At 41.2% G+C, this 144,179-nt stretch overlaps 1 protein-coding gene across 1 annotated transcript; it reads left to right on the top strand.

The window, feature by feature from the left end:
• The first annotated feature begins 72,908 nt into the window (after window positions 1-72,908).
• Window positions 72,909-125,161, top strand: LOC130680905 (relaxin receptor 2). Its single transcript, XM_057492697.1, has 18 exons — window positions 72,909-73,012; window positions 89,300-89,446; window positions 90,971-91,048; window positions 93,616-93,721; window positions 94,502-94,573; window positions 101,176-101,247; window positions 101,876-101,947; window positions 103,463-103,534; window positions 104,550-104,621; window positions 106,875-106,946; window positions 108,389-108,460; window positions 111,532-111,603; window positions 111,704-111,775; window positions 113,931-114,002; window positions 116,469-116,698; window positions 117,293-117,703; window positions 120,625-120,843; window positions 124,899-125,161. Exons 1-18 carry the CDS (start codon window positions 72,970-72,972, stop codon window positions 125,159-125,161), a joined length of 2,217 nt encoding a protein of 738 aa, XP_057348680.1. The 5' UTR covers window positions 72,909-72,969.
• Window positions 125,162-144,179: the final 19,018 nt, after the last annotated feature.

Here is a 144,179-nt window from a genome sequence, read left to right as displayed (position 1 = left end):
CCTCCTATTTTACTGGCCAACCCATCTCACTCTCCTTTGGTGTATCCTCCACTTTCTTGCCATCTAAATATTACCCAGAAAGAAAAGCTCTGTTTGCAGAAAGCTGTAAAATAAACTCAGCAAATGAATTTTTTTTCAATAAACTCAGTAAGATTTTTTTCAAATGACCTAGAAATAGTTTCACTGGCAAAAAGGGCGGTATTTCAGCTTCAAAAAAAACTGTCAACATAAGTTTGATTATTTTATAATTTTTCCATTAATATTGATTTGGCAATATCCCTTATGAACACAGATGCAAAAATTCTAAACAAAATGTTGGCAAACCAAATTCAACATATTTAAAGAATAACACATAACCAAGCAATGTTTATCCTAGGAATATAGGGTTGTATTTGAGGATAACAACTTCTTGAGAGAAATGATGAAGATTTAGGTCAGCCACGGAGGAGCATAAGATAGAGAGATAACTGATGCAGTAAAATGAGGGGTGGGCAGAATCAAGGGCCTGCGTGACCTGGGAACCCAGGTATGGTCGTGGCACTGATCTCCATGGCGTTGTGATAACCTCCAGAATGCTGGGCTGTTCATAACGTGGCAGGGTGAACGGCAGATTTTAAAGCCAGGCCTAGATCTTGTCCAGTGAATGCAGGAAAGGATGGTGGTGTAGAACCTGAAGAATCAAAAGTTAGCATAAGCACAGCCATCTTAAAGGCTCAAACACTATTTTCTAACTTAGAAGGAGAAAAATTACTAGAACTTTGAAAAACAAGTTAGTCAGCCAGTGTTAATTGTAGTGACTTTTAGTTAGCGAACTTCAATCAGTTAAGCTTATCTTGCTAGAACCACTTTAAACATTCCGAAAGTGCTTTTATCTAACCAGACCCCCAGGATGAGGTGTCAGCTGAAAATTTATGTGTCTATAAAAAAAACCAAAAAACAAAAAAACACTGTATTGTGACTGTAGAAAATACTGCTCCTTTGAAAATGCTATAAAAACTTCTGGCTTTGTGAGTTCGGGGTCCTCGTTGAGACCCGCTGCGTCGGGATAACGCATGGACCCCACCTAGCTGGCCTCTGAATAAATTCCTCTTGCTTGTTGCATCAAGAGACGCCTTCCGTGAGTGATTTGGGGCGGCGTCCTCCTCTGGGAGAATCCAACATTTGGGGGCTCGTCCGGGATCGTGCGCTCACCCCGATTCACTCCCGAAGCCGTTCTGGGAGGAAGAGGTAAGATTAGTAGCGCCTTGAGTTGTCTGTGTTCTGTGTTCTGCTTTTCAGTGAGACCGGTCGGAGTTCTGAAAAGGGTACCCTCTGTCTGGCAGCCGTCCCGGTCCCATAAGGGGTCGCGACTGCGGTCGGTAGAGCACCGCAGGCTGCAACCCTGGGGGACGCCCCGGGGAGTTTGGAGGGCCAGGGCCAGGGACGCCTGGTGGCCTCCCACCTGTTTTTCCGCAAAAGTGAACCGGATGAGATAGGGTTGGTTTTTGAGCGCCGAGAGTATCAGCCCACTGATTCCTTCCGGTTCTTGGTCAGAAATCTGAGGAAGACAAAAAGCGGCCGCTGTGTGTTTAATCTCTGTGTGTCTCTGTTTTATGTGTCTTTTACGTGTCTAATAATTGTTATACTGGCAATGGGACAGACCGTGACGACCCCCCTTAGCCTGACGTTAGGTCATTGGACAGAAGTGAGAGCAAGGGCGCATGACTTGTCGGTAGAAGTTAAAAAAGGGCTGTGGCAGACTTTCTGTACCTCCGAGTGGCCCACTTTTAACGTTGGATGGCCCCCGGAGGGGACTTTTGACCTCTCCACTCTGCTTGCAGTAAAAGCTGTTGTTTTCCAGAATTCAACTCGGGGACATCCGGATCAGCAGCCCTACATTGTGGTCTGGCAAGAATTAGTGGAAAATCCACCGCCCTGGGTAAAGCCCTGGGTGCGAAAGAAAGCGAACTCTCAAGTCTTATTGGCTCAGGCTCAACCTCGGGGAAAAGGGAAAGAGACCACCAAAATACACCCTGACACTCAAGACTTGCTCATGGTTGATGATCCCCCTCCTTACCCTCCTGCCTCTGCCCCGGCGCCCGAGGCCCCAGTGCCTCTGGCCCCGGCACCTCCGATGCCTCTAGCCTCTGGTACCGAGGCATCGGGGCCAGCTCCGGGACCGGCCCAGGGAACTCGGCGGCGCCGAGGGGCCGCATTGGACCCATCAGGTATTTTTCCCCTCAGGTCTTATGGGGCCCCCATTCTCGGGGAGGAAGGAGACCCGCCTTTCCAACCTCTGCAATACTGGCCATTCTCCTCTGCCGATTTATATAATTGGAAAGCTAACCACCCTCCTTTTTCAGAGGAACCGCAGAGACTAATGGGACTGATAGAGTCCCTGATGTTCTCTCACCAGCCCACTTGGGATGATTGTCAGCAGCTCTTACAGGTACTCTTCACCACGGAAGAAAGAGAAAGGATCCTCCTGGAAGCGTGAAAGAACGTGCCTGGAGCTGACGGACGACCGTCGCAACTCCCTCATGATATAGAAAGGGGGTTCCCACTGACCAGACCCAACTGAGACTTTAATTCTCCAGAAGGTAGGGAGCGACTAACCATCTATCGCCAGGCTCTGGTGGCAGGTCTCCGCGGGGCTGCAAGGCGCCCCACCAATTTGGCCAAGGTAAGAGAGGTTAGTCAGGGAGCCGCTGAGGCACCCGCAGTGTTCTTAGAACGCCTGATGGAAGCCTTCAGGCGGTATACTCCTTTTGACCCCACTTCTGAGGAACACAGTGCTTCAGTGGCTCTTGCCTTTATTGGGCAATCAGCGCCTGATATTAGAAAGAAGCTTCAGAGACTAGAAAGCTTACAGGATTTGTCGTTGAGAGACTTGGTGAAAGAAGCTGAGAAAGTTTATCATAAGAGAGAGACTGAGGAAGAGAAGGAATTAAGGAAGGAAAAGGAAAAAGAAAGTAAAGAGGAAAAGAGGGATAGGAAGCATGAGAGAAATTTAACAAAAATCTTGGCCGCAGTAGTAGAAGGTAAGGGACGCCCGCCCTCTAGTGGTAGAACTAGTAAGGCAGGGCACCTGGGCAACCGGCCTCCTTTGGATAAAGATCAATGTGCATACTGCAAAGAGAAAGGACATTGGGTGAAAGAATGCCCTAAAAAGCCACTGCAGAAGCCTCCAGAAAAGGTGTTGTCTCTGCTGGTAGACGAAGATTAGAGAGCACGGGGCTCGGAACCCCTCCCCAAGCCCAGGGTAACTCTGAAAGTGGAAGGGCAACCCGTTGAGTTCCTAGTAGACACCGGTGCTCAACATTCTGTATTAACTAAAGACAAGGGCCCTCTCTCTGGCAAAAAGTCTTGAGTGATTAGAGCTACAGGCCAGAAACAATATGCATGGACCACCCGAAGAGCAGTAGACTTAGGAGTAGGACGAGTAAGTCACTCGTTCCTCATTATACCGGAATGCCCTACGCCCCTGTTAGGAAGGGACATCTTGACCAAAGTAGGAGCCCAAATATCTTTTCAAGCTGAGAAACCTCTGGTGACTAATCAGGAAAATAAGCCTTTGAACTTGAGTATTCTGACCATAAGATTGGAAGACGAATACTGTCTTTTTATGGAACCAGAGCCCTCCTGAATTAGTCAGGAGTGGCTCGACCGATTCCCAGGAGCCTGGGCGGAGACGGCGGGCATGGGGCTCGCCAAGAACCAGCCCCCTGTAATCATAGAACTAAAAGCTTCAGCCTTGCCAGTGACTGTGAGGCAATATCCAATAAGTAAAGAAGCCAGGGATGGAATTAGGCCACATATCCAGAAGCTTATAGAACAGGGAATATTAGTAAAATGTCAATCCCCATAGAACACCCCCTTGCTGCCTGTAAAAAAGGCAGGAACGGGAGATTACCGACCAGTACAAGATTTAAGAGAAGTTAACAAAAGGACACAGGACATTCACCCCACCGTGCCAAATCCCTATAACCTACTAAGCTCCCTGGCCCCAAAAAACATCTGGTATTCAGTTTTAGATCTAAAGGATGCTTTCTTTTGTCTGCGCTTGCACCAGAACAGCCAACCACTGTTTGCCGTTGAGTGGAAAGATCCCACCACAGGAACTACTGGGCAATTGACCTGGACTCGTTTGCCACAAAGATTCAAGAACTCGCCCACCCTCTTCGATGAGGCTTTACATCAGGACTTGGCTTTCTACAGAGCTTCAAACCCACAGGTAACTTTGCTGCAATATGTTGATGACTTATTGATAGCCGCTCCCACCCGGGAGACCTGCCAAGAGGCCACTGAAGCCCTTTTGACTGAACTTGCCAAATTAGGGTATAGAGCATCTGCTAAGAAGGCACAGATCTGCCAACAACAAGTGATTTATTTGGGATATTCCCTGAGAAAAGGGAAAAGGTGGCTTACTGAAGCCCGGAAGCAGACTGTGACGCAGATTCTGGTCCCCACTATAGCACGCCAGGTTCGCGAGTTTCTGGGGACAGCGGGGTTTTGTAGATTGTGGATACCCGGATATGCTTCCTTGGCCGCCCCTCTGTACCCCCTTACCAAGGGGACAGCCCCGTTTGTTTGGGGATCTGAGCAACAACAGGCCTTTGATGATATCAAGAAAGCCCTCCTTTCAGCACCCGCTCTAGCATTGCCAGATGTAACTAAGCCATTTGTCCTTTTCGTGGACGAACGGAGCGGAGTAGCTCGAGGAGTGTTGACCCAACAATGGGGACCTTGGAAGAGACCTGTCGCCTATCTGTCAAAAAAATTAGACCCTGTGAGTAGTGGGTGGCCTGCCTGCCTGAGAGTAGTAGCAGCTGTGGCCGTCCTAGTTAAAGATTCTGACAAACTAACACTGGGACAAAAACTCACTGTGGTTGCTTCACATGCGTTAAAGAGCATAATCCGGCAACCACCCGAAAGATGGATGTCAAATGCTAGAATGACTCACTACCAGACCTTACTCCTGAATCGTGATCGTGTGGAATTTGCCCCACCCCCCATCCTAAACCCAGCTACTCTGCTCCCCGATTTAGAAAAAGAAGTACTTCATACCTGCCAGGAAATCCTGGCTGAAGAGGTGGGGACCCGCCAGGACTTACAAAATCAGCCTTTAGAAGGACCAGGACTCCTGACTTGGTATACAGACGGGAGCAGTTACATTATGGATGGTAAGAGAATGGCGGGAGCTGCAGTAGTAGATGATAACTGAATCGTGTGGGCCAGTGGACTTCCAACGGGCACTTCTGCACAGCGAGCAGAGCTCGTCGCTCTGACTCAGGCTCTAAAGATGGCAGAGGGTAAGAGACTTAACGTCTATACCGACAGCCGATACGCTTTTGCCACCGCTCACATACACGGGGCTATTTATAGACAGAGAGGGTTATTGACTTCTGCCGGGAGAGATGTTAAAAACAAACAAGAAATTTTAAATTTGTTAGAAGCCATCCATAGACCTAGAGAAGTGGCAATAATACATTGCCCTGGGCATCAAAAAAGTGACTCTCTAATAGCTCAAGGAAACAGAAGGGCGGACCAAGCTGCAAAACAAGCAGCCCAGGGAATGAATATCTTACCCCTCCAAGTGTACCCGGAGGCCACTTGTATTAAGAGCTTCCAGTATACACCCGAAGACCTCGCTTGTATAAACAAATTAGAGTTTAAAAATTCCTCACCCCACGAGATATACAAGTCTGAAAAAGGGAGAGTTGTCCTGCCTAAGAGAGAGGCAGAAGAATACTTAAAGCAATTGCATCAATTGACACATTTGGGAGCAAAAAACCTAAAGACCTTGGTTCAAGACTCCCCTTATCATGTTATTAGATTAGGAAAACTGGCTGACAAGGTTGTAAGAAATTGTGTTCCCTGCCAATTAGTAAATGTGAGTAAAAATCCAGTAACATCCGGGAAAAGACTTCGAGGAGATCGCCCAGGAGCTTACTGGGAAGTTGACTTCACTGAGATCAAGCCTGTTAAGTATAGATATAAGTACCTTCTAGTTTTCCTAGACACATTTTCAGGATAGACAGAGGCATTCCCCACCAAAACTGAGACAGCTCAGACAGTGTCTAAAAAGATCCTTGAAGAAATATTTCCCAGGTTTGGAATCCCAAAGGTAATCGGCTCCGACAACGGCCCTGCCTTTGTTGCCCAGGTAAGTCAGGAATTGGCCAAGATTTTGGGGACGGATTGGAAATTGCATTGTGCATACAGGCCCCAGAGCTCAGGACAGGTAGAAAGGATGAATAGGACTCTAAAAGAGACCCTGACTAAATTATCCATAGAGACTGGTTTATATGATTGGTTAGTCCTCCTTCCCTTTGCCTTATTCCGAGTTAGAAACACCCCCAGCCGTTTTAGACTAACACCCTTTGAAATAATGTTTGGAGCCCCGGCTCCACTAAATGCAGCTCACCTCCACGTATCCCCTGAATCTGTGACTAATAAGTTTCTGCTTGAAAGGTTACGGGCTCTGGAAGTTGTGCAGAAAGAAGTGTGGGCCTCTATCCGAGAAGCCTATTGGCCAGAGGACATTTCAGTACCTCACCCGTTCCAAGTGGGAGACTGTCTACGTAAGGCGACATCGAACGGACAATCTTGAGCCTCGGTGGAAAGGACCCTTCGTCGTCCTTTTGACCACACCTACAGCTGTGAAAGTAGATGGCATCTCTTCCTGGATACATGCTTCACACCTGAAGAAAGCGCCTCAACCAGACCCGGACTGGCGAGTAATTCGAACTGATAACCCTCTTAAATTTCGCTTGTGTAAAAATGATTGTGTCACTAACAATTCTAATTCTAATGACCCAGTTACTTCCCACCTTCCAGAACCCCAACCCCCATGAACCCAGGTTACTCACATGGCAAATCATTACCCCGGCTTCCCAACAAGTAGTAGTCCAGTTAACAGGACAACACCCTAGGGGAACTTGGTGGCCTACCCTCACTGTAGATTTGTGCACTCTCTTCAAACAAGACCCATGGTATGAAGATAAAGTTGAGGTACCCGGATGTAGTACTCAAGATTATACAGTGCATTGGGGCTCTGGGACCATGAAAGAGCTCCAGAATACCTGCTTCTATGTATGCCCAGCCCCCTCAGCCGATAGTGTCAAGGCCTCACAGTGTGGTGGGAAGACATATTTTTTCTGCAAAAATTGGAGTTGTGAACAAACAGGGACATGCCATTGGCTGACAGGAAGCGCAGGGAGATCTCCTCTAGGCCTCATAAAAATCCAGTGGAATACCGCTCGTGCCCAATACACGACTAATCCCACCTGCAACCCTATTGACATCTCTTTCACAGATGCAGGAAAAAGGGCAACAAACTGGGAAAAAGGGCTTATGTGGGGACTAAGACTCTACCAGAGTGGCAATGATAATAGAGTCTTGTTTATGCTCAGGCTTAAGGTAGAGACTCTTCCGGCTGTCCCAGTAGGACCCAACGCTGTCTTGCGGGATCAACCGCGTCTCCCAGCCCCAGCCCCAAAACAGGCCCTAACCCCACCTATGGACTCTGCCACCACTCCCTCCGCCTCCACTCTTGGCCGAGTCACCTCCTTTCCTGGCACCGGACAACGCCTTCTCAACCTCCTTGAAGGGGCTTTTCAGGTCTTAAATACCACCAACCCTAACACTACTGAATCCTGTTGGTTGTGTTTCTCTTCTGGGCCGCCTTATTATGAAGAATTGAGATTGTTAGGCAGTTTTAACAGGACAACCCGTCACGAGATCTGTAGCTGGGGAAGCCACAAGAAGCTAACTCTGACTGAAGTAACTAGAAGAAGAAAATGTTTAGGTTCAGTCCCCCCCGCCCATAAAGCTTTGTGTAATGAAACCATAGCCGTGACCTCCTCAGGTGAAAATGAGTATCTAGTCCCTCCTCCCGAAGGGTGGTGGGCTTGTAACACTGGAGTGACCCCATGTGTCTCTACTTCTGCCTTCAACTCCTCCCGCGATTTCTGTATCATAGTTCAGCTGGTGCCCAGGTTGATGTATCATGATGACCTCTCATTCGTAGCTGAATTTGAACCTAGGCATAGATATAGGAGGGAGCCGGTCTCGCTGACCTTAGCTGTGTTGTTAGAGATAAGAGTCGCAGCCGGAGTAGGAACAGGGACAGCTGCTATTATCCAAGGGAACCAACATTATGAGGGACTAAGGACAGCTATTAATGAAGACCTAAAAACCATAGAGCAATCCATTACTAAACTTGAAGAATCTCTGACTTCCCTCTCTGAAGTAGTCTTGCAGAACAGACGAGGGCTGGATCTGCTGTTTCTAAAAGAAGGAGGATTGTGTGCAGCTTTAAAAGAAGAATGCTGCTTTTATGCAGACCATTCCGGAATAGTAAGAGATTCAATGTCAAAGCTTAGGGAGAGGCTAGACCAGAGAAAGAGAGAACGAGAAGCCGGCCAAGAGCTATTTGAATCTTGGTTCACTAAGTCCCCGTGGTTTACGACCTTAATATCCACTCTGGCTGGGCCCTTACTCATCCTTGTGTTGCTCCTCACTTTAAGACCCTGCATATTGAATCGGCTGATAACTTTTGTTAGAGAAAGAGTGAGTGCCGTTCATGTACTAATGTTGAAGCAACAATATTATTCACTCACCCAACAAGAAGATACAAACATTCCATGATTGGAATGCCCTTAAAGAGAAGTGGGGAAATGTAGAACCTGAAGAATCAAAAGTTAGCATAAGCACAGCCATCTTAAAGGCTCAAACACCATTTTCTAACCTAGAAGGAGAAAAATTACTAGAACTTTGAAAAACAAGTTAGTCAGCCAGTGTTAATTGTAGTGACCTTTAGTTAGCCAACCTCAATCAGTTAAGCTTATCTTGCTAGAACCACCCTAAACATTCCGAAAGTGATTTTATCTAACCAGACCCCCAGGATGAGGCGTCAGCTGAAAATTTATGTGTCTATAAAAAACAAAAAAACAAAAAAAACACTGTATTGAGACTGTAGAAAATACTGCTCCTTTGAAAATGCTATAAAAACTTCTGGCTTTGTGAGTTCGGGGTCCTCGTTGAGACCCGCTGCGTCGGGATAACGCATGGACCCCACCTAGCTGGCCTCTGAATAAATTCCTCTTGCTTGTTGCATCAAGAGACGCCTTCCTTGAGTGATTTAGGGCGGCATCCTCCTCTGAGAGAATCCAACAGTGGCAAAGGGAACCGAGGACACTCATGAGAAAGTAAATAGGACAAATGATATACCTGAGAAAGAACCCTAGCTGATAAGAGAAAGGAGACATGGTGACTGTCGGCTGGAGGAAAAGGAGGGGAATCAAGGAATTGTCACCACTGTGAAAGAGCAAGAATGGTGGCAAAGAGAGAAATACAAGAGATGGAAAAGGGAGGCTGTGCTCATGTGGCAGAAATTCCCTTGCCTGATAACATCCATGTCCTCTTCAGTGAGGACCCCATTTTTTAGCCTGACATATCATTAGTCACATAAAGTCTACATTTCCCAAACTCCAACTTTGGCCAGGTTCTGGCCAGTGAGGTAAAAGCAGAAGGGTTGTGTGGAACTTCTGGAAAGTCTCCTGGATGAGGATGAAGTGATCCCTTCCCCTCTTCCACTGTTTACGTCCTTCCTTCCACATGCAGTGCAGACATCGTGGCCACATCACAAGAGGCCATCTTGGATCATGAGATAGCTTGATACACATGGATGAACAAGAAGACAGAAGGCCCTACATTGTCTCCTGCTTCTGGAATTTTTAAATTTTAATTTGGTTTCTTCATTGCAGAGATATAAAGCCCTATGTGGTTTAAGTTACTGTTACTTTGGGATTTCTTATTACTCTCAGTTTAAACCTAATGCATACATACAATAGGGTTCCAAGTTTCAATATTTCTGAAATGAATCATTGTCAAGATGTTCAGGCTGTAGCTGTAAAAATTTCAGCAAGTGTTCAGTCTAAGTTTGACTATTGAAATGCTTTTTAAATTACATTAAAATCTATGCCCCTGAAGCTTTCATCAATTGTCTTAATCCTTCCCTAATAGAGCATGCCAAATAAAATTGGTTTAACTGTTTTCCCTCATGACATCTGAAGGCAGCAGTGTGGCTCCAAGTCATCTTCTCTATAGGCTGCACATCCCCTGGGTCATCAAACTGTGCAACAAAGCTTTGCATTTCTGAACCGTCGTGGACACTTTCCTCTGAACATGATCCAATACTTCCATTTCTTTAAGTATGAGGTCTGGACCGGAACATGCGGCACAGCTTTGGGTCAGAGCAGGTTATCTCCTTCACTCCAGACATGCTTCTATTACTATGCTACCTTTTTCAGAGACATCACATTTTCCATTCATGTCAAACTGCTTTGATTAGAATGTGCTTTTCCACTCCAGTTGCTGTTAAAGCCACGTCTTCCCCAATCTCTACTTGTGTACTCTTGTTATTTTTCACTTGTAGGTATACAGCCTTACATAGCTAGCACTATTAAATTTCACCTTGTTAATGCGTGACTCACTGCTTCAGCCCATGGAGACTTCTGGGAATCTAATTCTGGCCCCCACTGAATTCCCCCTTTAAGCCTTGCATTATTTACAGTTTGGTAAGCCTGCTCTCTGGTTCTTCATCTAAATCTCTGATCAAGAGGCTGAATGAGGTATCTTGTTCTAGGACAAGGGCATCCCCCAAGCTGCCACTCATCCATCTATTCATCAGGATTGGAGAGTGTAATGTGCAGTAAATAATTGTTCTCATGATTGTATTCAGGATTTCTTAGCCCAAGAAAAGGAAAGCTTGAAAAATATTCCTTAACTAAACATAATTTGGCCACTCGAGTCTATTTGGAGTTGGTAGATATTATAAAATAAATGCTTGAGTATCCCCAAAATTAGGGTTGAAGTCCTCACCCCCAATGTGATGATACGAGGAGGCAGGGCCTTCAGAAAGCATTCAGGTTTTGATGAGATCATGAGGGTCAACCCTCCATGATGGCATTTAGTGCCTGTAATTACAGAAGAGAAGTGACATCAGAGCTTCCTCTCTTCACCTTGTGAGAATATAGCAAGAAGGCAGCTGTCTGCAAGCCAGGAAGAGAGTCCTCACCAAGAATCAAATCTCCTGGCACCTTGATCTTGGATTTCCCAGCCTCCAGAACTGTGACAAATACATGTGTTATTTAAGCCATCCAGTCCCTGGTATTTTTTACAGCAGCCTGTGCTAACACTGGATTTCCAGCCAGAGTCCTTCTCAAGGTGATACAGTTCATTACTGTCAAAGCTATGATGTGTGAAGCTCAAGATGGGTCACTTTTCCCTATGGCAACGATGTGTATGTTAAATCAGGATACTGAATCACAAGGCTGAATGCTGACGGAAGTCACTGGAACATGCGCCTGTGTGGAGGAGGTAGTCACAAATGCCTACCCTATTTTAAGGCCTTACTTGGGAACTATGCTGGTGATCACATGAACGTGCCTGAAATTCTTGCCTCTTCATTTATGAGCCACATGGATTTGGATTCTTATTTCTACTTTGTGTTGCTGCCAAGCCAGAGAATCCAACTTAGCCATGTTTTGAAGGGTGTGGAGTTTCAGTTTCATTAAGCTCTGTGAGGAACATGTTTGACATTTACACAGATCACCATAAGCTTTCAGAAGACTTTTCCCTCTTTCTGGTTGGAGAGAGCAGATGTCCATTTGTTCCCCAACTGACATCTCCTTAAAGAAAAACAGTTGCCTTTTCAAAGGCAATTATTCTACCCAAGTCTTGTCTTTTAACATGCTAAGAAGACAGACTTACTTATTTCCCACATTGGTACAGCAGGGAAAAAATTTACTTTCCTACACTGAGGGCTTGAACCCAAGTACATTCCAAGTCGGCATATGTGATACTGACGGCAGGGTCATGACCTGACCCTCTTCACTGCTCTTTCCAGCATTCAGGCAGAAGGATGAATGGACTGAAACCTACAAGTCTGATAAGAACACATATTGGTTCTGTGCCCTCAAGTGGTTGAGGTCCTCAGGCAGCCAGAAACCCATCCTCTGGCTGTATCCCTATCCTGAGGCCCTTAGGACAGGTGGAAAAGTGGCTCAGGGAGAGAAAAGGTGGGTGGGAAATTCTCCATTATGGGACTTCCTATGGAAAGCCAATCTGGTACCAACTATGATCTATGCCCAAAGCTATGCCGAGAGACTGAACTATTAGTTTAGGGCTTTCCTTCATGTAACTCTCATGTAATCATACCCAGATCTCTACTCATGTGCATCCTATGGCCTCCCAATGAAGACAGGGTATGGCTGTGCTTCACACCATGCTTCCCAAATCAGTCACAGACACGTTTACGGTTGTTGTTTTTTTTGGTATCATTAATCTACAATTACATGAGCAACATTATGGTTACTAGACTCCCCCATCACCAAGTCCCCCCCCATATACCCCTTTACAGTCACTGTCCATTAGCGTAGTAAGATGCTGTAGAATCACTGTCTTCTCTGTGTTGTACAGCCCACCCCGTGCTCCCCCCACATTAATGTTTCCATTTTTAATTCTTGGTAAACTGTTAATTTATGTGTCAGGCACACCCATTTACAAATACAATCACATTTAACAAAAGTCCTCTGAGGTACCTATGATAGATGCTTCAGAGACAGGATGTGAAGGGAAGATTTATTAACCAATTAAGCATTTATTTTTCATTGTTAAAATCCATTTTAAATACCAACCAAAGTAACTGTGGATTCTCACACAACTGGCAGCAGATGAGCCAGGATCTGGACCCAGGCTGCCTGACCCCAAATCCTAGCTTATCTCACTGCCTAGGCCGCTTCCACTTGCTCTGAGCAGCAGGATCCTTCCATTTCGATTTTGCTCATGGAACCTGAGGGGTCAGAGCAACCTTGAGAAAGAGACAGGCAGCCTAGAGTATCTGTCTGGTCCTGCCTAGCACTTCTCTCTGACTCATGTATGCTTGATTCTGAATCTGCTCACAGAATTCAACTACTTCAAGGTCTGTAATTTCTAAGCTCTGTCCCCAACCTGATCTAGGGACTGAGCCTGCTAATGTGGAGACCACGTGCTCCATCTCAAGGGAAATACTATCAAATTATTTCTGGTTTGTATGCCATTTGTAATGTGTGGCCACTGACTTGATCACCAACGTGCTGGCCACAGGTAAGTGGCCCTACTCCCTTAAAGAATGCCAAAATCAAGGAAATTGGGATCGGTGTACAACATGGGTTGAATGTCCAAATAAAGGCATTGTACTAATACACATATTTTTTATGGTGTATTTGTATCTTGTTCTGAAGAACAAGGAGTTCTTTGTAACAGAACTACACAGACAGGCTTTAATTACTGCAATTGGTCTCCAGGAATAAAAACAGCAAAACCAAATGTCAAAAAAGTAGTAGTTTCGAGGACTCAGCTGAGCCCAAGGGTTCTACCCACCACGGCGACACATTCCCATCCAGTCTAAAAGAAGTCGTCCTGCTTTTCAGTGATTTTGCTGTTCCTGTCAAATTTCCTTTGGCCTAGAATTGCATTTATTTTCCATTGTTAAAATCCATTTTAAATACCAACCAAAGTAACTGTGGATTCTCAAAAACCTCCCTAGTAGATGAATACCAGAAGTTTCATGGAAAGAAATGTTGTTATTGGTTATATTCAAGTGGTTTCAAAATACTAAGTGGGGAACGTGAACAAAAAATTAAGATGAATTTGAATTAGAATCCTACAAAGCAGATCTTGCATAATAAATCAGATATTACAAGATAATTAGCCCATCTTTTCCATGTATTTATTCAAAATATGAATAAAACCAAATTTAAGAGCTTTATCAGTTGGCTAGAGCTGCCAAAGTACCACAAACTTAGTGACTTAAACAACAGAACTTTGTCTCACAAGTCTGGAGGCTGAAGTCTGAATGAAGGCGTGGGCAGTCTGGTTCCTGCACATGGCTGTGAGGGAGGGGTCTGCTTCAAGCCTTTCTCCGTGGCTTGTGGACGCCCCACTTCTCCCTAATCCTTGATACTGTCATTTCTCTTTGCATATCTTTGTATCCAAATTTCCCCTTTTTTAAGGACACTTGTCATACTGAATTCGAGCCCATCCTATTGACTTCACTTATTTAATATTATTTAGTATTTAAATAATTATTCATTAATGTTTACAGTAAATTATTTAAAATACTTAAATTTTTATTTAACATTATTTCTGTCTCATCTAACATTAGAGACATAATTCCTTTGTGCTTTTAACTTGCTTTACTTCCCTTTTCCATGAGATTTATAAGAAATACATATTTTTTCTAAAAATTCTTAATCAATTCTTCTGTTTTTAAGATTATTTGTACATTCATCTTATTATCAATTTCTATATTTATTTTATTATTGATTTCTTCATGATTTTATTAACTTTTACTACTTAAATAATAAAAACTTTCAAAACTATTCTATAAAATTGCAGTATTTCCAGAATCTCTCACTTGGCCTTAGTAATCTCCTGATCAATAGGTTTTTCCAAGGGGTGGAGAGAAGTAGCCCATCTCCACGTCAATAGGTAATGACAAGGGCAAGCGAGGGCATGCCTGGACTGGAGAGGCTGTGAGAGACACAGGTGAGCAGAAGTGGACAACTGCTTGTAGGTAATAAACAAGTCTCCCCACTTTTTCTCCCTTTGACTGATTTTGGTTTCAAAGGTATTTTGTCCTGGGCTGGGAAAATATCTCCCCCCCCCCGAGTTACAACTATGAATTTACTTCTGAGTATAATTTAAGCTGTAAGTACAGGATTGAAACATGAGCTCAGGAATCAGCCTACCTGGATTCAAATTTTAACTCTGCCACTAATCTCATAGGGCTATTGTTAAAATTAGATAAGATATCTGAGCAGTTTCTGGCTCATGATCAATATTAAGTAATTAGTTTCCTGGGTGTAGGAGGAGTGACAGTGATAGTAGTACTAGCTATATAACCTGAGGCATATTATTTAGCCTTCCTAAAGGCTAAGTTTTCATAAGTAAAAGTTTTCTCATATGTAAAATCTAGGTAGTAACAGTACTTCATCTTAGAGAGTGTTTGTGAAGATGAAGTGAAATAACTCACATTGATTCATCCCACACGTATTTACCAAGTACCTACTATATGTCAAGCACTATTCTATGTTCTTGGGATACATTAAGAAAATAGGCAAAGACTGCTTCTCGTATCAGGCTTACATTCTAGCAAGAAAAGACAGAAATGAACAATAAAGATGATGGATGAAGAAATCGTACGGCATGTTAAAAAGTGATGTAGTCTATGTAAAAAAAAATAGAGTAGGATAAGTGGCATCAGCAGTGATGGGTGGGAAGAGGGGGTGGTGGTGTTAAACAGGGCGGGCATAGAAGGCCTCATGGAAGAGACGATGAAAGAACAACGCTGGCAGGGCTCAGGGGCTGAAGGTGTAAGTAGTGTGCAGGACAAAATGTTCTGTCGACAACCCTCCTCCACCCTTTTTTGTTCTTGACAACTTCACACCTCCTTGGCAGCTTTAAGAAACATGCAGAACGATCTGGTTAAACCGCAGAGATTGGCAACCTACAGCATGCAAGCCCGTGCCTGCTTCTGCATGGCCCACGTGCTGAGCATGGTTTTCACAGATAAACATTTCCAATCAGTTTAATGATGGGGAGCACTAACTTTGTGTCCTAAGTTAAACAATATTCCAAAAAGAATAATTTTATTCCCCTTAGTATCTTGTATTACACTTGAATTTCATCAATAAAAATTTTTGTGGAAATGTGTTTTCTTCTTGTTTTTGGAGTATCTATGTGATATTTTTTATTTTGCCTCTTGCCTTACAAAGCCTAAAATATTTATGATGTGGTCTTTTACAGAAAAAATTGTTTGACCCCTCAGTTAAAGCAGTCGGCTGCCCCAACTGCTATAACCATAGTGCAATTCATAGCACTCCTTATCACTGCAAGAACAATCCCGTGCAGGGACAGGACCAAGAGATGACGTGTAAGGAACGTGCCAGCACTGACTGATTCACGCTCGGCAGCAAACAGGCCTCTGGGAAGAACAAGCAGCAGCACTGCCCCGGCCGCTCCCCGCAGCGGACTTAACATGCATCCTGACACTTAGATCCTTGCTTTGACTCCCCCTGCGATCTTGCACTCACCGCCTTCTGGGCGGTCCCTCAGCGGTCCGCTCAGCAGGGTGGTTTACTTCCAGGCCCTCAGAAGGTTTGCTTGGGCCCCTACTTGCATGACCATACGTGTAATACAGTTACTCTGGCAGCTGGGCAGTCAGTCTTTCCTTGACAGGACTAATACTAGTAAGTTTACATTGATGTCTGCAAGTCAGATTAATTTGCTAAGACCCAAATTATATAAAAAGCCACATTACTGAGCTTCCTTGACATCTTACATATCAATTAGCATTAAAATGACCTCATAATTTTCACTGTCCTAGTTTTCTGAGATACTAATATACCTCTAGTTAATTTCCTCCTCAGTGATATGCTCCAACACATCTATGCTCATCATGGCACCTTGCATTGACGTCCACATAAAAAGAATTTTAATAGCTGAAGACTAGAGGAATAAAACTATTTCATGCAGACAGCGTCACATGCACAAATGAACAGAACTATGAGACCACGTGCCATGTGCCTGGAGTACAAGTCTATCATTTTCGATTTGTGACTGAAGCATCAGCTATGAACTGGACAATGGCCTGTAAGATGAGGCTGAAGATAATGAAGCTTCAGTATTATCCTAAGGAGTTTGGGTTTTCTTGTGATTGCTAGGGGAAAACACTGAAAGATTTAATTGGGTTTATCTTTAAAAAATCACTTGACAACTGAATGAAAAATTGACTGCACAAGGGAACAGAGGTTAGAGCAGAGGCAAAGACACCAGTTAAAGTCCACAGTGTATTGAAGTGGTCCTGACTAGAAATAGAAATGGTGTAACCTATAGCTGCAGTAGGGAAGGAGATGGATTAAAGACAAAACTCTGTGTAACAAATAACATTAGTAAGAAAGTAAAAAGGCAACCTACAGAAAGAAACAAAGTATTTGCAAATTTTACATCCGACAAAGTTAGAATATCCAGAATATATAAGGAACTCCTACAACTCAACCACAAAAAGATAAACAACCCAATTAAAAAATGGACAAATCTAAGTAGACATTTCTCCAAAGAAAATGTACAAATGGCAAACAAGCACATGAAAAGATGCTCAGTATCATTAATCACTAGGGAAATGCAAATCAAAACCACAATGTGACACCACTGCACATGTACCAAAATGTCTGTAATCCTTTTTTAAAAAATCAGAAAACAACAAATGTCGGTGAGGATATGGAGAAATCAGAACCCTTATACATTGCTGGTGGGAATGTAAAATGGTGCAGCCACTATAGAAAATGTAGAGTTTCCTCAAGAAATTAAAAATAGGATTACCATATAACCCAGCATCTCAACTTCTACGTATATACCCCAAAGAAATGAAAACAGGGACTTAAAATGATACCTGTGCACCAGTGTTATTGCAGCACTATTTGTTCAACCTCACGTAGAAACATCAGCATTGGGTGACTGAAATTTTTTCTCACTCCGAACATGTCCACTTATGAGCACAAAGAGCCACAGGTATCGGTTTGGGGGTTATTACAAAAAGTTTTAACAAGTAAGCAAATTCACAAACACAGAATCTATGAATAACAAGGATCAACTGTACATACAATGGAGTATCATCCAGCCACGAAAAGGAATAAACTTCTGATACATGCTACAATGAAGATGACGCTTGGAAATATGATACAAAGTAAAATAACCAGATACAAAAGGACACATACTGAATGATTTCATTTATCTGGAATTTCTGTAATGGGCAAATTTATAAATAAGGAAAGCAGAATATAAGTTACTAGGATGTGGGTTGTGGGGAGATGGAGAATTATTGTTTAATAGGTACAGAGTGTCTATTTGGGCTGATGAAAAAGTTTTAGAAATAGTGGTTACACATTTTAAACCTAATGCCGCTGAATTGTATGCTTAAAAATAGTTAAAATGGCAAATTTGGAGTATATACATATTACCAACAAAACTTTAAAAGATACATCAAGGAAGACACAGTAATCAGTTACATGGGGGTAGGGGCAGGTCAAAGAGGGGAGGGAATGCAAACATATCTTTAGCTCTCAGTGGAAGTAAGTAACGATATTCAAATGGTACTCTTTTAGTACCAACATTATAATTGTTATTCTCTTATCTGACTTCAGAGCTCATTACTCTAAGACTATGACGCTACAAAAAATAGGCCCTCCTGAATATCATCGTGAGAGGCCCTAACCATGTCTGAATCATGGAAAAGATGCAACAGTTGACAGTGAATGCTTTACACAAGGGAAGAGGGACGTAGTTTAAGGTGGAAAATCTGAGGTATTTTATGGCCTGCCTAGTGAATTGTTAATAAAGCTGAGTAAGCAACTCACCTCTATTAACTAGTCCTGTGAGCTCCTGCTTTTCTGCACGATTCCCTCCATAAAATTCTCCTTTTATATTGATTCAGTCCCCTGCATGGTTTCTAACTCATTTCTGTTATTTTCACAAGAGGAGAAAGAAAATCAATACAGAGTGGCTGGAAGACATCCAACTTTATTTAAAATTTATCGATGGCAATAAATTTCATCTTTGTTATTCTCCTTGTTCCAAGAGACTGAGTTTCCAAAACCTTTGCAGAAAAGAAACAGATGGCGAAGAGAAACATAAAGTAACAGTTCCCTCAGGGGGAGAAGCTCTAGAGCTTTGTGGACCATTCAAGGGCATGCTTAGAATGCAACCAGGTCAAATAATCTCTGTGCAAGTAAGGATAAAGATTAACAAATAAGCAGAGGCAAGTAGACTTTTGACTATTGTTCATGTAACATGCATGTTTAAAAACAGACTCAGGCAGGAGTCTTCAAAGAAAACAATCGTGTTTGCTAACTGAATGGCCTGCTAACAGCCTTGTGATCTCAGATGGGTGTGCTGATTATTAATTTTACATTCCCAAAGGTAGACAGCGGATATCCTGGGGGAGAAGATCAGAAACATGATGTGTTTTGCATCTCATTGTTTTTCCTTCTTTCATATATGCCAGGAAATAAATACTTTGCCATTAGCTGATGAACCCTTTTAATACTATATCATATGATGGAAAAAGTGATTATATTTAGGTATTGAAATAGAAATCCTTACTTTTCAACCCAAAGGGTAAAAAAAAAAAAAACAATCTAAGGAAAGTTAAATTGAGGATTCCTCATTAGATACCAGGTGTCAACTCCCATAGACGAGTCTCTCATGACACGCCTTCTCTCACAGGCAGGTTCTAACGGTGCACTGAATATTAGCCTAACTCAGTGGCTAGAGGTGAGATGGGTAACTCGTGCCAGGTTTCAGACCTCCCAGGTTCTCCCAGAGGAATCTCCTGGTGTGATCTTGTGATCTCCAAATCCATTTCAGCTCTAGAATCATTGAAATGAAGCTCAGTATGTACAATGGATGAAGGCGCAGAGTTCTGGTTGAGGTGGACTTCCACCCAGTGGCCCCCTTTCCCCTACCAGCCCCCTTCTTCGTCCTGCACCACTGCAGCAGCATTCCACAGGAGCTTCAGAGAAGCCAGCTTGAAACCACCATTCTCAAGCTTTCTTAAGATGCAGGTCAGGTCGCCACGACTGCTCTTCCGGTCCACGGCAGTGACCACTGGAGCTGAGGTGGGCATGCAGCGCAGAGCAGGTAGTCTGAGGCTTCTCCTAACCAACTTGTATAAAATTGTTCCACCCATCCCCGTCCTTGCCTCATTCTGTTTTCTCAACCCACCTCTCTCTCCAGCCATTACTGTGGCCATTAGCTTCATGCAAATGTAACTCCCCAACTCTGCTGCACAGCTCTTGCTGTCCATCTCTGGTCTTCTCTCCTGTTCTTACCTATAAGAGCTCACTCAGTCATCCTGGCATATGTCCAAACCTGGAACCAAGTGGCAGAACCCTTGACCTATGCAGAATAGGAGCTATGAATAAATACTGCCGTCTGTGATCTGGTGGATAATTCTAAGGCACATTCAGTAACGTTCCTCAGAGATCCCCATAGGGATTGGGTTCCGATGCCTGCAGGAGTAACAAACCTTAAGAAGGGATTTTCCTCCTTTATTGTTTCATTCTTCCCTGTTGCCTCAATCTTGTACCTTGGGATCTACCCAAGATAAACTACCTACATTTAAGCCCTTGTTTCAGGATTCAACCAGGTTAAGATGCCTCCTTAGATGCTTTTTCTTCTTAGCATTTATCATCCCCGATGTATTTTACATTTATTTCTTTGTGTCCCTCATCTAAAACATGAACTGGACAAGAATTGGGACTTTATTTTAATAGTGAATTACCAATACTTTTAATAATCTTTGGTACAAAGTAGGCACTAGTAAATGTTTTTAAAGTTAATCTGTTAAGTCTTCAGCTGTATTTCTGATTCCCTGGTTCCCTGGATGCCTGTGTTCATCATTAGACACACAGACCTTGGCAGGGACGAGAGTTCAGTGTGGAACCAAAACAAGGATGGATGGGCTCCCACTTTGTCACCAGGATACATGGTCTTGTGTGGACCAAGAGGCTTTCCTGACAGGAGGCAGCAGCATACAAAGTAACCTTCCACACCTGAGTTCAGACAACCGCCCTACCTCACATTATGCCCATTCAGCTGGTATCAAAAGAGACTGGATACCTGGGGTCAGCTGCACTGAAGCAAACAAGACCCAGCGGAAGGGATCCCTTATAGCAGTAAGAGGCATGGCAGGGGCCAAGTTGGGCCTCCAGCCTCTTGTTGAAAGAGGAGCAGAGCAGGGCTCACTGTGCACGGCCATAATGGAGTTGGCTTCCACAGGCATGCGGTGGAAAAAGGGATTTATCTCCCAACATTGGGTTATTTTAGAATAATTGAGATGTTAGATCTGACTGCCTAGAAGAAATAGGAACAAGCACCAAATCAGGAAGTCCAAAGAGATAAGAACTAAAAGAAGGAAACCAAGTGAAAACACATCAGAATCAAAGGGGTGCTGGTAGAGATGGTGCATCTAAGCATTTGCGCTAAATGCTGGCTAATGTTGAGTCTTTGTCTTTATCTACATCAAAAGGGTAAAGTAAGTAGGGTAGCCTCCAAGGACAGGTGTGGATCAACTACTATCAGACTGCTTAAATACACAGTGAAGAAAATGATCAGGCTCATGGCCTTAGAAGTAAAGCAGATTTGGGGATAAACAGGGCAAACTATTTTTAACTAGAGAATGTGTAGTTACTATAATTGCATTAGGTCACTCTTCGTAAAAATGCTTTGAAGGCGTATTTCTGCTAATTGCATCTTAAATCCTCTATTTAGAGAGACTGCCCACTCTAATCACAATGCTGACTCTTCATGATTAGGGACCTTCTCACTTAAAGGGGTGTGTCTCAAAATCACCTGGAAAACTTACTTAGAAATGCAAACCCCAGGACCTTATCCAATGAACTTCAGAATGACTAGGGACTCTGATACAGGCCAATTAAGAGAACACTGACTTAATACTAGGATTTTCTGGTACCTGAGCTTTTGAAATTATTTGGCATTTATGAAGGCATACACTGGTAAATAACTCTATATTCCCATATCCCCCAACTCAACCATCTTTATCATGCAGCTAGAGTAGCATGGTTTTATATTATACTATCTTCTTGTTGAAAAATCTTACTTTTATTGTGGAACACATCATAGAAGAGGGACTTAATTTCATATCCAGTTTTATCAACTGAGAATGAAATACATTGACACTCCAGCTGCCTCAAATATCTCAAGAAAAGATATGGAAAATATACACACACATAAACACACCCACACATAAGTTAAAAATACATTAAAAGATCTTTCTAGGTTTTTATACTTTTAACCCAAGAAATTCCAAAAAGACAAGGATTATTTCTGAGTCAAATTCATTCAACACGGTAAACTAGATGCAAAGATGTCAGCAGGGAATGCAAAATTAAGGAACTCTTTGCAGAAACCTGTCCTTGGGTGTGAAAGGAAAAGGAGCTGGAGCTGAAAGGAGAAGAGAGGGCTACATCACCGTTACACTGAGCAAGACCTGAGGCTCTTGTGCCACTTACAGTTAGCATTTCAAGATGAGGAACACAGGCTGGTTGCTTGGCAACTGCATGTTCTTCCTTCTATACACCCCTCAAGTGGCACATGTTCTTTTGTGAGCTCCTTCCCTATCTTTTCTCTGTCTACCAGACCAACCATGTGGAAGTTGGTACTCTGCAACAATCCTAATTATAGTAGAGTAAGCAAAAATAACTTCTATAGTGATCCTTTAGTCCAGCAGAATAAAAGTCTTTGTTCACATTGTGTGAGGACATCTATAATAGAATCCATTCTGTAAATGAATACTGTGTTCAGTTCTTGTCACAATAGTTTTAGAGGAATAGTGGCAAACTGAAAGAGGAAGGTTAGAAGTGCTTAAAAATATTTTAAATATGAGATATGTCTAAGAAAGCAAAGTGTATATATATATATGTATACACATATTTAATTTTTTAAAATTTTGAAACACAGTAATTCAAGAATTCTAAAATGTGTATATTTCTGTATTTTAATATCTGAGATCAAAACTGAACATAATTCAGATTAATTCAGAAGCCTCATTTCTGGGGTTTCATATTAAATCTTGATTATGATGGGGCAAAGTTCCCCCAATTTATTATTTGAGAGAGCCTTGCCTATTTTTGGACTTTGCTTTTTCATATATTTTAGCGTCAACTTATACAAATCATCAAAGAAATTTCAGTGGAATTTTCATTTGAACTGTTTTGAATCTGTAGATGTATTTGAATGAAAACTGTCTTATGTATTGAATCCTCAACATGAACATAGTATTTTTCTTAATTTAGATTTTTGCGCTCTCTCAAAAAAGTTCTCTGAATATCTGCACAATGGTCCTGCACACCTTCCATGGTATTTATTTTAGATGAATATTTTTGGCTGGATTAAATTATATCTTTTTAAGAATGGTATTTTTGTTTCTGCCATATAGAAATAATTTTTTGCATATGATATACCTAAAAACTTTGCTAAAATCTCTTCTTAAATCTATTATTTGAAACTTATTATGGATTTTCTTTGTAGACAATCATAACTTCTACAAATAATGAGATTTTTCTTTCTTTCTCTTCAATCCTGATAACCTTATTTCTTTTTTCATATTAATGCACTGGTTGGGACTATAAATTCAAAAGCTAAAAGAAAGCAATGACCATGTTTGACTTGTTCCTAATTATAAATGAAAAGGTTTTAAAAATCTCAGCACTAACAATCATGTTATGAAGTATGTTGAATTATACTCAATGTTTTTATGCCTTACTGAGATGACTATATGATTTTAATATGCTGAATTACAAGGGAAGACTTTCTACTTACAAGTCAACACTGAAATTCCTGAGATGAACCTGAAATGATGTGCTATTTTACATATGTAGCTAAATTGAATTTGATTTACCAATTCATTTAAGATATGATTGTTTTTTATTTTAATCACTATTTGTGAGTGAGATTTATCTCCTATTTTCCTCATGTGGAATTTATAAAAACTTTTTAGATTCATAAAATATATCATGAGGAAGGACTGGTGCAATTGGGAGGCTTTATTCCTTGAATGTATGATGTAACTTCACTGTAAAGCCATGTGACTTTGTGACAGACCCTGTATTCTGTGCTTTAGTGACCACTCTTTTGATCCTCACAACATGAGGAAACAGAGAACCAAAGAGTTAATAAGCAACTAACTGGCCCAAGATCCCTCAGCTATGAAGGGAAATGTGGCCTTAGACCATCTGACCCCTAAAGACAATGCCCCTAACCATTAAATACAGAAGCATTTAAAAATAACCACAGTGGTGGCAATGTACACAGCTATTAAGAGGTGACACAAACTGACTACTGATTGGAAGGCTCCCATGTTGAGTGACTCACACATAATACAGAATGAGAAACAGACTTTTTATTAGTTAAACCTGGACCCTGGTTACTGAACTAAAACCTGTCAAATGAAATTTGGCTTGCATCAACATACCTTCTGATTTATATTAACATCTGTAGAGCACGGCTTTAGATGTCATAGCCAACAGCTGCAAGCATCTTCAAAGGCATGGTAGGCAGGGCTGTGTGAGCCTAAGAGGCATGTTTCATGCTGCATAGGCTTCCAAGACATGGGACCTCCCTTAAAAAAAAAATTCCCCTTTGGGTTAGATTTCAAAGTGCAGCTGAAGTGGTTTCATTGAAGATTCCCTTCAATATGAATAGCAAACGTAGCTTCTCAGACTTCTTGGAATAGTTCAGCTATGACTGCTGTTGTTTTGACTAGGCATATAAATATTCCACTAATGGGAAACCAAACTAAAACATGCATCAGTCACTTAAGAGACTACAACAGACAGAGTTGTGTTTCTAGTCAAGGTAAGGAAAGATCCATCCAGACCACAATCAGTTAGTATGGCCAAAGTTGCTCACATGGGGTCTTAGAGGTTGGGGGTTTAGATTATCTATGTAGTTCAGGCCCTTGCACTGCTTCTGGAGCAGTATTAAAGAGCACAACACATTAGGAGTGAAGGACTTTAGGATCATCTTTCTATTCTCCTCTTACAGATGTGCAAAAGCAAAGGGCAAGGAGTAAAGTCATTTCCATTGTTATGTATTCTCTTTTTGCCCTTTTATATATATATTACATCTCTGGCTCAAATGCTGCATAAGTTTATACAAACTAGGCAGAAATCTATGATGAAAACTAAAGTATCCACTGACAAACAACACAGCAATGACAATTATTTTTAATCCATCTGAACTGGCCACCATCTCTCATCATTGCTAAAAGATAATAAAACCTTCTCACCCAGACACTTGAATACATACGATAAAAAACAGTGAAGGCAAAAACAACTCTTACTCCACCTATTCTTAGAGATACAGCAGTAACAAGTTCAATGCTCATGATCTAGCTTGGGAGATTAGCTGAAAACATGTTCTATTAAGGACATTATGTGAGAAAAATAGAGCAAATTGAATGGGAACTATGCATTTAAATGTATCTGGGAATTGTTCTGGAAGATCAAATTACATGCACTTTCCTTTTTTCACTAAACATTTAACATTTGGCAAAGTTCCTTTACACACTTTCCTACTTAGCTAGAATTCACCAAATACAGATCCTTTATTTAACTCTGGTTCATGTATCTGTGTCATCATATTGCTAGTAAAGGGCACCCTACTGTTATGGCACTTTGCATACAGTATTTGTGTTTATCCAAACTGACTGACTGATTAAAGTGGGGTTAGGATCATTTGCTAAGGGTCTCAGTGATGCTGAGTTGCATCAGTGGAACCTGAAAAATCTTAGGTATTGATTCAGTTTTAAAAGCTAAAATAACTCAGAGATATATAGTTAAAATAAACATAGAGGGAGAGACATCTAGGATGGACATGGCAGGTTAAGTCAGCATCTTTTCTCTTCTCCTTCTGGAAGTCCCATGAAGGCCAACCAGGGGAAAGGGGGAAAAACAGTTTTTCAGTAAAACTAGAATACAGTTATTACCCATATACTTCAAAATATGTGTGAGGATGTCAAAAGGAGCTCAGTCTGGATAAAATAAAGTAGAAGTTCAGAGAAAGCCATAAAAATGGGTAGATATCTCAGAGCCAAGTAAAATATACTTGGAAGATAACAGGCCTCATTCTGATGTACAAACCAATACAGATCATCTTTATTAACGGGAATAGGAACTGGGGTTAGCAGGAATGCTTGAAGAAGTCTCTCTGAACAGAGTTTGACTAAGAAAAGCAAATGATAATAGACCACACAAAAAGTAACATGGAAGAAACATTTTAGCATAAAGGGAGAAAATATTTTAGAATGTGAAGCCTGGAAGGCTACACTACCCTTAAACACACACAGACACACACCGACACACACACACACACACACACACACACGTGTGTGCCAATCTTCAGCAAAGTCTAGACAAACAAAAATACATATGGATGAGTTATAACAAAAAAATCATGGGCAAAGAACTGAATCAGAATATAAAATAAAAATAATGGGGAAAAACAGAACGTAGGATAAAGAATACTCTAAAAAATATTGGCATGGGGCCAATAAAAATCATGACCAAATATTTCACTATGAATTTAAAAGAACTAATAAAATAGTAACTTCAGTGAAGACATACAGGAATTTAAAGAAGAAAGAAGATAACAGTGAACAGTGTAAAAATGGAAATAAAGAGATAAGATTATACATATACAATGACAGCTAAAGATGACAGACACAGGTGATCCAAATCATACATAATTAGCATCCCTAAGAAAGAACTAAACCAGTAACTACAGGTATATATCAAGAAAAATTCTTGAAATAAAAGGAAACTAGAAAAATATATAAAGAGTCTATGTATCGGAAAAATCGCCTTTCAACATTCAACACTGAGACACAAAAGAAAAAAAACAGACCATACAGAACAAAAGGCTCTTAAAATAAACTAAAAAATACAATACACTGACAGAACTAATACAAAATAAAACTCTAATAGCAATAAATGACAGAGTTTAAATATACACAAGATATGGCTCTGAAAGGTGGAAAATAAAAGGGATATAGGGAATAAAGGAAAACTGGCAAATGCAAACATAACTTAAAAGCAGGGATTAAAATCTGAAAAGCAAATAAAGTGGAGTTCAAGTTTTAAAAAAGAATTAAGGCAAAGGAAAGAACTCTATAATGTTAATGGAGACATAAAATTATGACTATCCAAGTATCAAATAACAAAAGGGAAATAAAGGCCAGAGCAGAAATAAATTAGAGAATAAGAAAATAGAAAAACTTCAGTGAAACCAAGAGCTGATTCTTCGAGAATATAAACATAACAGACAAACCCTTAGCCGGACTTATCAAGAAAATAATAAATGACACAAATAAACAAAAACAGAAGCGAAAAAGGAGTCATTACAACTGATGCCTCAGAAATTCAAAAAATTATAAGAGAATTCTATGAAAAATTATATGCCAGTAAATTGGACAACCTAGAAGAAATGAACAAATTCGTAGAAATGTACAATCTTCCAAGACTAACCCAGCAAGAAACAGAAAATCTGAACAGAACAATTACCAGGAACAAAACTGAACTGGTAATAAAAAAACTCCCAGCAAACAAAAGTCCAAGGACAAGATGATTTCACAGCTGAATTCTACCATGCATTTAAAGAAGAGTTAATACACCCATACTTCTTAAAGTATTCCAAAAAGCAGGAGTGGAGGGAATACTTCCAAACTCATTCTATGAGGCCAGCATCACTCTAATACCAAAACCAAAGACAATACAAAAAAAGAAAACTACAGACCGATATCCCTGAAGAACACAGATGCAAAAATCCTCAACAAAATACTGCAAACCCAATTCAAAAACATATCAAAAGGATCATCCATCATGACCAAGTGGAATTGATTTCAAGGATGCAAGGATGGTACAGTATTCATAAATAAATAAATATGACATACCACATAAACAAAAGGAAGGATAAAAACCATATGATCATCTCAATAGATGCTAAAAAGGCATCTGACAAAATTCAACATCGATTCATGATAAAAACTCTCAACAAAATGGGTATAGAGGGAACATACTTCCACATAAACACAGGCCATGTACTACAAGCCCACAGGTACCATCATACTCAACAGCAAAAAGCTGAAAGCTTTTCCTCTAAGATGAAGAACAAGGATACCCAATCTCTCTAGTTTTATTTAACATTGTACTGGAAGTCCTAGCCATAGCAGTCAAACAAGAAAAAGAGATAAAAGCTATCCAAATTGGTAAGGAAGAAGTAAAACTATCACTATTTATAGATGAAATAATACTATATATAGAAAACCCAAAGACTACCAAAATACTATTAGAATAACGAGATTCAGCAAAGTCACAGGATAGAAAATCAACATACAGAAATCGAATTCATTCCTATGTACTAACAATGAATTAGCAGACAGATAAATCAAGAAAATAATTCTATTTACAACTGCATCAAAAAGAATAAAATATGTGGTAATCAACCTAACCAAGAAGATGACAGACTTGAATTCTGAAAACTGTAGGACACTGATTTAAAAAATTGAAGAAGACACAAATAAATGGAAATCTATTCCATGTTCATGGATGGGAAGAATTAATATTATCAAAATGGCCATCCGCCCAAAGCAGTTTACAGATTCAGTGCAATCCCTATCAAAATACCAGTGGCATTTTTTGAGCAAGTAATCCTAAAATACATATGGAACCACAAAAGACCCCAAGTAGCCAAAGCAATATTGAGAAAGAAGTACAAATCTGGGCATATCACACTCTTTAACTTCAAGCTATACTACAAAGCCACAGTAAGCAAAATCGTACAACACCAGCACAAGGAAAGACCCATGGATCAATGGAACAGAATAGAGAGCCCAGAAATAAGCTCACATACCTATGGCCAGTTAATATAAATGGTGTTGGGAAAACTAGACAGGTACATGAAAAAGAATGAAACTGGATGGATTACTGTCTAAACACCATACACAAAAATAAACTCAAAATGGATTAAAGACCTAAATATTAGATATGAACCATAAAACTCTTGGAAAAAAACATAAGCAAAAACCTCATCAACAGAAACATGAGTAATTTTTTCTGGACATGTCTCCCCAGGCAAAGGAAACAAAACAAAAATGAACAAGTGGGACTACATCAAACTAAAAACATTTTGGTACAGCAAAGGAAACCATCAATAAAACAAAAAGGTAACCTACACTATGGGGTAATATATAAATAATGATTTATCCAATAAGGGGTTAACATCCAAAATATATAAAGAATTCATATGACTCAACACCAAAAGAATAACACAATTAACAATTGGGCAGAGGATCTGAATAGACATTTTCACAAAGAAGACATACAGATGGTAGACACATGAAAAGATGCTCCACACTGCTAATCACCCAGGAAATGCAAATCAAAACCACAGTGAAATATCACCTTACGCCAGGCAGAATGGCCACTAAGAGACAAGAAATAACAATGGTTGTGAGGATGTGGGAAAAGGAAACCCTCCTACAGTGTTGGTGAGAATGTAAATTGGTGCAGCCACTATGGAAAGCAGTATGGAGGTTCCTCAAAAAACTAAAACTAGAAATTATGTTTGACCAAGTAATTCCAGTTAGGAATTAACCCAAAGAAAACAAAATCTCCAATTCAAAAAGACATATGCACCCCTCTGTTTATTACCACATTATCTACAATCGCCAAGATATGGAAGCAACCTAAGTGTCCATCAACAGACGAATGGATAAAGAAGATATAATACATATACACAATGGAATATTATTCGTCCATAATAAAGAAACAAAGCTTGCCATTTGCAACGACATGGATGGACTTAAAGGGTATTATGCTAAGTGAAATAAGCCAGGCAGAGAAAGACAAATACCATATAATTTCACTTATATGTGGAATCTAAAAACAAGACAAAACAAAATGAACCAAACAGCAATAAATTCCTAGACACTGAGAAGTGACTGGTGGTCACCCTGGGGGACTGACTGGGGCTGGGAGGGTGAAATAGATGAAGGGAATAAAGTGGCACAAAATCTCAATCATAATATGTTAGTCAGGGGGATGAAAGTACAGCATGGAGAATATAGTCAAGAGTTCTGAACATCTTTCTACGTTGACAGTAAACTACACTAGTTGGGGTGAGGATTTAATAATGCATATAACTGTAAAATCACTATGTTTTATGCTTCAAACAAATATGATATTGTATATCAACTATACTTCAATAAAAAATATATCAAAATAAAAAACAAACAAACCTATTGGGGAAAAAAACTACCTTTGCATTTATTCTCAGACCTAGCAATTGAGAACTTCAGGGAACTTGTCCTTTAGATAAACTTGCATGAGTGTTAAATGATAAATATGCCAGGCTATTCACTGTAGCATTGTTTATAGCTGCAGAAAGTTACAAACAGTACTATATGCATTAGAAGACTGGTTAAATAAATTATAGTTTATATAATTTAAAGTCTATGCTACTATTAAGAAAGGATGAAAGAAAATGCTTCAATGTGCTGATACAGAAAAAAAAAGAAAAAACCTCCAGGATAATACATTTATGTGAAAAGAGCAAGGGGCAGAGCAGTAAATATTATCTTTTTCTTTAAAACAGTTAGAGGGGTAAAAATAAAAAAATGTGTTACAGATACACACACACACACACACACACACACACACATATACACGCACATAAACTACAAAAGTACTAAGAAATCAGTAACAGTAGTAGGTGGAGCACAAGGAAAACATTTACTTTTTCCTTTTTTATTTAATTAACTATGTGAATTTATTACTTGTATACAAATGAACTTACAATATGATAAAAATGAGAGGGAGATTGTTATAGTCCTGTTTATATTTTTCCAAGTAATGGCATTTAAAAAAAAGTCCTACCATCTATTAAAACTATTACATCATAAAAGACATCTGGAAACAAATAAAAAAACCATAAAAATTTATCATTTTTAAAAAAGCTTTTTAAATTGATACAATATCACTGTCTTTTTCATGCTTCCTTGCAGAGCAGCAAACACATCATCACCACCTGGCCAAGAAGACGCAGATTGAAACACTAGCAGAGGCGGCAGGGAGAGGGGCTGCACGATTCTGGAAGAGATACAAGACCTCTTCTGAAAACTAATCAAAAAAACACTTTTGTAATAATATTCCATAATGCTTTATGCATTACTATATATTATATATTACATATATAGTATATAATTATACATTTATGTCCTAAAACATTTTAAATGATCAAAAAGACAAAATCATCAGAACAAAGGTAAAAAGATGAAGTTGCTATTGAAGTCCAAAAGCTAATCCCCTCAAAGCAAGGCTAAGGTGGTCGGTGACTAGTTAAGTGGGTCTTCCTAGGACACTGATGATCTTGTCTAGGGTAAGCATTCCTGGCTTCTGTCCAGCTGTAGGGAACCTTGCGGGCTCCAGCTTCTAGATCACTGCATGGGTTCCAGGTAACGGCCGGTGAGTGGCACTTTCCTTGATCTGTGTGCTATATCTGGACTCTCCTATCCTGTCTCCATAAGTGGTTCAGAGAATGAGAGGCCAACAGGTGTGGATTCACCTTCCCTCTGCCCTGCAGTCAGACAGAAATGATTAGGGAGGCTATATTAACATGTAGTTGGAGGAAAGAATCTATCTCTTAGTGTTTAAACGGAACATTTGCACATTACACTGTGCAACAGCCTTGCCTAATTTGCCATAACAGAAGTAAACTCAGACAGAAAAAGTGGAGTGGTAGCCAGTGATGATAATAATGACTAATAATGACTAATAAGAGTTTGCATTTTGTAAGCCCTAACCATGTGCCACTCATAGGTTAAGCTCTCTGTGCATGCATCACATTACTGAATCTGTGTATCTCTGTAAGATAGGTACTATTACCACCCCTTTTACTTTGAAACAACTGAAGAACATAAACTTGAGGCCATTTGTATTAGGTCACACAGCTAACACAGAACCCACTGTGTTCTGCATTCCATGAAAAGAGATCACAGTGTAGTAGAAAGAACTCTGGATTGGAAGTCAAAAGATCCATGTTCTGGGATACTAGCTCCTAGGTAAATAAAATTTATTTCTCTACGTCTGTCTGTTCACCTATAAAACTAGATAACAGAATCTCTAACAGCTAAGCTTTTTCAATTTTAAAATTTGACAGATCTAGGACAATTCTACATAATTTGCTGAACTCTAAATGAATGTGAAAAAAATGCCTCTTAGTCCATAACCCAAATGATTTAATTCAAGGAAATATTTTTTCTGTAGTACATGGCAATGTAGCAGGATATCTAGAGTCATTTTTCTTGTTGATTTAGTATTTTGGCTCATGAGGTCTGAATCAAGCCAGGGAAAAAAAATGCCTCCTGCCTCACTTCCTCATTCTAATGGAGCTGCAAGAAGCAAGGCAGCCAACTCCCTACAGGGTCTGCTGGATCAGCCCTCCTCCTCTGGATTGGGAGTGCCCAAGAAGAGGTGCGTACTGAGCCGCACTACCCGAAGGCCCATTCTGATGCCTCCACCAGAGCACAGAATGAAGAGAGCTCAAGCACTCTAGAGCATGCCAAGTGATGTTGTCAACTGTCAACATCCTTTTCCCAGGAAAGGAGAGGTGAGATGATGCTCAGAAAAATATTCCCTGTGGTTAGGGATACACTTAACCAAAGACTGGTATCTATTTCTGGTCCAAATATTTCTAAACGTATGTCCCAGTTCAACAGACAGTGAAGCAGTAACCCTAGAAAGAAGATGGCTTCTGGCCTGCTATGTTCTCCAAGGCCCTCAGATGATGCAGAAGGTCTCCAGTGGTTCCTACGGCTCCGTGGAAGGAGCACAGGGTTAAAGAGGGACATGCACTATGAGGTTGCCAGGTAGCTGCAGGGGACTGGAGCATGGCTGGTAGTGTCCCACAGACGGGCCGAAGGAAAACACAGCTGCCTCCCCAGTGGGGACGTCATTGATTGGAGGAGTCCAGGTGAAAGTAAACATCACCTCACAGAAAGTGCACAAACCCCAGAGACCACTTCATCAGTCACCAGCATCAGGCAAAACCAGAGCAGGGCCTGGGACAACTCCCCATGAGCACCATGGGGCAAGTGCATGGGAAGATGTCTAAGAAAACATCTGCAACGCTCTTCCTCCTCTTGCTCGCAGAGCCGGAGCCCCTCCTTCCCTACTCCAAGCAAAAATAGGCAACTTTGGTTCATACTTAGTATAGATTTCAAAGAAAAACAAGACATTTGGGAGTTATTTAGCAGAATAAGCCTGACAAAAAAGTTAAGTAAACTATTATTAGGGGGCAGCTCAAGGAGACTTAACACAGTACAGTTGAAAGCAATGAAGACAAAAAAAATCCACTTTACATTCATATCCCCAAGAAGCTAAAATTTCTCAACTTGTTACAAACATACATGATACAATAGTTAGGAATATGGTATAAAAGGATGCTGTCATCAGCTCCTCAAATTGTTGTATCCTTTTCCCACTCTTTCATTCTTCTTTTCTAAGAACAGTTATCATGAAGACTATCTACTCAAAAATCAAGATAATTTGTTGCAGGGCTGTTTTAAGCATTAGATAGCGTCTTGCCTGAGGCTTTCAGCCCAGGGCAAGTTCACTATGAATTCTGTGAGACTGAGAAATGACAACAGAATGTTCTTGGGGTAAAAGAGTTTACACCTGGTTTTACTCCCATGACGGTAGGTCAAGCACTAGAATCACGTCTGCATCCAGCAGTCTGCAGGTCCCTATTCACGTCATCCATCTCTGCCTCCACCAAGAGCACTGGGAAGAGCTTTTTATATAGTGACTCAGTCAATAAAAGCTCATTGCCTATGGGAATGGAAGCATTAGTCTAGCAGTAGGCCAATTACATCATCAAGTAGTTTAGGGTCAGGTGAGGATCCTGGCTATAGGAAGTTCCATTTACCTCACAGAATATAAATGTTCAATAATGGAAGGTGTTATCAGTATTATCATCACCTTCCCATTGAAAATCATGCTTTCTATAGTGCTTTAGCTTTTTTTTATCTGCAACCATTTTAGGAAAATGCATGTATAATTTAAATGTGGATAACTAAATTCATGTTACTAAGTACCCTAGGACAGTGGTTTTTAAAATTATTTTAGCCTTGGAATGATTTGCAAAGCAGAAGTCTTATGTGGAAATCCCATAATAAAACAGATGAAAAGCAAATCTGTTCTGGAAATGGAGAGGGCAGGAATCTTCAATATTCTTGTCAGAGCCTAAGGTGAGTACATCTGCTCTCAGTGGAGCAGAGCAGAAATTGTGGGGAAAGGGTATCTACTAGTGATGAACAAAAAACTGTCTAGCAAAATTCTCACTTTGTCTTCATTTGACATTTTTTTGTAGATGCCTTTGAAAATAATAAAGGACCTCATACATACTCAAATAATAGTTCAAATACATTTACAAAGTTTTACAATTTTGTAGAGCACATGAATTATTTTATCTTGCCATCAAAATGCTCCATGAACTTAATAGAAAAATTATTTTTATTATTATTTATCCCATATTAAATATTAGGCAATACAGCAACAGTTGAGTTAGATATTTTCAGAAACATTTGCAAATAATTATCCAAACATTAAATTGTGGTCATATTTGATTTCATAAAACTCTCTTCTTGGAATTTATTCAATAATAAATTATTGAATTTAGATTTAAAACAATTGAATAGAAGAGGGAAAATTATGATATTACTTGGATTATAAAAGATTTTTATAACTATTCCCTTTACCTACCCCTCAGTTGACTCTGTTTTGCAAAATTATTTGCTTTGCATTCAGAGCTTGTCTTCTGAAACTTGCCTAATATACCCTCAGGAGCTATTTACTTCCCTTCTTCTGCAACATGTTTGGTGTTTAATTTTACTTCTGAATCAGATAAAACCAAAATCACCCTTGGGGCTGGACTTCCTCTTTCTTTGTGCCCCACAGGAAGCTTAGCTAAAGGGATGTGAGTGTTGATTAAGAAGTGTTGGTTAAAAATAAGGAGCTAATTATTTCTATGCAAAGTACTTAAAGTGATCTTGGTTAATGAAGGAGGATCACGAGAAGCTGAGACTTTCAAAATCTAGAGAATTTAAGAAATGTATTGTGTACAATTAACAGGAAAATGGGCAGGAAGTCACTGACTTTAAAAAGTAGTGACTTTAAAATAACTTATCTAGGGATCCAATCCTGTACTGCACAATTTCCAAGGAGGCAATTTCTGCAGAGGCCAAGTGATGCGCTCTGTGGACCCACTCCTCAGCAAAACAACCTGAGCTGATAAAAACTGTAGAAAATAACTACTTGAGTCTCAGAAAATTCTCCCAAGGTCATACAGCAAATGAGGATCATTTATTGAAGAAAATCTATCACATCTAGCTAAGAGTCTGTGGCACCTGAATCATTTCTGTTCCTCCCACCTAAACATCTCAGTATGATGAGAATTCCACACCGAGTGGGTCTGGCCAAGAAGTCAAGGGTCCCTTTCCCCCAAACCCTGGTTAAGAGGCTGTTATATCCCCAGAAGGAGCAGGCCACCAGTATATGTCATCACTCACTGGTTTCATGTTGCAGAGGCTAACTTCCAAGTGAATACAGCTGAAAGATCAAGAGCTCCTTTTCCCCACCCAGCCCCTATTTGCAGGGTGGTGGTTCAACCTCAGGTATGTTAGATTGAAGATACCGGGGCCCCAGCTTCCCTGTTCTAGCCTCTTCATAGGGTTTAGGTTCTGTGCTAGGCAAGGAAAGCTGAGAAACCTGGAGGTATGGCCCCTGCCCAGCATCCTTCTCACAAAACGGGATTGTCACTACAAGGGATGCAACACACTGCCTTTGAGCCCAGCTGTAGAGCAGTGGCACAGAGATTTTCCAGGAGGAAAGGCAGACCATAAGAACAGAGCCCCAAAGCTCTCTATAAGGAATTGTCTTTATTTGGAAGAAGTGTGGGGAAGTGCAAGCCTGAGGGTGTTTTCAAAACCAGTGGAGATTCTGGTGATAGCACTTCAGAGGACTGGTAACTCTCTGAGCACTAGGAGCTAAAACCTAGAAGCTTGTTTGTTTACCAAAGAGAATCACCAACAGTGATAGCTAAGAAAATCCCTCCTGGGGTCAGAACAAACTTCAAACACTAGACTCAAAAACTATAGCAAAGCAGCTCAAATTAAATTGATAAGATGTTGGAACAACTTATGTTGTAGGGCACTGCTCGAAACAACAGAACAATTATCTGGCAATTAGTGAAGCCTATCACCTTGTTGTGATAACAGCAGATGCAGGCAGCTCTGAGAAAGCCCCAAAGAAAGAGCCAGTAAAAGAACTGCTAAGATCATCGTCAACACGGTGACAGGTACATGCCCAAGCTGTGCTTTCTGAGGAATGACATTAGAGGCTTCATAAAATATTACCAAAATCAATAAAATAGTCCAGCCAAATCATTAAATACATTAAAAAGCAAACAACAACAATAAACCTGTTGGAAACACCAAAATAGACAAATAGATAAGTATGACCTATGCACAATAAAGTATGACCTACTGCACAGGCAATAGAAACTTTCAGAGGACACAGATGTCAAATTTAATGAAGATTTCAAAGTAGCCATTATAAATGTTAAAAGAAATAAAATAAACAATGCTTAAAAAGAAAGATATGGGTCACCAAGATGGTGACACAGGTTGTTTTAAAAAGAAAAGTATGGGTCAAGGTGACACAGGTCATTTCTAACTTGGCTCTCTCTGTAAGAACTAACAACTGATCAGGGAGAAGACACCACTGAGCGAATCCTAGAACATGGGGCTGCGACTGAAGCAACCCCCAGCACCACACCAGAGACCCAGACAGACTGCAGTAGAGGGGGAAGGAGGGGCACATGCTGACAGCACTGCACCGCCCCCCTCCCCAGCTGGCACAGCATCACACCAGGAGGTCTTCCCTGAGTCCCTTCAGTGGGAAAAGAGAACCCAGGGTGGACATCAACTGCCCCCAGTGTTGTGGGTAACATCCTGGGAGCCCCCACTCCTGTCTTACTCCACAGGGACTGCAAGGGAATATACAAGGCTTGACCCCTTGGAATTTGATTGTAACAGAGAAGGAGGAAGAGCTTACAGCAACCAGCCTTTGGATATTAGCAGACTGAGTTCCCACCTGTAGCACCCAGACAGTAATCACCACCAGCAGCTTTGCTCATCTACACAGCCAAGATGGTGGTACCTCTGACCAGGGAACTTGGCAGGATGCAGGCCTGCCTGACTTGGGTCTCCAAATGGAGAGCCTTACCAGACCTGAAGCCTGTCCTGTACCTGCCCAAGCAGGGGTGCTGAGCACACTGCTGAGTATAGCTCCCAGTTACATCTGACCGGAACACCTGGAGGCTGCAGAGCCAGCAACACTTGAGCAGAGAGTGATGCAGGCAGAGCTGACAATCTGTAGAGTAAACCAGTGACACAGGGAACTTGGGGAGGAGCACAGCTGAAGACCACAAACAAAGCATCTCCAGGCTCGGAGTCAGTTTCCCCACTCTGCTCAGGCAGGGAAGCTAATTCATCGCTCTGGTCATTACTGTATATAGCTCCTAACCCCACCTGGCCAGAAAGCCTAGCCAGAGCCTGGAAGCTCCACAGCCCAAACACAGAATCTGGCAGGCAGAGGTGACTGTCTACAGAGAAAGCAAGTAGCACTCTTCCTCCAGGGAACTTAGGAAATAGGTTTGGTTTGGTCAAGATCACAAAAAAAGATGCTTGCCTGTTTTAAAGATAGTTTTCCTGCTACACCTGAGCAGGAAACCAAACCAGGGAACCAAACTAGAGCACACAGGAAGCTATGTAGCCCATCCAACAGCCCTGCACACAGTGGTACTTTAACAGAAAAAACAGTTCACGGCTTCTCCCATATGCAGAGCAAAACTGGTGCCCCACCTAGCCAGGGAATTTAATGCATACTCTTGCCTGATTCAGGTCCCTAAAAATGAGCTGTGCAAGCCCTGGGGACCATTCTGCTGCCCTCTGCCCCAGGGCAGGGAAGCTAAAACATAGTCCCATTTACTACTGAGTACAGTACCCAGTCCTGACCATCTAGTAAGCCTGATCAGAGAACCCGGGCAGCTGCAGAGCCCATCCTACAGTCTCTTGGACAGGGAATCCTGGTAAATACACTTTAATCACAAAAACTAGACTTAAATCAAAGAAAAAAGGAAAAGATTTTATAATGAGAAAGAAGTCATTCCATCAAGATGTAGCAACTGTAAATATTTATGCACCCAAAACTAGACCACCTAAATAGATACAGTAAAAACTAACAGAGCTAAAAGGAGAAATAGTGACCAATACAACAATAGTTAAGGACTTTAACAATGCATTATCAACAATGAAAAGATCACCAAGACATAGAATCAATAGGAAACTGAAGGTCTGAACAACTCTATCAACCAAGTGGACCTAATTAAATACACATAGAACATTTTATCAAACAAGAGCAGAATACACACTTTTCTCAAGTGTACATGGAATATTTTATAGAACAAACCATTTGTTAGGATATAAACCAAGTCTCAGCAAGTCAAGAAGACTGAAGTTATACCAAGCATCTTCTTTAACCACAAAGGAATGAAATTAGGAATGAGTAACAGGGAAAATTGGAAAACTTACAAATACATGGAAACCAAACAACACTCTGCTGAACAGCCAATGGATCAAAGAAGAAAGTAAAGGGGGGAGAAAGTATTTTGCAACAGACAAAAATGGAAAGAGAACATGCCAAAACTTACGGGATACAGCAAAAGCAGTTCTAAGAGGGAAGTTCATGGCAATAAACACATTAATATATAAGATCTGAAATAAGCAACTTTACTCTGCATGTCCAGGAACTAGAAAGAGAACAACAAACTGAGGCCAAAGTTAGCAGAGGGAATGAAATAACAATGATCAGAACAGAAATAAATGAAATAGAAAAGAGGAAAACAACAGAAAATGTCAACAAAAGTAAAACTTGCTTCTTTAAAAGGATAAAATTGACAAACCCTTAGCTAGACTAACCAAGTCAAAAAAAAAGAGAGAGAAGATTCAAATCAACAAAATTGTAAATGAAAGAAACATAACAACTGATGCCACAGAAATGCAAAGGATCATAACAGACTATTATGAACTACACTCTAATAAACTGAACTTAGGAGAAATGGAAAAAAATTAGAAATATATCATCTACCAAGACTGAATCAGAAAGAAACAGAAAATCTGAACAGACCAATTACGTAAGGAGACTGGATCCGTAATTTAAAATCTCCCAATGAAGAAATGCCAAACCCAGGCGGTGTTTGGTAGATTTAAAAATGCACTAATGTCAATCCTTCTCAAAGTCTTCCAAAAACATCAAAGAGAACGGAACACTCTAAACTCATTCTTTGAGGCCAGTCTTACCCTGACATCGAAGCCAGAAAAGGACACTGCAAGAAAACTACAAATCAGTATTCATAAAGACTACAGATGCAGAACTACTCAATAAAATACTAGCAAAGCAAATTCAGCAGCACACTAGAAATATCATTAACCGGGAACAAGTGGGATTTAGCCCTGGACTGCAAGGTTGTCCCAATACACCAAATCAATATATGTGGCACATCACTTTAATAGAATTAAAGAAAAAAAATCACACGATCATATCAATAGATACATTAAAATATATTTGACAGAACTCAGCATCCATTTATGATAAAAAACTCTTTAAAAATTAGGCATAGAAATGTATCTCAACATAATAAAAGTCAAAAGTCATATATGAGAAGCCCACAACTAACATCATACTCAATAATAATTTTTCCTATTTTTCTAACTGTAAAATACGTATAACATAAAATTTACCATCTTAACCATTTTTTAATGTACAGTTCAGTGGTATAAAATAGATTCATAATATTGTGCCATCATCCATCTCCAGAATTCTTATCTTCCAAAACTGAAATTCAATTACCTATTGAACAAAAATATTCTATTCCCAGTTCCCTCAGGCCTGGCAACCACCATTCTACTTTATGTCTGTATGAATTTGACAGCTGTAGGGACCTCAAATTAGTGGGATCATATGGCACTTGGCTTGCTGTGACAGGCTTATTTAACTTAGCATAAAGTCCTCAAAGTTCATCTGTGCTGAAGCATGGGTCAGAATTTCTTTTTTTTTAAGACTGGGTAATATTCCATTATAATTATATATCACATTTGGCTTCTCCCTTCTTCTGTAGATTGACACTTGAGTTGTTTACCTTTTAGCTATTGTGAATAATGTTTCTATGAACACAGGCATACAAATATCTGTTCAATACTCTGCTTTCAATGTTGGAGGGTATGTACTCAAAAGTGGAATTGCTAGATTTGCCTGAGATTTAGAAATATGAAGTAACTGCCTGATATCAGCTATGTCACATAGATCCATAATCTCAACCTAGATAATAATCTTGACAGCTGATGTTTTCACATTTGCCTTCTGTATATTTCTTGTCCCAAGAGAACCTACTGTATGACAGGCATTTTACAGTTTTTATATTATTTCTTAGTCCAAAGCTATTATGGGAGCTACTGGCATTCCCATTACAGTACATGATGATCTTGAGCTAAGTTAAGTAATCTGCTTAAAGTTCCTCAGATATTAGAGGGTAGCTGAGAGTCAAACCCAAGTCTGTCTAACCCAGAGTCTGTGACCTATTCCCTAAATCATACTTCCCTCTAAACTAGGAAGATTGAAGTCAATTGCTTTATATCCAGATATTGATGTCCAAATTGATTAGGAACCATGGGTTTGAAATGAAATGCAACTGATCCGTCTCACTTTCAGACAGAGAGAATGAAACAGGTGATCAAATGCACTCTAAGTGCACTCTAACTTCATCCATGGTTCAATCAACAAGGCACCCCAGAAGTGGAATTTGCTAAGAACCATGGACACTAAGCTAGCAATCCAGACTCCCTTGATTTGGAAGAGTATATGGTCTGTCAATCATTCTACAATCCAAATATGTAGGTGGGGATTTGGTGCCACAGAGAGTTCCCTAAGAGAGCCAGAGGTCTATTTAGCCTTCAGATACTACAGCTGGAAGAGATTTGAGGGATGGTTCAGTCATTAGAGTTGTTTGGACAGGGCCAAGAGGGATTCTGGCCCCTTAATTACAAAACACTCCCACTCTGAGCTGTTTTTAATATTTACTCCTATAGCTAACATGCAGTCCCCAAAGCCACAGTCTTTTGTAAAACGCACGCTCTTCAGAGGGCATTCATTTCCTGGTGTCTAAGAGAAATATTTATGTTCCCAAGGAGGCAGAAATAAATATAACCTCCGGAAACATTTCACAAGAAATCAAACACTGGAAAAGACACAAATATCCACTAATAGGACGGTTACAGTAATTAGTATATAGCCATTCTATGGAATGTTACTAGGTTAAAATATGAGGTACAGTTACATGAAAAGATCTCCAAAATGTATCAATAGGTAAAAATGTTACAAAAAATAGATGTATCATATGATCCCCTCTACACAAAGCAACTCAAAAATGAAGCCCACCTATAGACACACCTTAGAGATATTGCAGGTCTGGTTCCAGACCACCCCCAATAAAGCAAATATCCCACTAAACTGAGTCAAATTAGTTTTTTGGTTCTCCAGTGCATATAAAAGTTGTTTTACAGTATACTGTAGTCTATTTAAAGTGTCCAATAACATTATGTCTAAAAAACAATGTACAGACCTTAATTAAAAAATACTTTATTGCTAAACGTGCTATGCATCATCTGAGCTCTCAGGGAGCCCTCACGTTTTGGCGGAGGGTCCGGCCTCGAAGCTGATGGCTGCTGGCTGACCACGGTGGTCGCTGAAGGCTGGAGGGGCTGTGGCAATTTCTTAAAAAAGGACAACAATGAATTCTGCCTCACTGACTTTTCCTTTCAAGAAAAGGAAAATTTACCCACAGTAGGACTTACTTCAATTAATTAGAGTCAATTCTCTCAAAACCTGCTGCTGCTTTATCAACTAAGTTTATGTAATATTCTAAATCCTTTGTTATTATTTTAACAATCTTCATAGCATCTTCACCAGGAACAGATTCCATCTCAAGAAGTCACTGTCTCTACTAATCCGTAAGAATAACTCCTCATCCATTCAAGTTTGGATCATGAGTTTGCTGCAGCTCAGTCACATCTTGAGGCTCCACTTGTAATTCTAGTTCTCTTGCTGTTTCCACATCTGCAGTTACTTCTCCCACTTAAGACCTGACCACTCAATGTATCACCCGTAAGGGCTGGAATCAACTGCTCCCAAACTCCTGTTCATGTTGACATTTTGAACTCTTCCTATGAATCATAAATGTTCTTGATGGCGTCTAGAATGGAGAATCTTTGCCAGAAGGTGTTTCAACTGACTTTCCCCAGATCCACCAGAAGAGTCACTACCTATGGCAACTACAGCCTTAAAAAATGTATTTCCTGATTAACAAGACTTGCAAATTGTAATCGCTCCTTGATCCATGGGCTGCAGAATGGATGCTGTGTTAGCAATCATGAAAACAATATGCATCTCATTGCACATCTATATCAGACCTTTAGAGTGACCAGGTGCACTGTCAATGAGCAGGAATATTTTTAAAAGAATCTTTTTTTTCTGAGCAACTAAGTTTATGTAATATTCTAAATCCTTTGCTGTCATTTTAACAATCTCAAAGCATCCTCACCAGGAATACCTTACCAAAATATTAACTTGGTTCAAAGAAATATGGATTTGTTGCATCAGATTGTGTATCTCCTGATCAGAAAGTCTCCATGTCAGCAGTAAGGCTTTGTCATTGCTGTTACCACCACCACATGTGCTGGCCTAGCATGAATCCTGAATTCCCCTGGCACTGCATTAGCAGTGTCTGCGTTAGGGAGTCATCAGGGCCATGTGGTATTCACGCATTTGGGTTGTTACTGTTGGGGCTTAATTTATGAGAGATGGTACAAGATGGGAATGGAGAAGGAAGAAACAGAACCCATGTTACTGAGAGGGCTGAGTCAGGCAGGGGTCTTAGGTAAAAACTGCATCTTGGCAGAAGAGCAGTTACAGTCACTGAGAAGGCTGAAGAATGAAACTTAGAAAATGAGTAAGACAAAGGGATGCTAAACCATAGCCAGACTACAAGTAAAACCCTGCTACACAGTGAATCCGGTGAGGACACTCCTGCAGCCATCACCAAACACTGGATGACAAAGCATCCTTTCCTGCTGCTGCTGCATCCCACCTGGTACCCTGGATGGTGCCACCACACTTCTCCCACTGCCCTGCTGCCCACACCTGCCTCAGAATGGGCTCTATAGATCTCTTCATTGGATCACAAGCTCCTAATTCGAGGTATGGGGTGGGGGGCGAGTTTCTGATCAGTGGGTACCAGGGTCATATGCCCTCTACCAGCTTCAAGAGAATCAGCGACATAATGTACAGCCATAGAGGGAAGCAGGCTCTTCATCCAGGCCACGGGGGACTCTGGGTATTTCCCAAATGTGGGAAGGAAGTACAGATGCTGGACATCCAAAAAAGGTGGATGCTAAATACCCATGTAGTACTCCCTTTGGACACCCAACATAATATGGAGATACATATTGAGAGGAAACAGGGAGAAATGCTTTTGTTTCAATCACGTAACTACCTTCTGTACCACTAAGAAGAGCTTATCCTTATCTTCAAAAATAGGACAACTTAAAGGATAATTAGTTAATAAATTTAGCTCCAAATCATGGAACACTGGATGATGTTCACTTTTCCATTACTTCTGTCATATTATAATATCAATATTTCATAACCTATGAACAGGTTGGATGCCATGAGAGATTCAGTGCACATCCTGAATCATTTCATCTGGGTCCTGAAGAAAAGTGAAAACATCATTCCACTGGCAAGATGATCTTTTCCTACAAGAGTGATAGTACCTGTCTTTGATAATTTTTAAACACTTCATAAAACTGGATGCTTTTCCCCCCATTTCATCTGTGTATGTATTCTACAGACATGGCCTAACCCATACAAAACTATTATGCTTCTAACACTATACTATGCACATAGTAGGGGTTGTTACTAGCAATCCTTAGCCTGCTTAGATGGTGGCTATAGCACCCAAATCTGTCTCTTTCTCCACATGGCCTTCTCCTATGTGTGTCCAAATATCCCTCTTCTTATAAGGACACCTTATCTTAATTTGATTACATCTGTAAAGACTCTACTTCCAAATGTAAACATTAGAAGGAATTGGAATTAAAGATGGCAGAATAGGAAGGCAAGACAGAAACCTCCTCCCAAAAACACATAAAAGAGAAAAATAGCGCAAATACGACTAGACCTGAAAACAACCCGAAGACTGCAGAACAGACTCCTGCACCTGAGGAGGAAGGAGGACCACACAGACAGAGAGGAGGCGGCAACGGCGAGATCAAGCGGGACCCAAGCCCTCCGCCCACCCCAGCCTGCAGGCGGGAGGAAGGGATGGAGTGGGGAGCAGGTAGGAGCCCAGGAGCGCTACACACGTGGCCCTGGAGATCTGCTCTGGGAGCACAAGCCCACAGGACACGGGGTTCCTGTGATTACCGGGGCTGGACCCCAGCCAGTGTGGAGGGCAGGCACGCCCCACCCGTCCTGAGACCCAAAGCAGAGGCAGCAGCTTGAAAGACTTGCCAGCAGTTGGAGGGGTGCCAGAGGGGACGAGGACTGGACGGAGCTCTCTCCTCGGGGGAAAGGGCAGGTAGAGGACACATCCCCAGCCCTTTCTCAGCCCAACAGATTGGGAACCCTCAGGAGCTCCAGATGCTCCATGGCCCTAGCTGACAACACAGCCCCGAGGCACCTCCCTGCACGCTGCCAGGAACCAACCCACTTGGCCCAGCGGCAGCATCACACTTGGCTGCCCCGCAGGTGGAAGGAGATCCTCCCAGCTTCCTTGGCTCCCTTTCAGCCCAACCAGAGAGGTGCCTGGAGGAGCCAGCCAAGAGCTCCTTCCTCCCTGCGGGGGCCCAAACCCAGCGCTTGCTGCCTCCCCACTGCTGCAGGCCTGGCAGAAGGTGGCCCTGCCCACAGTCAGCTCAACAGAGATTCCTGAGCTCATCACAAAGGCAGCAAGCAGCTCAAGCAAACTGCCCACCCACACTTAGACCACTTTAGAAGCCAGGCAGAAAGGTGCCCCCCCCACAGCATGCCAACCACTGGGGCCCCTGTAAAATAGAACCAGGCACTAGAGAGTAAAGAATCCTGAGGTTCTGGGCACCACAGCACATCTTCTTCATAAAGCTATTACTCTTTAGACCAGAAAGCATAGCAGAGACATCTAATACAAAGCAAGAAACACAGAATCCCTGACAAACAAGCAGGCAGAGGAATTTGATCCAGTCAAAACTACAAGACAGAACCCTAGAAAGAGGGCTAAATGAAACAGAGATCACCTTGATGGAGATTTCAAAACAAAAGTCATAAACATGCTCACGGATTTACAAATAAGGTCACATTCACAGGACCGTCATGGACATGAATTTGGGAAGTGGGGACACCATTCAACCCAGCAAAGGAGTTAAGTAATACCGGTTCAGAAAAGGAATAAAATATTACAGCCTTGTGTTGTGGTCTGTGCCGAGAAGGAAACACAGGAAATTACTTTTTGGAATAATCTCTCCCTTGATCTTTGAGTTACAAAGTGACAACATTTCACTCCAGAGAACGTAAGCATCTCTTTGCACCTAATTCTTTCATTTTGCCTTCACAGCATTATTGCTTTTCTGATTAAGTATTTCTATGACCTAGTTAACTAGATGCACACTTGGAGTTTCGACAATTTTCCCTACCCCACTCTTCATATGTCTATATCCCTTTGGAAATGGCGCATTTTTCCACATAGACTAGCTTTCCAGAAATCCACTAGGTCTTCTCAATTGCCAAAGATTGGTAGTGAATACAATTCCTGGGGTGCCCCTAACCAGGGCCACTGCTAGAATTCAACTTACAGGATGAATCCTCCATTACCTCCTTCCCCTGAAACGTCATTTATATGAAATATTTATACGAAACCTGCTTCAAATGAGCTCACAGACATTGTGAGGAAGAAAGACACATAATTGTCTAAAGAGGGACATGTTGCTGTTTAGTTCATGAGAAATTGAGTGTGTGTGTGTGTGTGTGTGTGTGTGTGTGTGTGTGTGTGTGTGTGTGTGTTTGTGTGTGTGTGTAGAACCAATGTGAGGCCAGGTCATATTCCACTCCTGAGATTCAGGCATGTCTGGGCTTATCTGGCAGGACAGGTGCGGGGTCCTCTACAAATGCTGTCATCAGAGTGAGTAAGGATCCTCCTGAGAAAGGGGGCCAAGCCTGGTAGGTCTGGCCTTTAGTTTCAGAGACAAAGGAGATTCAGAGTGCAAGATCTGACCCCTGCCACTGGGCTGACCTCTTCTCTGAATCACGTGATAGAGGCAGAGGGTGGTAAGAGGACCAGATATGAAAACATAAAGAATTGTTTCCCTGTGGCTCTGTGTGGGCCACCATAACAAAATACCAGAGACTGGTATTACCAACAGCAGACATGCATTCCTCACAGTTCTAGGAAGCCTGAGACCAGGATCACAGCATGGTCAGGTTCTGGGGTGGACCCTCTCCTGGGCTGCCCTTCTGCAGCTGTTTCCTCACATGCTAGAGTGTTAAGAGAGCTCTCTGGGGTATCTTTTATAAGGACACTAACTCCATCCATGAGGGCTGCACCCTCATAACCTAATCACCTCCTGAAGGCCTCACCCCCAGATGCCACTGTATGTACAAGAAACACCTGTGGTCACAGGCTACAGACACAGGCCCAGCAAAATACTGAGATTTAATTGGAAGATTGTAGAATGCTCCTTCTCCTACATGCTTTACCACCACACTAATAAAGCTCCAGTAAATATGAGTGAGTTATAGCTGAGAAAGCTGCAGGCAATGGATGCTCCTGGAGAAGTACAGAGAAGGTCCCAGAGTCAAGAACGGAGACAGAAACAAGCACACTAAAAGAATCTGAAGCCTCGGACACACCTACAGCTATGGCATGTATCAAACACAGCCCAGCTACTGACCAGATTAACATAGAACCTCACACTAAAGGCCTATTAACTCAGTTCCTATCACCCAATTCATCGTGTCCAGATTTCAACCAAAAATTACAAGTCATGCCAAGAGCAAGAAAAAAGTTTGAAGGGACAAACAAGAATGAGAACGAAACTCAGAAATGACACAGACATTACAATTATCAGATCATTTAAAGTAAGTCCCATAGGTTAAAGTCTGCAATGGAAAAATTAGACAATATGCAAGAAGAGATGGGTAAACAAATTCTAAGAAAAAAAATCAGAAGAAAATGCTAATCATCTAAAACACTGAAACAGAAAATAAAGATTAGATGAACACAGTAGAGTGGATACAGCTGAGAAAAAACTCAATTAGCTTGATCATAGGTCCGGTAAACTTCCCAAACTGAAAATCATAAAGAACGTAGTAACAGAACAATTATAAAAGGAGCAACATACGCATAATGGGGATATCAAACGGAGAATAAAAAGAAAATAGAGCAAATATACATATGTGTGTATATATAAATATATATATATAAAGAATAAAAGCTGAGAACTTTTCAGATTTATGACGACTGCCCAAGCACCCACAGAGGAAGCTCGGAGTAATCTCACACAGACACACACATACAAAACCTAAAACACAAAAATGAGAGCCCTACACCTGGATGTATATTCAAAGTGCACAAAGACAAGGACAAAAGCAAACCTTGCAAGGGACCCGGGAGGGCCACTCACCTGCGGAGGAGGGAGGAAGAATCCAGCTGACTTGCCTGCGCAGACCCGAAGGGCATTTCGGGGTCTTTCCCACGACGACGCCGGCGGCGGGATGGGCCTGCGTCGCGGGCGTGGAGCGCAGGTTTCCCGGGCAAACCGGGCACAGGGAAGTCCGCAGGGCGCGCTCTGAGGCCTCGGGCGCGCGCGGAGCAAGTGCGACCCGGGCGGCGCGGCCTGGAGACGACTGGCCGAGACCTTGCGAAACCCAGGCGGCTCAGGGACGGGCGGAACCGGGCCTGAGGCGCGGCCGCCCGAGACGCTCGCGCTGGAGGGCGCCCTCGAGGGCCCTCGCGGTGGTCTCGCGCTGTCTCGCGGGGCTCTCGCGGGGTCTCACGCTTGTCTCGCGGGATCTCAGGGGTTCTACAGGGATGAAGGGAGGTCGTAGGAGGAGAGCCGTCGGCTTGCCGTGGATGACGAAGGTCTCCTGTCCCAGACGCCTCTGCAAGGATTGTCCTGCCCTCGCCATCCATCAAGCAAAGCACAGTCCTCACCGTCGCCTCCTACCTGCTCACCTTACGATGTCTCACTCCAGGGACCAGATACAGGGGAGCACAGAGCCCCAAAGGCTGTTCAGGGGGCGCTGCCGCCCAGCCAGAACCACAGGGGAGGCAGACTGGTGGGCACACGCACGCAGGCAGCAAATCCAGACACCCGGGAGACAGAAGCCCCAAAGCAGCCACACGGGCCTCTGCTGAGAAACCCCAGGGCCCAGCCCAATGCCTGCCCAGGTCCAAGGTTGCGGTGACCCAAACGCAGCGGTCCATTGTCCATGCTCGGACCGGTTGTTCGTTCCAGCAGCTGCGAAGGCCCAGAATTCATACCAGAGACCGACAGCCAGTGAATTATCCTTCAAAGGGGAACGAATGTAAAGACTTTCCCAGCCATCCAGCGAGGGAATTTATTACGAGCAAACCTTCCCTGAAAGAAATTTAACAGAATCGAAGGAAGAAATAGCTAGTTCTATAATAAACTTGGAGACTTTGATGCCCCAATTTAAATAATGAATAAAACAACTAGATAGAAGATAAGTAAGGAAATAGAAGGCTTGAACAACATACAAAAACAAGTAGAACTAACAGACATATATGCAGAGCTCTCTACCTCAGAACAACACAATAACCATTCTTACGTGGAAAAAAAAAGCTGGAAAATTAACAAATGTGTGGAAATTAAACAACACAAACAAACAATGGGTTAAAGAAGAAATCACAAGGGAAATTAGAAATACTTGAAGATAAACAAAAATACGATATACCAGTAGTTATAGGATACCACAAAGACAGGGTAAAGGTGAGTGATTTACAGCTATAGACATTACATTTAAAAAGTTAAAGAAGCCAATCTAAAACAGCTGTGTAGTGGATGAATTCACCTGAAAAGCACACATTAAATGATATGTATATTCACAATCAATTCCATCTTCCTGATGCAAATTAAAATATTTAGACAACCTTCAAAACATCAAAATTAAACAATTTCAGACATCCAAAATGTTTGAGTGCCGCCCACCTAAAGCTCTGTCTACACAGCACTGAGCAATATGGATTTCTGGACTGGGTAAATCAACTCAGAGAAATTAGTCACCAATTCTCAACAAAGAGATAACCATAAATGTAGTTCCATGTCATAGTTGCATCTTCCTAAATGCCTGCAACAAGTGGTCTCTCAGATAAAATGTAAAATATACATTTTCTTGATCTGATAATTGAAAATTTCCAAGTCTCCATTTTATATTCCCCGGCGGTGCCTGAGGTTGCAATCTTTCTCATTTCTTCAAGATCAAAACCATACACTCAAAAGCGCTTTCAGAGATAATCTGACAAACTGATATATACTCTTTTACCTTGATTCATTGCAAAGACGTTTTCATTGTAATGACACTTCTTGGAAACATTCCAGATGAATGAGTCTAATGGCAGGAAGTCCATGAGGATTGTCTGGGGAGATGTTTTGGAGTAGGCTAATCTTCCAGAACCTTTCAAAGCTTCCACCTGATCCTGTGTAGATTTAGGGTTGACTTATATGAATATATAATCTTACTATTTTTCTTTCTTATGCAGATTTTCATTGTCTTTAACTGAATAGAGAAGATTAGTTTTTGTGATTACAGAGCCAGGGACAAATGGTCTTGATCAGCTCTATCCAATATAAATACAATATCAGCTACGTAGGAAATTAAATATTGTCTAGGAGTCACATTTAAAAAATGTAAAACAAGAGAGGTGAAATTAATTTTAATAATATATTTTACTTAGTTCAGTACATCCAAAACATTATCATTTCAACATATGATAAATATTTTAAAATTGTCATCAAGCTATTTTAATTCTGTTTACACTGTCTTTTAATTTGGTGTGTGATTTATACATGCAGCACAACTTGATTTAGACAAGCCACATTTCGAGTGCTCAGTGACCACATACGTCTAGTGCCAACCGTCTTGGATAGAGAAGGTATAGATCCACTGGTGATTAAGAGGAGGGAGCTTGGGCTTCAGACAGTTTAAGGGTTGGAGCCAGCATGATATCATGGGGAAAATGTGGGCTTGGGTTACCAGTATTCAAATTCTTGCTTCCCTAGTAATATTTCAATTGATACCTAAAATGTGATCAGTAGTACTTTGTTGCATGAAAATGCCATCGAATTTCAGAAGAGAAGGAGACCATGAGACTCAGGGAAGGTCTAGAAGGTTTTATGGAGATGGGAGGTCTTGGGTTGGCTTCACAGATGGCTAGAACTTAAAAATGTAATGGAAGGTACATTGGTATTTATAGGTGATAGAAGAGAAATTAATATATATATTATACATATGCTCCTGGATTACACATTATATATTTACTCTTGGATTTAACAACTTTGACATTATATTATTTAATTTCATCCATTTCTACCTAATTAATGGCAAAACCTGTTCTAAACACATTATAAAATGTAGTTTTATCTTATACTTATATCTTTTATGTTTTTTCTGTAACTTTCAGCCTACATCATCAGAAATCACACTAAATTCATCAACATTATACGACATGGAAAATAATCAAACAAAACAGCCTTAGGGATATTGTTCAGCTACATTATAAGAAATGACCAACAATAATTTCACAGAGTACTGCATTTTATGACTTTTTATTTTTGTTAAGTGAGTCCAATTATGACTCTGTTTCTTCTAGTAGCTTAGGGTTTTTTCTTTATGGTCTCCAGGCAAAGCCTCTGTGTCTCATCTGCCTGGAGTGAAACTCCTTCAACCATCAAAGAAAACAGCTGAGTTATTAGTACATTTTTCACTTTCATTTGCTACCAGCCCTAGCGCATCTTGATTTCTTTGTTCTCCAAATGTTTGCCATCGCCAAAGGGGTGCGTTAAGCATATTGTGATATAATTAACATGGAGTATTGTTCAGAAAGTAAAGAGGGTGGGATGTTTTTCACTTTTAAACTCTGTATTTACAGCCCTTCCCACACTGTGCCACAATATCCAAAGATGGAAAAGCATAGGCAACCAGCTGACATTTATCTCGTGACCATCCAGTTGTATCTGACACTCCAGATGACCAGAACCCCATCATCTGACGTTCAGGCATCACCTTGACCTCCTGCTCCTCTTTGCTGTTGTCATGGGTAAACTCCACCTCACTCCCTCTCCTTCACTGATGAATTTGTGGACTGAGCACATTCTTCATTCCCACCGCTCCTGTCATCATTCTCAGCAACTTAAACATCCACATGGACAACTGATTCAGCATCTTGAACTCTCAAATACTTAGGCTCTTGGCTTCCAATGACCTATTACTCCCTCTCAATTCAATAACACTTCTGGAATCTTTAAAAAGCTCTCTCCCTGAAAGCCACATCTTTCCCTTCCAGCTCACCTACCCTGAGTGCCACTCCAGAAATTTTCAGCCCTACCAAAACATTGACCCAACCTTTTGCTGCCGTCAATCTTATCTTCCCCCTGTGCTTGTGACTCTTCCTGCTCAGCATAGATTCTGTAGATTATGACTATAAACTTAACCCCCACTCCTGCCTCCTTCACTTCGCTGGACTTGAAAAGTTGAAACCCCACCATCCACCTGCTCCCCACCTGCCCTCAAGCAGTGCAACAATGGTGCAGCATATACACAATCAAGAAGACTCACTTCTGTTTAAGTTCACAGTGACCAGCTCACATGAGCACATCTTTAATACATGTGCTTGTTCACTCTCCAAAAACACAATTTCTTATCTTCTCCTTTCTGCTCGACTCTGCTCATCACAGACACACACACACACTGTCTCCCCTCTACAATCTCTGCTTTCACCAATAACTTTGTTTCATTTGTTACTAAAAGAAATAGAGACAGTCAAGAAGGCACAGAATTAATTCACTTTACTGGACTAACCTGAATTAAGAACTTTGCTACTGGGGGCAGTGATAGATCAAGATAGAGAATATGTCTAATAAAAGCATGATTACATTTCTTGTCTACCTGAGTTTGTGATTTGAGAACATTATATCTTCAATCAAAACAGGCTATATGACAGTGAAAATCTTCATTAAGAAATATTTTTAAAGTATTGCTACATGATCATGTAGTTAATTGTGTTTTTCTCTGGTTGAATTAAGAATCCTGCATTCTTTGAAAGATCAGTGGCAACTAAAATGATCTGTAGGGCCACAAAGCTCTGTTCTTGGACCTGTCATTTTGTTATTTTTATGGATGAAGGTACTCAGATGCTAGAAAGTTAGAGAAAAAAATAATATGTTGGATGAAAAAGATTTAACATGCTAAAGCAATAGACAAATAAGGTAAAATTTCATAGGGATAAATATAAAATCCTTCATTGGGGTCCAAAAACAAATTTGTGATACTGCACAGGATGGACAACACGGAATTAACAGAAATAAATGTACAGAGTAGTTCTGTATTCACATAAGATTATGTTCATCGCAAAGAAAGTAGTGGCCCACCATCTGACACAGGCCGGACCTCAGCTGAAGAACTGGGTTTTAATTCTGGGGATTTTATTTCAAGAGAGAAATGTAACATCTACAGCTCATCAAATAGAAGGGAGGCAGGAGAGTAAAGAACAGAGGTCTTGTGTGCGCAGCAGCTCTCTGAGAAGCTCCGGCACATCCTGTGGGGACTGTAGATTTAAGTCCAAAGTTCAAGAACAGACCTTCCCTGTATGAACGGGTCATCTTTTTGAAGCCCACCACTCATATCCCACTCTGCAATTCCTAAACACTGACCATCATGAGACCCCATCTTCTGTACCAATGCCATTTATTCCCTTGCCTGGAATGCTCTTTCCCTTTCTTGCCTAACCCATTCTGATGCTTCAAAGTTCAGCTTAAAAATTAGTGAGCCCTTGCTCAGGGGCACTTAAAGGGATCCATTTATGGGAAGAACCACTTGAGGCTACAATTGTAGCTCTCTGATCAGCTCAGGTTTTTATTTTAAATGAACGCTTAAAGTTTTTATAAAATATATGTTCATTACAGAAAACTGAAAGTAGACAGGAAAAGCATAGCAAAGAACATAAAGATACCTAGTGAAAAGCACTGTTGGCATGGGCTGAGTATCTGCCATCATCGTGCTGACACTGAGGATGTACTTTTAATCATCAACATTTCTCAGCAATATTAAAGACTCCTGGGACTCAATATTTTCAGTGGCAGCATAATAGTTCTTGTGTGGATGTACTATAATTTGTTTAATTCTTCCTATGCTGTTGACTGTTTTGATTGTTCTCAAATTTTGCTATTATGAATTATGTGCACAAAGTTTTGTCTCTATTTCTGCTTATTTCCAAGTGACACATTCTTAGAAGTTGATTGACAGAAAAGATGGAAAGGTTTTTAAGACTCCCGATAATATTACAAAATTGCTTTACAGAAATAGATCAATACTCCCACCTGTAGTGTATTAGAGTTCATATTTCACTGGCACCCTCACCAGAATTATCTTTAAATTTTTTTTACTTATTCGTTAATATTTGGTATCTTGTTTTTATATTTTAACGTCTTTGTTTATTAGTTCAGTTTAACGTACTTTCACATTTTCTGGCTGTTTGTTTCTTTTTCTATGAGCTACGCTAGAATCAACCAGCCTCAAGGTACAGAACGGAGCAGTAGTGATACAGTAAGAGGATTCATTCATTTTACTCATTTCTCAATTTGAGCTATTGTATAAACTGTTATATGAGGCTATTTGTCAAATTAAGTTCATCTTCTAAAAAATATATAAAATCACATAAGGAAGAACTTAATTCACTCAACATTAATTGAGAGGCCATTATGTACCATTACTGTTCTAGAAACTGTATACAAAGGAAAATTAGACATATATTTTCCCTTTAAAATGCTTATAAATTTCATCATCGTAGTACAGAATGGAGTGATATCTGCTAGAGAGCTAGAAACTCAGATTTCATTGTACACTCAGAGGAGAGCATCGAACTCCTTATGAAGCAGAAAAGTCGGGAAGGCAGGACATTTTTTGAGAGGAATACTAAAGATGAGAAGGAGTTTAGCAGGCACAAAAGGGGACAGGCCTGTCAGATGCAGAGTTACACTGTCCAACAGATCCCAGTGCCTAGGGGATCTGTCTTTGGTGGGATTAGAGAACAAGGTGTATTAGGAAATTGTAAGATTCAGGAATGGTTATGGTTAGTGTGAGGCCAAGCTATCAAGAAGCTTCTAAGTATTAACAAGGAATTTGAACTACTCCTATTTTGGGCATGGAGTCAACATTTTTAAAGCCAGGTATACTATCATCCTCATTTTGAAGATGAAGAATTGGAGGGGTAGACAAGGTAAATGATCTGCCAGATGACGCTATTAGGAAGTGAAAGAATTCAAACTCATCTCATCTGTCTCCAGACAGGGCTTTTGTGTTCAATGCTGTATGCTTCCCTTTATTCCCCTGAGCCTCACCATGTCCACGAGAAGTATCTGCCAGGAACTGTGCGAGGTACTATACACTGCACGGAGGAACCGGGCCTGTCCTTTCTGCCCCTTTCACACACCGTGCCTGAGACACACACACACACAGCCCCTATGTTACACACTCACTACGCGAAGAATAGCTACTCATCTATCTGGCAAAGGACAGAGCTGTGGGGGACAGTGCAGTGGGTGTTGGGATGTCAACATAATTTGTTTCAGGCTCAGAACCAAAGAATATACTCATTACCAGTAAGAATGCTAAACACACCTCTATTTATCTTCCCACAGGCTAGTACGACCTCAGGAAGCACGGGTTACAAAAGCATTTTTCTTCTTTCCACCCACATTGATAAAAGAACGTTCTTAATCAGATAATTAACCTTTGTAAGTTTGAATGAGAAAAAGAAAAATGCTTTCTTTCCCTGTGTTCAGGGAAAGCGTTCTGTCCCTTATTAAAGACCCACTGGTAAAAAAGAAAAAAACTCACCATTTGGAAAGTTTGGACCATGGTCTAGAAAACCAAAGTCTCCTCCCTGACAGAATCCATGTAAGCAAGTTTTCACTTTGATCCCTTTGGTGTCCTCTTCACTTTCCAGGTCCTGGTCTTCAAAGTGAAAGAAAACCTAAAAATACCATCTGTTTTCTTAAGACCTACTGTTTCCTTCCCTGTACTTCAATGTTACTGGAGATATTTTGCAAGTTTATTTCTTTTCTATGAATTATTTTTATATAAATCAGTAGAAACATGGGGCTGAAAACGTGATAAGAAAGAAGTTTGCTGTATTTTGACGGCTTTGCTGGATAACAGCTCATAAACCACAAACCCCGCCTATGAGCCCTCTGTCTAGACACGTCATGACTGCGTGAGGTCACCTCTCCAGAATACTCTGGAATTCATTAACCATCCGGAGATAGTGTTAAGGTTGCTAACATGATTCTGTAGGTGTGAAGCCTCCTTATTTTTCTGCAGCCTGCTTATCTCTCAGCAAGTGCACATCAGCCCTTTGACAGATACTTTACGTCAGTCATAGAGATTTAGTGGCATAGAATTTCTTTACTTTGACCTTCAAATTCTTGACATGACAGCCCTTTATTTTATTTCACTTAGTTTATATATTTTTAAGTACACTTAAATACTTATTTTTATTTATTTTATCTTTTAAATTTTGATTACCCATTGATTCTTTACAATCTGTCTTTGTGTGTCATTCTTGAATCACTGTTCTCTTTGAAGAGCTTTACCCCTGTCATCAAATGGCCACTACTGCATATATATTGGGAAGGATTTGAGAAATACTGGTAAAAGTTCTGGGCATTTATTATTAATTTGTACCTGCTATAAAGCTGCTCAGATTTTTAAAGAAAAGATTTAAGTACCCAACCTTGAATTGCATATTATAAAAATCTACCTCTTTTCATCTGAGATATAACAACAAACAAGATAAGATAACTTCCTCAAACACACAGCTAAGCATTTGAGTTTGGTAGAATACGTTTCTAGAAGTAGATGATGCTCAAACTAGTCAGAACAGGATTCAAAATTAAAGAACATGTGTGTAACATTCAAATCAAAGATGTTTGTTTTGTCTAGCAGAGCTCAGAAATTGACTATCTATGGTATTTGCTCTAAGTAAAAATGTGGTATTGATTAGTAAGATAAGCCTGAGACACAGTTTTATATTTATATATAAATATAAAATTATATATATAGAAAATGAGATTTGAGTTTGTTTTGCCGCCTGAAACCAATTATTTAATAATCTTTTGAAAGATGTATTGATCCTTCTAGGAGAAAGTCATTTTCACCAGTCATGAAGAAATAGTACCTTCTGTTTATTGTGGAGGGAACATCTGTTAATGATGATTTGTCTCTTAATTCAGGAATCTTTAAATGAACCAAAAGAGGATATTCACCAAGATGAGAAACACTAAGACATCAATCAAGGAAAGGGCAAAGAACCTGAAAAGAGGAAATATGGTGAGAGGAAGGGGGAGGAATAAATAATGGCTTAAAGTTATTGATGTAATTATTCAGGAAGAAAACTACATGAAGTTTAGCAAAACCCTAATGGGCCATTTCCGGTTGTGAAGGTTTGGCCTTGGACCTGGCCGGGTGGAGGTGGGAGCCGGACTGCAGGCCTCCGAGAAGCAAGGGAGAGGAGACCAAGACCTGGGGCAAGGGGGACTTGGACAAGGTGTGGTCTGGAAGAGACGGGCCGGCAAGATGGGAGGCTGGGACCTTTCCACTGGGAGAAGCTCCTAGGAGCAGGAAGGGCTGTGTGCCCTTTTATAAATAGAAATGTGCCACCTGTAACATGAAGGTCGTTTGTCATCCTAAGGGATTTTAGGTCTACTTACTGTCCATGGTCTGGAGTGTCGGAGGGACGTGAAGAAAAGCTGACAGCGTGACGGGAGTCACATGAGGTAAGACACAGGAGAGACTGAGAATTACATTGATTCAAAAAATTGGAAGAAGAAGCAACTAGAGGAAAAATAAGCCCCTCAAATCTCCAGAAGTGCCATCACGGAGAGTGGGTTCCTACCGCGCAAAAGAACTGAAGCTATTCTGATTTAAATACAACGTAACAAGGTGACACTGGCAAGCAGGAGCCCTAGGCTAACCTCCCTGCCCCTGATGTGAGGGTAACACGTTCTTTCTCAAAAGAGTAAAAGACACACAAATTAAAATAAGCAGCAAGTGCTATATTAGCTTCCAAATTAGGGAGGAAATATGTGAGTGATGAGTTAGAGTCTTGCCATTTCATATCTTCATGTATCATAAATTGGATCCACCCTTTAGAAAAGCAATTTAGCAATTATACGTCAGAAGAGGTACATATGTCAATTTGCATGGGGTAATAGTTGCATTGTGGGTCTAGATCCTAAGAATATTATCCCAATGTGAAAATAGCATCATTGTTATTTAAGCAACTGAATAATTGCCAATGACATATTTAAAAAAAACTATTTGATCCCACTGGTTTGCCTTGCTATACTCCCAAATCCCATTAAAATTGCCAAAGGGGCATTTTATTAAAAAAGAGGAAATCTGGTATCAGCTCTGAAAAATTAGGAACATTAATATAACATGGAAAAATGCTGCAAATCTGCCAGACTACGTGGTGCTCACCAGAGCAGATTGCTCACATTTAAAATGAGTAAAGGCAGACCCCACTTAGGAAAGAAGTAGATGGGATGACCCAGAGGGATTCCTGAATGGGCTCTGGAAACCTCAGCCAGCAGAAGAGAGCTGGTGGGCCATACATCAGCCCATGGTGGGCTGGAGGAGTCAGGGGTGACAGAGGAGGAAGCAGTGTAGACACTCCTAAGTGAAGGTTTCCCTCACTAGGCTCTGCCCCCCAATGGTGCCTGGAAACAACCTGACTGTCCAGAACTATCCTTCAGCCAGTGGGTTATGCTTTGACACACACCTTCCTGACCTTTCCACCTCTAGGCCTCACAGCCCATGGGACCTGGGCTGCGGCAACACAGGACCTCAGAAAACATACATTTTCCTCTTTCACTAGTTGGTGGAAGGATTAACACACAATCTCAAAAACAAACAAAACAAAATGATAAAAAACTCTCTCCAAATCCTGACCCTGAACAAACACACATCGCCCCTTCTGGGAAGGTGAATCAAAGATAATCGCAAGATAAATAAGATAAACAACAATATTCTGTTAAAGGCTAAAGACGATAGTCTGTTGAAGAATAACTTCTTTAGAAAAGGTGAGACGTGAACACCCAATCCAAATATAAACTCAACATGCATCGAACATTTCCTTTAGCTCATTTCACAGTAAGAAGTCAAAACATCGGGGAGGAGAGGAAGAGTCCAAAGAGCAGATGCAGACATGAACCATCTGTAAGACTGAGGCAAATCTGCTTTTAGATGCAAACTTTGTCTCTTGGATAGAGCAGCAATCACCAGCACCTTCATCCTGTGAAGGCATGTGGTTAGCATAACCATTAGCCCACTAGAGTTACCTTCTATTGCTACGGAATCACCAAATTGTCAAGCCAGTGGAAGAGACAGATCCCCACAAAATGCAATGGCCTATCAGAATCAGGGGTCCGAGAATGATTTTTAAAAATATTTCTAGAGGTACCTTAGGGGTTGTAAGGTCTCTGTCACAACTACTCCACTCTTCCCAGGGCCAACTTCCTAGTCCTATGACCCGGGCAGTCTCAAACAGGGACCTTGCTCAGAAGAGCTCCTGCTGGGGGTTTAATCCTCTGTGACTCCTGTCTCAAAAGTCTTAATAATTTCATCTTTGAATGTGTGCTTTATAAATGAAGTCTATTGAGACAGTGGAGGCTGTGCTGAGGGCTTAGACTTGAGTTAACTGACTTCAGATTTACTTCCTGCCATCTCCCCACCTCCCCACAAAGGGGAGAGGACCTGCCATCCCCTCCCCTCCCATGAAGCCCCAGGTCTTCTGTGTCCCTGCAGTCAGGGCCACCCTCCACCTGGGCATCACCCTGGCAGCTTTCCATCACCGTCCTGGTCATGAGGGTGAGGAAGGTGGGGGGTGGACACGTGCCCCAGTTGTCCTGCTCCAGGCAGGCAGCACAGTGGCATGTTCAGTGCACAATCTGGGGAGAACTCACCCACCCCTGATCCAACTATAAATGTGTCCCAGTGTGGATGGCAACCCATCGAGGGTCACCCATCTGCCCCAGGTTGGGCTATGGATCCCTACAAGGGAAGATAGTCTGATAGGTAAGACTTAGCGGCTTGTTGTTCTAATCCCATCTGCTTTCCTGCCCCTCCACCCCACCCCAATCCCTTCAGCAAAATAAGCCAAGAGCAGCTGATACTGAACAAGAAATTGACTCCCAGCATTTCTAGCCTCTTTCCTCCATTCTTTTTGCACTTATTTTCCATTCCCAGCTGCAGGCTGTAATTCTCATCCTAACCCCACTCAAGCGCCCTGCCATATTTGCTACAGTTTTTTTTGAGTGTTTTAGCCTTGATTTGTATGTGTGCTGAGTGTATATGTGTTTGTAACAACATAGACTTAAACTTTTAGAGGGTTACTTTTATAGATGTTTCCTGTGTCTTAGTTCATCACTTTTAACTAAGGAAACGACCCTGAGATTTCCAGTCTATTCTCTCGTCTGTCTGCCTGTTCTTTCATCAGCAGCGCCTGGGTTTCATGTCTATAGTAGACGGCTGGCAAGATAAGCCACGGAGTCAGGCAGATTCCCCCACTGCACGGCTGTTTAGCTCTCGGATCTTGAACAGGTGATTTAACCACTTGAATTTCCTCTGTAAAATATGGATAATAACAGTGCCTGGTTCATCGCATTATAGTGAAGATTAGATAAAGTAATGCACAGAGTGGTTAGCATAATGCCTAACACATCATAAGTGCTCACCAAATGTTAGTTTGTCATCATCATAGTTGTCATATCACCATTAGCTTTCTTTAAAATGGATTTTAAACCTGGTGGTTCATAACCCATCTTTTTGAAGTAATTTTTGCCTCTTCATGTCTTTCAATACTATGCAAGTTGTCTGTGAAGTTCCAAAAATCTACCAGGATTCTTTGTTTCAGTTATGCTAACCCTGTAAGATAACAGTCATTATCTTTTTTTAAAATCAGTATTTACACCTAAAAACATAGCAGATCTTTCCATTTGTTCCACTCCCACATCCATCAGGACAGTTTGGTGGTTTTCTTCCCATTGGCAACTAGATACTAAAGCAGGAGGGACATTAGCCAAGGAGATGCCCGTTACCCATGTGAATGGCAAGATTTAGCACCACGCCAGGGGAGGAGAACAGATGTGGGCAGGAGGACCCATCTGGAGGGCCTGGGGTGTGCAGACTCTGGGGAAAGGTCATAGCTTGGGACTGCACGTTATGTACCACTGCCATGCGAGGACACAAGGAGCAGACGGCCACCTGCCACCCAGCAGGCTTTCCTCAGTCTCCCTAACCCTGCACCACCCAGCCTGCAGAAATAAATGCTGTTGTTTAAGCCACACAGTCTACAGTATTCTGTCACAGCAGCCCCTGCAGGCTCAGACAGTCATCTCATTTCTATTTGAAATTGCATCATTCTCCAAGTGTTCAGGGAATTCCCACCAAGTGGTACCTGGGTCCTGAGCTGTGCTGGAGGCCGTGTGGGGGGCAGAGCAGCAGGGCTCAGCCAGGAGCCTCCTGTAGAGGGTGACAGTGGATGTTTGAGAAGGCAGAGGGAAGCAGGCCCTGGAGACAGAACATCGATTGAGTGACCATCAGGGCGGTTTTCTGGAAACATGCAAGCCTCAATTCCTTTACCCTCCTGTCCTGCCTGCAATTCAGTGTCACACCTAAAAAGACAGGAGGAGAGGCCTCGGACAGGAAAGCCGTAGAGAGCCCGACACTGACAGTTCACCTTACAGGAAGTTTTATCGCCTCGTGTTCCCACCTCCCCTTGCTTCTCTCCCTTTTCCGACCGACTGGGGCCATGAACAGTTTCCCACCACATTTGCTCTGGAGATCCGAGGGGTTCAGCAGCACCCACAAGAAAGGATGGATGAAAACTGGCCATTTAACTTCTCTGGGCGCCAGCAGGGAGCAGAAGGAAGGAAGGCGTCTTCTGCTTCTGTCCTATATTGTGCAGGTTATCTGGAGAGAAGGGTGAGGATTCCAATACCAGACCTCGATTGACTTTTTAGTAAATTCAGACAGTCTTGTCATGGTGTGGAAATGGCTGACCCCTGCCTGCTTCTGGGATGAGAAGTCCACTGTGGGAAGCCCTCCCCTCAGGCCAGGACCACACGTTTGTTTCTGTTTGGCACTGAATGATGGCAGGTGGATTAAATGAGAATATGAATTTGAAAGTGATTTGTAAACTGTAACTATACAAAGCTCTATTCAGATAGAGTGAATTGGTTTCTCAAACAGGCTTCACTGCTTTAGGAGAAAAAAATGTGTTGACATTCCTCATCAAAGTGATCCTGGCAGTTATTTTCCACATTAAAAATGAGTAAGTCGGCTTTCTGCGCCAACCTCTACGGCCATGGGTATGGGCGTGCGGCCCTGTTTCCCAGGGTGTAATGGATCCAGGTTCATTCAGCCATGATGGAAGCTTTAGGTTTCATTTCAGCCAAGCTGACAGACCAAACAGAAGTCACGAGTGCCTCCCCATTACAGTTGGGGAACAACGTACCTGTGAATCCCTACACTACAGCAAGTGGTTCAGAAAAGGAGTCGAGACACATGGCAGTGTTGACATGACCTAAGCAAATTGGTTAACCTCTTTCAGCCTTAATTTTGCACTCATTAAAAAAAAGTGCAGTGAATAATACTATACTAACTCTGCCTATTTCAGAGTTGTTCTGAAGATTAAACAAGGTCTGTAAAAATACTTTGCACACTATCAAGTGACCTGTGGAAGCTAAATTTTATCAGTTATGAAATATGTTATGATATAACTGGTTTAGTATTTAGAAAAGGAATCAAGTTAAAACCTAACTAAAAAGGCAGGAGTTTTTTATCTCCTAAAAGCCAATATTTGGGACATCATAAAATAAGAATAACAGCAGAAATAAACTGTGTTTTAAAGGTGTTGTTTCATTAACTACTCATAAGAACAAAGTTCCCAACATTAGGGAAGACTGCAATTTTTATTCTCTAACTTTTATTCATTGAACAGCTTAGAACTTAGAAGAGGTGTGAGAACATATATACCTAGAGGAACAAATAAGGTCACAAAACTGTATAGGCAGCAATGAATTCTATGTTATCGACTAAAATTTGCCTCCAGAATTGAGAGAAGGGAGAAATCTCTGTGAGCCTGAAATCTGGAAAAGGTTGATGAGAAGGCAGCGGGACTTTGACCAGATCTTGAAGGACTGGTCACATGTATTCGGACACACATAGATTCCTAAGCACCAATGTGGGCAGGGAGAACAGTACATGAGCAAAAGGTCATAGGTGAGAAACCATGGCTGAATTTGAAAAATATTAAGGTCGTCTGTTTGGCTGGAGGCAAGGAACCAGTGAGGAGCCAATGGGAAACTGGGTGAGAGAGGAAGACTTTGAAAAGTGGAATAAAAGCATCCAATTTCATTATGAAGGCAGTGGGGAATGATGGAAATACGCAGTTATGGAGGGGTAATCTGGAAGTGATGCAGAATGCATCAGACATGATGCAGCCGAGTCAGGAGCCTTTCAGATAGTGTATCACTCCGTTACTAAATGTATGACTCCGTCAGTAAATGGAGCCCCCGACAGGTCTCCCTACTGCTTTTCCAAGTCTCCACAGCAGCTGTCCATTGGGACTTCCAGATCTTGACCTCTAATACCGTCCTCCACCAGAAAGAACCAGACCTCCTTGGAGGAGTGGCTGATTCCTGGGCCAGGGCAGAGCAGGAATGTCTGTGTATGCCACAATGTGCATAAGTGATAAAAACAATATGATGGGGTGTATGTCCAGGGACACAGGAACCTGAAGGGGCACCCACTGGTCAAGTCTGGGACGGTTCACACTTACAGAAATGAATTTTATGAACATGAAAGACAGTTGCCTATGTACTGTAGAATGCCTGTTGCAGACTGGTAAAGCTAGGAGTGCTGGAATTGGAAAATCAGCATTTTGTCACCATCATAGAAAGACTGAATCAGGCAGCAATCATCAGTGGATGCTACTTTATGAAGAAATTTATTGTAAGGAATAAGATATGTGAATGTTTTAAAGCAGTTCCCTGCAGATCACTTACTGGTCACCAGGGGGAAATAATGTACTTACATTATAGCAAAGTCAAAAATACCTTGACCAGGCCATCAAGGCCGTCAAGTTGACATCATGAATGAGGGGCCAATGGAATTTGTGTGGCCCTAGATGGGACACTCTGAAAAGAACACATCCCCTGTGCTATGTTCTGGCTTGTAAAGCACAGCCCAAATCTAATCATAAGGAAACATCAGGCACACCCACAGGGAGAACTGTTCTATTTTTTTTAAGTGAGGATCAGGGTATGTGTTCTTCAAAAACATCAGTGTCGTAAAAGACAACAAAAGGTTATAGAAAACGCTCCAGGTTACAGGAGCATGAAAAAGCATGAAATCCAAATGCAATACCTAACCCTAACCTAGATCTTTTCTGGAGAGGAGAAATGCTAAAAATATCATCATTTGGTCAATTAACATAATTGAAACATGGATGGAGGTTAAAGTGTTGCATCAATGTTAAATTTACTGATGTTGAAAGTACACTGTGGTTATGTAATTACAAGGAATAAAACAAGTTTTCTATCAAGAACTTGTAATAAATAGAAAATCAATCAAGGTTTAAAAATACTACAAAACAGAAAATTCATCCATTTACTCATGGATCACATGACCCCTTAAATTCTTTTTAGCAAAGAAATCTTAAATTTTTAGCAAACTAAAATCATTGGCATCCACATCTCTTTGAGTTCCATGTTGTATTAATTTCAATGAGGGAACAGCAACAAAGAAAGGTAGTAAGAGATGGAGAAAAACACACAGAGTGAAAAGAAAGATGGATGAAGAAAACAGTCACAGCTTTACTCCATCAGCAAATGTTTATTGGGGGGCTCCTGTGTGTCCGGAACAATATGCTAACAAGGAGGAAGCGGGTAGAAGGAAGGAGTGACAGACGGGAAAAGGCCTGTGGTTTCTGAACTAGAGGAAGCCCAGGTTAACTGTTCTTAAGGCTGCGCCGGTGGCGATGGTACAGCCTGGAAGCTGAATCTGCCGCCCTTCAATGTGATGCTGCGTTAAGGTCTGCAGTTCACGATTCTCCTCGGTGCATCATTCAATTTGCACCGACTCCTCCCCAGATGGAATAATCCCAATAATACAATCACACTGGGGGCTGCAGAAGCTCTTGGCAGGCCCACACTCACCTAGGGAATATTAGCCAAGATTCAGATGAACTAGGCCGGGGGCCAAGTTTGGCCCACAGGCTGGAAGTTTGCCAAATGCAAAGTAATCCAATGTTATCTTAACAAATATTCTGCAGTTTTTGGTCATGTCCCGAGTTCAGTTTCATGTAGTGAAAAACTGATCTTAATCAAGGATTACTTTTTTATGGAATGCCAACCTATTTATATTCCTAAAAGATACATTAAAGGAAATGCATTCAATTATAGCTGAAATATATAATTAGTCCCTGTTGTAAATTTCAACAAAGACTCAGTTTACTAAAATTAGTAAGTAAGTGGTTTTTAAACTACAGAAGTAGTTCAACTTATGCCAGTTAAAGACATACTCTGCAGACTTCATAAAATTGTCAGTATTTGCTTCAGGAAATGAGGTTTTGCTGATTTATTCAATGACTACAACTTTCTGAACCATTGACATGATTTCCCTCTCTCTCTGTCTCTCACATTGCCTCCTTTCTTTAGTTTTCTGTTAGCAGTGGCTTCCAAAAAGGGCCAGAAAACATGAAAATGCAAAGCACTAAAAGATGAAATACTGTATTGTGATGATGGGTCCCCTTTTCCTTCCCATCCTCCTAAATCATGTGTATGTTAAATTTGGCTAAAAGAAAGGGAGATGTCTGCGCCTGCAGAAGCATGAGGGAAGGGAGGGCAGTACAGATTCTAGGCAGCCAGCTATGCTGGATGATGTACATAAGAACTCGGGTCAGAGTCTGCACCAGCCAGGGAGATCCTTCCTGTCTCTCTGTACCTCAACCCTCATCCCAGGTGCCTTTCTGAGTCTCTCTGAGCAGCCTTGACCATCACTGGACCTCAGGGGCCTCCTATATAAAATAAAGACCTAGAGGAGTCATCCATCCTTACATGCATCTGCCTTGGGGATGGCTCTGTGATTTAATAGCCTTTCCCGGACCCTGTGCTTGGCTGTAACAATTGGGCTCTTCAACTTGATTCTGAAGTTAGCTGCTATATCATAGTCCATGAATATACAACTTTTCAATATTTTCACAAGGTTTATCTCCATTCATTTGTTTGTTTTATGTGTTTTAAATATCTGTCATGAAACCCAGTAGCATTTACTGGCAGGACCTAGCCAATTTTCTGCATACAGCCTTAGAATATGTACATGTACCTAGTTACCTATATGCACATGTAATTAGTTACCTAGCCTCATCTACTCCCTGTGGTATTATAGCTTTGCTTTTCTTAGCTCTTTTATTTTGGTTTGCCCAAATGCAGCCAGTATATGCCAGTCAAACAAAGAATGCGCACTAGGTAGTAATCTGAAATCAGCTGTATGTAGCCCTAGAACTGTGAGCGCCAGAGCTTGTTAATGACTTTTCAATAAAGCTTCTAATGACTATCTTCTTATCTATAGCAACCAAATGATTTAAAATTTTTGACCATGGCTTTTCAATCCCTTTATTTTAAAGTCATTTAGGTAATTACTATGACTAAAGAGTCTCCTTATTTGCCCCACCACACCTCTTTCTTGAATTCTGACATCAACTTCCAACTGCTAGCAAGACACTGCTATCTGCATGTCCCTCAGGCCCCTCAAATTCAGCACATGGAAATATTCCCTCAGCATTGCCCCTGATTTAGAAAAGCAAACTCCTCCTCCTAGAGCTATTATCCAGTGGCTCAATGTTTCTCTCTTCGTTCATCATATCCCTTCAATTCTACTTCCTGAATGTATCTCACATTTGCTTCATCTTCTCCATTCCCTCCGCCACAGTCCTGCTTCACGCCTTCCTGGACTATGGCAGAAGATCTAACGGTCCTCCTTCTTCAAGCTCAGCCCTCTGCAACACCCTCTTTGGTGGCCATGCCAAGCTATTTGTCCCTTCCATTTGATTAAAGCAACTCTCACTTTCCTGCCACAGAAAGTCTACGTTTCTTCCTTCATAAATTACGCTTGTCCTATTCTGTGAATGCCCCTGGCTTCTCCCCACAGACCCCTGAACTCTAGCCCTCTGCACATGCCACATTCCCTCACTCTTCAGCTCATGTGCAGTGTCTGTTAAAGAATAGATCAACAAATGAAATAAAAGCAGCCATCATGAGTTCCCACAGCATGGGCCACAGAGGAACAGAGTTAACTCTGCATCCAGAGGTGATATGACTTACTGATTGTTTGGGGAATGGCTTTTGCTCGTTCTCCCACCTAAAGCTAAGAGCTGGGGCGCTGCTCTGATACTTCATCCAGCCGTCAGTATGTGAAGGGATACAAGGAAGAAGGAGCAGACAGGCTGGTGCTCACATCCAAGAAAAAGGCAAGGTAAGGGAGGAGGGAGAGAACAATGGCTGTTGTGAGTCTTTGGGCTTGTGTGAGGCCTTCTGTGGGCTTTGCCAAGTTTGTGTTTTTATGATCCTATAAAATATAGGGCTGCATAATGAATTCAAAAAGAATTTAGATTAAAAAATCATTTATGGCTTTTTATTTTAAATCAAACAACATTACCCAGTAATAGACATGACTGTGCTTCATAAATAAAGGTACATTCATTCAGGGTAAACTCAGCACCCTGACTCAAACATTGAAATAGGCACCAAATAGTGTCCTAGTTTATTTCATGTAACCTGAAGCTATAAATGCAGGCACTTAGAGACCATGATACATACACACTGGAAAATAGCATCTACTCACTTAAGCACATACTGAAGTTCAGTCACACAGAATTTCAGAAAAACCGAAGGTCTTATAAATATTTAGGAAGCATTTTGTGAATAATGAAGGGAATGCCACCTCTGGGAGTGACCCCTGTATAATTTACTTAGGAAACCTGGGAATAGAATAGAATATTGAAGATATTCCAAAAAATGAAATTTTCTCTAAGGAAAACTGGAGTTAGGATATACATTTATTCAACATACATGGTACGTACCTCAAAGTCAATATTCTCAGTTTTGGTCCTGAAAAACCAAGGACTGATGATGTCCAGACTGACCTATCTGAGTTAGGTTTTGCCATGTCCACCAAAACAGCAGCGAGAGAGTCACAGTTTCAGGGGCTGACAGCAGGAACACGTATGCCTCAGTCACAGGTCTGTGCATCATAGGTGGCTCTTCTGGGCTTGGCTGGACTCAGGCTCAAACATGCTGCCTCAGGCTAAAGAGTGGGGGACACAAAAGGTCAAGCCACAACCCACAAACACACTGAAAGCCTCAGCTGGAACGTGGCACGTGTCACATCTAGTCATGGTCAATTGGTCAAAACCAGTCCATGGGCAAGGGAGAAGTCAGTGGAGCAGTTAATATCCACAGCCCTTAAGAGGTCCTGCCAAGTCACATGGCAAAAAGTGGGGGTGCAGCATCCTTCTACAGCAAGCAGAATACTTGGGAACAATCATCTAATGTACTACGGCATCTCTGATATACTTCTCGACTATCTGTCATGGTTTTGGTGCAGCCATGCCTGACCAGACACGGTATTCTGACAAGAATCTGCTTTGTTTCCTTCTCCCTTTAGCCTTTCTTGAGTGAGCCTAATACCTGATGATACTGTGAGGAGAGTTGCCCTGACTTCTAATCTCTTAGGCTGTTAGGTTGTTCAAGATGGAAAGAGCTCAAGTTTCACCTAATGGGCTTTGCAACTCAACTGAAATGTTCCCCTCCCTCAAATGCCTTAGAACTTCCTGTCTGCATGGTTCATTTTGGTTCTTACTTCTTAATATATCTCATACATGACTTTATCCTATACTCTCTTTAAAAATGGTTTCCTGGGTACACAATTTTTAGTTGCCATTTATTTTCTCTCAGAACTTGGGATGCTGTCTCATTTCATCTGACTTCCATTGTTGCTGTTGAGAAGTGTGCTGACTTCCCAATTTTCCTTTTGTATGTGGTCGGCCTTTTCTCTTTTAAATCCTGCCCTGCATATTTTATTTTTATTTTGGTGTCATTAATCTACAATTACATAAGCAACATTATGGTTACTAGACTCCTCCCATTATCAAGTCCCCACCACACACCCCAGTACAGTCACTGTCCATCAGCATAGTAAGATGCTATAGAGTCACTATTTGCCTTCTCTGTGTTGTACCGCCCTCCGCATGTCCCCGCACCCACATTATGTGTGCTAATCATATGCCCCTTTTCCCCCTTTATCTCTCCCTTCCCACCCACCCTCCCCAGTCCCTTTCCCTTTGGTAACTGTTAGTCCATTCTTGGGTTCTGTGAGTCTGCTGCTGTTTTGTTCCTTCAGTTTTTGCTTTGTTTTTGTACTCCACAGTTGAGTGAAATCATTTGATACTTGTATTTCTCCACCTGGCTTATTTCACGGAGCATAATACCCTCTTGCTCCATCCATGTTGTTGCAAATGGCAGGGTTTGTTTTCTTCTTATGACTGAATAATATTCCATAGTGTATATGTACCACTTCTTCTTTATCCATTCATCTACTGATGGACACTTAGGTTGCTTTCATTTCTTGGCTATTGTAAATAGTGCTGTGATAAACATAGGGATACATATGTTGCCCTGTATATTTGATATTATGCAATTCCAAACCCAAATGTCCAGTCGTTGATTTATTTTTATTTGTACTGCCTACTAGAAATTACTCTTCCTATTTCTGTAAATCTTAGTTTTTATCACCTCTAGAATATTTTCAGTCAATAGCACCTCGGATACTGTTTCTTCTACATTCTCACTATTCTCTCTTTCTGGGACTCCAGCCATATTTTGAAACTTTTCCTGCTTTCCTCCAAATCTCTTAACTTCTTCAACTTTTTAAATCCCTGTTTATCTCTCCTACCTTCTGGATAATTGTCTCAACAATAATTTTACCCACCCACTGACTCCTTAAATTCTGCAAACCTGTTGCTCATTTCTAGAAAATCTCTTTGGTTCTTTAGAGTGATTTCTTATTCTTTACTCAACTTTTGTGATTCCATGTGTTTCTGTCTTTAAACAGTTTGTATTCCATAGTTGATCACTTCAATATTGGAAGTTTTGGGGGCTCTAAATTTATTGCTTTTGTTTCTGTTGACTTTCACACAAGTGTTCATGGTTGATCTTTGCTAATGAGCCAATATTTCATTGATGTTAATCTGGGTAAAACCTAAGGATCTGAATTGAGGATCATGCTTCTATTGCACGGTGCTAGTGGCCTCCTATGACAGCGCTCAGCTGAAGCCCCTGAGGAGGCTGAGATGGAGCCTCAGACCTTGCCACAGACCCAAGGCTTGGTCCAGAAGCTGCAGCACCAATATCCACATTTGTTTGCATAAGGCATCTTGCCTTCTACATTTGTTTACTGTTCTCCATTGCCGTTTCAGCATTTCAGTTTGGTTTTGTCTTGTGATCTCCCTTGAGATTTAGTTCCCTTCATTTTGAGACTTCAGAAATACAATAAAATTGTTTTATGCAGGGGCTATTATTTTCAAGCAAGAAGGCCCTGCAGAGTATCTAATCTGCAGTACTGCCAGCAGTGGGTGTCTTCGGTGATATTTTTTACTTTGGGTTTATAGCTCTGCTTCTAAAAGCTGAGCTTGCCCAGAGTTGAAATTCCCAGATAAATGGAGCATGACTTAAATTATTTTAAACATAGAGCAGCAGAGTTATAACACTCAACTTTGACTTTCTTGCTCGAAATGCCCCCAATATCAGGACTGGTTTGCTTAAATGACTGACTCACTATGATAAGGAGATCACGTGAGTCAGGTTTGCTCTGCCCGCAGGGTGCATATAAATCTGTCACCACTGCTGAAAAGGTTACTCAAAATACTACTGATTGAATGATGAGTTAATAATATAATTTCATAAAGGAACCTAAAGTAATTATCATCACAAAGAGCTTAGCTGGTATGGCTGCAATTCCAAGGCTTCACTACAACTGCACTGATGGTAAGGAGACGACTGGTGCCACTGCGGGCCTGCTGTCTATCACGAGCTTCGGATTCTGATATTTGTTAGTCTATAATTCATCTTTTTGAGGAAAAATATTAGCCATTAATATAATTCATTCATTGACTAATGCTGTCCTTTTCTCTCAAAAAAAGAAAGTGATACTAAACAGCTAAGGATCAGGACTTAACGAAAAAAAGATTAGATCGTCTGTAGAAGTGAGACGTGTTTACAAGCCTATCTTGGCATTAAGCACAGTGGGTATTTAATAAATATCTTGATTGAAAATATTCATTTGGCAAGAATGTGAGTTACAGCCTATATGAAAAGCAATCATGCAATTCTGAAAATGTGCTAAAATCAGGGTTTTCTGAGCATATTTAAATAAATTGTGTTCTGGATTCAGAACTTTATATGTAACAATGGCTTCTAAGAAGTGAAGAAAAGTTACAGTAGAAATTAAGAAATTCCCCTACCCCCATGCCTTTACTCATGGAATAGGATAATTAGTACTTCCAGTAAAAAAATCTTGATTGAGCCAGAATTATATTGAATTGTAGTATTTTGTAAATACTGTATTGGCACGAGCTTTTATGCTATTACTGTCGAAAGTATGCGTGCGTGCTATGCACAGGCGATTAGAATGAAGGAGTGAGTTGATTCAGACAACAGTCAACAAAGTGCACTTGCACAAATTTGAAGTTACTATCCAAGGATGAATCAATTTACATGTTTCCCTCATCTCTGCCTGAAGCGCTCTCTAGAGTTGCCCTACCGATGACGTCTCTAAGGAAAGAGGAAATTCATTCACTCTCATTTAAACCCATACACAGTATCTTTGTGAACATTTCACCTACTTCAGTTTAGTTCAGAAGGTTGGATATTCACACTAGAAAAATCAAAGTTAAAACGTACTGAGGGAAACACATTTCAGTGTTTGCACTTTCTGCCTTTGGAAAACCCTACAATGAGCCAAAGATGTTTGTAAATATCATTTATCCTAACTGAGTTCTGAATACTTTTGTGTTAACATTTCAAAGATTAACTTTAAAAGCCTAACACAAAGGGATGATGATTGAACTTTTTAGCAATTTAAATCTAATTCTAAGGTTAATATTCATGAAAAAATCTCTGTTTGAAGTTCTTTGAAATCTTGACATCTTTTTCTTTCTCCAAAAGTTGTATTTTCATGGAATATATATTTAAACTTCAAATAGACTTGTAATGGGCAATTCATGGTGTTTAACTGCACTTAAAAATTCAGGCTTAAAGTTTCAGTACCAGAAACTAGCGTCCATGATGTTATTTGCAGAATACAAAATGTAAGAAAAGATGTTTTTAAAGTGAAGTAAGGCAATTTTTATCTGAAAAGACCTTGAGTTTAATGAAGAAAAAGGTCCTTGAAATGTAAGAAAAGATCTTGAAATATTTCTTTTCATCTTTAACGTTATTCTCGTTGCTGCTCTTTCTTTCTTTTTTTGAAAAACTAGAAGGAGAACGCATCTCAGTGTGTCTGGAAAGAGCCTTGGGGAATTTAGCTCACTTGTTAAGAGAGAAAGGAACTAACCACATTATATGATAATTAAAGTATTTTCTACTTAAAATTCCTTTTGAATCTTTATTCTATCAAAGGCTGGAATGAAAGAAAGCACGATGAAAACCCCGTCTCTCCTGATGTGTAGTGACGACAGCCTGTTATCACGGGATGTTTTCTTAAAACACTGTTGTTGCAGCACCATTAATAACATAAGAGAATCCATATCCTTCACTAACACAATCCTCTGTCCATATCAGGACTACAAACGGCTTTGTATGTCTGCATAGAAATTTCCCTATTAATAAAATATATATTACTCTGACAGTGAAACTCTACAAAGAACTTTTGTAGAAATCTTTATGACCACACAAGGGTCAATGAAACCCTACAACCAAAAATCGCTTTCTGTTCTTTTAACTGGCACGAACTGCTGTTTAGGGGCTGCTTTCGGGATATAAGAACTAAATTTTAATTACTGTTTTCTAACAGGCATGCAACACAAAATAGAAAGCAAGAATAAAATTATCCACTTTAAAAAAGAGATATGATTATAGAGGAAGGAAACGAAGTTGAAAATATTGTGTAAATGCATTAATGAGTAAAACGCAAGGCCATATATTTTTGTTATTAGTATCTTTGTGTATGTTGTGTAAAAACATTTAAATGCATTTGAATAGAATCGGTGTTCATGTATTTGCTAGTAAGTAGCTTTTTGTCGCTTGCTTATTGCATAAAAAATGTGCTTGTAGAAAGTTTCATCACCTATTCAGTGTAAGTCTATATCCCTTCATATCTAACAACTTCATATATATTTGTGTTTTAAATATAAAAGCACATTGTACTACATGCTTTGAGGGGACATTTTTTAAGTGATTAAAAAAATATATTTCTTATCTAATAATACCGAAGTCTTATTTATATCTCTTTGTACATATATGATGAATTAATGACCAATAGTGCAACTGTAATTTTAAAATAAAATGAAATCAACAAACAAACAAAACAACAAAAAAGATAGGCTACGTAGTGTCAGAAGATGGTTTCCCCTCATGCCAGTAAAGCTCTAGCTGTGAGCATGCTCAGACGCATGGGAGGTACCGAAGTTACTATGTCAGAACTCCTTCTGAGGTGTAAGGAGGATACATCTGATAACTCAATCGCTGCAAACTATTGTTATTTTGCTGGTAGTAAACATCTCTGCAGCCTCAGATTGATTGCAATGTTCCTTCTACTTCATTTCGTCATTCGGATAGGTATCAAAGGTAAGGCTGCTGCTTTCTCACATAAATGAATGCAGTTTCCAAAAGAATATAATATTTCTCTTTAGTTCTGGCACATTTATCATAGACTCCTTCAAGCGTTTGCTAAACAGACATGCAATCTGCATTTTCATTATCATTACCAGTCATTGTTTCTAGTCCCATCCTAGCAATTTCTAGATGGAACAATTTTCATGGAAACTGCCTTTGTATTTTAAATATATTTTTAAAAGATTGTGGAATACATCAGTTATGGAGAAAATTTTAGTATTTGTAAAAAACAATGATAACAAATTAATTAGAATTTTACCTTACAACGTTTCAACCTGTTGAAATCTGTTCATCAAATGTATGCAATTGCTAGTTACTGTGTTTCATTAATGTAGTTAAACTAGTTAAGCTGGGAACCACAAAGCCACAGACAAATCTGAAGACCAGTGTCTCTCCCTAAGAGGAAACCTATCTAATATCAAATTGTTAAAAATGTACAAAAGTGTACCTATTTTGATAATTCTCTTTTCTGTTTTTGATATTTAAACATGTTTATTTCAGTCAAATTGCTTATTTTCAAGTTAGTGGCATTTTTATTGTAAAGCTGAGAAAAAAGATTTAATCTTCACCTGGTTTTAAAGAAAAATATGGACTTGTTTTGTTGTGAGCTTGTACATTTGTAAGTAAATAAATAATCTATTCATCATATCCAAGGCATTTTGGGTTTATTACTATTATTAAAAAATATACCTATTTAAGTTCATAGTCTTTCTTAAAGACTTTGTAAACTCTCTGAGAATAAGTTACAATTTGAAGTTATTTTAATTTTCTGAGAAATTCATTTTAGGCTTTTAAAATATTCACTTTTTAAAAATGGTCAGCTGACTATTTTAAATCTTGAATTATAATGCAGTGTTTATAAGCAGTTGTTTAAGAACTAACAAGTACAAGATTTTTTAAACATTTAAATTTTAGTTTGAATTTGAAGTGATACTAAAACTATGCTTCAAATTATTTAAAAATATTCTGATGCACTTAGCATAATTTATATTTTATGTTTTAATCTCTTAATGAAAAATTGTTATCTTAAGTTATCACTAATGTGTTATATGAAGCATTTCTTAAGAAGAAACACCAGATGAGCTCATTTTGCATGACAAACAGATGTAGAAAGCAATCTATTTCTTTGATTTAAGGTCTCTCAGAAGGTCATACGTTATGCACATTTGCAATATTCAATTTCATGTGATTTTAAAAAATGGACAGTTAAAAGTAGGTTCTTGGGTTCAACACACTTTATAGAGGTCATCTATACTCTTAAAAATTCTTTAATATACAGGAATATAAGGTTACTCAAATTTTACTATAGTATTGCTTTTACTTGCAGTAATGCATTTCATTGATTTTGCTTACAAAAAATCTGAGATGAAAAACAGCTATTACTAAAATAATGTTTTAAGTTTTGTCATAATGTAATGGTGTTCTTTAAATCAGAAAAAGAAGGAAAGAAGTTTTAAACACGATTATTATTTGTTTTTTATTTCTACGTAAGTGCCGTATTTCAGATCCATCGTAACAACTTGATAAGTATTTATTAATGTAATTCTCTGGAAACTTTATTTTCTAATCTTACATTACTTAGGATTGCTAATTTAACCTGTTATATTTAAAATCATTTATTTTCAAAGTTAGACGTGCTAATCAATACTTTGATATCTTCCTTATATTTATTAAAGTAGTAATCATTTGCTACATAAGTAGCAAAACTTTTTTCTTTTTCACAATAAAATTATAGACAGTTAACGCTATAAGACTATAAAAAGCAAAGAAAAGTAATTTCGAATTATGTAAGAGCAAAGATTGCTTTTTAAAGTTTAATCAATATCTGTTTTAGATTCATAGGACCAAATCTAAACCAAACAGGAAAGGGTAGAAATTATATTTTGTCTTTTTTCTTCTGGCCAAGACCAACTTGAGAGTTTGAGGAATAAATGATACTATCTGAAGCTACAGACATTAATTTATAAGTAAATATAACATCTTATTATCACTTTCTACTGTATTTTATCATCCATTTATTCACTGGGTATCCTTATTAACCAGCTTCAAACCACCACGTACCCTGAAAAAATACAGTTTTTTGTGGACTAATCATGGACAGTATTACAAACCCAAACATGGGCTTACACGGGAAATTTAAATCATGAAGTGTTAAGCATGTTACTTAGGAACTACCAATTTCTACTTACTCAAATAATTTGCTAACCTTGGAAAAATGCCGTCTTCACCAGCAGGGACCCAGCAGCATTTTGAAGTGAGCAGTGTTTGACTGCCCCCTAGTGGACAAGCTCAGAGCTCAGTTCCGACCGTCCTTTTTCGGAGTTCAAAACGGTCTCTGTAACTTGAGAAAAGGTTTACCGATTAAATTCTAATTTCACACAATTACATCCAGGCTTCTGATAGCTGCGAAAATCAATTATACTGCAGGCCAGTCATACTGAGAGGCTACAGCAACGCCACTAATGAAAAAGAAACGCATCCGCCTAGGGGCTGAATGGAGCCCCGCTGTGAGGGAGGAGGGAAAATGTCAGAAACTCCGAAGTTAAAACCACTCAGGATGTGCGAACTCTAACAGCACTGCTAAATACATGTGGCAACAGATGTCTGTCATTCGTTCATCTCACGGTGAATAAATATGACCAGATGTGTTAAGAGTTTTGAGGACCCTCACTTGAAGTGGCAAAATTGGATAAATTCTAGAGATGCAATTGGGATGCTGCTTTTAAGTAAATTGATATTGAAAAATGGTGTGTTTTTATCCTAGAAAATTGTGCCCTGAATGAAACTCAGTTAACTAAGAATAGTTTTTGTGTACATAGTTATATAATAATAAATGCACAGCATTTTTAGGAGAGCATGTACATATATAATATATTGCATTATATAATATATGTATATATCTCAATGTATAATATTGAGAACCCAAACTGCCTGGTTTAGTTGTTTGGTAAATATATAACCTAACGTTTACCAGGCAAAATGAATGTGCTTCTTTTACATGAGAAATAACAGTGGAATTATCTAAAAAAGAAAAATACACCTCTTTTCCATGCTTTATTCCCATATGCCAATTTCTCACCCCTCTACTTCCAGTTGTTGAGGACTAGACAAAAAAATAAGTTTGCAATAAATTTCCACATGGCTAAATGCCTCAGAAAAGTGCTTCTAAATCAAAATTAAATGACTGATGTAATAATTTTGCAACAAAGAGACTTCTGAACATTTTAAGACTAGAAAGGAATTTCGATTGCAAAGTCAACTTTAATACTAAGTCATAGGCCTTTGATTTTGAACATTCCATTCACTTAAATGGAATCATACAGTAAAAAAAAAAGCCTTTGAAATATGCTCAGCCTGACTGACCCCATCGTTGACCTCTCCTCCTGCGCGCCCTCCTCTCCACTGTTCTGGCTTCTGCCCTGCCACTGTCTCTGCCCCCTCCCCCCGCTGCTGTTCCCTTCTTGGTTCGGCTTCCCACCACCTGGGTCCCCTTCTCCCGCCCACCTCTGCACACTTCCGTCTGGGATCCGCTCCCTGACCCTCTTCCCACCATCTCTGCACCTCACCTGCTCACTCTCACCTCTGTCTCCCAGGTTTCCTGGCCTCTGAAACCCTCCTGTCTTGTCTTCCCGTCTCATTTTCAACCCTCTTGCCCTCTGAGCTCCTATCTTCTCCCGCTCAGGCTTCATCCTTCCCGCATCCCGGGCTCTCAGATTCCCATATCTGCTCCTCCCTGATGATTAGCATCGCCTTTACATTTGCACCTTGGAATCCGCGATCCCTCAGGTTGCTCCTCCTCACGTATTCCTCACCCCTGGTCACCCCTGCCTTTGTTGAGCTTCCTCTCCGGAGTCTTCAGCTGCTTTTCTCGCCTCCCCTTTGACCCTGCCTCCTTCCTGTTATTCGTGTCCAGCCCCAGTGCCTCCGGGCCTGGTCAGCAGTCACCCTTTCTGCTGCTCAGATTGCTGGAACATGTGCCCAAATGGAACCAAACAGGTATTACATCGAATTACATCTTCAACACCAGTTTGCTCTTGTTTTTTACATCCATGGTGATTTATCTACAATTCTGAAATCCAGAAAGCTCTGAAAATGGAAAGTTTGAACACTTTTGCCTACAAATCTGGTCAGAATTGGCCAATACATCATCTACCCAGAGGCTATTTAGAGCCTTTATTTATAAACTTATTGCAAAACGTCATACACTGTGATGCAGATAAATATTGATGTGTTTAATTATGGGGTTTTCCCCCCAGACCTAGCAAGGAATGTTATGGAATTTATAGTGTGTATATCATATTAACTTTCTAAAATAAAACAAATTATAAATTCTGAAACACATCTCTCCAAAGGGTTCCTATGAAGGTATTATAGATCTGCAATAGCCATCGCCCTGTTTAGCTCACCCACTGTCTGGTGTCATATTATTCTCACTAGTAATATCTGATTGTCCTCTTTGCCCATGAAAGTTGTGTGTTAATAGAATAAATGTTTGATGAAGAGATTATTTTAACCAATTCTCCCTTTCTCTGACTCTAGTTTACTTTTTATTCAAGCAAATTCTTAGAAAAATGTTAGTGACTATATTTTTCTTTCTAATAATTCCAACCGTATTTAAATCTGTTCTGGTTTTATAATGATATTATTATATCATACTATTATACCTGGTTTTGTTCATGATATTATTCCTTCCATTATTTCTATGAGAATTTTAAATTGCACAGATTTTTGACAGCTCTTTTAAGCACCATCATTTAGTTCTCAGATATAAATTCTCCCCTCTTTGGAGCCCTGGACATTTTCATAAACTTAGAGGGATGTTTTGCTGTTTTCCTGCACGGTCTCCCTATGAATGGTCCCATAACTGCTTCAATATAGCCATTGGAGTGTTCAGATCTGAGCTGCAGTTTGTATCAGTATCTAAGGGATTTCACCTCGTGGGTGATCCAATCCCAAATCTCATGCCCAGTTTGCAAAGGTGTGACTGCTGATTTTCCCTGCTGGTCAGGGGCAATGGGCAATATGCAAATCACAGCCTGGAGTGGTCAGGCAGAGCTATTTCAATCCTCATTGCTTCCCAGGGTCTCAGTCCCATCATGTGGTTCCTGTAGGTCCTGGAGTCACCTGGGCGGGTGGCACTCAGCCCCTTCTCAAACAGGCAAGAACCCAGCTCTCATTGCTCATCAGCCCCAGCTCCTGTTGAGCAAGTGGGTCAGTTCCTCTCCCGACAGTGGCTTTTCCTCTAGTCCTATGCTGTGGGGAGTTGTCTCTTCCACAAGCTAAGGGTTTTAATGAAAAAACATAACATGAACGTTTCCGTGTCTGTGGGAAAGAGTATGTCATGGGGAGCATATCCAAGACTTGCTCACAATAGGTCATCTGGACCCAGAAGCTAAGAAAAGAAGGTAGTTTTTATTCTTGAGATTTTGCCTTCTTAGAGATTGGACCCGGGTAGGCATACACACCAGAGATGTGGTCATGAAGTAAAGGGTTACACAAGCATAAGGGACAGGTTAGCAGAGGAGGCACAGTGACAGGATGCTGGATTCAGGGCTAGCAGACCTGTGCTCATCACAGCGCCTGATCCTTACCTGCCTTTGACCTTCAGTCTCATACCGAGAAACCTCTCAGCCTCAGCCATAACACTGGTAGAATTGTTTAGTTTCTAAGAACCACTTATAATGGTATTAAATAGATTCCAGGACTCCGGCCCCCATAGATTCAATAGGTCTAGGGTGGGATGTGGGAGTCTGTCCATTCTAGAAGGGCCCCAGGGATCTGATCAACTTGTCCCATGGATCACACCTCCGGAAACTGGTATTAACAGGTAACATATCAAAATAGAAGTAGGCTTTTTAAAAAATATGAGATGCTAATTCCTTGTTATATTCTTTGTGTGTACAGGGATTGCTAATTGGTTCACCTGGATTATTTAACTTGCTAACTCTACCTGAATAGGTTTTTTTTTTATTTTGGGGATTATTAGGACAAATTAAATAGTTGGCAGGGGGATAGCTGAATGTGTACTGTCTAATGACCAATACACAGCCTCTTAATGGATGGCATAATTTTTAGAAGTATAATTAATATGTACGTTTATAAAGCAGTCTTGATGTTAATTACCACTCCCTTCTTTGGAAGAATTAGTAAACCCCTGACATACGTGGCCAGGGAAGAGTCCTGATTTGCAGAGAGATTCTCTTTCTCAATCGTTACCTGGATTTCATTATCCAATTTTTGTTTATGATCCAGCCAGTGGACCCTGGAATTAGTCATTTGCTGGACGAGAGTGCTAATTCAGGGGCCTCTCCTCTCTCCCCCCTCCCCCCTCCATTCTGTCCCCCCCCAGCCCCATCTCTTACTCACACTTTGAGTGAGACTTTCTGTCTCATCCGCACAGGCTAAAAATAGTGCATCTGCTGTTGCAGATAGTCCTACTCTTAATTTCCTTTTATGTAAATTCATGAAATGTAAGAAATGCAAAAGATATTAATTCGCTTTCATTCTGCCTTTGAGGCCCACTGAAAAAGCGTTCCCTCAAACGCCTCAAATTCTATCTGAGGATGAGGTGAAAGAGTTGTAGGTAAACTTACCTATGGGCAGGAAAAATAATCTGTGCTGAGTGGTGCTGAAAAACTCCATTCCCTTGCTTAGAAGCTATTCCTTCATGGTTGTTTCCTGCTTCCCACTAAAAAATGCCACTCTTAATTATGGTGGATAAAATGAAAGCTCCTGTGGCCAGGATTCTCACCTGGCCCTGCTTGGTAGGCTCACTACACACGTGTGAGCAATATGTCGTTATTGACTCTATATAGAGAGCTCTACCCAGTGCTCTGGGCGACAAGGTGACAGGGCTGCAAGGCTGCAGGAGGGCAGAGCAGAGTCTGGCATGGTGGCAGCACTCAGGACAGAGGCCCAGAGGATGGCCATGTGGGTAGACAGGCCCAGAGGCAGAGACCAGCTTGCTGCATGCAGACTCGCTCTGAGTGGATTTGATTTTAGTGACTGACCTGCCACCGTGGAAATAAAGTTGGATATAACCCTTTCACCCCAGGAATGTTCTACTATCATTTCTTTGGCCTCATTGAATCCATAGTGAACTTGCCTGGGGCTGAAACCCATTGGCAAGACACTACTTAAGCTGTAACTACTAAAGCTAAAATTATTTACTTTGAAAATAGGTTGCCCTCAGTGAGAGCACAGGGTTTTGCAGTGCAGTGTTATTTTCGTTCATTGTATGTATGAGTTGCAGGAGTTTTGCAAGGAGTAAAAGCATGGGGCAATTCCTTGTCCTATAACCTGATTTCTAGGTGTAGAGCATAGAGTGTAAAAAGCCAGTGTGGGCAGTAGAATTCACCCAGAAATTGCCCACCTCTCCTGGTCTGCTACCTCTGCTGTGTATGGGAGATTCCTTCAAGCAAAAAGGCCGAAGTAAAAAAAGAAGCATTGATACAAGACAAATGAGAAAAGGGAAAATGAGCATAGAACTTGTGTGTGCACCTAACCCACACTGGTATAAATCCAACACAAACTTAGCCTGTTTCTGACATGATCATTGAAGGATCTATACGCTCCCCACTTCCACATACAGAGATTTAGGTATGTGTAGGCCAATTATGAAAACAATTTTATTATCCTTGAAAATGTTAACTAAGTTTAGTTAACAATTTGGAGGCATATAGTATATGCTAAAAACGGAGAACTTTTCTAGGCATCAGGAGATTCAAAATTAATAAAGTAAGTTCCTTTCCATAGGTGGGGCACAGTAAACTACAGGAAGAATAAAAATATATCTAATTATAATAAATGCCATAAATACTACAATAGATGTATGCGCAAGATGCTCTGCAAAGAAAAGAGAAGTTCATCCTCTGGAGTGGTCGTGGAGGGATCAGTAAAGTTTGCACAGAAATGATTTTTGAGATAAATATCAAAGAATGATGAAGTGCGAAATGAGAAAAATTGGATTTCGGACATACAGAACAGGGCAAACTAATGTCTCAATGTCTTATTACCATAAAACGCATGTTTCCCTGACGGAACACACAGCGATTATAGGAAGTACAGGAGAACTGTCCACTGGCTATGCTTGATCTGAAATCACTTTGAATGATTTAGTTTCTTCATTTTCAATATCATATATTACACATCGATGAATATATCCATTTCTTAGCCAATTTATTTTGCAAGGACAGTTGGACTGTTTCCACTTTTGTCCTTTTCTGAGTACTGTTTCTGTGATATCCTTGTCTGAGTCTCTTGGGGCACTTGGGCGTGCATTTCTACAGTGATCTGTATCTAGAGGTAAAACTGCTGGTTCATAAGGTTCCCAGAGCCTCAAGTGTGGTAGGTCACAAATGACAAACAGTTTTCTAAAGCAGTTGCTCTAATTGAGTCCCACCCGTGTGTGAGAGTTTGCATAGCTCCATAGCCTTGTCAAATAGTGCATGACTGTGTTTTTCTTAAATTATAGCCATGCTGGTAACCTGTGTGCTATCTCCTTGTAGTTTAAATTTGCATTTCCCTGATCACTAATTAGATTTAATACTTTTTCAGATATTTTTGGCCATTTGGATATCCTCTTATATTTAGAGTCTATTCAAGCTCTTGCTACTTTTTCTATTTATTGTTCATCTTTTCTTTATTAATAAGTAGGACCATTCTCTCTCTCTATTATATATGTGTGTGTATATATATATGTATATATGATATATATATAAGGTAGATAGATAATATAAATATGTGCATAAATATAAATATAAAATACATATGTATTAGAGAGTATTAGGATGTATTCTAATTATAGACTTGGAAGGTTTTGAAACATCTCCTCTGCAGCTTACTTTCATACTTTCTTAGTAGTGACATTTTCTTATCTTTCAACAGTTCCTAAGTTTAGTCTAGTTTATCTCTCTTTTCTCTTATGAGTGATGCTTTGGTTTGTTGTTTTTGTATTTTCTTAAAATCTCTACCCCAAAGTCATAAGGACTTTCTCCTGTATTATCTTCTGGAAATTTCCTTGGTTTACCTTTAATACGTACCATAATCTACCTCTAAGTGACCATGCTCAGCGGTGCTCTGCGGTGCCACCAGGTCATAAATCAAGTGTTCATACGTGTGTGTCTGTGTCTGAGCTATCTATTCTGTCCCATTGATCTAGGTGTCAGTCTGCCCTGATATCGTACTGCTTAAAGTATTGCACCACTGTGAGTCTTGACACACAGATGAGTTCTCTCAACATGTTCTCTTTCTTCAAGGCTGACTTGGCTGTCTCGTTCTCTCCTGCATTAGCATGTGCCTTTCAGAAGCAGCTTACCCATTTCTGCACACATATACATGCACACTCCTGGATTTTTGTTGTTTTGAACCTATAGATGAATTTGAGGTAAGTGTTAACATCTTTAAAATAGTAAGTCTCCACTCATTTAAGTCTCTAATGTCTCTCAATAATTTTATATACTTTGCATAAATGTCTTGCAGATTTTTGTTAGTTTTATTCCTAAATATATGAAACAGCTGATGTGATAGTAAAGGGTATTTTTTTAAACATTTCATTTTCTAATTGTTTGTTGCTGATATATAGAAATTAAATTGATTTTATGGACACCTTGCTAAACTCACTAACATTAATAGTTTATCATTCTGGATTTTTTATGTTCACAATCATACCAGTCATGAATAATGACAGATTTATTTCTTCTCTTCTAATAATTATACCACTGATTTACTTGCCTTATTGAATTTGCTAAGCCCTTCCACACAATGTTGAAGAAATGTAGTAATAGGGGATATTGCTGTGCTGTTCCCAGTCTCAAAGGGAAAGCCATAAAAAATTCACCATTGAGTATACCATGTTATAGGTTTTTATAAATATCCTTAATTGAATCAAGTAAATTATCTTCTATTTTCAGTTTACATAGTTATTTTAATGTCAGGATCTGATAGTTCTCTCTCTGGAGCCCCTGTCATGAGCAGAGTTAAAGACAAGTGACAAACCGGGAGAAAATACCTGTGAGTTATACAACAGAGAGCTAACCTCCCCAGAGAATTCCGTTAACATTGCCAGATTCCATTTTCTCACACATATTAGAGCACTGTTCCAGGCCACTGCTGTCAGGAATGTAAGTTCTACCAGTCCATGAGCCTAAATAAATTAGGTTTTCACAAAGCTAAATGCCTTCCTTTCAAAGGATTGTCTTTTCTTCTGTGGGTATGTTCTCTCTCATTTTAACAATAAAATACTATTTTTCTAACAAACCATTATTATAAAACACAGTCACTCAGGGGTTTTTAATGTTCTTATTTGCAAAACTAAAATATTAGTGACTTTTTGCAGGTCCCTCTAACTTCTTCAGTCAATCCAATTGGGGTCAGAAACCTCAGACCTCATCTGTGTATCAGTGACCCTCAGGGAATTGACAAAGAAAAGGAAGCCAGAGCATTACGGAGAAAAGGGGTGGTGATAAGGGAACCTTTGGAGGTTATGGAGAAAGAGGAAGCAAAGCAAGGCTGTGCGACAGCACGAAGCCAGGGCAGAGAAGGGTTTCTACTTGGTGACTGCGGTTGGCTGCATTAGCGCCTCAGAGAACTCTGAAATGCTTACTGTATTTAGTAACAAAGAGGATATTAGTGCTTCTGGTGTGAAGAATGACAGCAGAGCAGCACGGCCAAGACAGAATGCTTTTCAGAAGAAATACGGGTGCTGAGAAAGTGGAGACACTGACTTGTATGATTTTTCTGGGAAATTTACTTTCGAAAGGAGAAATGTGTGCCTCCGTCCTTGTGTGGACAGAGTAGGATTTGAGTGGATTGGCTGCTTGCTTGCTTGAGTGGTTGGCGGGTTTAGTTGGTTGACTGGAGGAGATTGAATAAGATTAATGTTAACAGAAAAATCCTTAAGGGGAAAGGCAGGGGTATTGAAAATGTAAGAGATAAAGGAAATAATTAACAGAGAGAGATGCTGAGAAGAGGCGGTTAGATGGAATGCAGGACACAGATGAGAGGCTACACTGAGGGCAGGAAGGGAGACCTCTGTCCTTGGTTCAGCAGAAAAGATGCTTCCAGAACTCCAGCCAGGACTGTGCAGCATCTTCACGGCTCAGCACTAGTCCATCAGTGTGAAGGGGTCCCATGCCTGTGCCAGGTCCACCGAAGTCCAGGATGCACATAAATCTGTAATCCAATGAGACTCGAATTGGGGAGAATGACCACCAAGAGGAATAATAGCCAGTGGAAGTCCCTTGGGACGGGGCAGCCAACGAATCCTAGAGGGATCAAGGGAGAGGCAAAGAGCACAAGCTGTCCCCTCCTTTCCTCTCCACGTTTCTCATCAGGCTGCACCCTGTCCCCTGCACAGACACCCTCCCCATGTCCACCTAACCTTCACATGCCACAGCGTTCATTCTCTGAGTTCATTGTGCTCAGGCAGCTTGTAGGAAGAACGTAGTCTCTCAGACTCAAGCAGAACAAGACAAGTGTTTGAAAACTAAAAGGGAAGCTTTCAGCTAAAAGAAAGCATCTCTCAAGGTGAGGTGTATACAGTTTCCTGGTCAGTAAAAGAGATTGTTTGGGGAGACAAGTGTTCCTTGTGCCCTTATACACCTTATAACCCCACAAAGGCCTCGACATCCTGTATGTGATCCACATAAATGCACCAGCCTAGGGGAGACATGGGGCTGAAATCTATCCCTCGTGAGAATGATATTGACAATTTGAAATTCACCTGTTTTCTACTATCAGTCAACATATATCGAGCCCATACTTTATTCTACATAGGTATGTATCATTACTGTAAATCAGTTTGTCCAAACATTAGACAATATATGAAGAGGGAGATGGGATGACAGTTTTCTGAGAAAATCTGTGAGTAGAAGCCTGAGGGAAATACACAGGCATTTTGTTTGTCCTGAAAAACATGACAGAAATGGGGCTTAGTGAACCTCCGCAAAGGCAGGCATCTTTGAAATGGGAAGGAGGTGGGGTAAAAGTGCATGAAATGGGGTCTGAATCCTGTACTTACTGACTGATGTGGCCACGCAGTCCTGTCAGGGCAAACGGTAGCATAAACGCGTAAGATGTCTAAGCTGATGAAACAACATGCAAGAGGCCAATTCCTCTCCACTCACCGTCACATAAAAGTTATCTTAGCAATACTTTACTGGTTTCCTTCACACAAACAGTGAATCATGTGCCCCACCCAGGTGGGCTTTCAGTGAGGCTCAGACCCGTCCCCGAAGTGGGGGGCCTGCAGCGGGTGGACTCGAATGAGCTGGATCGTCTTTGCTTCTCATGGGGGCTGCGCTGAATGGTGTGGCTGCCCCTCGTAGAGATCGTGAGCCCCAGTGGGAATGGATGCTGTCTGACCCTTGACGTAGCGCCTAGAGGGCATTCAGATAACATTTTCTTGATGCTAAATGAGTGGTTTCCCCTGGTGCTGCTCTTTCAAGAGTGGCTGGCTCTCTGGCGTCCATGGCAGAGGCTTCATCTGTGTCTGAACAGGACGGACCTCCGCTAGGAGTGGTGCACTCTGAGAAATGACCTCCCTGGTGTGGATCCTCTGTGGTCCCCGCATCCCTGGGGCCACAGGGTCGTCATCTCTGGCCTCAATGAGGAGAGAGACTCAGCCAGAACAGCAGGCTGAGGGGGAAAGGCTTTGGCCAGCTTTAAGCAGGACTAGCCCTGGCAGAGAATCAGAGAAAGCAAAGAAGGACATGTACATCTCCTTGGATTCTTAAACTGAGAACCTAAAAGGTAGTTCTCACCTGTTGTTTCCCAATCACACAAGGAAGATGTTGTTGGGCAGGGAAAAAAAAAAACGTCCTTGGGCAGCAGTCCAGCAGGCTTCAAAAAGCTATCAAAGAGTCATTTTAAGTCCCTTTGCACAGACATGTCCAGAATATTGACCGTAAGTCAGAAGAAGAGAGACTATTCCTGAGCGATTTCCTCCGGTGCTCACACCTCCCCTCGGCTGTGTGTTTGGCAGCGGCCCCACAGAAATTGCTGAGGAAGCTATCAGCACAGCTTTAATGTAGGCATCCTCCATTTTTATAACCCCCAACTTTCCATAAAAGCTCGCTTTTTCCATTCCCACAGATGGCAGGAAGAATAGACTGCAGAATATACCCTCCACAGGTGTCTATTGATTCTTTTCCATTATGTGCCAAATACAGCAGGGATTGTTAATTATTTTTTAAATTGTATGACAGAACAGAATGATAAATGGAATAAATAGGAGACTAGACAATATTTTGTCATCACAATAAAAACGTGAGCCTGAAACTTTGGGAGGTTTAAATCTTATAAGGGCCTCTTCCTTCAATTCCTCTTTTATTCCTAAAGTTCCCATTAATTAATTCATTCATTAAAAAAGTTATTGAGCACCACATACCAGGCCCTAAGTTACAGGATAGGAATTTAGGATGCAGAGGGCAAGGGGTAGGGGACAGATTTCATTTATTTATTTTCAATTCATATAAAATTTATACTTTAAGATGTCTTCAGGAAGATGCCATTCTAGGGTGAAAATGGGGAGTTATGAGAAACACAATGGACAAACTCTGTTTGCACATGGCCGGTCTTTCACCTCCCTTCCCTCACCCATCCTTTCTAGATGTGACCCAGTTTTTTCCACAGAAACTATCTTGATAGAAGTCACAAAACATGGTGCAATGCTAAGGCACAGCAAGCCTCCCTCTGCACCAGACCTTCCTGAAGTCCTCTTTTCTTAGTTGTGCTGAAATTGCCTGTATGACAAGGCTAACTGAGGGCCCGGCAGTCTCCAGCACTTCACAGGCCTTAGCGTGGCCAGCTCCTGAAACACACCCATAGGAAGATATTATCATTACTTTATTTTAAATATGAGAAAACAGAAGTTTAGAGATCAAGTATCTTGCTCAAAGTCACACCACTAGTGAGTGGCAGAGCGAATTCTACTCCAGGCAGGTCTGATAATGTCCAGAGTACTTCACTGAGGTACATTTTTGAATAGAGGGTCACAGATCAACATAGTGGCTTATGAGTCCTTTTCAACTGAGTCAGAAGAGCAATGATCAGAGCACGTCCCACATAGTAAAAGGCAAGGAGTATTTGAAGAAATTGTTTTCAGTGGTGTGCATGTGTGAGCTTGCTTATTTGTGATACAAAACTTATTTTTTACTGTGAGTAACTCTCTTGAAAAAATTCCAAAACTGTTGCACTGAGATGTATTGATTCTCATTCATTCATGTCCCAAACATAGAAGGACTACTAGTTTTTATGACTCTGCCCTCTACAGAAATCTTTACACAGAAGAAATTAAGAGATTAAAAAATCTAGGACTCAGTATGCTTCTTGCTGGGTGAATAGGCTTCACAAGCCAAACCCCACAGGCGTGCAGCTGAGGGTCCCTAAAATGGTCACACCCGACTGGTCTCCAGTGCCTAGTTGCTGGTAGTAAATCATTCATCTGTCACGGCCTTAGAAGCAGAGAAAATGTTTTTTGCTTTTGTAAGAACAAAAATCCAGTGGGTAGAAAGCATAGGTCACATCCCTACTCAGGAAAGGCTTAGCAGATGCATCAGCCTCTGGGGGACAGTGTCACTGTCACATTGACTGTCCCCAGGAGAGGGCCACACTCCCCTTCTTTGCATTTATGGGATTTTGAGGGTCATTATGACTCAAGGTCTAAAGCTCAAGTAATGAGATCACTACTCTTCCTCTCTAATCAAATCACTAAAAGCTTAACATGCACGTGTAGCTCAGACATGTCTTTAGTGCCTATATCAAACTCCTGCCTTGTGATAAAGGGCATTATTTGCTAGACAACAAGGGCTAGCAGGCTCCACTATCTTTAGGAAAGCCTGGTGGCCTTCCTGGTGGGGGAGCAGACCTTTCCAAGTCAGCGTTTTCTTGAAGGACCCAGATGTAACAAGGGCATTTCCCCAAGAACCAGAGTCAGAAGTGCCGTCATGTTCTCAGGCTTCGTTTTGTCATCTTTTCATGGAAGTAGTAACACCAACTGCACAAAATTGCTATTAAGATTAAGTGAGATGATTAGGATACACCCAGTGCAAAGTAGATGGTGCTCCAAGAAGGTTTGTTCTCTGTCTTTCAGCTATATTAACAAACATCTCACCATTGACAAAAGGAAATTTCTGGCCATGATTCAGGGGCATGGTTAGGAACACTTTGCCAACAGCCCTCTCTTCCTTCAATTACTCATAATGACCTGTAGCCATGCCTGAGTCTACAGCCTCTTTAAATCAGCTTCTGTGACATTTCATCTTGTCCCCCTTTTTTAAAACTACATGACTTCCACAATTTTACTATTTACAAAGAATATACCTCTTTATTTTCTGGAAAGTCCTGTTACAAAATTGAAAGACTATCTCTTACATCTAAATGGCATGTTTTGGTCATCCCATCCACAGAGCAGGACATTTTCTCAGTGCTAGTTATATTTCCTTACCACATTCCTTCATTCAACCCAGCAGTTGTTCAACTCTTGTCTTCTCTTTCGTTCTCCGCACAGAGACTGTTCCCAGTTTGTACTCATAGAGGACATGTGCTCCTTGAAATGTAGGTTCCTGACTCAGTTGATGTCCTCAGAGCAGAGTGGTTAAGAGTGGGTCTCTGGGATTGGGGACGGGGGTGATTTAAACCAGCTGTATGTCACTTTCCAGATGGGTGATGGCATTCGACCTCCTGAATCCTGAAACATAAAGGACAGTGTCACCCAGACATGGATGAAGGAATAGCTGAGATAACCATTGTTGAAAGGCCTGGCACACAGTAAACTCAACGAGTGTCAGATGTTATTACTATTCTCTCTCCTTATTCAGATGTGGTTCTGCACTCCTGATTCACGCTTCAGCCATCCTTTTGCCTATGCATCTTTTATTATACGTCACCTCAAATCCTTGTAAAGGACTAATGAGTAAGCAAATCCCTCTGTTGGGTTCTGCTAGCTTTGACTTCATACAAAAGTAGCGCAGTAGCTTGGGTTTTGTTTACTATTACCTTCATCAAGTGGAGTCAAAATGGGCCTTGACTCCATTGCTGGTACGGCTGGTGTTGGGTTCATGATGGTGATTGGGTAGAACGTTCTAATTAAGAATTTCAAAGAAATTGTGCACTAACGGGAGACAGACTCAACACGGAGGGTTTCCTGGGGAAGCGAAATGAATGAGGCACCATGACAAGAGCTCGGCCATATTAGCACTTTCTTGCTTTTACATGAGATTTTGGTCCCCTTTCACTTAGATTTTGCACTGACTGAAGGCGGTACAGTCACTCCTTTGTGCCCAAAAGGATATTTCCCCTGCGGGAATCTGACCAAGTGCCTGCCCCGCGCTTTCCACTGCGACGGCGTGAACGACTGCGGGAACGGGGCTGATGAGGGCAACTGCGGTGAGTCCGCCTGATACCTGCACATGGAACAGTAATGGTCACCCGGCAGCGGGGCGGATCTGCTCTTCTATAGGGAACACGAGTAATTGATCCCTGATTGATTTGTCGTGATGACCTGAATTTTCATAGAGGTTGCTTAAATCAGAAATACAGCATTATAAAATATATTATAAAATACAGAATGGTAACATGTATAAAATAAAGTATTATAAAATTAAAAATATTTTATAAAAATTGAAGTTGTATTTTGAAATCTCCTTGGATCCCCAGATTTTGGTTTTAAATAGCTTCCTGTGGCTACCTCCTTAAGGATTACTAATATGGTTCAGTTGCAAGAATATCCTAATCCCGACCTGAGAATGAATTCATTGACCAGGTGTCCCCTCCTCAAGGAGAGGCTGGCTTGCTTGGCCATGTGCCCTGACCCGGAAGCTCCCCATCAGTCTAGGATGAGCACCCGGTCTGTGGCCACAGCATCCTAGTGTATCTGCTGTGATGTACTAAGGACCTTCTTGTCTTTTCACATACTTATCTCACTAGACATGGAGTCCTCGAGAAGAGTTTATTTGTGGCTTATTTGTTTTGCTGTCCCAGAGCCTAAAACAAAGAAGTCCATCGCAGGTGCTCAATCGGTGATGGGGGGCAGCCCTCTGGATGCCCGTGGGCAAGTCACACAAGTTCCTGGCCTTTCCTCCTCACTGCACGGGGATCAGAGATTCTGCAGGCTTATCTGCCTCATGAGGATATTCTGAATGCAAATTAGATAATTCCTACAAAGGCATCAAATTGAATCATTTAAAAAACCATTGAAAGTATTATAAGACAGAAATTAATTAAAGATCGCAGGGCTCAAAGGCACCTGTGGACAACATTTTAAACTTACTGTTCTGTCTGTGTGGACTTTGCTATCATACATATGATGTATACCTTTTTAAGAGCATATGTTAAAGTAATGATACTTCAAATGATGCCTCCTTTTTAAAACGAATATGATTTTATTGCAAAAAAAGAAAAAGAACCTTGGCAAATAAGCAAAATCATATCTTCTGACAAATTAAGAAAACATTTCTTTCAACAGGAATTTCATTTTTGCTTCATTAAAAAGATCAGGAGACATGACTTTTATCAGAGCTCATTACATCTATCAATGTAATATGTAATGCATATGCATTTGACAAAACAGAATTCAGATTCTATTGTATTATCCTGAGGACCTCAAAATTAAGATCAAGAATTTAAAATGTCAGCATAGAAATAGGTGACAGTTTCCAAGATGGATACATGTATGTAAAATAATTACTAATTTCCATTATATATTTCAAGATAAATACATTTGAAATATTTGTAACTTCAAAAAAGGGGAAAACGCCAAATGTTTACCTAGCTCTTTGTTACTTACCATTGATGTTATTAATACTTAAACAAATTTTTAATTGATTTCATTATCAAATTTTTATACCTTTGCTTTGTAGTTTGATATTTGTTTTATAGAATAACTGACACATATTCATAACCATTTCACAGGAGATACGAGTGGATGGGCAACTATATTTGGCACAGTCCATGGAAATGCTAATAATGTGACATTAACACAGGAGTGCTGTAAGTGGTATTGGTTCAAAGACTCAGTATCAGCTTTGCAAGCAACACGGTTTGTGGCTTATGGATTTATATGGGTAGTGTGAGAAATTCCCTTTAGAATTTCACTTTCAGTTCAGTGTATTTCAAGGGTCAACTGATCTGTTGTTTGCCCATAGGCTGAAAAGAAAGAAGAAAAAGACATTCTCAATTCATGATCATTTTATGTATTAGCCTATCATTGCAAGAATATATAGGCATTGAATGATTGTGACAAATAATAAAGATCTTATTCCCTCTAATTATTTTCTTCAATAAAGATATTGAGCACCAACTGCTTTCCAGCCCCTACATCAGACACTGAGACTACCATAAGATGTGGTCCCAGCCCACAAATACATAGTTCACATTGCAGTAAGAAAGACAAATCCTTACAGAGGCAGGAAGGATACACTATTAATGCTAAATTGGAAGAATGATGTTTGCACAGGCAACCGTGGACGCCCACTGGTAGAAATGATGGCCTTGTTGGGAGTGGGGAAAGATCCACAGAAAAGATGACAGTGAGATGGACTTCGAAATCCTTGGATGGAGGGAAGGGTAGGAGGTAACAGGATGAGCAGGAAAGCAAGGCCACGAAAGTGCTGGAATGGGAAGGTAAAGAGCACAGTTCCCGATGCCTTTGGCAATGGTTCTGAGTGCATGAGGTGAAGGACGTGAACCCAGAGAGGGGCCAGCCCCTAAGGGGTTCTAGGTACACACTTTGGAGATTGGCTTCCATGCTGGAAATATGTCTATGTATATACATGTATTATATTTGTACACTGTGAATATAGACATAGTTATATAGGTGCATATATATGATTATATATACACATTAGTAAGTACATATAATATATGTACATCATGTATATATTATTAACTACTGCTTGACAATATCTTACATACTTTATAATACCAGTTTATAATTACCACTTATTATAGACTTATTCACAAGTATATCATGTATAAATTTAGAAATTAAGAAGATTAAAAACAGACAGAACTGAAAGTTCTAATATTCTCTTCCTGACACCTTACACATGTCCCATGTGGCTATCACTGCTGTACACAATGGGCAGCCTCCCAAGTTGTGTGCTTATTTTCTTTCAATGAAGAGGAGAAGCACATGATAAGAAATATATGTGAAAATGATCCCTCCACCAGAATTGTAGAGAATGGGTTAGGATGGTGGTTTTCTCCCTGGGACAATTTTGCCCCTAGAGAACATCTATTTATCAGTAAATAGAAGTCTGCCACCCCAGGGTTTTAATCTAATAACACCATTTTCAATGCCAATATATGTTGAAGTAAACATTTTGAACTTATCTTTAGGAAGCTGAGCTACCTAGCATAAACCTATAAACAACATTGACTATTTCCCAAAACTTTGTATGCTAAAATGCATCTTTTGAATTGAGCAGGTATTCAAAATAAGTGTGTTGAATTTACTAAAATTCAGTGAAGTTTATTTTTAAAATAAAGTTTAAAAGTGATCTAGAAGAAGCAGAGCAACTTGATTCAACAGATATCAGTAAATTAAAAAATCAGATTTCAACAAATTAAAAAAGTTAATTTTTAAAATTATAATCAGATTTCAACAAATTAAAAAAGTTAAAATTTGAAAATAATTCTCATTTTTCTTAGTGCCATCAAAGCAAATACCAATAGAATCAGAGACAAAATCAAATGCTCCATTAGTATACCCTGGTCATTCTCTCTGCCAAACACACACACATGCACACACACACAAACACATACACACAAAGGGACTGTCCCACAGAGTGACTTGGCCTGGTTTCTCCACAGATTCTTCACACCTTTATATGCCATTATTTCTATAATTATGTAAGTTTCTTCAGAGTAAATTCTGAAATCTTCTTTCTTCTGAATGCTTCAGATAGCTGGATCTAAGGTTTTCTCAACTTTACAGCTTCTCTACAACTTGTACGACCTACTTTAACTTCCTAGCCAGGAAAAACAAGAACCCAAATGACAGGGTATCTGACTTTTTATTTTAATAAAGTGCAATGGTGTCTATGGTAAAACCTGCAACTTCTCACAGCTCTGAGAGGTTTGAAAATGGTAAAAGAACTGAACTGAATTAAAATCAACAGTATTTATTGAGCAACCTCTTTGTGCCATTCAATTAAATCAAATTGCCTCAATTGTACCCATTCAAGTTTAAAGATTATACCATAGAGATACACGCAATTATAGTAACATTTTTCATTGAGGAAAACTTAATCTTACTTTACTAGATGCTTTTCTGATATTTAAATTTTTCTGTGGCTTCTTTCTAATCACTTATTATATGTGTGTGAAATGACCCCTGGAAGCTACAACTGAGATGAACACCACATCAGTCTATATTTGACTAGGAAAGGATTCTGACTTGTTTTTATCATAGGGCTGAATTATTAGTCCTTTTAACAAGACATAAATGTTATATACATTCAATGCAAAGAGAACAACATCAGTTCTTAGAGACAAAGTCATAATTAAAGCAAAGTATATTTTCCCTAGTGAAATCTCACTGTTTTTGCCGCTAGTTCTAGAACAGTTTCCACAGCGTTGTGACTGCAAAGAAACTGAGCTGGAATGCGTGGATGCTGGCTTAAAGTTCGTGCCCGTGATTTCCAGCAATGCCACCTTGCTGTGAGTAGATGTCAAATCCTCATGCTATTTACCCCTAAAGTCATATGAAAGCCTTGTAACCCGATGCAACATGTCTTTGTTGTTTTATGCTACTTGTATATTGGCAAAATAACAGCGCCTGCTTTTAAGACCACCAGTCATTAGAGAATTCCAGTCCTTCTCCAAGGAAAAAAACATTTTCAACACTGTATGTTGAATTAGCCAGGTTATGCTTTAGTTCACAGATGTCCGGAGTTCTAATTTTTAATTGCTTTCTGATGTATGTATTATTAGGAAAATGCCAGATCTGTACAACTAAAAATAAAACTCAAAAAGAATACTCACATATTTGATCTCATTTTTAATGGTGGCCAAGACTGCAGAGATATAAGAGCTATGAAACTAGCTATGTCATCATCCTGTGAGTTTTTCCATGCTGTGAAAAAACCTTTTGAGAGCCTCAGGAATTTCAGTCATGTCATAATTTGGGCATGCGTGAGTTGGTTAGGATTTGTGGATTTTTTGGTTTTGTAAAGTAGAGTAAAAAAGTTAAATCACTGTAGACATTCCAGACTATTAACTAGCTGACTAGACTTGCTAAGTGTTTGCCAACTGCTCTAATTGTGCTTCCTAAGCTTTTTCTTCTGCCATGATAAAGTTTTAAGTTACTTTGTTTTTTTTCAAGTGTGTGTTAAATAGCTTGAAACATCACCAGATATTTTCTTCTCAAGCACAGTTTCTAAGGAAGAGTTTGGTTGGTCATAACAACCATAATGAAGTCTGCTTTACATGTTATTTTAGGTCTCTTAAGAAAAACAACATTCACAGTCTTCCAGATAAAGTTTTCATCAAATACACAGAACTTAAAAAGATGTAAGTAGCTATTAATAGTGTTTTCTGGGGAAAATCCTTGTGATGTTTTGTTTAAGATGTTTTTGATCCTAAAGTAAAATGAAATATAATGTTGATTACCTTTATCATTAAATTAATTTTTCTAAATATAGTGAAGATTAGAAAAGAAAGCACTGAAAAGTAGTATCTTACCATTTCATAACATAGCTGAGCTAATTTTGATTTAAACTATTTTTACAGAGTTAAGAGTTGAGAACAGGCATTTTAATAAGAAAACACATAGTTGAATGCTTTTCTCCAAGATATTTCGAAACAGGCATTGCAGATTCAGAGACATAAGATGCACTTTTTAACTTCAAAGAAAAATGTTAGCCTAGGCAAGAATGATCAGATCATTTAAAACACATGACAGGCTACAGGCTGTCTCCCAGTAGGAGCAAAAACACAATCTGAGTGAAATCAGGGATAAGAGAATATCTGAGGAAATAAAATGTTAATAAATCGGGTGCAGTCAGCAGTGAAAAAATGGTCATCAGTAACGAACAAAGTGTCAAAATGTTGCCAATATCATCCTAGAAAGCAAGCCAGGGTTGGGGGTATATGACCGAGAGACAGCCTCTGTGGGGGGACAGGATGGACTGGGAATTGTCACAACTTACATAACTGTCTCTTGATAGAGTCCTTGCTTTGATTGCCAGCTCACCAAGCATCTTTATGACAACTACATTCACTTTCCAAATTACTCATACTAACATATTTGGGAAACATTCTTATTTGCGGAATAAGATAGTTCCCATTTGAGTAAAGAAAATGAGATCATTCAGACTTTTATGAGTTTGACTACTGTGTGTCAGTCCCTCTATGCCCAGTCACTCTGGGATAAAGGAGAGATCAAGTTTCTATACTTGCCAAGATGGTCATTAGAGTACATTTAAAAATTAGCAAAGTTATGCTGTAAGGCCCCTTGGCAGGGCCATCAGCTTGTTATTTTATCCATCAACATTCGGCACAGAGGAGGAGTTTTTAGAAATGTGGAATATGTCAAAACCAGGAATGAAAAAATTCTGATCCTTTGCTGATACTGGACAAACATGTTTGGTTTAGGATCCCACCGACAGCTCTGTGCTGTTCATGAATCCAGGTCCAGAATCCCTCGTACAAGAAAGGAAGTCATTGGCGTGGGTCCATTAGTGGGGTAGAATTTTATGTGAAAGTAGATAACCATGCCTGGGTTTGATTATAGCCTGTGTGAATTCCATCTGCAGCCAGGACCTTCTTCTCCATCCTGGAAATGTGGTCACACTGTCATTGTCACACAGGAGTAGCTGTGCATTAGCTCCGGGTTTCCAGATTCCTCTAGAGGACACACTGCTTCTAATCTTACTGGTAATTCTTAGGATCACAACATACTCATTCTGTGAATCAATATTGTCCTTGCACTGCCTGACTTATGCTCAAGGGAGGACAAACAAAAGAGCACTAGCAGAAAAAAGGAAAAAGATTCACAGTTTAGAGCACCTGTTTAAATTCTATTGCCTGGAGTCATAGAAGTTTTGTGAATCTCTAATTAAATCTTTTCATTATTCATGAGGTAATTAAAGTCTGCAATGGTTAAATGAGTTACCTAAGATCTACAACTAGTTAGTGGAAAAGCTAGAATTAGAGCCTGTCTTCAGATGCCTAATGCAGTGTTTATTTCACAATAACCAGAAACATAGAGATCAAAGAAATTGTTCTAGCATCAAATTGAATCTTCTACCAACACATACAGCTCTGCAACACACAGACCACACCTCCTTCTACACACTTTTTTACCCTCTAATTTGGGGAGAACCATCTTCTGGAGGGGGCAGAAGGATCAACTGAAGATCAAGCAAAGGAGCATTAAAATTAGACTTCTCAGGCCAAATGCTTTCCCAGACCACTGACCCAAAGCCTTGTGCTATGTCTGTATTTATCTCTCACAGTATCTGCTGTTCCACTCAATGGAAGAATATGGAATCACTAATTTCGCTAATTCAGGCCCCAGTTTTTCCTAGTTAAAAAGAGTAGGGATTAACCTTAACTGCCTGAGTCAGCTGGAAACTTCTCCAAATAAATGCTTAATTCTGCTTTGAGAGAACTTAGGTACCACATCATAACCTGAGTATCATCCAGCAAGGGTTCTCCTGATGCAAGGGGCTATTTGATGCTTTCTAGGCAATTTTATTCTCCTAGAGACTCAAAGAAAAGAGACTAGGAGACCGTCATCAATGAATATGCACTAAGTGTCTATGCCATGCAAGGTGCAATGCCTTATATTCATATGTCACTTTTTAAAGTTTACAAAGGGTTCCAAGATTTGGAATTCTTATCTGATCCTCAAAATCTGCAAGGTGAGGCAGAAATCATGAAGGTCCCTTTCAGGATGAGGAAACCTACTTGGGAAAGAGAGGTTGTTTGCCCAGAGTCAGCCAGCTGATGAATAGCAGAGCTTGGCCTCAAAGCCAGACCTCCAATCGTGACCCTTTGGAAGCCTACCCACATGGTCCAGTCTCAGAATATTGTTAACCGTCAAGGAAAATGTCCAGGGACCAAACTCTGCTTTGAGAATGACTCAAGTTCTTCACAAGTGTTACTAGAACCTCGTAGAGCAGCTCATAAGCTTGGCAACCCTCCCTTACGGCCACTCCCCTCGCGCCTCCCAGCAGCTCCTGCCGCTCTTCTCCAACCCCCGGCCTCAGCCCAGCCCTGGTCTCTCCTGTCCTTCAACACTACCTTTTCTTCCAAAGTCTGCATTACAACAGCTCAAGTAACCAAGGTAGCAAAACTCCACCTACTCACTATCCTCCCAGCACTCTGTCATCTGAAAATAAGATGACCCATCTTTACCCAAGATCTGGCGTAAAATACGAGAGAGGATGTGGCCAAGTCACCTTTCCAGGGCCTGTGATCATCATCCTTCAGACAATAAGTATTGTCTTTTGTTTCGTCCATAAACACATCATGAAAACACATGATCGGTGTCTGGTAGACATTATACCGAGTATTTCTGTTGACCAGTCTTTCGGAGAAGAAGGCCAGGAGGGTCTGACGTGCCTGTTCTCTCCCTCTTCGAGGCGCTCACAGAGCGGTGTCCTGTGAGCCTGCTCTACTATTTCTCCCTAAACAAATGTCAAGCTCATCCAGCCGGAGCTTGTGAAATCTACTTTTTCCATTTTTGCAAAATGAGAACTATCCTTCCCATCTTTAATTTTCCAGCTGCTCTTCTCCTTTCTAGATTCCTCAGTAATTGGTCATGATTCAGTGTTTTCATTTTTGGTGTTTCTCAATTTCTAGGAGAAATTGCCCAAGCCAGAGGGCTTTAACTCATTTTGATGAATGTATTTTACCATCTGGGCTTGAACTGCACCGACCCTGTATTCACTCTATTCATTGCTGTCCTGAGATTATCTCTTGGACTGAGAAGACAGGAATAATGCAGGAGTTGAGAATTTATATTTATATATTATCATCTTATCATAAAACAGTTCCCATACACTAGGCTTGGTCATTTTCTTAACATTTTCTTGTTTATAAAGTATAACTAGAAATACATTTCCATTGCCCACAGTATTCTTTAGTCTCTGAATTTTGAACATGACTTAGATCATTCTTTGGACTACAGTTCCATTTTTATGAACCCTTCCCATTCATCCTTGAATTTTGAAGAACCCCCCCACTAACCACCTCCTTCTGAGTTGGAGGGTCCTAGTTTACTCCCACTACCATGTACCACCACCCCTCAATGTTGCATATGTCAAAACACACATGAGGATCAATGATTATTTGTTGAAGGAATGATGTGTACAACTAACCCACAGGACTAAAGCAAAGGTGGGGAGCATCTTCAGCAGGGAGAATGAAAAACATAATCAGAAACCCTCAAAGGATATTGTGACAAGAGAGAAAAGGGCAGTTTTCTAAGAGCAAAGGGTTCCCATAGGAAACAATGAAACATATGCTGGAGAAATCATTGAATCATAATTGTAGGACCTTTATATTCCTGGCTAAAGAATTTCAGTTTTATTCTGTTTGACCAAGGAAAAGGCCTACCCAAAGGTGTGGTTTACATTGTATTGAACCAATAAACTTAACATGCATTTTTAAGTTGTACTGGGATAGATCCTAGGAGATCACCAAATTTAATATTTAATGCTATGTGACTCTCTGGCCTGGAATGCTGTAAATATTCCCAGTGGAACAGAGGCCATTTAGGCATCCAGAAAAACAAACGCCTAAATCAAAATGAAATTCTAGTTGCCAGATGGTAACTCTTGCTCAACTTATCTGAATGCTTTTATGATTGATCAGTTTATTCATTTTAATAATCTTTTACTATATCCAGCCTTTCTAACATTGCATGGAGGGGAGCAATTTAAGATGACCTTTCAGAGAAATAAAATATAATTCAGGAGATTGACTATAATAGTTTATCACTGTTACCATGGAAACCAACAGCAATTTTCCTCCTCATTGTAATATAAACCTTATATAAACCAGGAATTCCTTCTTAAACTGGGTACTTATTCAATGCAATTATTGGCAGCAAAATGCAATTCAAGTCTGCCTGACTCATGAATACAAAATGTTGGATTGAAAAATAACCTATAAACACACATGTCATTAAAGCATTTATTTGCTCTAGTTTCAGGTACATAAATTCCTGGCATTTCTGCTTGAAAATCCCTGACAGCTGAAATAGCAGGAATTCATGAACTAGTAAGTTATTCTTAGAAAAGCCATTCTATGTAAAGTATATTAAATGGGCTCCTATCTCAGCTCTGAGTAAAAAGAGGACACCAATGCCAAATTGCCATGTTTCCGAATTTCCCCTTATATTCACCTAGCTACTATTACGCAAAGAAGAAAGCAGGTGCTAGGGGATCAAGTGAAAATGCAGCAGCCTAAGTCTAAGACAAGATATCTGGGAGTCCAGTTCTCTACAGGGTGCCAGCAAGCTGACTAAATAGAAGAGTGGAGGCTTTATTATTGTAGGCATTGGAATCTTAACTCAGGGTCAGGAAGGCAGTTAGGCTGTACACGTCAGATGAGTCATGCAGATCAAACGCACAAGGTCAAATTCAGAACTCACGACTGCATGCATCCTTTCAGTAATGACAACATGTGGGTAAAATGTGCATGGTACTTTTGAATTACTTACCCTGAATAAAATGTAAACAGCACTAGTTAGGTAGTACATTTTATATTTAGGAGGAACTTCAATATACCTTTCTTATAATATATGTTTTTCCTTTTTTCATGTGCTGTTATAACACAATTTATCATATTAACTTTCATTACATCACTGCAAGGGCTTTGAAAATGCTGAAACGGATACTGATCTACATGGGTTTATTTTATTCATAGTAGAACTTTAAACCAAAGGCAGAATTTATGTTGCAATGGGAAGCGTCTTCTCACAGACACGGTCCAGGGGCTGTGGGTTTGGAATGAATGGCACAAGGTCTTCTGGGCTTCCGGTCTACTTTGTAGGATAGAAACTGATGCTTTCTGAACTGCTGTGGATGTAATGCAGGTGCTCGGTAGTACCGATATCTCCACGTGGCAGTACACAGATAAAATGACAGTATTTGTTCAACATTTGGGGTAAAAAAAATGGGTTTGCTGGTAACTGGAGCCTCATCTCCGTTTTACCTAGATGTTTATGGGGCTGAGGGCTTCAATATCCTGGCATACCTGGTACAACATTCATGACTCAAAGGCTGGGAAGTTTTGCTAGGAAATAACTGTGGCATAACAAGATTCACAGGTGGCTGAATGAGCATATGTTTCAGCAATAGATTTGCAGTGAAGTAACGTAACAAGAAAATGTTACATATTATATATAGCAAGAGCCAAACCAAATCAAAAAAAGAGAAAGGAAAGCCATTCAAAGGACTATGTGCCATTAGTTACTATTATTAGTGATATTATTTCCTGTCCTGAAAGGCCTTTAGAAAATATGAATTAAGGCCTAACCTTCCATAATGAGCACAGGAAATGGAAATTATTTACTTAGATTGCTTCCAATAGTGCTATTATTGAATCAACAGTATATTGCTAAATTGCTTCAGAGGTTAAACAAGGCATGACCCTGTGTGTAGTAGCCCCAGTTCAACTACTGATGCTACTTGGGACCTCGCTAGCTGACTTTGTGCTTCTCACTCTGCATCTCAAAATAGAAATGATTAAGACTTGTCCTCTCCCTTTTGGGGAGTTAATGAGGAGTTCAGGGTGGAACTCTGAGCAGAAAGGGGAAGACAGCTCAGCAGTGAGAGGCTGGCCAGTCTCATGTGGTGCGAGACTCCAGCAAGTCAGAACAAGAAGGCCCCCAGAGTTCCGGTTTGTGGCAACAGGACTAGTTCCCTCCACCAACACGTCGCACCGGAGTTCCGTGGTCCAAATCACGCATGCCCGAGTCTCACCGGAGGGGCGCTAGGGGGACAGCGTGCATTGGCTGGGTTCAACATGAGAATAGGGTTTGGGAGTTTATAAACCAGTTTCACACATTGTCTTTAGTTAAAGAAAGTGGAGAGCCCACCCAACAGCCTACCAAATACAAAAACCGTAATCACCTGGCACTTCTGTCTTATTCCCACCAGATTCCTTCAGCATAACTGTATTAGACACATATCCAGGAAAGCATTTTTTGGATTACATAATCTGCAAATATTGTGAGTAACTTCTTTATAATTATATTATGAGTACAATTTTCAGTATAGATTAAAGGGTAGAATGGTATATTTAAAAGGGATGATTTGACTATAAAGAAACAGGAGGAACAGGTTATCGCAAAGTACTTAGATTCATTATTACGCTGAAAGAATTATTAAAAGATTCCTAGTTTTACCATAAGGTGGATGCAAAGGTTCTCCTTAACTTTATCTTCTCAAATGAGGATTAGTTACACAATTTTTGAGCATTTTATTTTTTCTAACCCTTGCTAACTTACCTATGTACCTTCTTAAAATGCTAGTCTTTTAAGGATGTGACCCAAAAGGACAAAAGCAAAAAATTGCCCCACATATTTACTCCAGTTATATACTCTAACGTACTATAACATTCCAACACACTATTCTGGGGCACTTTCCAAGACTGGCCCCGTGATTTCAAACACTAGGCTTGTGGATATCTGTATTTCTTGGCTGTGTTTTGATTTTTCCTCTTCCTCTCAGACAGTAGAGTGCCTTCAGAAACAGATGTCCATACTTCATAATCATCATGAGAAGCTCATATTCTAATTATATGTGAATGACAGACAGTATTGAGTTTGCCTAATTAACTCTCCCATGCTGTTTGTAGATATCTCAGCCACAACTGCATTACAGCTCTCAGACCTGGAGTATTCAAAGACTTGCATCAGCTAACTTGGCTGTAAGTATGCTAGCTCTTTCTTCCTCCACAAACGATCCTGGTCTTAATTCCATTTGTGCATCTTGTTTTTCTGATTGTCATACGATCTGGAGCACTTTACCCAAGCAATTCAGACAATGGCATGCTGAACGGAAGTTGTGTGTGAGGAAACTGGCAGCACACTTTTCCAGGGGGCCTTCTGAGCCCAGCAGTAGGCTTGCTAGGCCCATCCATCCGGTGTTTACCCACAGCAGGTTTTCTCAATCTCAACTCTATTCGCATTTGGGGCCAGATAATTCTTTGACTGGAGGGTGGGGAAAATATGTCCTGTGTATTTTAGGGTGGTCAGCAGCATCTGTGGCCTCTCTACCCCACCAGATGCCAGCAGCTCTGGCATCCAGAGTTGTGACAACCCACAGTATCTCCAGACATTTCCAGTGCCCCTGGGGGAACGCCATCTGTTGAAAACCACTCACCAGGAAAGTAAGCCAGTTCAGGACTTTTGTGATTTCCAGAGCATTCATAGAAAAGTCTGAAAATATGATAGTTCCTGGCGTTTCACCACTTTCCAGCCTGAGTCCCCAGCTCCAGCCCAGATACCTGTGTTTGTTTCCATCAGTTCCAGGGCTCTCTGTATTTGCCCAGTTTCCATAGGTTGGCCTGGTCTAGGGGGCAAAGCCAGGACGTCAGCTTCGTGCAGATCCTTGGATATGCCGTGGCCCTGTGCTGAATGTTCCAGGCAACGCTCTTAGTCTTCTTAGACCTCGTTTTTCTCGTCTGTAAACTGTAGTCCTAATTCCTTTTTAAGAGTCATGTTGTGAAGACTGAATTGCAATGCACATATAAAGTGCCACACGCAGAGCCCCTGGCATATAGTAGGTGCTCATGTTAACTCCCTCTCTAAATCCTACATCAGGGAATTCTGAGAGGAAGATGAAATGGTACCTAGCTTCAAAGGTAAAGGGAAAGAAGGCAAATTTCCCCTTCATCTAATATTTTCTAGGAAAATACCATATATAGTTAAAAACCAGTGATTTGAATATTTAAATATTTTCAGTCTTTCATCCTCAAAGCCCTTCATGAGTTTGTACAGACGTGAGACTGCCGAACCATTCGTGATTTCCTGAGCGTCTGTCCATTCATTCTTCATTTGGTCAGTCAGTAGGTCTAAGCATTTATGGAGCCCGGACTCAGTCAGTAAATCAGCGCAGCTGCTGCCGGACCCAAGTACCCAGAGGTGAAGGGTATGACCTGGGTCTTCAAGTCCAGTGGGAGGTGGAAGCAGGAAGAGGAAGCAGTCAGGACAGACCTGACAAGGGCTGGCTTGGGGCCTGTCGGAATTTGGAGCAAAGGACAGCTCCCACCACGGGGAGCAGGAAACGCTCTCGAGGGAGAGACGGGTGCCGAGTGTGGAGGGGCGGCAAGGTCAAGGGCAGGTGTTGGGTGAAGCAGGATCGTCATAGGCCTTTTATTTTTTTCTGCTTTCATTTCACAAACGTCTCTGATGCTGGACGTGTTTGTGATGTGTTTTGTCAGAATTCTAGACGACAATCCAATCACCAGAATTTCACAGCGGTTGTTTACGGGATTGAAGTCCTTATTTTTCCTGTAAGTATTCCTCTACCTTTCGATACGTCTGTCTATAAATTGCAAGGACACTGAACACTAGCTTACGCTTTAAAAAAATCAAGTTAAAATTTGTATTACTCAAAACCTTTCCTGTCTTTCCAGCCACAATATTACTGTTGCTACTTCCTGGCCATAGCTCCACGTATATTCCGAGTCTACCAGTTGATTTCTTTTTTAATTTCCTTTAGTCCTCAGGCATGTTTTTATCTGCAGTTTTTGACCAAAGATAGTATTCATGTTTATCTCCTGACTACATACAAGTCTGTTAGAATCTCCCAGGGGGTCAGCTCCAACTACATTTCTAACAGAGGAAAATGTGCCTGTGCCCAGCAAGAGTCACTGAAAATCCTAAAATCTTCATCCTACAGAGCTGTTCTCATAATTACATTTTCCGTGCTTATTAATACACTGGAATGATTTATCAGCAGGGTGTTATTATGTTCCTTTACAGTTGATCATATAGCTCATTATTTTTCCATTTGTCAAAAGGGGCCACAATACCATAAATTAATCATGTCGCTTAACATGCTGATGAGCAGTTTTCTCTCCCCAAATGCCTCCTATTCTCGCTTCTTAGATTTAATGCATTTTCCAATGCAGCCCTTTAATATTATAAATGATTAGTGTTTCCCTTAAAAAGCAACTTTGGATGTACGATGCTGGAAGTTATTGTAAATTTGAAATTCACAAGGAAAATTACCATGGACTTCAAAGTTATTATCCAATATATACTTTTGATTCATTTCATAAAATTAAAGTGCATATTTATTCCTAGGTTGTAGATTGTACTTTTCCATTTGTGGTTTCTGTGATATCTGCTCCATTACCGACACCATATCCATGTCTAGAGGCCATTCTGAAGAGGCAGTTACATTTATATTCTTCATCCTACTTTATCAATTTTAGCATGCACATTTTCAATTTTTGGAAATAGTAAAAATACTGTTTGCAAAGTGGCAGGTCACTGTGTTTCTAATGTCTTATTTGTGTTCAGGTCTATGGTTAATAACCACTTAGAAGCTCTTCCCAAGGAGGTGTGCACCCAAATGCCTCACCTCAACTGGATGTGAGTATGCACTTAGGGGTTAATTTGCTATTTGACTGGATTAAGGAAACTAATCCTGAAGTTAATTCATGATTACAGAAGAAGCCCACCCATGATCTTCTTTCCAAACCCCAAATCCCATTATGTTACTTCCTGGTTTAAATCTTTGGAGAATTCCCACGGCTGTCAGGGTAAAGTTCAAACTTCCCCCTGAAGCACTCAGGACCCCACATTTTCTATCCCTCCCCCCATTAAGTCTCTTTCCCTGCCCGCCCTATTCATGTGCCACCAATCCACAGCTCCCCTGATCAATTTCCTGAGCACATACTGTTCCTTAAAATTGAACAGTCTTGCTCGGTTATTCCTTTTATCAACTCCAACATTTCCTGCAAAAGTCCACTTAAGCATCACTCCAGGAAGCCACCCCGGACATACCAACCAATTTCCATGGCTGCCTCCATGTTCCCATACACCGTGAACAGACTTCCAGCAAGCCACCCATTGTCTACACCACACCCCTATCTCACAGTACTATCAGCATAGATTCATTCATTTACTTGTTTACTCTGTACGGTTCTGTAAATTCTGAGGGCAGAAACCTATCTTGTGATTTTATATCCCAATATGGACACCATGATCAACACATAATAAGTGCTCAACAAATCCTTATTAAATGAATGTGCTAAACCACTTCCATTCCTTGTTAGCTTTTAACCAATACGTCATTAAAGCGTTTACATAAGTCACTCCATGGTTTCCCCACCACTACCTGCCGTTCCGTGTCATGTTCACCTTCTCAGTCTCCTGAGACAGGCAATACTGTCACAGTCAGTGACTCCCTGCCCTGTGATATGTGACTGTACTGTCCCCTCCGCTCATTGCCAAATCAGGGTACCTATAAGATGATACCTTGTATTTATTTACTGATTATTTTTTGTATTTATTTATACACCTACCACCAAAAGGCTTTTAAGTCAATACAGGTCTCCTGTGAGTGTGCCACTCTTAACACTTGAGGGACATAAAAACGTTGTTCCCATTTAACGAGATTCAGATTTTTAAGAGGCTGCAGTGCTTATTATTTTAATCCATATTTTGACAGTGAAAAAAATACTGAGCTCCTACAAGACCACCACCTAAATGGCTTTAAAATAGGGTTTCAGGGGAAATGATAAACGGATTGGTGGTTTCAGTATGAACTTGAGTTAAGGTTCAAAGGCAGCAAAATGGCTATTATCATACATAAGGAAGACTGTCCAAGACTAAGTATAAATACAAGTTGGCAGAAAAGTCGACTCTCTCGTCCTGAGGCCCTGCAGGAAGCAGCAATGCAGCAGTGTAGCCGAGGGCGTTCCCGGGGTACGTGTGCCACGCTTGTTTTAAGGAGCTATCGGCACGGTGTCATCTCTCCACCAGGGCTTCTCCAGCGTCAGCGGGCATTGCAAACAAGGCGAGCACTTGTTAGCATAGATGGTTGCTACGGTTTAAGATCCAGGGTCTGGGGTGGAGCCCAGAATCTTCATTTCTAATAAGTTTCCAGGGGACGGAGGCCCCCCACAGCCACCCTGGGAGTGGCGCTGCACTCAGCAACAGCGTCCCTGGCCCCCCACAGAGAGAGCCCTGGCTTTCCACCTCGCAGGATGGGACGCGCATCCTGACTGTGCAACTCAGTATTTGAAAGGCACCTTTGGCCTGAATTTCCCCTTCAGCAAAACAGAGACAAAAATATCCTCCTGATGTTGGGGGGAAATGAGGGAGGTAACAATCTGTGATGCCATGGTCAGTGTTTACACTCAGACAGACCTGGATAAGGAGGTTGGTCCCACCACTTACCAGCGATGTGACAGGAAGGAAAGTGCACTTCCAAGCGTCGAATCCCTCTTATGTGAAAAGGTGGGTAATGATACCAGCTTAGGGGGAGTGCTGTGTTAGGCCCTCAGAACAGCACCTGGTACCATCAAAGCCCAATAGATTGTAGTTACTGCTATTCTGGTGGCGACATTATGGTAATTAATAGCATGGTATTCAGCGCAGAGAGACACTCAGTAAAATGATGGGCTGCTCTTTCCCTCAATTTTATTAAGTTCTAATATTAATTGGAAGGGGAAAGGAGGCATAATGTTCATTATACCAGCCCCACAATAATTAGGAGGAAGACATAAAACTTGGAATGAAGTAAAAATAAAGCTCAGAGCTGTTATGTCAACAAAAGGTCCCTCTAGGTACATGATTTGTGCAAAAACATTAAAAATGTTTTTCCTCCATGCTTTTTAGGGATTTGGAAGGCAATGGAATAAAATACCTTACAAATTCCACCTTTCTGTCATGCAGTTCACTCACTGTGCTGTAAGTATGCAAAGGAATTCAGCAAATGAGGGGAAGCCCAAAAGATTTGGAAATCACACGAAAATATTGACCAGGAATTTTAAAGTTGTGTTCTGTTTACAGCCTTGGTCTGACACTGCAGTATTAGAAAATGCATACATGGGTTTTGATCCCGATGGAGGGGCCGGCCTTATGCTCATCCACCCACCATTTAGGTCTCCAGCGGCTCTCCTTTTATCTGAGGGCAATCATCTTTTCTGTGCATCCTCTCCGATGAACTGGTACCCAGCCCATCATCACCAAGGAAATGGGATAATGTGTGTGAAAGTGGTTAGCTAATCGACAGTTAGTTGTCACCGCCAGTCACACTGATTACTTGATGTCTCTCTCTCTCTAAAGAAGAAAGCCATAATTTTATTCTAAAGGGAAGACTGTCTAATGTATTCTGATTGGCCAAAGGTTCTGATTGGTGATTCTGATTACTGATTATGTTTCTATGGAGTCAGGAAGGCAGACAGATCAGTTAATGGGCCAATTTTGCACTGGTAAGCTTAAAAAGCCAAGAGTTTTGCCTTTGTTTTAGCCTTAGCTGTCCACATGTAGTAAGCACTTGGTAATGTTTGTTGGCTGGCTGGATGGTTGGAAAAGAAAAATCAGAGTATATCCATTCCTAGTGGCTTAACCCCTCTTCTCCAACAAAGGAAGATATAAGGCTACTGCCAGGGGGCGTATTTATTAATTAGATTGCAGATTAGCATATTTAATGAGAAAAGAAGCTATCCCACTTAGGAGATGCAGAATTTATTTATTTTTCTCATGGATAACGAGAAAGAACACTGAAACCAAACAAATTACATTGACGGCTTCTATTTTTTTTTGATAGCTCCGTGTAGCTTTTGCATCACTTTCATACTCATCATCTTATGTGTTAACACCTCTGTAAGGCAGTTAGCTGCTGACCCCATCCTTTTGCTGTTATTCTTGGAGGACTACATTTCTAGACAAAGGAAATGTAAAAACACCATCCCACCACCACATTTAAAATTTGTCTGTGGCCCTAGAAACTGCTATGAGGTTGGTTCAAGCATTGCTTTTCTGATCTTCTCCTAAGGAACATTCCTTATGCAAGGATTGTCTCACAGCCTCTCTGAAAACTATTAAGAATGTCCAGACCTGACATTACACCTGGGAATATTAGGAAAGAAACGAGAATCCAAACAAGGTGCCACTTTGTAGAGCACCCCCAGCACTCCCAATTACTTATGGCAACTGTTCCTGGAGAGGAGGACACCTGGGTATCCTCTGTGAGAAACTCCTGCCTGTGCTCGACCCCAGAACATGCCTCACTTCAGGACTTCAAAGGAGGCTCATTAAGTTACACCCAGATCAATGGCAGCTCCCAGTGAGAGCGGGTGGTTACGCCAGATGCAAACAGCAGGGCTGACTCTCACCGTGTCTTGCAGGTTTCTGCCTAGAAATCAAATTGATTTTGTTCCAGAGACGACATTTGCCTCATTAAAAAATTTAGGAGAACTGTAAGTAGCACTGTCTACCAGGAAAATCTGATTGCTTCTTCTTAGATTATAAACTCAAATGACTAAGTGAGACTGTTTTTCCACTAGCAGCAATCAAAGTCCTGCAGAATACCAGATATTCAAAATCAGTTAAGAAAACCAACATTATCCTAAAGCCAAAAGCAAATGGAAATTGGACAGTGGGCTTAATATGGATTTAACCTACTCTAATTTCCCTATATTCTTTGGGTTATTTCATATATATGTGTGTGTGTGTGTTTGGGATAAATGAGTTTTCCAAAGCTCCTTAAACTTAGGGATCATCATGTCTAATGGCTGGAGTATAGTTAATTCTCAATAAATGTTTGCTGAATGAATAAGTGACTGACTGAAATAGTATGAATTATTATGGAACAAAGGAATGAAGATGCTTATTGCCTCTAGAGTAGATGAAAAAAGTACAAATATCCAGCATGAAGAGTAGTAGTAGGTTCACTTAAAAATATTCAGAGAGTTTGTGTAATTTTTCCTGTCCAAATATATGTTTGTAGATCTGAGCCTTCTAAAAAGCATCTGGCTTGCTATTAATTCATTGCTACCAATGCAATTTATCACTGGAAGTTAAAATTAAGTCTGTTACATTACAAATCATAGAAATTAGGGTGGAGAAATCCTTCTCCTGATCTAAATCGTAAAAATGGAAAATAATTTCTAAATTAATCTCTCCCCCATTCTGTATGCCTTCTACTGACATCCAGAAAGGGCTGGGAAAAAATAACTCGGTAAGAGTAATTTGAAAACTAATTCCCAATTAATTAAGATAACTCAATCTACTCAGTAAGTATCATAAGTCAAATCCACAAATATTTAGGAGTGCCTACTATGTGCAAGACAGTTCATTAGAACTGAAAATGTTATCATGCGATGGCAAAAAATTACAGAGAGCTCCCTCAGAAGAGCTCACTCAGTCCTTGCAGGGACATTTGTGAGCAGACCTGGGAGGATGGACACTTGAATTCAGGTTACACGGGTGGAGGGATTCCAAGACACCCCTCCCAGAGAGCAATAGGCACACTTAGGTGAGGCCACTAAAGTCTGTTCCCCACGAAAGACTGTCCTTGATTTTCAACTTGACTTTTCAATGGACACTTCAACGTTTTCTAGGTACACAAGACCATCATCCTCTTGCTCTGTTGGCGCGCTCTCTCTACCTGCATACCTGTGGCTCTCCTTCTGCACATGACCCAGGTGTGCTCCTCACATCTGGAGCATCAGATCAGAATTCCCAGAATTCCCAGGATGTCTCCACTGGGATGTCAAAGCAGCACCTCAGAAGTAATTTGCACATGACCCTTACCCCACTGCCAGCTTTCTTCCCCCGGACTTGCTGCCCTAGTGCTGTCGGCGTCCTTCCTAGCAGCCGGCTGGAAGGCGGCTCCGTCTCCCTCTGCCCGTCTGTACTCCTCACACCCTTGCCGACCGCAAGCCCTGTCCGTGCCCCGTTGAAGCCCCAGCAGCTCCCCCCTGGGCCAGGGCCAGAGCCTCCGGCCTGGTCTCTCTCCTTTACCTCTATGACTTCTCAGGCTTCTGAAAGAATCATCATCCCACAGTCAGAACATGGGACGTATGCCACCGTGCTGTTTAATGCCCTCGCTCCTTGGTGCCTGCTGTTGAGCAAAGTCTTTGACACAGTTCTTGAATGTTAATGTTCAGAAGAACCACAGGGGATATGGGCTTCACATTGCAAGTTACCAGGCTCCCTTCCAGAGATTCCCGCCTAATGCTTCTGGAGTGGGCACCGTGAATATGCTCTTTGTCAGCACACTCCCTGATCCTGACGCCTGGACATACTATGGGAAACCCTGCTTCGGAACGTACCCGTGGCCTTCCCATTTGTCTCCGTATCTTCCCATACATTTGCCCCTCTACCCACGTTGGACCATTTGCTGACTCCTGCAGATGTCCTGAATTACCAACGTCTGTTTCTCTGACCCTGCTTCACCCTCACCTGAACGGTCCTCTTCTTTTATTCCACCCACAAAAATCACCAAGCTTGACCAAACACTTCCTAATTTCCCAGGCCCACTTTGACGACTTCTTCCTTGGTGTTTATCTGCACTTCTGTAATAGCGCTTGATTCCATCCCAGCTTTATAATCTAGCTGCTTACCCTAGGTGTAAGCTCCCTTTGGGAAAGACCTAAGTCCTAGTTATTTGTAACTCCCACATATCTATCAGCAGCTCCAAAAAACAGGATCTTTTGTTCGACTCTTAGGCAACTTCACATCTGTTTCACTTTTAACACCTTCTCTGACTCAGAGGGATATTTTGGACTCCTAAAGATCCCTGATTCCTTCTGGGTCTTAAGACATCTCTTTTCCACATTCTGTAAAAATACTTCCCTATGATTCTTTCCAGATTGGACAGTCCTATTATATTCAGTTCTATATTCTCAGTTTCCTGTGAAAAATAGTACCATATTAAAATAAGTTAAAAATGTGTGAATTTATTCATTCAAGGTTATCTGGGAAGATACTGTGTGGCCAATACTATCTTAGTTGGAATGTGAAATAAGTTGAAGATGAAGGTTTTGACTTCAGAAAGCTTACAGTATAGTTGGATAAACAAGATATCATCATACATGAACCAAGTAGAAATCACAGAAACAATGGAGAAATCAAAGTGTACATAGGGTACATAAAACAGAGGAAATAAATCAAAGTAAATGTTGAAGCCAGTTTAGGAATGTGCTGGAGAACCAAGTAGAAATCACAGAAACAATGGAGAAATCAAAGTGTACATAGGGTACATAAAACAGAGGAAATAAATCAAAGTAAATGTTGAAGCCAGTTTAGGAATGTGCTGGAGAAGGGCTGAGGGTAAATTCCAGGCAGGAACTGGATGAGCAAAGTGTCACATCTGAGAATGATGGAGAACCACACCCATTTGGCTAGTTGGGTAACCAGTTATCAGGTTGGTTAAAGTGGAGCATATTTTCTGTTACGTCAAATGGAATGATGATAATTATGAGGAGTAATAGGTATGTCATTTATTTCCAATGTAATTGCCTCTGACTTTCACTGTCACCCACAGGGACCTGTCTAGCAATATGATAATGGAGCTACCACTGCACATTTTTGAAAACCTGAGGCTTCTACAAAAATTGTAAGTTTTTCCTACTCTCATCAGATTGAAATGGCAACGTCTTGATCTTCGAAATAATAATGTTCTCATGCTTCTTTCTTCCTCCTTCTAATTCCAAAAGGAATCTGTCATCCAATCCTCTTTTATATCTCCATAAGAACCAGTTTGAAAACCTTGAACAACTCCAGTCTCTGTAAGTGAAATTGAACAGGATGTGGATTATCATTTGGGTGGATGTACTTAGACCCAAATTTATGTTTAAGTGGGTATATTTAATATACATGAAGGCTTCTGACTTGAGCCTGCATCCTCAGACAGTTGCAAATACTACTGTTACCATAAAATACGTATTCAAAGACGTTACCATGGAGTATGTACTGAATCTTTTTTTTTACCATTCAAATTATGTGAAGACCCTTTCTGCATTTGAAGCTAGATATAATTCCTTCCTGAAAACTGGTTAATATATGCAAGAGTCTCATCTTAAAGTTTCCCAAAGAATTGAATTTTCAATAGTGTTGCTACCAAACAGTTGGTAAAGAACAAATTAAGATTTACCTGTGTTTTCCCTTTCCCTTTTGCTAAAACAGTCCACTTGATATTGATCTACAGAGTGTGCTTTTTACTCTTCTATCAGTAGAGAAAAAAATTATCCCCCAAATAGGAACATTCAGACAATTCATGTTGTGCAGTGTTTTAAAATTTCAAACATGTTTGGCTTCAGTGCCAGGAATTCTGCCCGTCATCATCCGAGCTCATGATTCCTTTCCCGCGAACAGCCCTTGTCAGCTGGGGCTTACCTGTGTGTTTCTGCACAGAGAGCAGCCTACACGACCCGACCTCAGCCTAATGTCTGTCTTCATTTCATTCCAAAGACCCATCTGTAATGCCATACTTTTATATTCTTGCTAAATCATTTTCTATTGGAAAATACTGCAAGATTTAGGTTCTCTCTCAAAGATATAAGGGCGCATCTGCTGATGAAAAAGACTTGGTTCCTGCTCTCAAGAATTTAGAATACAAAAGAAGCAAAAAATATAAATGATACATTGTTTTTAAATATAAAAATAGACCTCAGGATGCGGGCCGAGTGACTCTCCCCTGCACTCAGCACACACTGAGTTCTGAGGCCGAGATGCCACGTCACCACATCAGGCCGTTCTACAAGTCGGAGAAGCGATGATTTACTCCGCACTTAAAAAAATGTTTCTCCTTTCTTTATTGTCTCATTTCTTTTATCCTAAAGACTCACACGCTGACTTCGCAGACATTTATTGGCCACCAGCTTATTCATAGCAGTCTTTGGCACCCAGGAGACAGTGGTCTCTGCACTTTTGGAAACTATGATCTTTTAATCACATAATCTCACCATCCATTGTAAAGCTAACAATGGTGACAAGTCTAGGAGAAAGCTGGGGAACAGAAGAGACAAGGGGGGGATCCTTTCAAAAGGACTGACCCTCTGATGATTCAGTGGTATAATTTCTCCCCTAAATTTCATCCCTGACTGCCAAAGAACAGGGCAGTTCCTCTCCGAAGGACACAGTGGGCAAAGGAAAACTCAGAACCATGCCAAGAAATCCTTACTTGGATTAGCCAAAAGAAAGTGATTGAGAATCAAACATCTTTCCAAATAAACCCTAAAGGGGAAAGGCCCTGCCTTTTTAGATTGTCCTCTCTCCACCTGTGTTTGCTGAGAACACGGCAGGCTCCCTTAATTCATGCCGTCCTAGGGTCTTCAAAGCATCCATATTGGAAGAAGCTTCTGGATAAGCGGGGAGCATAGGGTTCTCCTTACAGCCCTCTGAGAGCGACTGATGGGGCCTGCAGGAGTGAGAGGAATAACCCTTCCCACTGTTGCCTTAAGAACAATTCTCCTGAATTGAAGCTGCTCATACGGCTTCTCTGGTGTTCCCTCTAAAGACACACAGGCCTGTCATGAAATTATAATGTGATTAAATCCAGACTCTCACAAAACTTGCTTCAGTGATATTCTTAGGTTGGAAATATGAGCTCCTGTCTGAGACCCTAAATGCACACGGTTTATAAAATGAAACCACAGGACCAGTTTCATAATCACACAAATCACCTCTGCCATGTTTAAATTAAGTGAACCAGTGCGTTGCATTAGAATGTCATTCTGCACAGCAAGGGACACATCAGCTTCAACCTACAGGAGGCATAAAGAGAAATGGCAATTTTCTAAGAGACTACCTGTAAAATTTTTGAATCCCGATATGAATTGGTAACATGAGATTTTTGAGCATGGCATTTCGGATATGAGAAAGAATGTAATTGCTAAAAAGTTCAGCCCTAAAAACATACAACCTATTGTGCATATTTTCCAGAGACCTGGAAAGGATAGAGATTCCAAATATAAATACACAAATGTTTCAGCCCATGAAGAATCTTTCTCACATGTATGTATGCATGAAAAAATGGAGAAGAAAGTATGAGTATGATGCAATGTTACCTGTGTTTTAGTGTAAACTGTCTAATGTATCACTGCAATGTGTTTTATGCAAGAAAAGTCTTTTTATTGAGAACTTTTTAATTTTGTCACCTTTAGTCCCTGTTCAAATAGAGTTCAATATTATGATGTGCCGACACGAATGACACTTCTCTCTGGAAACACGCTTTTTATCCAATTGAGCCCCACTAAGAGATCAGGGTACCAGAGTGCCACATATTACACAAGATGAAGTCACTGGCTAAATGGTACTCAGGAGACCTGGGATCATTAATTCACCTCACATGAGTGAGCAGTCGGCTGCTCTATGGTTTGAGTCCCCAGGAAGAAAGGTGCTATAATAAATTCCAGGTGTTACTGTTACTAAGTGCACTGCAAAATTGAGGTAATTAATCTTTATCGTAGTTTTTGATAAGTTACTTTACTAGATTTGGCTAAAGTGCACTATGGAAGTTGTGTTAATATATGTGCTTATGACATGATCATTTCTTTATCAACTGTGTAATATATGTGTTCATAATCTCAAAACTTAACCCTTGTTATCCACAACAATAGGGAGGGTTCCGATCTAAGATTACAAGTTGCGTGCAGCCAGTGGATGAAATGGTTGGTGTGAAAATGCTCTTTTGAGAACATTTTGTTTATATCTGTGCAGCAGGTGGATTGCTACAAGACAAGCATTTGATGTACACTACATGGTTTTCACGATATCTCTCTCTGTGGTACCAGCAAATAAATAGTTAATGAAGGTGTCATGTCCTTGTTGCACTCAGAATGTGAGGTTGTTTTAAAATAGAGAAATGCAGCCTCTTCAGAATTTGATGGAGAAGCTACTGCCTTAACATGTGAACTTGAGGCTGAGGTCACGAAGGACCAACGATTGGCAGAAAATGTGTCAGTTGGTTACACCTGCCAACCAGCACCATAGCCACAGTGGGAGGAGAGGTTGTGTCTCTGAGAGATGCTGACGGGCTCTCTCTGAACATAGTGGACACAGTGGAACCCTGAAAGAACCAGGAGGCTCCAGGGAAGAGGAAAGCAAGAGAATTACATGTCAAATGCATTTAATTGCACAAATGATAACAGGACTCTAGACAGGAAGTTACTTAAGGTCAGGGATTGTCTCCTGGTTCTCTACCTGACATGCCCAGAACCAAATTACCCATCATTCCTTTGTCCACCTTAGTATTTGCTGAGTACTAAGGACTTCCCAGGGGTCAGGCTCTCTGCTGGGTCTGAGAACACGGGGCTGAACAGGAGACACGAGTGGCTGCCCCACGGAGCTGCCATTCAGAGTGAAGAAGTCAGTGCTCAAAAAGTTCATAAATTCTGTGAGGAAAAGTAAAGCAAGATGAAGGGGTGTCAGAGAGACATGACATTTGAGCAGACCTGGATGGAGGGAGGAGGAAGCCCTGCCCATATCTGGGGGAAGAACCTTCCAGGCAGAAGGAGCAGCCCAAGAGCTGCCCTGGGCAGGGGATGAGCCTGGCCTGCTTGGAATTAGACGGTCAGCGTGTCTGGGTGGAGAGAGTGAGGAAGGGAGGCAGTGAGGCATCAGGGCCCAGTCCTGCCGGGGCCAGATAAAGCTTTGTCTAACTTGCTGGTCCAGAAACTGAATGGGGAGATGACAGAAAAAAAGGCGGAGAGAAATGAACTTGAAAACGTGGCGAAAACAAATTCATAGAATGAGTCTTATGGGAGAAAATCCTAAACACAGATATTTGGGGACTATCAATAAACCAAACGACCTCCCCAGTTCAAACACCTCGAGATTGCGCACACCTAGGTCATAAATACCGTGATCACACGTAAACCTACCTTTTCCTCTAGACATTATTTTAAGTCCTTCCAGGCCCTGATCAGAAATCTGGGTTTAAGGCCGCTGCGTCTCCTCCCAGCTCCATGAGACTGAATTTTCCTAGTGGCAGTGACCCTCCCTTTCTGCCCATGTCAGGGAAAAGGAGGCCAGCTTAAGTGAGTTTATTTAAAACTAAGTGCAATGCAGGAATGCTCCTAATGAGTTACTCTGGGTCCCTTACACCCCGAACACAAGCGCCTGACTGTTGGTAAAGATCAATTTAGCAACGGCAATCTCCTTTTTATAAAACCCTAGAGAAGAGTCCAATATGATGTGGGGGAAAAAACAGGATCCCAGACACTTCCAATCTCATGTCCTCCCCTGACTCGTCTCTGACAAGACACATAGTTCATTTGTCATTTTGGCTCTTCATCTTTAAAACGAGAACAATACCCAGGGTAGAGTAATATTGAATAAAGAGCACTATAGTTACATTATCACTACTAAACAAACACAAACAGACCTAGTGAAGTCACACACCTAACGGATCTCATGGGATTGCAGCTGCTCATTGTGTCATTGCATGTAAAGTGACTCTTTTTTTCCCTTTGACTTTAGTTATTTTAAAAACTTTCGATACTGCTCCTATGCTCCCCATGTCCGAATATGTATGCCCTTGACTGATGGCATTTCTTCATTTGAGGACCTCTTGGCCAACAATATCCTCAGAATATTTGTCTGGGTTATAGCTTGCATAACCTGCCTCGGAAATCTTTTTGTCATTGGCATGAGATCTATCATTAAAGCCGAAAATACGACTCACGCTATGTCCATCAAAATCCTTTGCTGTAAGTATGTTTTCTATCTTCTGTGAACTGTGACTAGACATATATTAGCCTTCAGCAATGGCATTTAATATGAATTATATATGCCGGGCCATTCATTTTTCTAAGTATGTAGGCACTGTTCCCTTTTGATCTGCTCTGTTCTAGATTGCATAGGTTTGCAGTGATCGAGCACGCACCCCTGGCAGTTATGTCTTAGAAATGGGGTCACGAGGAACCGAAGAGTCAAGGATAGATGTAGAGGACAGGTCGTGGGTCATAAAACTAAGCTTTGCTTAACCTTCAATTATAATAGCACCATGCTCCTCAAGCCCAGAAAATGTTTCCCTTGATTAACTGTGTAATATGTATCTACTGTTTAAAAACTAACTTCCCTCACAAAATCACACCCCCGCCACCACCACTGTTCTTTTAAATGATCAAACAAAGATCCGAGGTGGTACTTTAAAAACATTACAGCTTTTGAAGTCCGTTGCTTTCCAGGTAGTGTTGTAGGTGTTTATGTACGTCTATTTAATACAGGATGAAAGATGTAGATCTAGGTGAGAGCACCAGAGATGCGGAGCACCCACACACTCTGTACTGGTCCCCCAACAGGTGCGGACTGCCTGATGGGCGTCTATCTGTTCTTCATTGGCTTTTCCGATCTGAAATACCGCGGGCAGTATCAGAAGTACGCGCTGCTGTGGATGGAGAGCTTGCAGTGCCGCCTCATGGGGTTCCTGGCCGTGCTGTCCACCGAAGTCTCCGTGCTCTTGCTCACCTACTTGACTCTGGAGAAGTTCCTGGCCGTTGTCTTTCCCTTCAGTAACCTTCGTCCTGGAAAACGACAGACCTCGGTCATCCTCTTGGGCATCTGGATCGTGGGGTTTTTAATAGCGGTGATTCCCTTTTGGAATGAGGATTATTTTGGAAACTTTTATGGAAAAAATGGAGTCTGTTTCCCCCTTTATTATGACCAAACAGAAGACGTCGGAAGCAAAGGATATTCTCTGGGCATTTTCCTAGGTAAATTACATTTTTTCATTTCCTGGGCAAATGTAACTGCGGTAGAAATGCCATCAAGTTCAGCAAAGGCGTGTTTGTTCATCTCAGGAAGTAAGTGAATATGCCCAAGACTGTGTGTGTTCTTAAAGAAAAGTTCTTGCTGCATATCTATGGAAATGTTTATTAAACTTGCTATTATATAGATTCAGTAGGGGAAACAAAAACACTGTCTGGATCTCTGGTTGATCTTGCATTATCTCTAAGACCCTTTGCTTTTCACGTAGTGACTATGAGCTGAAGGAATTCTATTTCAGCGCCTCGTCCTGTAACCATGCCAAGTTATTTGAACTCATATTTTGTTTTAAAACCTAGAATGAATTAGATAAAAATACAATAAAATTCTGGAAACTCAATAGCAGGGGATTATCTATATGAAATACCAAGGTTTATTACCTTGGTGAGTTTAGTTCTGAAATCAGCAATGTAAGGGTGACCAAGGTTCTTAATTTCTCCTAATTATTTAGAAAAGAAGCCCCCACCTTCTCCGTAACAGATGAATGAGAAGATCAAGCATTTAATGTTGAAAAAAAACCACATTTCTTATTTCCCAACAGATATCTCTCCTGCTTCAAGTTAAGGCCATTCTCATGTCCTCTGTTTCTTAGCATTTCAATTCCCCTCAGCTAAGTGGTCAATACACTTTATAACCCTTTCTTTTTAATCAAGTATTTTACTTCAAAATATGCCTGTGTTCTATTTCTTCCAGTCTCTACCTACTGCTATTACCTTCCTTAAAAACCTGACTATCTCAGCCTGGAATTATTACATGAGCTCTTATTGGTCTTTTAGCCTGTAGGGGGCCTTCTTTCTCTTTATCTGCTCACCACCTGGGTGCCAGAAAGACTGGGTGCCTCTGCTCAGAGACCTTCCATGACTCCCTGCTACTGCAAGATCAAGTTTAAACTAATCACAGAATGGCCCTAACCACTGTTCCCATCTCTTCTCCGGTGATTCCTTCCCCTCCTTCTCTGAAAAATACACTTTTTTGGTGCCAATTTGATAATACTCTTCACATACCACCCCGTTTTGTAGTTATTTTTCAGAGATATGTTACGCCAGGATATGGTAAGCTGGTCCCAGCATTGGTGCACGCCAGACAGACATTCACAGACACACACGCACGCTCCTTTACATTCAGTGATTCAACAAAGATTTAATGAGCACTTACTGTAGGCCAGGCACTCCCTCGAGGACTGGACATACAACAGGTGGGCCCTCACAGACCAACAGCCGGAAAGGAGGATGAAGACAAGTCAACATCCTTCCATCACAGGCTGACAAAGCCACGAAGGGGGACAGCAGGACGTCCTAGGAGCCCCAGATCGCAGGGCCCGACAGGCTTCCCAACAGAAATGAATCCCAACTGAAGCCCAAACGGTGAGGAGGCACTAGCCAGGTGACGTCCTTTCCAGGAAAAGGCACTGGATCTCAAGGCCCAAAGCCAAGGAGCAGGCCCAGATGAATGGCGAAGGAAGCTGGATGCAGCTGGATCTCAGGGGCAGGGAGGAGGCTAAGAGGTGATATGCTCCAGACAAAGAGCTACAGCACGCAAACACACACGTGCACACACACGTGCACACACGCGCCCATGCACCCCCGTGCACACACATCCTCATCTCTATACCCACGGCTCACCTGGAGGATCACTCCTGGAGCCCTTTTTTCTGCTTGAAGAACATAAGAAAACACAGTTTTAAATTATTTGTTTGAGAATAGAATTAGATGTAGAGAAAAACTGCGAGGACAGTACAGTTTCCATACGCCCCGCCCCCAGGCTCCTCGGCTGTTCCTACATTCCCGTGGGGTTTTCAGAACACACTTTTGAGCCTTTCTGTAAGTCTGTTTTCACAATTTGTCCCAGAGGTTCTCGTTAACAGTTATTTTTATTTATTAATTAAAACTTCCTGACAAGAGGCCTAAGATACACCAATTTTATAAACTTCTATAGTGTGACTTTACTATGAGAGTCTGTGGAATATGAAGGTTTTGGATAAAAACAACAGACCACTGTGAATCTATAGAATTTTCCCTGAAATTTTGCTGGTCTTCCACAGAGTCTAGATTCAGATGAACATTTTTTTTAAAACAACTTTGAAAGTATGTGCCAGTTCTATGCTCACAATGAAGAATTATATGACCCCTCCTGGGATTTTTTTATTATAGTAGGAATATAACAAAGAGACTAAGAGGTCAGCATAATAGGATAGTGATGTTAAGTGAGAGACTTCTGAACATATTTGACCCTGAAGAAGTCATATAGTTAAATTAAAAAGGTTTTTTTTCTTGTGTCTTTTTTTCTAAAACATGTCTAACAGGTTCTGATAGTTTAAGTTACAGTAAGCAATCTGAAGAAAAACAATAATGTATTTTTGTTTTATGTAGTACTTTTATTTAAGACCAAAAAACAGAAATACTGTTCCTGGGCTATTATCTTCTTGATATTCCAAGATCATCTTATTCATATTTGTAAGATAAAGGAATGAGGTCATATTTATTTTATATATATATATATGATTACAGTAATCCCTTAAGGTTTGAATTTGCAGAGAGCTAAAAACAAAAATAGCTTTTTCCTGTTTCAAAAAAGTTAAAATTTACCTCATGATATACCTGGCTCTGAATCTCAGAGGTCTATATAATTCTTTGTAAAAGGTTTTTGTATTTGGGGTGTCTTTTTGATCCGGCAAGCTCAATTCCTTTTGCTTTTCCGAGCACAGAGCCTTGGATTTAGGGTTTAAGCTGATTACCACTGGGCTTCTACAAAAGAATGCTCCTTGGAAATACAGCATAAGAGGCACCGTATTGAACACCTAAGTAATACAATGTTTTTCCTGTTGACTTATACACCTGAGATGTTAAAAGGTGTGAACTTTTCCCAACAGGTGTGAACTTGCTGGCTTTTCTCATCATCGTCTTTTCCTATACTATCATGTTCTGTTCCATTCAAAAAACTGCCTTGCAAACTTCGGAAGTGAAGAATCACATTGGAAGAGAGGTGGCCGTTGCAAATCGCTTCTTTTTTATAGTGTTCTCTGATGCCATCTGCTGGATTCCGGTATTTGTCATTAAAGTTCTTTCCCTCTTCCGGGTGGAAATACCAGGTCAGTCCCTTCGGTTATTCCCCAGCACATTGCGCCTTCTTATGCTCTTTGTTTGGCAAGGTCAAAATACAATGACTTACCCATAGTAAATGCTCCATAAATACGTACAACTTCAGTACAAACAGTTATTTCCCTCAGTGCTTTACAATCAGCATTCTAAGATACCAACTGGGTAGGGGTGCAATTCAGACAAGAATAACAAAAAACAGGAGCTAGAAAAAAACTAACTCTTAGTGTCTTGCTCCTACCTGAGACATATAGCGGTTCTTGACCAACAGTACATGCAAAATATCAAAATAAACATGCGCAGGTTCTACCCTGAGCTTCTTAGTTTACCCTCCAGGGACAAAGGGCTACACATGGGTGTTGTGGAAAACTTGCCTAGGTGACCCTGAGGCACACATACACCTCTGGGTAGGAACCACCAGTCTGCGTCTGGCCCTAGCCCTGTGGATGTCACACTGGGCTCCACTCTGTGGAGTGCTAGATGTTTGCAAACCCTCACACTAGTTAGAAATTTATCAGGTCCCCCTTTCTGGGAACTGGAAGTCATAGCCATCTAGGGGCCACCCAGAGCTCTCGGCTGCCTTCCTGTGAACCAGAGTTTGAGATCATCTTCAACTCATTGTTTCAGGCTATTGCAAATATCCTTGGAGAGTTCAACCAGAGCAGAAATTGTGTCTTATTTATCTCGGTACCCCAGCATCAAGCCCGTGGTTGACATGTCAGAAGCCCTTATAAAAGAATGGTGAACTTACAAGTAACAGCTGTGACAATTTATGCCCCTCTGGCTTGTACACAAAGTCATGGGAGGCCTTGTCAAACGCCTCACTGCAAAATGACACACAGCATCCCCTTAACCTGTCAGCTCAGTCTCATAACAAGGCAGAGAAGGCCCTAGAGCCACGGACGACGTAGAAGTGGAGATCCAGCAGGTTGATCAGGGTCAGCTACCCCAAAGCCCTTGCTGGGTGGCAGGAGCAGAGGCCGTGAGAACGCGTGCGAGGTCCCTGATCCCTGAAGAGCAGAGCTAATTAAGTGTCCCTGTCGCAGATGGGGAACCTCGTGGACAGCCCCCAGTCTACTGCAGCTTCCCGGACATCTCAGCTTCTGCAGCCTACACTGCAAACTCAACAGGGCCAAGACGTCCTTTGGCCTCCATTCCTCATGCAGTGAAGTCCAAATGCTGGGATTGGCACTAAAATATTTCTCACCTCCCACCCCACCCTCGTATAGTCTATGATCCAGGCCCGTCAGAATGATTGGCCTTTTTCCATCTGCCTTTTCTTGATGTCCTGCCCTTGCTGAAGCTGTTGCCTCCATCTGGACGGTACTTTCAACCAGTAAACAGCCTCCTAAACACCCCTTCTCACTCCTCAAGGTTCACCCCAAATACTCCCCCTTCCGGACCTCTCTCCACCCCTCTCCCATTCAGTCCAGTTGCTTAAATGTCAGCTGTATCCTGTTCGCATTTTACTTACTAGCTTCATTTGAACTGCCTCAGATCAGTAGCACTTCCTAAGTGTATTCATTGCCCCCTTCAGACTATAAGCTTCGGGAGAGGAGGGACCACGTCTGGTTTGTCTTTCCACATAATGTTATTGAATATATGCTTTTTCAGGTAAAGATGCTGAGCTGGTCCGAGGGTGGTAGACGGGGGTAGTGGGGTGCCATCCTCCCTGGCTCCTCTTTCTACACCTTTCGGTGCCCTTCTCCACCCCAGAACTGGCTGTGGAGGAGGCAGCCCATGTGGTGGGAAGAAGGACCGGGGGAGGCAGGAGTCCTGGGTTCCTGTCCTGACCTTGCCACTGAGGGAAATTAGGGCCTCACCTCATCTCATCCAGGCTGTTCCCAGATGGTCTCTGAGATGCCATCCAGTTTTAATGTTCTTTGAACCTGTTAACTCCGTGAGGGTTTTTCTCCCTGTGCTCGTCTGCTGGGGCTGCCATAACAAACACCGTAGGCTTACATGGCAGAAATGCATTTCTCGCACCAGGATAAGGAGTCGGAAGATTCCTGTGGGGGCCTCTCTCCTTGGCTTCTCCTCAGTGTAGCTGCCTTCTCACGGGGTCCTCATGGGGTCCCCCCTCTGGTACACATACTCACAGTGTCTCTGTGTGTATCCAAGACTTCCATTCTTATAAGGACACCCATCAGATTGGAGTAAGGCCCTTCCTAATGGACTTAACTTAAAATTTTGAAGGCCCAACCTCCAAATATAATCACACTCTGAGGTGCTGGGAGGGTAGGATTTCAACATATGAACTTGGGGGAACGCTACTCAGCCCACAACAGTCTCTGATTTAGAATCAGGAGATGACAGATAATCAAGGGTATCTGATGGCAGCAAGAGCAGTCATCATCCTCAGGGAGACTAAGACATTTCAGATCATGGTGGGGAACTGGAATCAGAAAAAATGTCTTGTGAAAACATTATCAGATCACACTGCTGTTCCCTACGTTTATAGTGCGTACATTGAGGTTTGTCTTGACCATCTCAGTGCGCCTAGAAATCTTCATCACATCTGGCTAAGCCCCTTCTTCTTTGCCTGGCTTCCCACAGTGTTGCCAGAAATGCACCCACTGTCCTAAGCCCATCCTGGTCCCCACCAAGAACTCTGGTGGAGACTTCATGTCACTGACAGCAGTGTGGTCAGCCCAAAAAGATAAGCCAGCATTAGCCCTGTGATCTCAGAGGAGTCCTGAGAGTGTGCCCCTGACACTGAGTGGGAAGTCTCTTTCCTGAGCCAGTTCCTTGGAGGACCCAACAGGCAAAAAGCAACTTACCCTGTTTTTTTTTTCAGTCATGAACTGTGCCTAGTTTCTCCTTTTTTTAAATTAAAGTCAAATAATATAGTAATATGAAATTTTAATAAGTCTAAGATATGCCAAATATAGATCTTTTTCTTCCCTATTTATTCCAGTTAAAAATAAATAAATACGGACAATAAAGAGAAGATTGGTTGGGAAGAAAGGGGGGTAGACATAGAGAAAGAGACAGGGGACAGGTCAGGTGAACAGTCAGAGAAGAATCAGAAAAAAGGAGAAAACCAGAAAGGTTGGAAGGAAGGAAGAGAGCAAAGAGGAACAAGTCACGGGGTTTGCAGGGTAAGAAAATTACAGCGGGTACGACAGAGTGAGAGGCGTAGTACCTCTGGTCTCACCATCCAGCTTCTGTCTGGAGCTCTTTGAAAAGGGGGAGGAGGCCTCCTACTGGGGGTGGGAGTGGAGAATCAGCCTCAGGCACTGATGCTGAAGAGGGACGTCAGCAGAGCTGACACTGGCCCAGGCCCCTGACATCCATCCAGTAAGTTACGGGGACCCCCTTTCACACAGAAGGCAGGGGAGGACTAGGGAGCTGAGACACTTTGCCCACAGTGACATAGCTAAGAGGCGTCTTAGCTGCACGTAACAGGGAAATCCACTTCCTCCTAACCAAGCAAAGGATGTATTCGGAAGGTACAGCATCATCCCAGATTTTATCCTCACAAAGAACATTTTGTGGCATCTTTCCCTTAATATTCTTTTAGCATTTGTGAGGCTCTACACAAAAGGACTTCCTTGAGTTTGGAGATGTCTTCCTTTCTGCCTTTAAAACTGTCAGAGTCCTGTCTGCCAAGAACCCCTGGAATCTGAGGGGGGCAAGAAGGCCTTTAGGGCTGCAGTTAAGCTCAAGGTCAGATCTGACCTGGCTCGGCAGTTTCCTGAACACTGTTCCACTGGTAAAGAATGATTCCCTCATTTTCTTATTTTTTATAAGGAAAGGCAATAAAAACAAAAATACCACTACATAAAAAATTAAAGTTTGTGAAATGCATTCACACACTTCCTCTCTGTTGGCCTCACAACACCCATGAAGTGGTTACTGACATTCAGAGATGTCAAATGGCAGGACCTTGTATTCATAGCTCCCATAAATATTCAACAAGTTGAGAGAAAACATAAAGGAACTGGGCAGCCTTCTGGAAAATACCCCTGACTACACAAGGTCGTGCGCATTTTGTGTCTCTTTAAAATGCCGACTTCTGCTTTCCACGCTCTGCTTCCTTCTCCAGGCCCAGTCACTTCCTGGGTGGTGGTTTTCTTCCTGCCGGTCAGCAGTGCCTTGAACCCCATCCTCTACACACTCACAACCAGCTTCTTCCAGGACAAGTTTAAACAGCTGCTGCACAAACACCGAAGGGAATCGGTTTTCAAAACTAAAAACAAGAGTGTATCCACGTCCATTGTGTGGACAGATGATTCCTCTTCACTTAAACTTGGGGTTCTGAACAAAATAGCCCTTGGCGATAGTATGGGGAAACCAATTTCCTACTAACGGCTTTGGCTCCCTGGACATTGGGGGACCACCTATAAAGAAGTACAGCCCTTGGGCAGGGACATCTGCAAAGCCTTTCAGCTCTACCAACGGCCGAGCTTCCTGCAAGGAGGGCGCAACCGAATGCCCGCTGGCACTGCGTTCCCGCGGCAGCTTCACTACTTACAAGCTGTGCTAAGAACCGTGCCTGAGGGTTCTTCTCACCCTGCATCCTTGAAATGCACTAGCAAATCCACTAACAGGAGGCCGTTGTGCCGCTGGTCTCTAGCTAGTCAGCACTGCCAGCCTACCAGGGAATGCCCGCATGTGGGCACTGCTTGCTCTGCTTTTAAACTGAGGTGCACTGCCCATAAAATAAAGACATTCATGGCATGCAATTCCAGTGTGGCCGCAAGAACATGGCTTTCTTTTCTTTTTCCACAGCAAATTAAGTCAGCAGCTCCCTGCTGAAGAGCTAGCCCAGGATCTCTGAGATGTTCACCCACCGCAAGCCCAGCCCCACGGAGGCGGGGGAGCAGCCACTTTGAAAGCAGAACGTCATACGGGCGACCACACCTAGCATATGAGCAGAGAGGCACACGGACGGAGCCTAGTACCATGTGCCTTCTCGGCTTTTACTTAATGTCAGAAGAAGTGAGATCCCAAACAGGATATCGCTTTGCAGGCCCCAGAGGAAAAGTGGACAAAACTGTCAAGATTTGCATTTAAACGTTTTTATTAAAGTATTAATAAAATCTATATTCTTAAGTAATTTTAAGTGTAACTGTCATTGCTGGAAAGTTCTGCCTTCAGAGAACACACAGATAAGAGGTGTTAAAGAGGATTTAAGGATAGTGGTTTGATTGGGACCATTTGCTTACTCAGGGAAATTCCCATTGTTGTTAATAAAAAGCCCAGTAAGTTTGGATTCGTTTTTCGAAAATGAGAAGTACTTGCGAAGGCCTCGCTATGGTTTATACTGAAAGTATATGTGAAAAAAAATCAGGTAAATAAAATTATATTTTGCATTTGTCCATATATTACTTTCAGTTTAACAGACCATGGATTTATTGACTGTTAGCCATGTTTCTCCAGACATAGCTAGGAAACAACATCAGTTAGTAAGACACATCTTACCTTTTTCTTTCTGTCCCTTTTACCAAAGCAGGAGGTGGCAACCTCACTTCCTCACTGTGCACTCCATTCTGAGTTCCTTTAATGAAACAAAATGTAAGAAGCTGACCAAGAACACCAGGTTGTCTCGATTATTTGTTAATGGGACGACCTTTTATCCAGTAGCATCCAGGCAAGGAAGAATCTCAGTTTCTGCATCACAGCTGTTCTAGTAACTTACCTGTTGTTACTTAGTATTGACTAAAGCCATCACATATGGTCCTTCCTTTTAATCAAGTGAGATATTTCTTACATCAGTGAAATGTTTCCAGTAGGATTCTACAAATAATGTTCCTACACATCGCGTAGGCTGCCCTTTTTCCTTATGGTTTCGAACTTTTCTCCATCTTGTCTCTTCAGTATGATTAGTTGCTTCCCAGCTTTTAGCTTAGTTCCAAACAATCAGTTGCTTTCTACAATCACTAATATTTTACTAAATGTCTTTTGCCAGTTCTTGATCACCATACGATTTATTTCCTAATACATTTCCCAACATCAGGAGCATAAGTAAGGAATAGACCCTGAGCCTAGGGTATTGCAATCTCAGCACGAATGTGTGTCTCCCCATCTTGAGAAATGTCAAGCATAGCCTATGAATCAAGCGTGGACCGAGTCTGCGAGGTCCGTGCTCCTGCTGCTGAGCTGAGGACATGAGGAGAAGCAGAAGGTCAGGAGAGCCAAGGAAGGTCGGAGTATGTTGCACAGAGAAATGGAAGCAATGGACTGGTCAGCAGCATGCCAGCAAACGGTACGGAATTGAATTCTGGTAACTGTGCGATTAACAATCTCATTCTGTACTGCTGTGTAAGAAGAAAGCCATCAGGAGTACATTTGATTTTAGCAAATAATAGTCTTTTATCTGGATGGAGTGAGGTCTTTTGTATTAGGCCACACTTGTTTTTTAAACCCAGTGCTTCTGTGTGGTTATGAAAATACCACCTCTGAATCATTTTCCACAACAATATAAACATCAATTAAACATCGCTCCAGAATTTAAGTGGCCATGGACTGTGCCATCTCTGAGTAGGAAATGATGAGGGTGAATTACCTGGTCTGTATTCCTTCCGTGTGTCTGTGTGTGACTGACATCTTGTCTTGACAAGAAAAAGATATTCGAAAAAATTGATGTGGCGCATCAGAGAAGTGTACAAAAAAAGGGTACATGGTTCATCTGTGTTACACATGGCTAAGCTTATTCACATCATTTTGTTTCATTCTTAATGTCTATCTCTAATTACAATTAAAATAGTTGATGTCCACTGCAGTTGCTGAACTAGCTTCTTGATGGCCAGGGGCTTTAAACAAGACACACATATCCGAGCTTCTGTAGACAGGCAGCAGTATCAGAGTCCCCCATCCCTACCTTGCCCCACAATTTTGCATCTCCATCTACCTGGTCTCCACAGCATCATGGACTCTCATCATGAGGCAAACCTACCCCCTCAACGTTTGTCTCTTCAGGCTGACTTGGGGGCCAGATCGAGTCAGTATTTGGTAATTTGCTACAAATCTACTCATGTAACATTTTCCAGAATTTATGTCACCCAAGGTGATTCTTCACTGTGCTTTCCACCCTCAAGTTCATAAGCAATGCAGAGATCCAGAGAAGGCACAAGATAGAAATGAGAGATGGTAAAGTGTCACCAATGATATCCATGCTATTGTTTTATTAATGTTCCAAGGGCGTCTAAAGGAAATGCATCTTCTGATGTGTTTCTTTTTAGTTTTTGCAGTGTAGCGTAAGTGGGCATATATTCATATTAAATACATAGACTTAGACACCTTTACTCAAGAAAAGAAAGTGTTGAAGATAAGCATTTGTGTTTTCTTATTCTCTTACCCTGGTGAATAAGAAAGAGTGATTCCAAAGATCTCTCTTTGTATTTATCTATTTATAAATGTGGGTAAAATTGCAGTATTTCCAGACTCTCTCCCCTGGCCTTAGGGCATCTCCACATCAATAGGTGTTTCCAAAGCATGGAGAGAAGAATCATCTACATATCAATAGGTGATTACAAGGGTGGGTGGAGCAATGGAGGATCTGGACTGGAGAGGGTTAGCAGGGCCCTTTTTGCAGCGGGATAGTGAGACAGGGGTGAGCAGAAGTGGATGACTGCCTCTAAGCAGTAAACAAGTTTCTCCCACTTTATTTCTCCCTTTGATGATTTTGGCTTCAAAGGTAATTTGCCCCAGGCTGGGAACATGTTTTCCCCCAAGAGTTACAATATATTTACCTATTTTTATGTCAGCTGTCTGTTGTACTGTTTATGAAAAATGAAGATGCATATTTAATAATAATGTTTATTTCTGAACAAGGAAAATAAAGTTAAATCAGACTATTCTCCCTTTAAATATTTTTTTCAGTAGGAGATCTCAGTCCTTGAGAAATTCTTCCTAAAGTCCTGATTGAAACCTATTCATTACTCAGTGCGCTTCATTAGCATAGTCTTCAGGACATACCTTCACATGACATGTACAGGAGGGAGAAATTACAAAGGAAGAAATAGAAAACATTAAGGCCAAGTGACAAAACTGCAGATCCAGAAATGGGGATCTGCTCTCTGAAAGCGCCTGATCCCAGCCCTAGGTGACACCTCTTGCCTCTGGGACCTGAGCAAATTCCTAACTATTTTGAGTTATAGACTCCTAACTAGTTTGGATACAAGAAGAAATTATTTCTGGACTGCCTGGGAACCAATAAAACTGTCACCTGTGTACTGATTTTCTGAATTCATGGTGCTAGGGTGTTTGGTTCAGTAATGGTTTTGTAATGGAAGCTATACACTTTCCTGCTACAGACAACATCCACTTAGGGCGAGGAAATGCAGGGTGAGATGTCAGTGGGCCGGGGTCATAGTTGCAGTTGTTCAGCCATCAACTGCTGGTAAGACCTAGCCAAGCATCTTTCAATCTCCTCCATTCTCTGCACCCAAGTTCCTTCAGATCCTGTCACATAAACCAATGTCTTGTCCCATTTGTGGGAAGATCTATAACTTGGAATAAACCACTTCCTGAAGGTCTGTGTGAAGTAAAAATCTAAAAGTTCAGATGAAGTTCCAGGATCATCCAATTCTCCGTTCCTGGGATTCACACATTTCTCAGGCAGACTCAATGCACAGGAAATCCACGTCTCCAGGGGAGCCTTACAGGGCCCTGTTCTATTTGGGAACGAAAACTGAGGCATAGCTTCAAACAATGAAGCTTTTCTAAGACACAGCAGATCACAACAGCAGGGCAGTCGGCACACCTTAAAAGTTAAGGGACCTATTGCCAGCAAAATCTGGGAATGCAGACAGCGTGGCAATCAACACGTGACCATTTTAACTGTAAACCTCAGACTCCTCTCTTCACGTGAGTGTATAAACAGGTCTCCTATCACCTACATTACCCTCTAAAACAGACACAGATGCACAAGGAAGTCCAGCGTGTATAACTGGGTATATTTCTGAGAAAAGTGTGATTCAGAGAAAGCAACAATGACATATCTAAATCCCTCATAGAACTAGGATAAAACATGTATTTCTGGACCCGGGATTGATCTTTGTTTCATCCTTCGCACCATCAGCCGTGAGCTCTTGTAGCCTCCCCCGCTCCCTCTCTCTGTCAGCTCCTGCCCCTCAGCCCACAGTGTCTGGATGTCTCGCATCTAACAAGACAGCCGCACCAGCCTACACCCTCCTTTAGCATCTGTCTGATGCTCACCGTCTCTTTATAACTGAACATTTGAAAGCATCTCATCAGTGCTTTGACCTCTGAATCCCTGAAAGCCTCCACCCCCACCACGCCCCTGAGGGTGTCCCCATTACTTGACCTCTCTGGAGGATTTATTCCTAGTGACCACTTCCTCCTTTAAACTCTTTTCTTGGATTGGAGGGCGCCACTCTTTCCTGTTCTACACTCCTTCCCTGGCTTTTCTGACACCTTTATGAATTTCCTCTTCCTCCTCTTGTCCCCAAAAACTTACAGACCAGTTTCTGACGTTTTCCTATTGGTTCCCTGTATCTGGCCCTCCCTACACCCCTCCCTGGCTTCAGTTTCTCTCTGGCTGTCATAGCTAAGTAAATTAATTCTTTTTAAACTCACTTTAAAAAATACAAATATGAGGAGCTATTTTGGTGGTTCTCACTGAAGCTCAGCACTTATTTTTTAAACTCCTCCACCAATTATACTATAATTTTTATGGAAAGTTCTAACCTCCTTGAGGAGAATCAGCTATTCTTTCAAACTTACCCCAAAGTGATGTGTTTTTACACATTTCACAATGGGTTCAAAACGCATCAGAATTATTTCTTTGGGAGTTTTTCAAATAGGATAGAAAACTCTATACACTTAAACTTCATAAACAGCCCAGGCTAAAGAAGGGGAAATGAGGATGCTGGGAACTCCATATTTAAATTCTTCTCAGTTCCCTTTGTTTTAGTCCAGGACCTAAGCTTACATAAACTTTATCTCTATTTTTGTTGGGCCGAATCAGAATGTGCAGACTTGACCACTGAAAGTATGAGATCGAGAAGGGATCTTAAGGAAATGTTTCACACACATCCCTGGAGAGTCCCTGGATGGGGTGGGGTGGAAACCCCGGGTCACATGCTAGTTGCTTTAGAGGGTGAGACAGTGATTCTAATTGATTTATCTTTCCTGGTTCTGTGGGCAGGCCTGGAGGTCAAGGGCTGAATTTTTCTGTTGCTTTTGAAACAGCAAACTAGTTTGTCTTAGTTTTCCACTTCCGCTGGCGATGGTTTTCCTTAAGAATGCTTGGTGCTTAAGTTGCTTTGAATTTTTCATTTGCTCTTCTATACTATTATCCAAACACCAGACCAAAATAGAGCTTCAATGTTTTGTTCTCAGTAGGGGCTCACTCTACACCCGGCAGCACTGAGTTTGGTTTAGATTCACCACCGTCCATCTAGCGGGAGCCCAGCCCTTGGCCGCGCCCCTAGGGAACATGGCCGTGCTTAGAGCTCGCCCTGTTGTTTGTCAGCCAATAAGAAAATAGGTGGACATAAGGTATGACTCTAAAATAATAATTAATTGATTGATTGATTAATTAATTTTATTTTGGTATCATTAATCTACAATTACCTGAGGAACATTATGTTTACTAGACTCCCCCCATCACCAAGTCCCCCCCACATACCCCATTACAGTCACTGTCCATCAGCGTAGTAAGATGCTATAGGATCACTATTTGGCTTCTCTGTGTTGTTTAATAATAATTTATTTTTTAAAGAAAGTGAATCACTCCCAAAAGTATACATCTAACTTTCTGTCGCCATCCATTTATTCATTTATTCTGCCCACAAATAAGCCTTCCGTAGCTTCCTGGAGCTGAATCCTGTGCTGTCTGACAAGTCACCGCAGGTCACGATCCAGTAAAACGGCCTCGGCAAGGGGGGCCTTGTTTAGAGTTGTTTTCAGAGATTAAGTCCCACATGTGTATCAGTCTTACTACTTTTATTCAAGAATATGTCTCTTTATTGCAATATCTTTTTCTTTCTACTTTTCTTCTTCCTCTCTCAAACCTTCTGCTCAAGCAAAACCCTTTCTCCATAATTGCCACATTGATCTCAGCTCCTGCCTTTCTAGCACAATCCAAGTGAAGCTTAATTTGACTTGGGAACAGTGCTTATTAAGAAACAATGTATAATCGTAGGAATATAACCTAGTTAATGCTTTTTTGGAATTTGAAACTGCTGATCCAAAATTGATAAAGCAGTTTTTTTCTTACAATAAATGATGTTCCTTTGTTTCCTCAGAATGCTAGTAAAACATTTCTCTTCCGCCTAATACATTGTGTGCGTGAATGTCCATGTCAGTCTGTGACAGTCATTCCACATGTGCACCCACGTGCAGCCATCCACAGGGAAAGGGGGCGATTCCAGTCCTAACCCAATCAACTCAGACTTCTTAAAATCATTAGGTAATGGCTCTGGATGTTGGCAAGCATCCAGATGGCTTGCCTAGCTTTGCTCTCATTTTTTTTTTTGAACACCACACATTTTGGTCTCAAAGAAAAAAAAAAGTTGAGAATGCCAGGAAAGGAAAAATTAAATATGAATTAAGAGACAAACCGACTGTACTAGTGTTGCACATTTTTTTTCCCCAGGCAACAGCACCAGATCCGCATGACACCTCTATTCGTTCACTGACTCGCTTGATTGGTGTTTTTTTGCATGAGGACTCACTGTATGCTGCAAACCAAGGGGGATTCACAACTGAGTGACACGCAGCTCTTCTGCGGGGATATAGGACAGGTGGTCACACTAGGAATCCAGGCAGGACACGGCCAACGCCATAGATTATAAAATGCGATCCTTGCACTGTTTCCCACCCTTACCCCACTCGGCCACTCAGGAGCCGGGACATAGGTGACCAGTTGTCCTCTGCCTTCTTGAAGTGATGTTTTTTACCTGTACCACCACAGCTACTGCCAGCCCGTTAGATATCATGATCACAAATAGACACCCCTTCTTGTGGATTGAGTATTGGGTAGATGTGTCCCCATGCTAAGGAGAACACAGTCCGTTAGCACCCCTTTACAGCTTGGAGAGTGGAGTTCAGACTAGATTGCCCCCTCACTCGCACCCCGCACCCACCCCTGCCCAGGCATCCTTGCACAGACCACAGCCTGCATGAAGAACCAGATTAAAGTGAAAACCAATGGCATTCTTCTCTAGATTCCTTTGGAGTGGGGCTGAAGCCCCCAGGGCACAATTTCCCCCTCAGGCAAATGCTGGAATGCAAAGCAGTGAGTCCTCTGCCCAGCCAGTGAGGCCTGAAGCTCTCTCTCCATTAGTGATTTAGAGGGTCTTAGCATCTCTTCCTGAGTTTTTGCTAAGGAAGTTAATAGTCATGATTCTTGTCTTAAAAAAAAAAGTTTGCTAGACCAAAATTTTACCAGTTATTTAACTTTGGCCTTATTTTATGCCCCTTTAAGCCTCCATTGTCTCATCTATAAAATGGGCTGTTAGTCCATTAGTTTGGGATGTGGTTCGAATAGGTATTTTTAGCACAGTAAATATAGACGGTGTCCTTAATCGTTATCAGTTGTGTCAGGTCACTTTCTGGCTTTTGTCCACTCTGATATCATTTCCTGAGGCCTCCCCCTTTTTCTGTACCACTGCTACTTTTCTCTGGGCTTCCAAAGTCTATGCCTAACCCTATTCTTAAAGATTCATTGTATGTTTTCCTAAGATTTTTATAGAAAGAGTCGGTTGGTTTTTACAGATATGGAAAGTGAAATCGTTCTAGGTCATCTTAAATGACAACTTGAAGGCTCATGTAACAAGCCAGGGATAAATTCAGATTTTGGTTTGCATTTTAGGCACCTCTGTCCCAGTGCCTTTCTACCTACATTTTTTGTAAGCACCGTGCCCCACGCCCCCTGAGGGAGAGGGGACATGGAAGGGTAAATGTTTTATCTCAGCTTGTAGCAGGTGTCTTTCTATTTGATTTGCAGGCCCTTCAACAAAACAAAAGGCCTTTTCTGTTCTTTTACAATATATCCTCTCTTTAAAGGTACTCAAATGAGGAAAAAAAGCATACATTGGACAAGATTTCAGGTTCTAATGGACAGAACTGGGCCCTTAGTTGCTGAATCTCTCTCCACAGAGGAAATTAGATGCCATTAAAGACATTCTTTTCTAAATAGTATTTAAAATTTTATGATATTTTCCTCTTGAAATATATTTGAGTGGCATTCTCAGCAAATAATATGTTTATAGTAGGGACTGAAAACCTTTAAAAGCCAGTTAAGATCTTTTATAAAGTCAGCGGAGAATCTCTGTATGCTTGAGTAACAATATGTAGTACCAAGTTTACTTATGCAGCTGTTCTAAATGTCCCCAACTTGCTATCCCCAAATATTTACCATTTGTGTTCAAACATGACATACCTTATGTGGCATACAAATTGCACAAAAACATATTTAACCTAAATTTAAAAGTTCTATTCTCGAGTCCCTAAGGTTTGTAATAAATATCAATACAGCTAAAATTGAATGACGTTTCCACCATGTGTAAGAAGGCACTGTGATAAGCCCTTTCATTCATGTCATTTACAATGTCCAACAACAGAATGAGGTTGGTGCCACCACTATCATTCCCATTTTACAGACGAAGAAATTAAGGCTTAGTGAGGTTAATAGCTGGCCCGGGGCCTCTTAACTAGTAGCGTGTGGGCTGCTCCCTCTTTCTCTCTCTCTCTCTCTCTCTCTCTCTCTCTCTCTCTCTCTCTCTCTCTCTCACTCTCTCTCTCTGGTGGGGGCAGCCACTTTCTCTTTCAGATAATAAAATCTCTTGTGTGGGAACAAACAAACAAACAAACAAACTAGAAGCGTGTGGTGCCAGGTGGGAATCTGGGGCCTGTACTAGGGCTTTGTGCTCAGTAACTCCAAGGCATGGGGCAGCCTCTCTGCTCACCCACTGCCATCTGCCGTGGGGGAGGCATCAGGAAGGTGGGTGTGGAGATTGGCTTTTGATTTCAGATAGAACAGCTGTGTTAAGATAGAACCTTTGGGCTCTGTTTCACCTGGAATGCATGTGTTCAAAATACAGGTGATCAAAGTAGCTCATGAACCCTAGTACGTGTGAAAGGGAAAAAGTCAGTCTGATAAGAGACTCCGTGAGAATAAAGTGCTGAGTGGAGGTGGCATTCTTGGGTGAGTGCTGGCCTTCTGCGTGAGGGTAAGGAGTTTGGAGAGCTCATCATATGGAGAGTGACTTGGGGCATTTCGGGGCACAGTCCTCAAAGTTCTCTTTAGTGTTGAATTTTAAAAATTCTTAGTCTTTAAAAATACCTGCATTGTACTCTTTCTCTTGCATTTCTCCAGTGGACTGTTAGTCTAAGAAATCCTTGTGGGGTGGAGGGGAAGAGTGCCCAACATGTTTTATGTTAAATAATCATTAATATGGCTTATTCATTCCTATGGCAAACATAATCATAACTCTACTGGGAACGGGGAGGGATTCCGTGGTTTATGAGATGGCTGGCCAAGCCCCACCTATGCAAACATAGCCAGTCAAAATTAAAATACTCATTTAATCCCCTAGTCAAGCTAACTGATAAAATGAAACAAAGCTGTCTGAAATCAGGACAGGTGAGAGCAAGATTTCGTGAAGTAAAAAGCCATTGTATGGCAAGAAATCTAATGCTGTTGCTACTTATCCTTGGGGTGCAAATAAAATAAGCTTTATTAAGCTTCGTGATTCTTAGAAATGAAAGCTTTGAGAAACAGATTCATTGTGGAGCCCACGTTCGGTAAACAAGCGGTTAGTTTGTAGGTCCTCCTGGAAGCTCGCGTTAGAGTTTGGGGCGCCGTCCCCCCCCCCCCGCCTCCCAAAAGGATGGCATTTCAGGACGGGAGCCGGGCAGGTGCAGCTGCCACTGTGCCGCTGAATATCCTGTTGTTATCTAGCTCTCCTACTGCGGCGAGGCTGACAGACGGGGCTTTTGAAAAACGTCACTGCAGCCAGATCCAGGGGTGCAGCTCTGCTTGCTGCAGCGCGGTGCAGTTGTGTGTGTTTCAGGGACAGACGCGAGGGGACGTGGCAGCCGGTGCACGCCCGGGGCCGCTCGCTGGAAGCCTTTCTGAGACGCGAGGCTGCAGAGAAGCCGGGCTGCTCCTCCTCCCGCTGAGCCGGGGCTGCGGGGCGGCGCAGGTTGAGGCTGTGCGCAGGGGCAGGGCGGCGCTCCCAGCCCATCCTCAGCCTGCGGCCGCCGTGGGAGCAACCGGGGGGGCCGGAGCCGCCTGCGCTGTCGGGGCGGCGGGCCCAGAAGCCCTCCCCCCACCCGGGGGAAAACGACCGCCGTTCAGGTGGGGACCTCCTCGGTCCCGTCCCGGGCTGCAGCAGGCGCTTCTGGGTTCGGCAGCGCAGCATGAAAGCAGCGGCCGCCGCCGCCTCCAGGGCTGCAGGCAGATCAGCCCCCAGCGAATAAGCAGCGAGTCCTGGACCCGGAGGAGGAGGAGCAGCGGCCGAGCATCTCTCTCGCCCGCCGCTCGGTGTCCTTTAAATGAAGACTCCCCGCGGGCGCCGGGGGTAGATCCGCAGAGCCTCGCCCCGCGCCGCCGACCCCGCTCCCATCACTCACCTGTGACCGGCACCGCTCAGCCCGCCCGGTCCCCGCTCCTCCAGCGGCCCTGGTCCGGGCGCCCCTTTGTATGCCGCCGACATGGCCAGCCAGCAGGATTCCGGCTTCTTTGAGATCAGTATCAAATATTTACTGAAATCCTGGAGTAATAGTGAGTAACAGAAAATAATCTTTTTTGTGTGTTTGTTCGCTGGCTGTAGCCTAAGGTTCGAGAAATAAAATCTCAACTGGGTGCATATATGATTGGGGGACAAGGAAGTTTTTTTTGCTTCCATCTGCTATGGAAATCAAAATGTCAGAGACTGAACTGCTTTTCTTAAGTGCAAAGACTGCTGGAATTACAGTAGATTTCGTTTGATGAATTTTTTTTTTTCGTTTGATGAAATTTAAAAGTGAGATAGCCCTTCAGGCTCGGCAGAGCACAGGCTGGGGGGCATTCCGGGCTGCATTTCCTGCCTCGATGTTTATTTGATTTGTTTAGGCTTAATCTTAATATTTTGTGAAGTGTGCTGTAGTCAGAGGGGTGTGGCAAGGTTTCAGAGGACTTCGTAATTTTTGTTGTAGCATTGTCTAAAGAAAAAAGTACTCAATAGTCCAAAACCTAAGACTCATCTTTTTTTAAATAAATTTGCTTTTGTACATTTACTTAATCTCTCCCTTGTCTGTGTGGATGATGTTAGGAATGCTCTTTAATATTCAAATTTTTACAAACCTCGATGTTGGTCATAGTCCAAATAGCATGCTTTTCTGAAATATAAACAAGTGAGGTTCTGGCCCTAGTCGTGTATTAGGATATCAGAATGTTACATAGCTTCTGAAGTTCCATTTCTGACCTACTTAAAGATTTTAGCCATAAGATATGAAAAGACAACCTCTAAGGCATCATGGACCTGGAATCAAATTAAAATGAGGCCTTCAGGTGATCAGTGATACCTTGTGTTTTTGGAACAGCTTAAAAACAAAAGTCTTCTCTAGCTCACCAACAGCCTTTATACTTTGGATAAAAGTACTACAGACAGAGACTTAATTGCTGGAAATTGAAAAAAATTTCCCAAGAAAGATTCTGTTGTATTACGTGCATGCTAATTAACCTACCTGTGCTCACAGAGCTGGCGATCAGTTATGTCCTACACCAATGACCTGTGGCCAAGATTGTTCGTATGTAAACAAAACCTGGGCCAGGGAACCTGGGCTGTAACTGCTTTGAGAGAAGAGACAAATACCTTCAGCCTTAAGGTATTCGGGGATAGGCATCTCTAAATGATATCCAGAGAAACCATTTTTTCCTTGTCATTTTGCACCACTGTATACACTATGGGGCCTGTCCGAAGCTGTCTTCCTACAAGTGGGAAGCCATTTAGGAGAAATACTGAAGCCCGAACAGCATTCCTTCATTTGCTGTAGTCATAATTCATTTATCCTGGACTCGTTATTTGTGCAGTACTTCACACTCGAGGATGAATCTTCCTTTGTCTATCCACCCTTTGATTAATGAAAAGAATTTGACACATGGGTTCTTTATGGAGCAGGTTTCCAATAACTGGAAAGACTTACTGTGAGATTGACATCAGTATGTGGTTTTGAATCATCCTTTTGAGTCCCCCAAGGCCAGGTTATTTTCTTCCATCAATTTTGTCATTGCCTCATTAGACAAAAAATTATGTTATGACAATAGCGAGGTCAGTGGGATTTCTTTTAAAGTCTCTCTCCCCTGGTCAGCTTTCAGTGACTCTAGACAACGTAGATATTCTCTCCACTCTTCCTGAACCCTCCCCACTCCCCCATACTCACATCAGGAAATGGTCCGAAAAGACTGTTCATTTCTACTTTGAGAGTATGCGGGACACAATTTGGAATTCTTTCCCTTCATTCAGGAAATAGTCATTCAGTACCTACTATGGGCCAGGCTGTGGGGCTCTAAGGGTGAACAAGACACAGTACCTGCCCTCTATCTTAATTTCTTCATTGCCAAAGAGTGAACGTGGCAGTTCTTTAACATTCCTTTTGGGGTCAGAATGTATTTCAGTCCTTTCTTGAAAGAGGAAGAGGAAATACACTTATGCGTAGTCCTCTTTCAGCTAATTGCAATACTAACCTGCTTACAACCTAGCATAGCTCTCAGTTTTACATATTTTCTGTAGCAAAGAGAAAGGAATGTGTCTTTGTGGAAGACAAAGTAGAAAATTAGAAGCCTCAAGGGTTTCAGCCTCTTCATTGTGACCTGCCGGGAAGGATGCCCTGGGGGGAGCAGCTGATTGGCCCAGTATGGGGCTTGAGAGGGGAGGGTGCCTGCCCAGTAACTGAATGGAGAACAAGCCCCTAGTTGTATAGTGGTGCTGATTTATAAAACTACAATTAAAAAGCTGTGAAACAAGAGAATCCAGACATTAACCCAGACATATATGGTCAATTAATATTTGATAAAGGAGCCATGGACATACAATGGCGAAATGACAGTCTCTTCAACAGGTGGTGCTGGCAAAACTGGACAGCTACATGTAGGAGAATGAAACTGGACCATTGTCTAACCCCATATACAAAAGTAAACTCAAAATGGATCAAAGACCTGAATGTAAGCCATGAAACCATTAAACTCTTGGAAGAAAACATAGGCAAAATCCTGATAGACATAAACATGAGTGACCTCTTCTTGAACATATCTCCCCGGGCAAGGAAAACAACAGCAAAAATGAGTAAGTGGGACTATATTAAGCTGAAAAGCTTCTGTACAGCAAAAGACACCTTCAATAGAACAAGAAGGATCCCTACAGTATGGGAGAATATATTTGAAAATGACACGTCCGATAAAGGCTTGACATCCAGAATATATAAGGAGCTCACACGCCTCAACAAACAAAAAACAAATAACCCAATTTAAAAAATGGGCAGAGGAACTGAACAGTTCTCCAAAAAAGAAATACAGATGGCCAACAGACACATGAAAAGATGCTCCACATCGCTAATTATCAGAGAAATGCAAATTAAAACTACAATGAGATATCACCTCACACCAGTAAGGATGGCTGCTATCCAAAAGACAAACAACAACAAATGTTGGCGAGGCTGTGGAGGAAGGGGAACCCTCCTACACAGCTGGTGGGAATGTAAGTTAGTTCAACCATTGTGGAAAGCAGTATGGAGGTACATCAAAATGCTCAAAACAGACTTACCATTTGACCCAGGAATTCCACTCCTAGGAATTTACCCTAAGAACGCAGCAATCAAGTTTGAGAAAGACAGATGCACCCCTATGTTTATTGCAGCACTATTTACAATAGCCAAGAATTGGAAGCAACCTAAATGTCCATCAATAGATGAATGGATAAAGAAGATGTGGTACATATACACGATGGAATACTACTCAGCCATAACAAAAGGGCAAATCCAATCATTTGCAGCAACATGGATGGAGCTGGAGGGTATTATGCTCAGTGAAACAAGCCAAGCGGAGAAAGAGAAATACCAAATGATTTCACTTATCTGTGGAATATAAGAACAAAGGAAAAACTGAAGGAACAAAACAGCAGCAGAATCACAGAACTCAAGAATGGACTAACAGGTACCAAAGGGAAAGGGACTGGGGAGGATGGGTGGGTAGGGAGGGATAAGGGGGGAGAAGTAGGGGGGTATTAAGATTAGCATGCATGGGGGGGTAGGAGAAAAGGGAGGACTGTACAACACAGAGAAGGCAAGTAGTGATTCTACAACATTTTGCTATGCTGATGGACAGTGACTGTAAGGGGGTTTATAGGGAGACCTGGTATAGGGGAGAGCCTAGTAAACATAATATTCGTCATGTAAGTGTAGATTAGTGATACCAAAAACAAAGCAAAAAAAAAAAAAGGGCAGTTCCTGTGTGGTAACCTCCAACGAGTTCTACACAAGGGTATAAAGGGCATATAAAAGTGTAGGCAAAGGGTCTGTTTGTGTTTATACAGAGGATCAAAGCCTAATTGGGCTACCCTGAAAATGAACTAAGATACGATATGAAAAAGAACTTCCAACATCTGCACTCTCTGGAAGACTCATGCCAAAAGATGATCATCAAAAAACCCCAACAAAGACCCACGCACTGCTACAGCTGTAGATGCACTCATCCCACCAGTTCCTGGACTTGCCATGGGAATGAGGAAGGAGATATCTAAGCTGGCCTGTGCATACAGTAAAACAACAAATTTGACTGGATCTATACTGTTGGAACTCAACCAAGAATTAGGAGAAGTGCAAATTGTAGCACTCCAAAGTCTTACAACTACAGACTATTTACTGTTAAAATAACATATGGCATGTGAACAGTCCCCAGGAATGCGTTGTTTTAATTTGTCTGATTTCTCTCAGACTGTTCAAGTTCAGTTGGACAATATCCACCATATCATAGATAAGTTTTCACAAATGCCTAAGGTGCCTAACTGGTTTTCTTGGTTTCACTGGAGATGGCTGGTAATTACAGGTATGCTTTGGTTATGTAACTATACTCCTACTATGTTAATGTGTGTGCGCAATTTAAGTAGTAGCGTAAAACCTATACATGCTGAAGTTACTCTACAAGAAGATATGTCAAAGAAATAATCAATCTTCCCAGGTTTTCTTCCGCCTGCTACTTCTATAGCTTTTCTTCTTCCTTCCTAATTACAACCCTTAAATAGAATTCGTGCCTCATATCAAATTTACCGAGTATCATAATTCTTCCAAGTGGTAATGATACCTCAAGACAAATGCTGGGCATAGAAGCCACAGGGCATAAATATGCAAAGATGTAAAAAGCTAACCTTTTCAAACAATAAGGCTTCTCTCTCACTTACCAACTTCACATTTCCCTGTATGGCCCCGGAAGATGACTGGTTAGCCAGAGACGGATAAGATTCCTCAAGGGAGGAACAACCTAAGACAGGCACAGTCACAGGGGGGCCATCAGGTGAGAAATTGGGGATCAACAGAGGTGAGGCTTAGATCCTCACCCCCCCTGTTCTGAGAGAAATCTTCTGCATACGTGGACGTTTTATTGCCCTTGTCTAGCTTGGATTAACACATAGTCTACAGGCACACACCTGATCATCTACATTTGCTCTCTTACAACACTAAACTATGTTTTCTACCTTTATCTTGTATCTACCTACCACTTCAGCATTTTATTAAAACTAATAATAATAAAGAGAGAAATGTGGTATCCACATATAAATCAAGTATAAAAACCAAATGAGTATTCATATTTGAACTGACTGTTTAGAGTTCATAATGCATGAGCAAAACCGAAAGTTTCTGTGATGACTGCCCTTGTACTGTTCACTATGTAACTTATTCATTATGTAAGAATTTGTTCTCCATGTAAGAACTTGTTTGTTATGCCTCAGAAGATTGGAGACTGACGAAAATTAGGCTTGGGGTGGATTAATGATTGTGCATTGAGCATTGACTCCCCTATACAGAATTTTATTGTCGTTAACAACCATTTGATCAATAAATATGAGAGATGCCCTCACAAAAAAAAAAAAAAAAAAAAAGGACAGACTTCCAATGGTAAAATAAATAAGTAACCGGGATGTAATGTATAGCATAAGGAATATAGTCAAGATATTGTAACAGCTTGGTACGGTGATAGCTGGAACCTAGAATTATGTATATAAATGTTCTACCACTGTGTTGTACACTTGAAACTAATGTAATGTAATACTGTGCATCAACTACCCTTCAATAAAAAATAATTATTAAAAAAAATGTGTAACTATGGTGATGGATGTTAAAAAAAAAAAAAGCTGTGAAACAAACTTTGTAACTGTGGCTGATTGCTTTGCAAGGTGGTAGTTAGAGGAAGGTGTATTCCATGAACATTTCCAGGTTGTTTTTTTTCAGTGGTCCATTGTGGGGAAAGTATAACTTTATAATGTATTTGTCTCCTCTGAAGAATGAACAAGTTGGTTAAATCAGTCCTTGCCTGGTGAGATGTATTAGCTTTTTATTCATGTTTATTTTGACACCCCTTCCTCCATTGACGGGCCTCTCTGTCAGGCTGCCCTTTCGTTTTCATGGAGTCAGGAATTGAAATGGCCTTGGTGTCCAGAAGTGAAATGTCATGTGCAGACGTCACTGCTGAGGCCGTCCTTATCTCCTGGGACCCCTGTCCTGTTTCTCCTTCCCCGACTCCTACCCAGACTTTCCCTGAACGATCCACGATTCTCACAGCTGCCGCCCCCTAGTTTTACGGCCACGGCCACCACGGTTCTTTCTCATTTCACCTGGAATACGCCTGTGGGTTCTGAGTGGTCCACCTGACTTAGAGAAGCACGGAGCATTTCAAAGACTGCCAGCATTTCAAAGGCGATGCCCCCGCTTCCTGTGGCCCCATGAGTCTATAACTGCCATTCAGGACTGTCTTGGAATTCCTCATTCATCCTCTCTCCTGTTTTTCTGTTCCAGCTTTAATGAATCTGCTCCCCTTCCTCTGCATTTTACTAACTTGTTCTCCAGTCCACGCCCGCACACGTGTCAGCCCCCAAATCTGGCATACACATGATTTGCAGGACAGATAGACATGGTTTGGATCTCTAGCTCCTGCACTTGTGTGGCCTTGGATAGTTAATTACTCTCTGCCTCAACGTTCTCATCTGTACAATGGAGGCAAAAATAATGGGTCCTTTGCAGGAGTAAATTGGGTATAAAGAAATCAAGTACTTAGGACAATATCCGGCCCATTGTAAATGCCCAATAAATGTTAATATATTTCAATGCTCCCCTCTTTTCTAAATCCACATAAAATCAGACTTAGACCATTTTTTCCCCTTAGCATTGACACCCTCAGTGGATTAGTCTACAAGTACTCAGTATTTGCTGCTCCCCTAGAAAAGGGAACTGTGAGAATGTATGCCAAAATAAGTTGCTTGCTTTGAGCCATGTTTTTTTCTAGATTTACTTTTTTTTATTTTTTATTTTGGTATCATTAATCTACAATTACATGAAGGACATTATGTTTTACTAGGCTCCCCCCTTCACCAAGTCCCCCCCACATCCCCGTTCACAGTCACTGTCCATCAATATAGTAAGATGCTGTAAAATCACTACGTGTCACCAAGTTCACAGTCACTGTCCTTCAACATGTAAGATGCTGTAAAATTACTACTTGTCTTCTCTGTGTTGCACAGCCCTCCCCGTGCCCCCCCAAAACTATACATGCTAATTGTAATGCCTCCTTTCTTTTCTTCCCACCCTGATCCCTCCCTTCCCACCCATCCTCTCCAGTCCCTTTCCCTTTGGTAGCTATTAGTCCATTCTTGGGTTCTGTGCTTCTGCTGCTGTTTTGCTCCTTCAGTTTTCTTTTGTTCTTGTACCCCACATATGAGTGAGATCATTTGGTACTTGTCTTTCTCCACCTGGCTTATTTCACTGAGCATAATACCCTCTCGATCCATCCATATTGTTGTGAATGGTAGGATTTGGTTTTTTCGTAGGGCTGCGTAATATTCCATTGTGTATATATGTACCACATCTTATTTATCCAATCATCTACTGATAGACATTTAGGTTGCTTCCATATCTTGGCTATTGTAAATAGTGCAGTGATAAATATAGGGATGCATCTGTCTTTTTCAAATGGGAGTGCTGCATTCTTAGGGTAAATTCCTAGAAGTGGAATTCCTGGGTCAAATGGTATTTCTATTTTGAGCATTTTGAGAAACCTCCATACTGCTTTCCATAATGGTTGAACTAATTTACATTCCCACCAGCAGTGTACGAGGGTTCCCCTTTCTCCACAACCTCGCCAACAGTGGTTGTTGTTTGTCTT

This window comes from Manis pentadactyla, chromosome 2 (genome assembly GCF_030020395.1).
Source record: "Manis pentadactyla isolate mManPen7 chromosome 2, mManPen7.hap1, whole genome shotgun sequence".
Lineage (NCBI taxonomy): Eukaryota > Metazoa > Chordata > Mammalia > Pholidota > Manidae > Manis > Manis pentadactyla.
Note: the sequence above shows the minus strand (reverse complement) of the source record. Positions and strands in the feature narration are given on the sequence as shown.

What these genes read in the sequence shown, in the direction of transcription:
- LOC130680905 (XM_057492697.1), top strand. Translation starts at nt 72,970, where the DNA reads ATGTTCCTTCTACTTCATTTCGTCATTCGGATAGGTATCAAAG. An exon ending in ATGCCTCACCTCAACTGGAT is followed by an intron (nt 104,622 to 106,874) that starts GTGAGTATGCAC and finishes CATGCTTTTTAG; the next exon opens with GGATTTGGAAGGCAATGGAA. An exon ending in TGCAGTTCACTCACTGTGCT is followed by an intron (nt 106,947 to 108,388) that starts GTAAGTATGCAA and finishes CGTGTCTTGCAG; the next exon opens with GTTTCTGCCTAGAAATCAAA.